Source organism: Pithys albifrons, chromosome 2 (assembly GCF_047495875.1).
Source record: "Pithys albifrons albifrons isolate INPA30051 chromosome 2, PitAlb_v1, whole genome shotgun sequence".
Lineage (NCBI taxonomy): Eukaryota > Metazoa > Chordata > Aves > Passeriformes > Thamnophilidae > Pithys > Pithys albifrons.
The window spans coordinates 50,846,065-50,962,461 of record NC_092459.1 but is presented as its reverse complement, the minus strand read 5'-3'; the positions used below and the strand labels follow the sequence as shown (position 1 = coordinate 50,962,461).

At 36.0% G+C, this 116,397-nt stretch overlaps 1 protein-coding gene across 8 annotated transcripts; it reads left to right on the top strand.

Moving 5' to 3' along the window:
• The first annotated feature begins 7,201 nt into the window (after positions 1-7,201).
• On the top strand, positions 7,202-85,788 carry TBC1D32 (TBC1 domain family member 32). Of its 8 annotated transcripts, none has more exons than XM_071548984.1 (34): positions 7,202-7,364; positions 9,368-9,522; positions 12,238-12,399; positions 13,581-13,758; positions 14,394-14,465; positions 15,597-15,722; positions 16,588-16,666; positions 16,813-16,913; positions 17,000-17,061; positions 17,539-17,683; positions 18,401-18,460; positions 20,278-20,377; positions 20,647-20,784; positions 22,097-22,189; positions 22,424-22,566; positions 27,641-27,765; positions 28,857-29,058; positions 31,318-31,400; positions 33,607-33,745; positions 34,429-34,516; positions 36,038-36,156; positions 36,776-36,892; positions 38,145-38,233; positions 47,934-48,056; positions 49,275-49,383; positions 50,131-50,224; positions 59,558-59,683; positions 68,323-68,406; positions 77,497-77,566; positions 78,367-78,482; positions 79,434-79,588; positions 81,054-81,197; positions 82,941-83,129; positions 85,119-85,788. In XM_071548984.1, exons 2-34 carry the CDS (start codon positions 9,368-9,370, stop codon positions 85,236-85,238), a joined length of 3,906 nt encoding a protein of 1,301 aa, XP_071405085.1. In that variant the 5' UTR covers positions 7,202-7,364; the 3' UTR covers positions 85,239-85,788. The 8 variants fall into 8 exon arrangements, with proteins under 8 accessions (XP_071405085.1, XP_071405084.1, XP_071405082.1 ...); XM_071548983.1 differs by having other exon boundaries at positions 7,202-7,455; XM_071548981.1 differs by having other exon boundaries at positions 7,202-7,494.
• The last annotated feature ends 30,609 nt before the right edge of the window (positions 85,789-116,397 follow it).

Sequence of the window (116,397 nt, the reverse complement as noted above, 5' to 3'; positions counted from 1 at the left end):
TGAATATCTCCAGTGAGAGAGACTCCATAACCTATGGGCAAGCTGTTCCAGTGCTTGGCCACCCACACAGTAAAGAAGTTCTTCCTCATATTCAAGTGGAAATTTCTGTGTTTAAATTTCTTCTCATTGCCTTGTATCCTATCACTTGGCACCACTGAGAAGAGACTGGTTCCCTCTTCTTGACACTCTCCCTTCAGATACTTTTATACATTGACCATGAGTATGGTCCAGGATGAACAGGCCCAACTCTCTGAGTCATGTCCAGGATGAACAGGCCCAGCTCCCTCAGCCTTTCTTCTTAAGTAAGGTTCTCCAGTCTCCTAATCATCTTCACAGCCCTCTGCTAGACCTGCTACAGGAGCTCCTTGTCTCTCTTCCATTAAGAAGTCCTTCCTTGAAGTGGTATTTCTGGGGCAGCAGTACCAGAATTTGGGCCCTTGTCCTGGATGGATTGTGAGAGCAGACCTGGAGCCAGCAGGCTTGCAGGCATGAGAGTCACCTGGCATTATGCAGTTCTGGAGTGAAGGACAAAGGGAACGAGAGGCCTGCTGCAGAGATGTCTTTGTGTGCTTCCATGATCCACCATTCAGATTGCAGCTGGGATCTGCAAGCCCGTGTCCAGCCAACTGCTAGCAAAATGAAAGCAGAAGAGAGTTCTCTAAATTGTTCCATATTTCCAGTGTTGGTGTAACTGCCTTGCCTCTGCAGCAAAAACGTTTCAGAATAGTGCAGTGTACTACACCTAAGGCAAAAGGAGAGGTGTTACAGACTCTTTTAATTAAAACCCTGCAATGGTGGTGTGAGCTACTCGGCCTGAGTGACTCTAGCAGTGATTTAAATCATTAAGATCAAATGGAGGAATGGAACTGAAAAGAACCCACCCTACAGACAAGCTATAATCTTCCTTCAATGATTATCACACATAATATTTGTAGTGTTTTGAAGTGTTAAAGTAGTGCCCAGAAATGAGCTAACAGTTCACTGCAGAAAATGTGAATGATACAGACTTCACTGAAACCAATGAAATAGATAATTTTAACTGCAAACAATGATAAGTTGTCAATTAAAAATATTTCATACTTTAGGAATATTCCTTTAGCTTCTGATTTTTTTTTACTGGACAAAAAATAAGCAGTTCTATCGCCCTAGGTCAACATAGTTTCTTCATATTCTGTGGTGATATTGTACATTATATGTCTACAACTACAATGTCTATGTCATCAGTTTGATTTTAGCATATTATAAATAGTCATAAATACAAATATATTTACATTGAAAGAAATGCTGTATTATAGGTCAATAGGTTCAAAAGTCAGACATCCACACAATTCCTGAATATTGCTGCCACCTTCAGGAAACACATGATAAAAAGGGCCAAAATATTAATTAGAAAAGAAATAGCAAGTAAATTGGAGATTTATGATACCACTTGGTTATTGTATTGTACCTCTGTAAGATTAATTAATAATGGCATATAAAGATAATTTTATGATTCTCTACTACCAATAAAGACGTAAGTCCCATATTAAGAGATTTGCCTAAGGCCAGTCAGAGTCAGTGACACGTATGTCCTTAGGTACTTGAAGTTTCACCAAGAGGTAGTTCTGGATAAGAAAATTACATCACTGGGTTTTGGATATTTATATTGTCATTTGTCGGGTTCTAGAAATTTAGGGCTGAGAGAAATTCCATCACCAAGAACAGAGGAGGCTTGGTAATGCTCAACTTGAAGATAAGCTGTTTCCTGCCTTGAGATAAGAAAAGACTCTAGAATGAATGTTATCAGACATGTTGTGATCCCTTGCTATCTTCCCTCCATAAATTCCTGAAATTACCATAACCCTTCCTCCCTATTAGCATATGGCTCCCTGAAACCTTAAAAAGTGGTCAAGTGTTCAATAAAGGATTCCAGTTTCATCTCCATAGCTGGGATCGTTGTAGTTTTATTGACCTTCACAAATGGCTGCCCAATGTGGGCCAAAGAGCCCAGACTTCTAATATTTAGAGGTCCACAGAAAAAAAAAGAAAGAAAAGAGAAGTTTGCAGAAGAAAGCTGTTGGTGTTTGATAGGAATTGCCTGCTTCCTATTCTGGTGAAGGTGCATGACAGAACTGAGAAGAAAGGACCCTGTGCATGGGATGAGTCACGCTCTTGGCCAGGCCAGAGGTGAGCTGTCATGAACGAGGAATGATTATACAGAAAATAGACTTTGAAACTTAACAAGTAGGAAGAGATGGGGATACAAAAATATTCTAATCTAAACTATGCTTATTCAATCTTCAAATACCCACACGGCTCAGTAATAGAAGACCTGCCGTTGCAAAACTTAGTTTTATGGACTCGGCAAAACCACCCAGGGGACTCTTCTTTGCTAAACTTACTTCTGTGGGAAGCTGCGTTCCCTGCAGTGCTGCTACGGGCAGTGACCCTGTCCGAGGTAGGGAGATGCCCAAACAGCAGTAGCCCCTCTGCACTGCTGTGGCCACAGAGCCCCAGAGTTCCTGCCAGCCGAGACCCCAGGAGGAGTTTGTGGGACCCAGGGGGCAGAGAGTCCATGAGGCTGAAGTAACAGAAGTAGCCCTAAATTTCTAGAACCCAACAGTCATTGAAGCTTTTGATTCTTTAAGGCAGTTGCTTAGCATTGCAGTAACAGTTTAACACCTTCACTAAACGTCAGTTCCAGTGGTTACTTTTCCAACCACAAGCAGAGCATCTATTGAAAACTGCACCATAAAATGCAAATGGAAAAATCAGTGTCTATATATTCACTAAGTTAAATTTTTAATTAATAACATGCCTGATTATTATTGGACAGGCTGTTACCCAGTCAGTGCTTTACAATGTTATGTGAGAGTCCTATCGATTTCCTGCCAGTTTCTCACTTCTCAGAAAAAAAGAGATTGGAATAGCAATGTAAGATCTTCAGTCATTTTGAAATGTCAGCATAACTGAAGTTTAGCTACCAAATAAGCAAATTGACCCAATTGTAATTTTTGATTCCCGCTAGATAGAGCTTACATGTCTCACATATCAGTTTAGCTCTCGATAGCAATGTACAAAGTCATCGGATGTAACTTTAGACTAAAGTCATGACACTTTTTTTCCTTGTTATGGAACTGATATAAATTGTGTATAGATATATTTTAACACAAGTCTGCCAAATGCAGCTGATAGTATGAAGTGATCTAGGCTGTGATCCTCATCACTGTTTACCCACCAATTTCTTAGTGGTTTTTTTTTTAATAGAAACATCTAGCAATGGGTTAGTATTTCCCCAGAGAGCACAGGAAGGAAAAGACAGATGGTTTCCAAAATAGAAAATTTCCTTTGGAGATTATTTAAAAAGATTTTCCCATCAGCAGTAATATTTTAAGCAATTTCCTTTTTGATATTTATGACTAGATTATGATCCAGTGAAATCTCAAAACATGCTCATTGTTCCTCCAAATTTGGAAAACTTCCATGAATGTGATGTGAGAGGGCAACAAATGCCACAGTGGTCATACAAGACTTGATAGAGTGTCTTCATCTTTTATTTGGAGGCTCAAGAACTGCTTAAGGAACGCCAGAGAGCGCAGAAATACAATACAGACTTCTTGTACTACCTGCAGAGACAGAATTCACACTTCCCCTTTCCTAACATCAATCTCAGTCCTAGTTTGGGAAACTTTAAAGAGAGGATACCTTGGCTCCTTCTGGTCTTGATTTAGCTCTGAGTATTGGAGGCTGGTTTTGTTTTGAGAGGTTTTTTTTAGTCCAGTGTAGTTTGCCCTTTTCTTTAGTTCTTTGGTATATACACCTTCAAAAACTGCATCAGCCAAGGCAAGGCTTGAAGTGAGATTTCAATACATACTGGTTATGCTAAATTATTCTAGCAGATACTAAAACCCTATACCTTTGGTAGGTCCTACATACAGAGTTGCTGCAAGTCTTAGTTAAACATGAGCCAACAGTGTGTCCAGGTGGCCAAGAAGGCCAATGGGATCCTGTCCTGTATCAAAAATAGCGTGGCCAGCAGGACCAGGGAAGTGATCCTTCCCCTGGACTCTGCATTGGTGAGGCCACACCTTGAGTACTGTGTTCAGTTCTGGGCCCCTCAGTTCAGGAAGGATATTGAGGTTCTGGAGCGGGTCCAGAGAAGAGCAACAAGGCTGGTGAAGGGACTGGAGCATTAAGTCCTATGGGGAGAGGCTGAGGGAGCTGGGGTTGTTTAGCGTGGAGAAGAGGAGGCTCAGAGGCGACCTCATCACTGTCTAGAACTACCTGAAGGGAAGTTCTAGCCAGGTGGGGCTTGGTCTCTTCTCCCAAGCACTCAGCAACAGGACAAGGGGGCACGGGCTCAAGCTCTGCCAGGGGAAATTTAAGTTGGATATCAGAAAAAAATTCTTTACAGAGAGAATAATCAGGCATTGGAATGGGCTGCCCAGAGAGGTGGTAGATTCACCATCCCTGGAGGTTTTTAAACTGAGATTGAACATGGCACTGAGTGCCATGATCTAGTAAATGCACTGAAGTTGGACAAAGGGTTGGACTTGATGAACTCAGAGGTCTTTTCCAACCCAATCGATTCTATGGTTCTATGATTCTTGGAGAAAAATGGCTGTGCATCAACTGCATGAAGAAAAAACAACAAAGCCCTCTCCATATATTTGTGTGTAATCCAAAAAAGGGTGGTCTTGTGGGCAGTTACAATGAAGGAAAAGACAAGAGTCAGAACAGAGCAGAAAGAGGAGAGAAATTATGTCCCTGGTATAATGACATGAGCATGAAGCTCTGCTGTTTCTACTACTACCATTAGCTGTAAAGAAAATTCCTTTATTTTCTACAGTTTCCTCCTTTCTAATCTGCCACATTGGAGATATTGCAGGAACATTTCAAATTTACTCACATTTGTAACAAACTGGTAATTCAAATACTGGGACATGTTCAAGGTATGGAGAGAGAATCATTAATTAAATTGAACTTCTCCATAATACTTAAATTACTCATATTCCTATAATGTTTCACCTTTGAAACCTTGCTTATTCTACATGCAACACACTCTAAGAACTTGTGCATTTGTTGTTTCCTCTAAGTCTCTAAAATTATAGAAGTCAGCACTGTGACTTTCTAGCAATGTTGAAATCTTAAGAAGACTTATTTTTGTCTCATGTCTTCCTGAGCTGGGATTAGGGCCCAGGTTTTCATGTTTGTACAACCAAGAGGGAACATCTGGAATATTTTTTCTAATGAGAATAACGTCTTAGTGTAAGAGAGAGTGGAATTTTAGCAGTGTGAAATTCACATGAGCAATTTCACAGTGACTGCAACCTCTCTCATGTGACTGACCTCCATCTGTGTAAGCATAATGCATTTCAGAACAGTGTTGTTCACTTTGGAGTATCACCCTCAGAGGGTATCTGCCTGGATGCATCCTAATGATCCCTTGCAAATGGCATCTGAGCTCTGCCAGAGAAAGGGTTCCAGGTTCCAATTGCTGCAAAGCATGTGGCTAAAGAAGCTGGCTGAAATACAGAAGGTGGAAGAAGGTAGAAAGGAATGGAAGGATTTCAGAAACACCCCAGGTATTTCTGTGATGCCACTATGCAATTTTTCTTATAAAGTGTTTTATAAGCTAGGAAAGGCATATGTTGAAGTGAAGGTGCTTTGGTTAAGGATAGGAATGTTGAACACTACATACATTCTATTTCTTTATTCTATATCAACTACGAAACTGAGATGTCATTGTTTGAATCAGCACCTGTGAAGTGATAACTAGAAGTGTTGCACTACAGCACCTCTAAGTCAGCCTGAGGACAGAAGAGAAGCAAACCACTCTGTCGCCTGGGAAGGAAGTCCTTGGCATTGATGTGGCATAAGATGCTGTCACCTGTAGCCTATTGCAAACAGTGCACGTAGAAGATGGGGAGGGTACATAGCCAAGCTAACAGGACTCTGGTGAGTTCACTGAACATCCTTTGCCAGCAGCAGTCAGTAGATAATTTTTCCAGTTTTATTTTGTGGGTATGTGAGGGCACTGGCCACTTCAAAGGACTGAAGAGATCAGCGTTAAAAGTATCACAGCAACTCTATTGTAAGTGAGCAAAGTCTTGTTTCTGAGGACCTGGCAGTGAGACAAGTCTATGTTGCAATATCTGAATCATTCCTTTTCAGTGGAAATACCGCAGTTTACATGTTGGCTCCAATGTGCCAATAGTTCTACTGTGTAAGAGGATCCTCACCCTGAGGCAGAACACTATTAACTGAACCAGCTACAGATCCATTTAGAGGAACATGTCACCATGGAGGATTAGCATTACATGCAAGATTAGCATTAAAGAAATGTATCATCAGAGAAGATTAGCATTCCCCGTATTATCAGAATGATTAAAAAATGCAGGAGTGAAGGTTAATAATGTACAATGTATCACCTGACATGCAAGCACTGACAAAAGACTGCTTATTGTAACTCAATTCTGGATTTTTAATAGCTAAACTAGAAGGAAATTATTTCAAATCAAGCTTTTGATGTTATGAATTTATTTGTTGAACTGAAAAAAAATACTATTTGCTCTTTTTTTTAATATGTCCTTCATCACAGGAGAGGCTGGTGATTTAAAGAGCACTGAAAAATACCTCACCATTGACTATTTATTGACACAATCTGCTCCCTTGCTGATAGAAATTGGGAATACTGGCATGCCTGTATTCCTTCAAGTATGGAAAATATTTCTTTACAGAGACAGTAATCAGGCATTGGAATGGCCTGTTCAGAGAGGCGATGGATTCACCATCCCTGGAGGTTTTTAAAATGAGATTGGACGTGGCACTGAGTGCCATGATCTAGTAAACGGACTGGAGTGGACCAAGGGTTGGACTTGATGATCTCGGAGGTCTTTTCCAACCCACTCGATTCTATGATTCTATAATTCTATGAGTTCCGTGGAAAACCTGCGGGTCACTACAAGCTGGGCAGAGAGGAGCCCTGACACCCCAGCCTGAAGACAAGGAAAGCCACGTTATCCGCAGCTGAGCGTTCAGTGAGTTCTGCTGGGGGGGGGCCCTATGGATAACCACGTCCCAGTTTCCCTCGCCGGCGCTTTCCCGGGACGCTCCCGGCGGGTCTGGGCAGCGCCGGGCGCGGGGGGCGGGCGGGCCGCGGCCTCTCGCGATGTTACCAAGGGCGCTGCGAGAGTCGGGCCGCGGGCGCCGCCGTTGCCACGGGCCGCTGCTGCGAGGGGATTCTCGCCGGGAGCCGGGACGGGGGCGAAGCCGGGACGGCAGCCGGGCAGGGCCGCGCACGGCGACACCCGGAGCCTGGGGCTGGGCGGAACTGGGAGCGGAGCGGAGCAGGGGCGTGGGGCGCGCGCAGCCCAGCTGCTCCGGTAGGACCTGCCCGTGCTGTCCGCGACAGCAGCGCCAGCTCAGGTGTAGCTTCTTCCGACGCTTTGAAAGAGACCAGCTGCGCTCCCGTCGGTGGGTTGCGCCAAGAATGCTGGTTGCTGCCCCAAACTGGTGCGCAGTTGAATGACTGGCGGTAAAGGTGGAGGCGGGGTAGGGATTCTGGCATTGTTCGTATTCTGTGAAATGTTGTCCTTGGATTGTGGCTAAAATTGCCACTTCTTGTTTGCGTTGTTCGAAGCCCTGCTCAAGCAAAGGCTTGTGTAGGGATGAATGCTGCGTATAACAGGCCGCTCCTGGATCGTCCCGTGTTTTGGGGGGCAGGATTTGCAAGTGTGGGACAGTGCCGGAAAAATTAGTTTGACCTTGAAAAGACTGGCTAAACTGGGCTTTGGGTAAGGTTTTCTTTTCAGGGAGAAAACCATAATTTAAATGTTGCCAGGAAACTGAATGGGGGATATGCCTGCTGGGAAGAAACATCCACGAAATTAACAAACACCAAAAAACCCAAATGCAATAAACAATCTTTATAAATTAAATATAAATAACTCTGTTAGTTGATTACGTAAGTCAAGTAAGGCTTTTCAAAGCAAGTATTCTCATGGTTTGTATTTATGAATAGTTTGAGTGGGGCTTTGCACTGACTTCTAGCCAGTATCTGGATAATTTGCACTTTTAGAAATGCCTATTTATACAAGAATACTAAGTGATTTTTTTATTTTTTTTCCAGGCGTTTAGGATATTATCTAGTGTTAAAGTTTATATAGACCGAAAAATGCATTGACTTTAATTAAGCATATTGAGATTCTAATTTATAAACAGGATGACAAAACAAGGGTTAGTATATTACAAGGGAATTGCAATGTATTGTTTGTTCTGAGTTTTGTTTAATGCTATTTCTGATAAGATGATTGAGTTAATATTGAATTATGTTTGATCAACATAAAATGCCCAGTAACTGCACTACGTCTTATAGAGGAGTACTAACTTGGTGAACTACTACCTTTCATAAGAGGTAACTCCTCCAGCTGGTGCTATACAGCAGGTTGGTTTTTTCCTGTTAGTTAATACTGTTTAAGTCTGAAGCAGTGATTAACTATATTGTCACAGGTGCTTAGAAAGCCTTTGATATTTTAATTAAAAAAAAGTCAAAAGTCTCTTCATCATTTTTCCATGAATAGACTAGAAATATATAAGGTAGAACTGCTGCTGGGGGTTGCAAGTATTCCTTGGCATGTAAAGAGGTTTAAGCCATTAATTTTGGTTAATTTATTAGTTAAGATTAAAATTGAGCTCTTGACTGTTTTTTGCAACCCTTGATAATTTAACAGTCTGCCTTCTGGACTTGACAGATGTTTTCAGATGCTTCTGCTACTCCCAGTTTTTCTCAGTAGATGAAGTTTAATTTGACAGGACTCTGTCAGGTCACTGCTGTTTATCACAGAGAGGTTAAACAGTTCTGATAATTCCACCTGCCCTTGCAAAAGCTGACTGCACTTTCAGTCATGGGTGCAGCAACAGCTCTCAGTAGAGGGATCCAAAAATCAGAACTGGGTAGTAATAGTGCATGAGAAGCAGCTGAGAGAGAGTTTTCTTACCAAGACACAGTTATTACATCTGTAAAACCCTCCCTCCTTTTATTTTTTTTAACCTACAGTGTGCCTTGTGCCTATTAGATGGGCAAGTCCTCAAGCAACTACAAATTGGAATATTCAGACTTTTCTTAATGTTGTATCTCCTGTAAGAATATTGTGATACAATTTCAGGAGTTTTATTGAAACTGAGTTGATTGTTTTGTTTTCAGTTTGTCAGAAGATAAGCTCTATCAAATATTTCCTCTCTGTGATCATGTCTCTTGATAGAAAATCTCATGTTGTTGATAACACGAAAAAATAGACAATTTATGGAATTTGTGCTTTTCTTAGCATCTTGGGGGGAGGAAAAAACCCTAAACCATGACAACTGGTTGTTCTGTTTGTTTTTACAGATGTCTCACTTTACAAGCGAAGATGAAGCTCTATTGCAGTCTATGGTTAGACAGTTGCTGCAGAGTGTAAAGGAAAAAATCACTGGAGCCCCATCAGTAGAATGTGCAGAAGAGATTCTCTTGCATTTGGAGGAAACGGATGAGAATTTTCACAAGTAAAATTATTTTTGCTATTTTTAGTCTTTTGAAGAAGGTGGTATGTGTTAAAAGTATATTATTCCCAGGAAACATTTACATTTTATATTGCTTTGCAAATGTGTATGTTACAAATAGAGATATTCCTGTCACTAATCAGCTCTTAGATTATGCTAATTTAGAGAATGAAATTAATTTTGCTATTTTTCTGGTTTGCTTTTTTCCTCCACTCTTGGTAATATATTTTTACTATAATAGCAATTTATGAACTGTTTGCGAGAGAGGAATTTACAAAACTGCCCAGCAGTCCACTGATGCATTTGCACTTGTAATGTTCTAAATGCACATGCTAAGAGGAGGTAGAAGAAAACCTTACTGAAGGCTGTTGGTGGTTTTGTCAACTGCTAGACAATATACTCTCACTTTTTAAAATCAAGTAAATTTTCAGAAGGCTATTTGGCTTCCATATTTGATTGTTTTGTTTGGCCTATATTACTGAACATGTTTATCTTAATCAGGTTGTTCTTTTACTTTCTGTTTTAAATAAAGCAGAAATGCATCACCATCACACTTCTGTTAAATCAAACTTGACAGTGTGACTTCACTGACATGTGATCTAGATTTCTGGAGCTCCTTTCCGTGATGTCCTAACTTGGTTATTTTTTACTATATGGGAGATTTCTAGTGTGCATTTTATGACAAGCCAAGAGAATATCAGGCTGAAATGACATTAAAGACATTTTAATAAGGACACGAGCTCTGTGACCTGACTTCTGAGAAAGCTGGTTCCCTGCCCGTTTTTTCAAATTTAGCACTGTCTGCATTCTCTTAAATTTTCCTAGCTATTAACATTGCTTTGTCAGTAGTAAAAGTTAGGTAAAAGTAAATGAAATAGAGCCAGGGTTTATCTAAAATTTCACTATAGTTTTACACCTTTGAAGCTTGTGTGTGTCTGAAGATTCTTAAAATGTATTTTAGCTCAGTTTTAATTTGTATTACAAATTGTTTTAGATAATGCTTTTGTTGGCACTCTTGAAAATTTTGAGCACCAGATTACTGGGTGACAAGCATGAGAGTAAAAGAAGCTGGTTATAAACACATCAAAGTTGAAAATTACATGTAATTTAGAAAGAAAAATACTTTTACTTAAAGGAAGATATATAAAATAAAAAAGCTCTAACAATTACTTCTGTCAATATTTCTTCTGAGTACTTAATAGGAGTATACTTAGGATGAGAGAGTAAATTCTACAGCTGGTTGAAACAATGTCTACACAGCTTTTCCCTTTGGAACAGTGCAACTGACATCCATTACTCTCTCTTTAATGTTCAAAAATTGGTGGTCCTAAAGATCCTTTCTTTTCATGAGAACAGTTTAAACTTAGATTTAATGGAAAATCAAGTGATGCTTTAAATGCAGACCACAAGCCTTACTCCCTGGTGCTGGAGTATTTCTGGAGGTATTTTTGTCTTTTTTGTGACCCATGGCAGTACAGATTGGTTTTCATGGGGGGTCGGAGATGTCATATGGTACTTTCTTACTGAGGCCATTAAGCAACTTTCTCCTTGATCCTTAACCCATCCACCAAATCTGCAAGATTCTCTGTTAGCAGTGTGTGCTTTTGGTCTGTCCAATATTTTAGTTCAGCTCAGCATTTTGATCAGCACTGTTTCTTGCCTCATGTTAATTGTGACTCAGTAATTTTACCAGATTTTGAAGCCTTACTTTATCCTTTGTTCTCACTTTGATGTAGAAAACACAGAAATGCAAGATCCTTCCAAAGCTAATAAAAAGGAAAATTAAATTGAGTACAAAAGTTATATTCATAGTAGAAATCAGGATTTTAAACTATGTAAGCAGCATATTTTCTGTTATATTAAAGGTATTTTTAACACCACCCCTCACCGTGCTTCCTTTGTAAGCTCCACCAGAGCAGTCTGAGTTGAGTGTGCATGTGAAGAAGTAGTTCTGTCATTGCTGAAAGGCTTAATTGCTACAAAATATTTTTAAGGTGGATGATCAAGACTAGGAAATCAATCAGACATAAACAGTGGCATGAATAGGGATGTGATTGCTGTAAATTTCAGAGTGAAGCAGTTGCTGCAAAAACACACTGAAAGTGTTGCAATTTCTTTGGCTAGTACAGAGTTGAAGGACCCAGGGATAGTCTTTAGTTTGAAATCCCTCTCTGATTAGTTGTTGTTTTAGCAAGTTTCTGTGAGTATGTAATCATAAGAGTGCTAATTTTCTTATATTTAACATGTTTGTGTAATTTCAGATGGCAATTTTGTCAGTTTGAGATCTTTTGCATATTGCCTTGTCACAGAATTTCACAAGCTGTAGATATGCTCAGATGCTCTGATTTTATAAACTCTGTTTTCTGTGTTTCTTCTAATCTTATGTATATAATGCATAAATAAGAATAACAGGATAGTTACATGGTAAAACATTACTATGTTCAGGATGCTCCAAATAATGTTTCTTTTGGAATTTTAAATTTGGAATATCTTGATAATGTATAATATTTGTCTACAAAACCCTAATCTTTTTTCTAAGTGGACTTTTACAATTTGGTATTGTTTCTTCATGCAATATGCTTATAATTACCATACTGAAGGAAACTTTAATGTGTTTTTTTTTAACACTGTTGAAGTGTATTGAGTGTTGAAAATGTTTCTCAGTAAAGACAAGGAAACCTGTTACATTTTAATTTTGCATTTGTATATTTCTTGCAGCTATGAGTTTGTGAAATACCTTAGACAATATATTAAAAATACTGTGGGACCTGTGATTGAAAAAGAAACAGAAGAATGTACTTCTGCTCAAAATCAGGGTGAAATATCTGGCTATGACACACTTGTCCAACATCTTACTAAGAAGACCCGTGAATCAAAAGAGTGAGTATTTACATATAATTCACATTTCTCTCTCTTCTTGGTCCTAGTTATCCTTTCTCTTTTCCATAACTTGTTTTTAAAAAATAAAATCTGAGCCAATAATAATTCTGAACCTGTAGCAAAGATCAGTCTTAAGCTATTGAGATATTTCCACCTTACATTGCAATTTGTCACACTTCGTCCCACCCTGGAATTAAGGTTATGAACTACTGCATAAAAAGGTGGTAGCAAATCTCTGAAGTTTTGGAGGTATTTAGGATTTTAGCATCAGTGGTCATTTTTATGTGTTGCTACGGAAGAAAACAAAAAGACAAGGCTTTTGCATTCACCCAGAAAATAGATTCCAGAATGACTGTTTTTCAAATTATGCTTTTTGTATCATTTTGTTTCAAGGATCAGGACCCTAGGGTTCTTGTGCTCATTAAAACTGGTAGAAGAAACTCCAGTGAACTAAATGTGTCTGTATCTCATATTTTTAATTCGACAGGTAGGAGGATATTAAAGCACAATAAGATAATTCATGTCTTTGATATCTGTGGAATAAGTAAAAGGAGCCTTAAAATAAAAATAAAATTGAAATAAAATACTGACATTTTACAATAGAATGTTTTTCTGAAGCATTTTTATTTTGTATTGTTTCCCGGTGGATATCATTATTCAATTCATGTAAGTTAGAAAAAACCCTTGTTTCACTGAAAGAAAATTATTTTGTGTGCATGACCTGTACCCAAGAATCTTGAGTCAGGGTGATGTGTTCTCTTCTACTGGTTGTGCTTGGGGTTTATAGCAGAAGTAATACTGGATGTTGAAACTAGAGGAAACATAAACAGTAACAAAGATGAGAACTGGCCTGTTTTCTCGAGGACAGATCCTCCTTGTTCATGCATTTACATTGTTCTTTCTTAAAAACATCCCAGAACATAGTTATGCTAGGTAGTATTTCATTGAATGGTTTTAGAAGGGGGAAATAAAAAAAAGTTATTTTAAAATGTAGTTGTCTGATAAATTTTAGGTACATGCATGTTTTGTTGCTCATTTGGATTTACATTTGGTATTCATTAATTTCTGTAAAATCCATGAGTTTAGGTCCAGTTAGTATTATGTAATATTCAGTTATTTAGCATTTTTTTTACATAATGATTTTTATGTTCTTTAATATTAAAATCATCTTTGCTTTAAAGATACGGAGAAATGATGCATACCTTGAAGAATGTCATGATGGTTGTGGTGGAATCTTTGATTAACAAGTTTGAAGAAGATCGGATGCATAGTAAGGACCTGGATAGCAAAATGAAGAAAGAATGTCAGAGTGGCTACTTTACAGACAACTGTTCTGACAGTGACTCCTCGTTCAACCAAGTACAATGTGCTTTCTCTCTATGTTAGGAAATAAGCATGGCCCTGCAAAATTCAATGGAGTTTGAGAACAGCCCTATAAAAATATTTTTTCTTTTTATTTTGGATATATCCTAGACCAAATTATTTACCTTTCCTTCACTTTAAAGTACCAAGCTTCTCTTAGCTAACTAACCTTTACCCAGGATTTGCTAGATTAGATTAATATGATGCCCATATGCACTTAAGTACCTATCCAAGTACTGTATAGAAAAAGATAAAATAATGTTAAAAGCATTGCGTTATCTAACTTTTTGTAATTTTACTTTTAAGACCCAAATTATGTGGAATTCATTTCCAGATAACTGCACTATGCTATATTGCTTACTGAATAAATTATTAGAAGGAATTTTATGAAGATACAGGAATCTTTGAAGTAAAGCAAAGCGAAATATGTAATGGTAATTTCATTGCTGTAAATTTAACTTTGGGCAAACAGCAGAAAACATTTGTAATGTTGACTTTATTGTTAAATTAGTATAAATGTTGAAGTCTAATTATTAAAAGTAAATTAGATATCAGAAAGACTGATGGTTTTAATCTTCTGCTGTTCAGGTTAATAAAATACACTAATGATCCTTTTATAATGTGTATTGCAGAGTTATGCCTTCATGAGTCAAGAACAATTGCAGCTGCTCGCAGAAAGGCTTGACCCTGTTCAGCCCAAGGAAGTACGTTTAAAAGCAGAAATGACATGTTAATACGAATGAATGTTTATGGCATATTGGAGAACAGACTGTATGTACATGAGAGTTCCTATGTACATAAGTGGAAACTGTTAGTTCGTATATCTTGGCTTCAGTGCAGCAACTGTTCTGCAGTGCAGTGTTTCATTGTACCCATCTGGTTCAAAAGCTCATGTTGCAGCAGATATCTATTTCTTTTTAGAAGTTTATGTGCTGTAGATTGGCATTTTAGTTTCAAAAATGTTGTTCTATGAGAAATATAGTTTTTGAAGATTATTTGTCCTGTATACATGTCCCTTGCCCTTCTTGGTAACTGCAATGTTGCCCTTTGAGTTACCCCTATCGCAAGAGGGAGATGCCTGCTGATTTGCCAACAATTTACTGCCAGATGGAATATATAAAGTCCAAGTTAGGTTTGCTTTCCTGTCAGTGGCAGTACTAATTTATCTCTCTAACCAGCAATCAGCACCAGCTGCTGATATTTTTGAAGCTTGGAGAAATACCAGTTTGAGCATGCTGTCTCAGTATGGTTTGTTTGGGATCGTCTGGCAGTTGAAAAAGGCAGAGGCAGGAACTGGTATAAACACTGGGATTGAGTTTTATTAGAAAACCAGGTAAAAAGTCTGATGCTATGAAATATTGTTATTTTTTTTAGTAAGATGAAATAAATTTACTAGAGATCACACTTGTCTATGAATAGAACAATAAAAAGTTACTTGAAATTACTTAGAGCACAATACTGGTGACAATTCAGCAGCAATAAAATAATATCTAATAACTGTGCCCACTTCCCTTAACTGACAGCTTTAGAGAGCTACATTCCCTGATAACAAAATATTTGATTGAAAGCAGAAAGTAGAACATAAACCTTGCATCCAGTATTGAAAACTTATTTAAAATGGTTTTGTTGCTTCTTCAAATACATGGTTTTTCCCCCCTCAGTAATGTAGTGCCTTGTCTAAATTATCATGAAAAGTATAGCAGAAGATTAATATTTGGGAATTCCTTATCTGTTCTATAGCCAGGTTCTCTTCCTTCCTCCAAATTATATGGTAAATTATATATTTGAGTGGTTGCTGTGAAGGATTTGTGGTGTTTGTCTCCTGACCATTCCAGGTTCGCCAAGAAGCATTGCAGATGCTCTGCTGTGCCCCTCCCTCTGCTATACTGAGCTCTGAGAGTTGGCCAAATCTGTGTAAGCATCTGACGATCTCTCTGTCAGATCCTGATGCAACATTCAGCGTAAGTAAATGTTTTGTCTCTAGTTATTAGGTGTGTACCCATAGTAAAGAGTACTGAAGAGGTGTAAGAAGCTACATATGTATAACAAGTAGTCCAGTAGGGTCCCATGGCATTTTATTATTTGTGTATGGGCCATGTAAACTACTTTTTAAAGTGAAAGAACTACATGATTCCAGTAGGTCTTGGTTTAAAGGATTATAACAAGTTTTCAGTAGAATTCTTAAGACATCCATTTCCATATCTTTTAATGCAAAAGTAGAGGTTTGATCTTCTTATAGCAAAAAGGCATGTAAAAGATTGACAAAACTCTTCTGTAAAACAGTTTGTGTTAATATTTTCAGTTTAAGTCAGGCTTATGCTCCATGGTGATGAGAAAATGATACGTAGTAATATTACACAGGCACTGATGAGGTAAATAATAAACTGATTTTAGATTATTTATTATGTCAGTTAAAATTATTTTCTTTTCTTTCAATTTTAAAGTGATTACCCAATAAATAGGAAAGTTGCCCCAGCTACTGTCATATATTTCTTTCAGCTTAGTTCTACAGTTTCTTTTAAAACAGTGCTAATTATAAATCACTGATTCATAATAGAAAAGTGGAGTAATGTTTCTTGAGCTACTTCTTTGTATCTCAGTGAGGCTTTGCATTGGTGCTGTCAGTTAAAATATTTGAGTAAAATTTCCTTTGAACTGTGATTTCTGTGATCCCAAACTATATTTTTATAAGAAATATTTAACATTTGTATGGGTGTCTGAGCCATATATAATACTAAGAATAATGCCACTGCATATTGATTATTTTGCAATTATAATACACACTTACATGACTAATTAGTATATTGCTTGCTTTTTCACCCTTAGGAGAAAATTCTCAGGTTCTATGCAAAAACCTTTTCTTCTTCTCCGTTTAATATGACAAGGGAAGTCTATACAAGTTTAGGTATGTGCATTTAATTACGTTTCAGACTTCATGAATCATGTGCTTCCTGAAAATCACTTGAGAAGCTGTATAATACAGTCTGCTTTGTCACTGTTTTCATGGAGAAGTGTTTTTTCTCGTTGTGTTTTTTTTTTTTCCTTTTTTAGCAAGACACTTGGAGTTCCACTTTCTTTCTGGAGAACATTCGCTTCGTATTTCAGCTGGTCTAGATGTATCTAACACAGATGTAAATCATTTACTTAAAAAGGTATAAATGAACTTTCTGTACCCTATTTATCATGATCGAAACTTATCACATTATTTATTTTTTAGTTTTAATAATTATGTTTTCAGGTCCGCCTTTTAAATGAGTACCAAAAGGAAGCACCATCTTCCTGGATTCGACATCCAGAAAAGTATGTTATCTTCAAAACGTTGTAAATGTTTCTTAATTTAATAATTTTTGACATATAATTAGATGCACACAATTTTAGTCAAGTGTTGATTACAGGATGCACAATGTCTAGTCAGTGACAACAGGGGAAATAAAAGTAGAGGGTCGGGAAAAATAGGGAAGTTGCATAGGAGTGGTTATATTAAGCTGCTTACTTAGCTTTTGAAGTGTTCTAAGTGCTTTTGAGAAAAAAAAATTTTGTACAAAGTAACAAGTGTAATATTTAACTCAAAAGATGTAATAATTTAGGTGATTAGACATGCATGCTCGTATTTATGGTGCTACAATAAAATAATATATCCCTACACGATAAAGTTAATGTTGTTGATATTTATGATACATCTGAACAAGGTTTTACAGGAAATTAATTTCTGAATATTACTGGTGGAAATACTTGAATTTTTGTTTTCCGTTCGTTTTTTCCTATTTGTGTCATAAGGTACATGGAAGAAGTAGTGGAGAGTACCTTCTCACTTTTGTCGATGAAACTCAAGCCTAATGATCCTGCCTCTCCAGATTTTTTGAGTCCAGTGTACTTCTTGGCTCTGCTAGATATCAAAGCAGTATGGTTTAAAAAGTGGACGGTAAGCAGAAAATTCCCAGCCCATTAGCCCATAACTTGTTCATGTCTAACGTGTATTTTGGCAAGTTGGAGTTATGACATCACAGACCTATTGTGTCCTACAACAGCCTATACTGAGAACTGTAATTGAGGAAGGCTGGGTTTTTTTAGACATTTTTGTTCTCTGCTTTTTAAAATTCCTTTGTCTCTGAATTTCTGTTCAGCAGTTTCTAGTTGTCACTGAATTTCTGAGTATTTTCTGTGCCTTCAGTACCTTTAGTATCATTGACTGACAGCCATCAAAAGATGCAAGTAGTTTTCTGGAAGAAGTGATGAGCAGGAAAATACAATTATATATGACACACTGCACACAACTTGCTAACTTCTAGTGGATGTTGGAGCTTTTTGCAGCCTACCATGTGTGAACTTAGGACTTACATGGCAATGTCAAAGCACATATAATTTGGCATTTGAGCATAGTTACTGGTTTTCTGTTTTACTGAATGTTCTACTACACTTGTTTCTAATGATGTAATTTTTTTTTCATCTTAAACATACTTCAAACAAAAGACTCAGTTGAGTGTAATCCTGGGTTGCACAAGCTGAAGTTCAATACATTGAATATGTGCTGTGCACAGGTTCCCTAAGAGAGAAGAATCAGAGACAAAAATGTCTGCTTTTTAGTTAAGAAACAAAACACATGTTTGAAGTTGACATTACATCTTCTTTGTCATTTCAGCATGCATATTACAGCAGAAGAGTGGTACTTAGGCTTTTAGAAAAGAAATATAAATCCTTGGTAAGCGCTTCTATTAATATACTTTATTGATATATATATATATTTTATTAAAATTATTTTTAGAAAAATGGTTAATAGCTTCGAACTGAAAGAAGGTAGATTTAAATTAGATATTAGGAAGAAGTTTCATTGTTGTGAGGATGATGAGATGCTGGAACAGATTGCTCAGAGAAGCTGTGGATGTCTTATCCTTGGCAGTGTTAAAGGCCAGGTTGGATGGGGCATTGGACAGCCTGATCTAGTGAATGGTGTCCCTGCTCATGGCACAGTTTGAAGCTAGATGATCTTTAAGGTCCCTTTGAGCCCAGCCATTCTGTGATTTCTGTGATTTAGCAAGACAAATTTACTTGCAACTTATTCTTCTTCTACAAATTGTGGTTTGAACAAAATTTTTCCTTTTTTTCTTGTCAGAGCTGTGCCATGTTGTTCAGCTAGAAAAGCCTTTTGGATTTTAGTTTTTTCTAAAAAATTTCTCTTTGCTTAAGTGAATCATTGAAAATGCAAAGGAAGGGAAGGTGACCAGCCCTGAGTAAGGGGCAAATTGGATGTTTTATAGTAGGTGTTTAAATAGGATTGTTATTTATTAATTTGTTATGTTGAATTCGTATTATTTCCAAAAATGCATAAAAATGGCAAATGGTACATGAAAAAAATATCATAAATACTGTATACTCAATTTGGATTTTTGACAGAAAGAGGTGAAAACCCACAACCGTGTTCTTTGAGTTGTGATATAAAGCACTGAGGATTCAAAGTGTCACCAAGATAAATCAGACTGGGAAAACATATTCTGTAATATAGATGTTAATCTAGTCAAATATTTTGTAGGGTTAGATCTCTTCACTGGGATGGAACTAACATTTGTTTTCAATAAGACAAATATAGATGTGAGATCCATTCATATAGACAGCATTTTATCTGTATTTTGTAAAGTCTTGTAATACAAATGAAATGTAAGATAAAATATATGGGACTGATAAATCATTAAGATGGGAGAAAAGGATACAGGCAACTATAAAAGGTCTTTATCTTGTTTATATGTATACATAGAACAGAGCATAAAATAAAGCATGTTCCATTCAACAAAGAGTTTATAACAGAAAGTCCATGAGCATAGTAGTCTGATCTAATTGAGAAGTGCAGGGTGAAACATCCGATTAAGTTTGGGCTTTTTTCTTATTTTGTATATCTGTGTATTTTACTTACACTTTTGAATAAATCTTAGGAGCTCCAAACTGTAATAAATCTAAGTATTTTCCTCAGGTCATAGGACAACAGAATGAGTTCTATCACAACTGAAACCAGAAAAATAGGCTTTGTGTTTCCTTGCTAAGACCATGCTTATAATTTTTGAATTTTTGTATACCTTGATCAGATCATAGTGTTGTAATAATGATACACCACTTCTGCAAAGAGCAGTAATACATCCAGCACTCAACAACCAAACTTGAAATTTAGTAAGTGTATTCAAGATAAAGTTTTTCTCATGCAGAAAATTAAAATATTCCATAGTAATGACAATATAGCAATCACAGATTGCTGTTGACTTCTCAAAACATTTCTCAAAAAATTTGCATGGTTCTGTACTCTTTTTCATAGATTGTCTTAATGGTTATAGAGCTGGTCACATGACAATGAAAAAAACGTAATGCATTTTAATTTTGTCTCATGTCAGTTAATACATTCAAAGCACTGAAATATGAGGTTATTGAAGTAGGTATTTAAGATTTTGTGTTAAAGGACAGTACTTGCATAAAGAGAAAATGAGTTTATTGTAAAATACCAGGTATTTTCTTATTTTGTGCTTTCTTCCACAGATTAATGCAGCTGTTCAGCAATGTCTTGATTATTTTGAATTTTGCAAGGCAGCAATTAATAAAAGTTCCAAAGTCAGTGGCTTCTCCCAGCAACACTGTAGTGAGTATCTTTGTATGTCTTGCACTATATGCACATGCACCCACATTCTTTAGGTCTTTTAGCGTGCTATCTCAAGAGGAAGAGATTCTATCTGTTCTTTTTCTTCCCCAAATGTTGTGTAACTACCTTTGGAGAGAACGCTAGTAGCAGTGGTTAGTTACTTAAACTGTCCTTGCACACAAAATGATCCACCTGTGTTCCAGATAGTAGTAGGCACTGTAAAGCACACTAAAAAAGTAAAGTTCTAATTTTTTGCTTCATTGTTAAAGGTGATGAGCAGAATTTTTCTTACACTGGACCAGAATTGCAATACATCTATTTTGTTCATTCACTGTGCCTCTTAGGAAGATTGTTGATCTATAAGCAAGGCCAGAATCTCTTTCCGGTACAGCTGAAAAATAAAAAAGGTAAGGGGAGAGTTGAAGAAAATGGAATTTGTTGGGAAACACTTTATCCATACTTGATATATGTTTTCATTTCTATTTTGTGGACATTGTAGAACAACATTCTCTTCAGTGATTCTGTGCCTGGAAACTTTCATAAAAGTGGTATAGGTAATTTTGTGCACCTACAAGGTTTTTTTTGTCTTTGATAGATGTGGTTGAATAAATTGCTTATGTATTTATTTCTTATATATTAATTTCATGTTGAAGAGCATTAGGATCAGCATATAAGTAATTCAGTCCTTCTAGTTGTGAGTAATATTTCTGTCAAACCAATTGACATGTCCAGGGACCAAAACTGTTTTTCAGGTGTGAAACAAAATCAGTATTTCAAGCTATTGCAAATTGAAAACAAGTGCTCTGAGTTTAACCTATCAATTAAGATAAAATAATGATAGCAGAAAGATTGGTACCTGTGGAACAGAGGTGTTATAAGGATAGGAGATACGAGATGAAAAAACCCTTGGACTCCAGAGAAGTTTACGTATGTTGTGCAGGATTGGAAAATGCAAGGGCAGTTGTAGCATTCCAGTACTTTAGTATCTCTATTCCTTCAGTGTAGAATTCAAAACATTACTGGATACTAATTCTGAGACTTTTCTTTTGTCGCTCTGGTTTGAGGATCAGGATAGATCCAGCTTAGAGCAGTTGTAAGAAACATCTGTTAACAGAGTGCTTTTGTCATTTATGGATTATCTGTGTAACACCATTCAATCAGGGATCCATGGGTGGTGGTTGCTTCTTTTCTCTCCCTACAAATGTAACAGTCTTGCCATCTGCTTAATAGTGTCCTTTTCAGCTCCACAGATGTCAGCTCTTTCCTCACAAATCTGATGTATTAGCATGCTTACATTAAACTTGGAACTATTGTTCTCATCTTGCGTTTACCTACATGTGTTGGTTGTGTTTCAGACCTAAGGAAGAGTTCTCTGACAGCCTGTCCTTTTTTACAGTTGTTTAATTTAATCTAAAAGTAAGGCAATGCTGCTTTTCTGCAGTCATCTATATTAAACATTCTCAAATGCTGGCTGCCATTTGTTTCAATGAAAGACATTGTAAAATTTCAATGGCCTAAATTGAGAACAAGAAAGATCAAGACTTATAAGTTGATCATGAAAGACCTTAGTGGAGTCCTATGGCTTTATCGCTTGTACACAGTTGATTTCCTCAATACAGCAAAGCATTCTTTACATTTATTGACAAAATCCATGTTATTTGGGAAACTCAAGTTGCACTTTAATTTGCAGATTATTTTCCTGTGTTTTTTTTTTAACAGGTAGTGTATCCACAACTGATATATTGGTATTATTTACTCAGCTTATTTATTACTCTCCAAGTTACCCAAAGACAGCTTTGACGGCACATACAGGTAAATGCTTTTTTTTTCATTATTTGCTATCGTGTAATTATAATGAGGCATGTGATAACTTATTTTGCAGTTTTTAATTTGTGTCTGTTATTTGTATGGATTTTTCTCTTCCATTCCTCCCTTACCCTTCCTTCCTCCATGTTAACAAAATTATAATTGAGAAGCAACTACATAAACCAGACAGAGTTATTTGTATAAGTTAAAATATAAATAAATATTTCTTGTGTTTACCAGACAATTATTCTCCAGAAGGTCTTGTTATGGAGATTCTTCAAGTTTTTTGTGATCAAACAGGATGTGTTGCTGAATGTTTATATACAGATGCAGTGATAGATGCCCTACTTCATCCTGTTCAAAGTTTGCTGAGTGGCACAGAGGTTTGTAGAAATGTTCCAAGAAATTTTTACATCTGTAGAAAATTATAATTTTTCTGTTTTTTCCTGTGTAGATTTATTTACTCACATGAGATAGTGGCTTCTGTGGTATTTTCTACATTAGGGATCGTAGTATGCATTGCTTTTTTTTTAATTGATTTTGGGCTTTTTCTGATGTCATTTGCATATTTCTTGAATGAATATTTGCTTTAGCTGCTGTTTGAAAGGCATCCTAGTTTATTTTTAAATTCAGTTGGCAGCTTGAAGAATGTTCTCAGTAAGTATGATAAATAAAATATATAATTCTTCATAGAAAAACACTGTTTTCTGAATTGAAAAAAGAAAGAGGGTGTTTTGTTGTTGGGGTTTTTCTTAAACACTTCTATAAGAATTATAAAAATATTGGGAAACATTATCTATCTTTAGGTACTTGAAAATCTCTGTATAGTTTCATCATGTCCTATCATGTTTTGACCAAGATGATTTAATTGATCTTGTGACTTGAGTCTCAAGACAGGCTGTAGTTCTGAAATGCCCATGAAGGAGCCTGAGCTGCTTTTCATGAAGAGACTTTGATAGAAATAATGGCTGAGAAGTTTTGAATTTACTTCCTAAAACTCAGTTTGGGTCCCTTAAGTTAAATACCTCATCTAGGTTCTTAAAATTGAATTTTGTCAGTATCCTTCTGCTGACTTTTTCATTGCAGTTTATTTTACAGAACAGATTTCTCATAGTAATTCCTGAAAATATTTTTACCTATATAAAAATATTCCACTGCTCTTTCAAAAGTGTAAAGAGTCAGTTACAAGTAAATATTTTGATGTATTTCTCTAAAGCTTAAAACCATAGTCCAGCAAATACTTGATCATGCCAATAACTCTTCTGTGGGCTCTTCTGTACTGATTACAATAGCATTACTTACACATTTTATTATAAGACTAATTGTGGATGTTTTTGGAAGATTAACACTTCATTTTGTCTAGTATTTACTGTACATAACCAAGATTTAGTAGAAATGTTTTAAGTACAAAAAATGACTGAGCCTGCATATGCTTTGAACAATGATACCGAAAGACAATACTAACATTGATTTGCTGTGGTGAAGGCCTGTGTAATACCCCAGGCAATCTCTGTGGTCTCATGATATTCTAAAGTTTATACAACTGTCTGTCTTCTTTATTATACATTAGTAATTAAAAAATAAATTACTTCAACAATTAGCATTGTCCTTTTTTTTTTGTTTGGTTTGGTTTGGTTTTTTTCTGTCGTGCTCAGCTGTCTCTCACAGGCAGCTGAACTCTTAACAAACTGTAAGCCCTTCTGTGCCTTAGTAACTGGGCTGATAAAAAACAGCTCATGTCCAGGAATATTTAATGCAGTGTAACTGCAGGAGGTTGGATATGTGCTGTGAATCTGGAATCTGTCATATTTGGTCTAACAAAAGTGCACTTTTTTTGTATTTCATCTGGCAAACTGATAGCTAGAAAAGGTAGAATAAGACAGAATTACATTCTTTCTGTTTTACAAGAATTTGAACTGGTTTTGTTTCCCAGTGAAGTCATTGGTGCTTCTTAGATATCCAGGAATTCTAATGCTGGACTCTAATACTGTACCATGCTCATCTCAAAAGGAAGGTTATGGCTGTGCTCGTTGGAGTTGAGGGGTGGGTAGCACTGGACCAACCTGTGGGACTCCTTGCTTTTACAATGGGCCTGATGAGCAACCACAATGCTCTTATTTTACATTTGAGCTCTGAGTTCACTTGGATAAATGCAAACTTTACTTGTCTTTTAAGGAGAGTTGTATTGCATATCTCTAGTAGAGAGGGGAGGATAAACTCTGTGGCTATGAGCAGGAGTTGTCAGGAGGATTTGGGCAGCAGTATTGACTTTTTGGGCTCTATAACCTTGGAGTTGCTGCTGAAGCATACCTAGTGCAGAAGACTGTGTTCACATTTTAAATAAAGTACAATGGTTTTGGTTTTCTTTTTTTTGTTTAAGGGTTTTTTCATGTTCCACATGGAAAGTAAAACAATAACACTCTTGAAGGAACAGTGACAGCCCAGTATGTTCTTTTCTTAAGATCCTGAAGATGTTACCAAGTTGTAGTGGTTTAGCTAGGCCTCAAATTAGCAGGCTCAGAGAATCTATGTGGATTGGGAGACAGCTATCACCTGACTGGGTAACCAAGGAAGTATTTCATGCCAGATGACGCAAACTTAAGATATGGGGCAGCAGTGGGAGGTGTTAGTTCAGTTCCATCATGGCTGCACTAAGAGAAGGACATCTGGCAAGCTCCTCTGCTATGCTAGGCCCTGCTCCGGCTGCTGCTGCTCGCATTTTGTTTGAGTTCAGGGAAGTAGAAATATTTTGTTGTTATACTTTCTCTTTCTTGCAGGGTGTCTTTTAGAGTACTCATAGATTTAGAGTAATACAATTTGTATTAACTGGGGAGTGGGAAGTTATTTCTTGTTATATATGTATAACTTGTGTAGTTGTGTGTTATATTGTAGTTTTCTCCCAATTTTCTCTTTTCTGTATAAACACATGTAGTTAGTTTCAGCATAAACCTGGTTTGAAGTTTTTTTTTCCTCTCCCTCTTCTTTTTCCCTTAGCTAGTTGGGAGAAAGAGAAATCCTTTTCACTCTGTCCTGAACAGTTGGCATTTTGCCAGCTCAACCCAAGACAGATAAATGGTGCATTGGCCGGGAAACGAAGGACACTAGCAAGTATCCCAGAAAGTTGGCCTGAAGATAAAAGGTCAAGAAGATTTTTAACCCCCCATCATTGAAAATTTTAACTAAAAAGAACAAAGTAATGTTGTTTTTTTTTCTCTTGGGTTGTCGTGACCCACCAGCATTAATTCCTTCTATTTTAAAGTAGGAAGACTATTTGTTTTAATTCTTTGCACTATATAAAATATTTAGCTACCTGTAAGAGGAGTAGGAGCCAGCTTGAATGGTATGTTAAAATTATTTTTCTTGTGACTCCAGCTATCATTCATGAATAACAGAAAAGTGGAAAAAGATTTAAGCAGTGGACTTCACCTTCAGGAGAGTGGTGCTTTATTGCCTATTCTGATATACTAGATTTTAACAGGTGTTACTGAGAACAGTAATCCCACCTAGCTCTTTATTGACTGAAATTTCATCTCACTGTTGCCTCCACTGTATTTTTCTGGATGTGGATAGGGGAAAGCTACCAAAGAGGACTTCCCACTTTGCAAACTGTCCTTCTCTTTGAGTCCATTTATGCATAAGTGTTAGGAGTTTGGAGTGTTTCTCAGTCCCTGTGTGAGAAGGTATGCTCTGGGTATCTCCACTGTCGTACTGAGCCATATGGACAGAAACAGCTTTGGTGAGAACCTTTAGGGCACTGCATTAAGTCCTGCAGAAGAATTACAGCTACTGTCAGGCACTTGGCACATCTGTTCTCGTTCCCTGCCTGTATTATCTTGTAGCAGCAGTGAAGCCCACTGTTCTGTTGATCTGAACATTGACCTTCAGACAGTATTTCTTGGTTTGCTTTACCTCAGTCCTACCTGTTCAGTATAAATCCAGTTGCATAATGATCATTGGGCTGTGTCTGATCCTGGTCACTGTGTCTGGAGCTGACCCCATCTCACCAGCTTGGATTCCTGACTTAACGTTGGATCTCCCTCATCACTGTAGTGGAGATCTGGACTGTTTAGGTGAACCAGGTCACTATTGCTGGATCTTGCTTGGATATGGTGAGACTGCCTGCCTGTCTGATGACAAACCATTGCTGTGCCTGACTTACGATGTTCAGCTCCCGTTTTCTCATCCATTGCAGAGCTTCCTGACAGGTTTTATATGGAGCACATAGTTCTGCTTGTGTACCTTTGGAATATTGATATCACTTATTAATAAGTAATGGCAAATTTGACATTAAGTTGGGTAGTACCATACCAAATAGTCTGAATGCCAGTGTTAAATGTTCAAATCGACTTGATTACAGCCTAGCTGTGGCTGTACAGTGCTCTGAAGTGAATAAGAAATTGGTAGAGCACTATTTCTTTGCTCCAGTGAGGCGGCCTTTGATAAGCAAAAATGTTGCAAAAATAACTGCTAAGAGAAGATTTTTATTCTAATAGCAGCAAAGGTATTTATTGACAACGTTGGAGGCAAGCCGGTTCATACTGGGCAAAAACTTGCCTAACTTGTTTGTGGAAAATAAGCTATTTTATAGTCTTAAGTCCATAGTTAACACCTCTTAATTTCCATATTAATGACTAGGCGGAATCTTGTGCGGAGCTTTCTGGCTTCAAATTTGGGTAGTGGTCTCCTGACTTCATTCCTCAGGGTGGTCTTGAAGCGTCTTCATCACTGCTGGACTTTTGCCTTTTCTTTTCGATGACATGACCTGTAAAACTTGCAAAACCTTGGCTCTAAATCTACAAAATCTTGGCTCTTTACCATTTCATCTTATTGAAATGTCTAGCTTGGTTTAATGTATGAATTCTAACCATGGTACACTAGTCTCTGTAACTACTAGACAACAGTACCTGAACAAAGTGGCTCTAGCACTTCATGCTGTTCAGCGGCCTTGCTGTGCAAACAACATTTTGCGGAGCAGAAATAGAAATTTCACAAAACTGGGGGTTTGGGTCTCTTTTCTCTTTCAGCCTTTCTTAGGTGAGGTAGATAGAGAAGATCTTTTGGGGAACTGGAGTTCCATTTCTAGACAAAGTTGCCAATACATCAGTGAGGGAGTTAGCATGTTTTTCACCTTGATTCTGCTATTGTTCTTACACCGTTAAATAGCATATCAAGAGCCTTTCAGCATTCATGATGGGAAGGGAGAAGGCATTTAGAAATGTCTGTTCTCTATATTGATGCATCATTGAACGTCTGCCAAAATCATTGAAAGTGACAATTAATTCCATTTGTGATGCAGATTTCTATGAGAGGGCATTTGAACATAGATTGTTTACTTACTATGTATAAGCCATTAAGAAATCATCAGAAATAGGACCTTCAGGTGCCTAAGACAGATTTAAAAAAGGGCTTTCACAAAAACATTGAAATTAAAATTTCTTTTTTTTCTCTTTCAAATAGGTGTATATAAATTGTCTTGAAACCACTTTATTTGATGTAGCTGATATTTTGGCAAGGATTGCTGCTTCAGAAGATGGTCTTTCTCTTCTTCTTTATGGAGAAAATGAAAAAAATGGCAAAGATAGGTAAGAGTGCATTAATGAATGACATTAGTGAGCACTTTTAGGAATTGCATTATTCTTACGAGACTCATTTTCTCTTCTTTCATTTATCTATAATGTGATACACTTTGTTTGGAGTAAAATATATGATTATAAAGTAAACTACTAAGTGTTTTAGAGAATGTATTAGGGAGGTATATGTAGAACCAGGTGAAATGGCAACGTAAAGAAATACTTATAATAAGGGAAGCTTCTATGTTTCACTTGTTTTTCTAATTCATGTGGGAGCTTTCCCTTCTGTGAATGTAGTTCCATTACATTCATGGTGCTACTGTTCAGATCAATGGCCTCTCTTCTCAATTTTCCTTTGTTTTTGGAATAAATACTAAAATCAACCAAATGTACCAAAATAATAGATTTAATGTAGCATTCACTTTTCACTATAACTAATAGAGACAGACTTGGTATAAGAAGCTCACATGTGTAACATTGTGCCTAGTTTAGGATCAGTGTGAGATCCTGTGGGTAGCATATTAGCTCATGGTAAAACTTGAATCAGCAATGAAGTTGAGATGAGCCTTGAAAAATAGCTAAGCTGCAGGTCATGAAGATGTTTGCACTGTATGTCTTCTAAGTGGAGAAGTTTCAAAATTATGTTTTTAAGGGGGCCAAGGTAAGTATTTTGGAGAAGGAGTTGTCCCTCTCATTGCAAATGTAGAATACTTGTGAAGGATATCTTGGATTGGGAAAAGTAAGAACAAGGAAAAATTTTACCTTGTAGTGATAAACTTAACACTGATTAAGCAGAAGTAAAAATGACTGGTTACTCTTCCCAACTAGACTCCTATAAAACACAGAATCTGTGTAGTTCATGATCTTATGGGTTGGAGAGGAAACTGCGTTGTGCAGACCTATTAGCCTATTAGACCTATTGCTGTAAATTTCTTTTTTCCCTGAGTGATGTAAGTTATAATGTAGCTTGTCCATCTGTTGTGGGTCAGAGTCTTTTTCTGTAGTTTCTTTTCCTCTAGAAAAAGAGAAGTTTAGTCAGAGGATTTGCTTCAAGGCTTATTGATAACTGTGAAACAATGTTTTAAGTGTTCTTTTATTTCTAGTCCTACAGCTGCTCATGTAATTGTTCAGTTCACAAAGAAACTTCTTCATGATGACATTTCTCTTTTATCTGGATCCGACTTTTTGCCACTTGTTAAAGGAGCTTTCATTTTTATATGTCGTCAAATATACAGAACTTGTGAAGGCCTACAGATGCTAATTCCTTATGGCTTGCATGAATCTATTGCAGAGGCCTGGAGAAAGGTAACTCTTGATTTTGAATTGGGGAGACTAGGAAAAATCTTACTGTAGCAGGTTCAGCTTATATAATAGTTGTTCTTTGCTTCAGGTTGATTGTATTTGAGTAATGAGATAGTGCTTGAAAATGTGAAAATTAAGTTCTACTTTGCAAATTTTCCTTCTGTATGTGAACTTAGCAGAAGCTAATTTGCTACTCCTATGTCTTAAAACAGAAACTCTAAAGATGCATCAGTAGACCTGTCATTCATTGTGCTTGATGTCATGATAACCACTGTCCACCACAGGTCTTGTCTTTGCTCTTAGTTTGGGATATTTTGAAAGGAAAGACTCCTGAGATACACTGTTAGTAATTTTTAGTTAAACTAATTTGTCTCAGTGAGAGATACAGAGAAAAAAATGTAGATTCCAAATACTTGATTTAAATTGTTAGATGCCATTGAATATTCCCAAGAGACCATAATGAGAAGTACCAGGTAGGAGTTCTTGTCTTACCTTTGCACATGGATATCTTGCGAAGTGAAGATTCCATCCTTCAGCTTGAGTTTGATTGCTAGCCCAAGGCTTTTTCTGCAGACAAGAAAGAACTTGGATCCAACAGTTCTGTGTATTCTGCTTTCTGTTATCACACAATCACAATGGAAACTGAGGCAGACAGTATCAGAAAGATAGAACATAAATAGAAGAGACTTAAATCACCAGTTAGTGGGTATTTCTCACTGCTCCAAATACAAATATTGTCACAAAGGCATACATTTTATTGTAAATAAATATCTTACTAATTAGAAGCATAATTGTATCACAGGAAACTATTTCTCATCAAGGAATATTGGTTTTGAAACTTAGATTCTTCCTTGCATTGAAAACTGGAGTATTTTTCTTGAATGAAGGAGTTTAGTTCACTTGAATCATGCTGTAGTTTACATAACTCATCAATCTGGCCGTCTTTTTATGTTTTCCTATTGTGTAACTAGTCAGTCTTACTTGAACTAACCTGTTGCTCTATTTAATGTCTATCACAGGCAAACTGCTAAAAGCTTTTGATGGGCATTTCCAGTTATTTGCTCTAAAACACATTTTTATACATACAAAGTACTTCTTTGCACATTAAAATCCTTTACTATGGTACAGAACATCATTTAGAGGAATTATCTTGACACGTAGAACATAAGTAAACTGAATGTGTTGAATGTAAACAAGTGGAAACATTTAACTGACAAAATACCATTTCTTCACATCAGTTTTGTGGTCAAATTGAGACTGAATTATAATCAACAGTCAGGACTTCAGGAATCAACAAGATAGTACAGGAAATTCACATTTTAACATCATGTTACTACTTTTTAAATTACTTTATGTCATTGTTCAATTTCAAAACATGTTCTACCATTTATAGTGTAGCAAAAATGATGGACTTTAATGGACTCTCTCCAAGAAGTACTGTCAATTTTTTAATGAGTAGACTGGTAGTTTGTTTTCTTTTCTTTTACATGGCTCTTGGAGTTTTAAGACTGGTGGAGAAACAATTTTTTTCTTGGCAGATTCTGATGAAATTCTGAGACAGAATTTATACAGATGATAATAGGAGGTGAAGACAGATCCAGCATAATTGACTAGTTTTAATAGAGGAATCTTTTGTGGATTTATTACATCATGTTTATAAGCAAGTAAATTAATGACTGCTTACTTTAATTTGAATGGTGAAATTTGCTTTTTATTCCTAAAACCATGACACCGATTATTTTCCAGTATCATTTAAACTATAAACTCCATCAAGTATACAAATATGTATATATATTTGTCTCTATCTCCATACCAGTATAGATAAATTTATATCCTTTAAGTGAAATAAAAAGTGGAAGAATTAATCAATAAATTTGGAATTGCATTGTTGACTCCAGAGTCTGTTATTTCCATTGCCTGTGAGAGAAATGGAGTAAAGAGTCATGTTATGATTTTTTAAGTGCCAATTTTTACTTCAGAAATCTCCAGTTAGAAAGTAAAGAGGTTTTATTTAAGAATTCTAATAAAAATGAAAAAATGTGCTAGCTTTAAAATTGTTTATACTTGAGGAAGAAGGAAAATAATAAGCTTTTCTGGAATAAAAAATGTAATGAAATAGTGTATTCTGTGCCGAAAACTAGGCTACAACCTGATCACTGTTATTTTTTCTTTATTATATGGCACGAGAATTAGGAAGCCATGGAGTTTAAAAGTAGTGTAAATAAACAGTAAGGAGATATTTATTTATTTTTTATTTTATAGACAAGTTTGCTTTCAGAAAGAGTACCTACTCCTGTAACTGGTGTGGACTCGACTTCATCAATAAGTCCGGAGTCAAAAAACATGTAAGTTGATGCTTAATTTATGCACATGTACAAGTGGGAACACAGACTGTGACTTTACCCACAATTAAGACATCTTTTAACCCCATGTCTTTGTTGTGGTTTGATCCCAGATGGCAAAGAAATATGACACAGCTGCTCACATCCCAGTGAGATGGGGAGGAGAATTAGGAAAAAAAAAAAGAAATTCAAACTCATTGAGTGATACGAACAGTCTAATAATTGAAACAAAGTAATGATAATAATAACAATAATAATGATGAAAAGGAGAGAGAGAGAAATAACATACAAGAGAAACAAGTGACACGTACATGACACAACTGCTCACTACTCCCAGACTGATTCCCAGTTCATCCCCGAAAAGGGGTTGTCCCCTCCTGGTCAAAGTTCCCCTAGTTTATATACTGAGCATAATTGTCTCTGGTATGGAATATCCCTTTGGCCAGTTCTGCTCAACTGTCCTCATGGCTTCATGTGCACCTACTCACTTGCACAGCGTAGGAAACTGGGAGGTCCTTGACTTGGTTAAGACTACTTGACAACAATGAAAACATCAGTATATTACCAACATTATTCTCATCCTTAAATCCAAAACTCAGCACTGCACCAGCTACTAAGAAGGAAATGCGTTCACAGTTTTTGCAGCCAAAACCAGGGCAGTCTTTTCGCTAAAAGGGTAGTGGTAGGTAGAAGGAGTGAAATTGTCCTAGCATAGGTCTCAGTAGAGTTACAAATTTGTTCCTGATCTTTGAGGAGTTTGTTAGCTTAGAGAGTGGTATAAAAATGACTTACAGGTGATTCTCTCTGACTGCAGAATTTGGTTTGAGGAAAACGTGAATTGGAAAGCAAAGGACAGAATAGTTGTCAATTTATCTTATGGCTTTGATGTGGTGCTAACTTTAAATGCTGTTCTGCTGAACCATATTTTTGCCTTCAAAGTATTATGTAGCTGGGTTGGCAGCATTTTTTCTGAAAGCCTTATACATTTCAAGGGAAAGGCATCCTTCCTTTTATACTAAAACTTAATGTCCCTTTTGTTTGGATTAAGATGAGAAATACACAAATATTTGGGAGTCCAAAAATTCAGGGCAATGTTGGTGTTAGTGCAGAAACTAGTTAAGTAGATTCTGGTTTATACTTCACCATAGATTTGATGTATAATTTCTAAAGGCATCTCAGCAGTTACTACTTTAGCCCATGGTGGTGGCATGTGGATGGTTATAGAAATTCAAATGTAGTAGCAAAAAGAAATCTCGGATGCAGAGCTCTGACTGACAAGAACGTTTCTAGTCACTGCCATTGACATAAGCAACAATATCTTCCTAGCATCTAAAATTTTCATTTAACTACGGAACAAGATACGCTGATTTCTTTTCTGGGTGAAATTTTTGCTTCTGAACATACCAGGTGGGGATTCTGCCAAAGTGATTAAATTTTGAGGTGATGGGTCAGTGCTGTTGGAGAAGCTGCATGTTGGTTGCTGGTGATGTGAGTCAAAAATGGGAAATGAGAATCAAGTAAGCAAATGCTTTTAGAAAAGCAGAATCACAAGTCTGGTGATACCTGCAGGAGTGGTGCCTAGTCAAAGGTGGTGTAATTGTGTCACTTTTCTTTGTAATGTGTGGAATGTTTTGTAGGGCAGAAAGTAACGTCATACTTTATTCTTGCAATTGCTGGTCTTCCTGCCATGTCTGTAGAAAACATTTTCCAATTATTGCTCTTAATATCTGAAGCTCTTGTGTAAATATAACACCTTTCTTCATAATTCTGTACTAGTCTGTAGCAGGAGCCTTCAGCTTCTCAAATGTTTCTCAAAGTGTTTTGATATTGCTGAGAAATTCTGTGCCTGTTTTGCCAACTTGTAACTGCCACATTAATACCTTAAGACTATAGAATCAGACAGTAAGTCATACATATGTTTAAGGATGGCATGGGTCTTTTGGTTTTCCCATTATGTCATCATTCTGTTCCATGTTCCTGCCTAGCCTTAGTTCTGCCAGGATGAGTTTGAATGTTTGCGCAAAATACAGTCTAATATATATTACCTTTTCCCCAAAGACTTTTTTTAAACTAACATAAACCTAAAACGTAAGCATTTTGTGCAGTGAGTGAAGTTGTTTGAATTTCAAAAATAGAAATTGTACTTTTTCTTTTTTTCCCCCATGCTTTTTTACATAACAATTTAATTACTATTTTGTTACTCTTGCAGTTTGCTATGGGAAGAGACTTTGTTAGATGCCTTGCTAAATTTTTCTGCCACACCCAAAGGATTATTTCTGCTTCATAGTACAGGTGCCTTGAATGACTGTGTGAATTTCATGTTCAGCAGTTTATCAAAAAAACTCCAGGTAAGCATTATAGAGTCTGTATGGTTTTCCTTTATTTTTTAATGATTATTATAAAATAAGACAAAAAATAAATCCAGAAACCATTTTGTAATTTATTTTTTTGCAAAACTGAATGTGAAATGTAGATTATGTTTAATATTATGTCACACTGAATCTAAGTTGATTGGATATTGTTTATCTTCACAATGTTGGGCATATATATTTAGTTTCTCAGACTTTCTACTGTAAAGTTTAAAATGTTAGGAAAGATTTTTTTTTTCTTTCTTTCTATATGCAACTTTTTTTGGACCATGCTGGTAGGTGATACTGAGATCTAGATATGATAGACAGTACTTGAAATATAACAAAAAAAGTGGATAATATGCATTTTTAGGGCAAAAAAAGTAATGTCACGGGCATCCTACTGAATGTGTGAAAGAAACATTATAATACCAGTGGTTTTATTTGTTGATGTTACATGTCTCAACCAGAGTTTTTGTTTTTAAATTTTTTAAAGATACTTGGTTTGGAAACTGACCCTGGTAAGTCTGTAGAGGATAATATCTATGAACTGTTCAGATCTAAACATGAAGTGGATTAAATTCTGTAAACAAGTGTAGGAAAGATCATTATTTAAGAGATCATTTGAGAGTTTCATGTCTTCTGAATAACTAACACTGCACTTCTATATTTGTTATCAACAGACAAATGAATATGAAGAGTTTGATAACAGAGTAATTGTTACACAAATGGCAACAACACCAATGGGTGCAGTAGCTCTAAAGAGTTCAGGTAAATTGAAGAATGATTTTATTATGAATAGTTACATGCTGCAGTCTTGCATATTAGAAAAAGACAGTGAGAAAGGTGTTCCAAAAGGTCAACTGAGTGGAATAATTACACGGTATAAACAAAGACTGCTTAAATGTCTGTTAATTTCTTCTTAATGTAAATGTATTCTCTCCAACTTCCAAATCATTCGTTAATCTTTACATCACATTTTGGAGTTTGTTTGTTTGGTGTTTTTTTTTTGTTTTGGAAATTATGCAAAATCTTTGGATTTCATTGGTTTGGATTTCCAGAAATTTCCTGTATGTCTGAAGACATTTATACCTTATAAAAATAATTTGGGAACAATGTGCATGTGCTTCTTATTGATCTGGAGATCAGAATTAATAACTGTTGATGTCTGTAATTGGTGTGTACATTTCCATGGTTACTGACTGCTCAAAGAGTGAGGAACTTCAAAGGCCTGAATATCATTGGTGCACTTAGAGAGTAGTGAGACGGAAAAGAGATTGTCTAAATTGACAATTCTTATATATCAACCCACAGCACAAAGTCCCTTCAGATTCAATGTTATGTAACTCAACTGTTACTATATCATAAGCAGTCCAAGTAGTTGTTATTTCAAAACTAGAATCTCATCAATAAAATAAAGGTACTGTCTTAAGTTGCTAAGGAAGTCCATGAGGTACAAAAGTTGCAAATCTTCTCTCTGACTATCTAGAAGTGGCTGCTGTGTAACTAAGATGACTTGACTGAAAGACTGTCAGAAAGGAATGCAAATTCTGCTAGTGAGGGAGACTGATTGTTAGTTTCATATTATTTATGCCTCTGGGATTTTTCAGAAAGCAGGTAGCAGATCTACTTGCGGAGTTCCCCATCTGTCCTGTTAAGGTTCTCAGCCAAATTGCTTCTTATGGCTCTTGGCATCAAAGACAAATTATAAACCAAACAGCATCGATTTTCAACCCTGAAAGGTTGTGAAATTTATGTAACATTTCTGTTAAGCCTGTAACTTAGATTTGGAGATTTTAGAGTTAGATGACTATCATTCCTCGTCTCTTTAAATATTTAACGTTTTAAATTCAGTTAGTACTGCTTCTCTTAGAAAGTTTTTGGTTTAAGTCCTTAACTTTTCTTTGTGGTATGTTTTACTATATTAATGAGTTATAGTAAACTTTTATTTTCAGAACCACAGAGGCAATACTATCTAGTCTTTGATCTGTTGCACTTAACTCGTTTAAGGTCAGCAGCTCATTTACATGGAAGTTATATAAATATCATCCTACTCTAGTGTAATAGTCTTTGGAAACTGTTGTTGTTGATTTTAAATGGAATATAAAGAAGACCACTGTAGAATGGTGGTTTTGACTAGAGGGTTGAGAATAGTAGGGAGAGTAACCCTCAGGCAGTCTGTCTTATGAAATTTTCATCCACAGTGTAGAGAATGTTGAGAATCTGAGCTGGAATTGTAGTGTAAAAGGTTTTTAATATGAAACTCATAATTAGAACAAAAATTTGTTTTAGGCTTTATAAAGGCACTTGTAACTGAATTATGGGCTCTTTTGGAGTGTGGAAAAGATGATTTGAGGATGACCCAACCGAAATCTGCTCCAGTTGACCCTATTGACCAAAGCTGTCAGAAGGTGAGAAATTATTCATTCTTATTGTTTATTCTTATTGAATCATAATAAAAAACCAGTGCTGTGTTTCAGATAGGATGACACATACCTTTCTGTAAATTTTCATTGCATCTACTCCTGCTTATTGTCACATGTGTCAAGATCAGTATAATGTGCTAATCAAAAGATGACTGATGGAATGGATATTTGTGTTGCATGGCAGGGTCACAATGCCAAGGATTCACTAAAAATTCATAATTAACAATTATGACAAAACTCAAAAGTCGTAACTACTGGCCATGAGTTCTTGTCTCTGATTACTGTAGTAAGATTAGGAAGAGTGATGTGTTTTAGAGTATTCTGTGTCTCTAGATTTCAGAATTATGTGATGAAATACTATAATTTTCAAAATTGCTATACAGTGTGATAGATAACACATATTTCATAGACACTCCTGTCCTTTCAGATTATACAGATGCTTGCCAGGGTATGCAGACTTACTTTGGGCAACTCTCTTTATGTTAAGTTCAGCCTGTAAAGGATAAGAACAAACTTAATCTAAATGGCAAATAATTGCTAACATTTGCTTGGTTATACTTAACCGATTAATATTATCTTTTGTCCCTCTTTTTTCTTTCTCTAGTCTTTTTTGTCTCTGATAAACTTGCTCACTTACCCTGCAGTTTTTGAGCTCCTGAGTAAACAAAATATACCAAATAAACCAATGTATTCATTCCGTGAAGTACCTACAGATGTTGTTGTAAGTATTTTGAAAGAAAGATAAATACTTCTGTGAAGACATTTTTTCCTGAGAAAATATTGGGGTTTTTATAATAGAGTAAGTTTTTTTTTCCTCTTACTGGGAGATTTTGGTTTTTTCTGCATTTTGTATTATGTACAGCATGAGGGCAGTATATGCACGTATCACTTCATGTTAAATTTTGTTTTCATTTTGAAATCCTAAAGATAATATAAAATGTGATGCCTAATTTAAAGATTGTCTTTCCTGTCTTGTGTTAGAATTGTGTTTTTCCATGGAGAAAAGTGACATGCATAAAAACCTTTCTATGTGCATGCAGTTACATACTGGAAAGTGCTGGAAAATCTGTATACTTGTATTTCATATAATATTTCTCTGTCACACTGTCTGTGGATTTAAACAGAATTAAAAAGAAAACCAAACAAAATCCATCAAAACCAAAGTACAAAAAACTCATACCCTCAGGGGTTTTATTAATAGGACATGATTCGCAAGAAGAAAAAAATCAGTAATTGGAAAACTACTGATTAAGGCATATTTCAGAAAAATAGTGTTAAAATTTTTGTATTTAGTGTTACTTTGTATTTGATCATCCAACTGCATTCCATTAAGGTTTTTCTCTCATATACAAAACACAGGCAAGTTTAATTTGTGACCTGGAGTGGCAGTTAAAAAATCAGATTGTTTTCTAATGAGCTAGCACTTTAAATTGCTGTTATGTTGAAGTGTTTGTTCAGCACAAGCTTTGTGTTGGTGATAGTTTAAGTTGTTTGGACAGTGTATATATCATAATTGTGTATATTATGTTTGGAAGGGTTTTTTGAGTTCTTTTTTGTAATGCTGTTTTGGTGATTTCAGAAGGAAATTGCATGAGGAGTTTCATTTTTCCAATCTACTCGATGTTGGTGTGTCCACCAGTGGGTAGTTCTGCTCAGTCAAGTTTTTTGAGGCACTAGGAGCAAGGGAGATAGATGTATGTTGAAGGTGATAAATATTTGAGAACTTTCGAATTGTGGTGGATCTTAAGTAATGATTTTTTACACTTTGGAAAGCCAATGTTTCACTGTAGAGGCACTTCAGTATTTTTATGGAATTCTCTAGGTTTCCAGAAATACCAATACTGATAGAATTGTTCAGAGTTATCTGAGCAGTTGCAGGTGTTTTGGATGAGGTTTGTCTTGCACCTAACTACTGTGCAGCCTAAGATAGACATCCAAGATCACATGGGTTTTTTTTTCTCTTCCTTCGGCAGGATATCATTGACAGGCTTGTAATTTTAAATTCAGAAGCTAAAATTCATTCCTTATTCAGTTATGAACAATCCCATATATTTGGTCTGAGGTAAGATGCTTAGTTTTTTATTCTCTGGTCACATTAACTAGTTAGGGTATAATTAGGGTATAACATGCTTGGATGTTTTACTTCTGACAAGATAATATTTGGGCTTTATTATGTATGAGGGGAAAATTCCTGCAATTTTTAGCATAAGATTAAATGAAAAATGACCTGCAAAATGAAAACAGTGATGAATCTAATCTTATCTGTAAATAGACATATTGTAATATGAGAAGCAGTCTTAGAAATTGCATATTACTTTGTCTACTTGATTATAAAAATGTATTGTACATCCATTGTAGTGCATAAAACAAAAATCATATCAAAATACTAGCATAAACAAATTGCTGTGGTTGTATCAGTTTGTTCTATGTAGTCTCCCTGTACTTAAAATTATTTTTTAAGTGTTGGTTTAATTATCACAAATTTCATCAAAACTTATTTTGAGGAGAGTACCGTTTGATCTCAAATATTTCTAGAACCTGAAGGTTACACTCTCATGCTCATGTTTTCTAATATTAAATGCTTTATAATGTTTTAACACTGACATTAGTTTCTGCATTTTTATTCTGTTTTCCAAAGATGAATATATAACTCCTTGAATTTTTTTTAGGAATATATTGTGTGCTACCAATGTACAAGGTCATTTTGGATTGTTCTTTATAGTATGGAAAACTTTGATAACCTTGCTTGAGCAAGGTACAGCCCAGTCCTTCAACATTAGCTTTCTTCAGCTGTATTTGTACTTTGATATCACAATAAAATTATTTCATACTATGTATGAATAGCCATAAGATATAGTATAATTTGCGGATAAGGATAAGCATGGAGGAGATGAACAATGGCAGAGTTTGGAATTGGGAGATAAAATGATTTTGCCATTTGAATCAAGTTATAAATGCTGCTTTGGAGGAAACCACCAGTTTATAGAAGAATGAAAAGTTCTAGGATGAGATCTGAAAAATAAAATACTGTTCTTTATTTAGGATTAGACTGACTGCATAAAAAGCTTGACAGAACTTCTTGATTTAATTAGGATTAAGAGAAAGTGACGCGATTTACAGTTGTAACTTAAAAGGTGGTTGAGCAGCACCAAGCCTGACAGATTCAGGAGGCATTTGGACAGTGCTCTCAGGCATATGGTATAATTGTTGGGGTTGTCCTTTGCAGGGCCTGGAGTTGGACTCAGTGATTCTTGTGGGTCCCTGCCAACTCAGAATTCAGTGTTAAGACTTGCAACAAACCCTAGCCTGTGTTATGTGAACGTGAGAGATGCACCATTCATTTTACAGCTCTGTGATCTGTCCTGTGAGCGTTACTGACTGCAGACGTCTGTACTCGGTTAAACGAACCTTGCCTTGGTTTGCTCCTTGACCAAATTCCATCAAGAATACCAAGTTCAGCAGCAGTTAAATCAAATAATATCAGATGCTTAACGATCTAAAAACTTAGAAATTAGAAAGAGCAAAAGATTACATTTCTCTGCTACTATGTAGGAATAAAATACTTAGGTGTTTGTAATTGCAGCATTGAAAACCAATGATTTAGTGAAATATTTGTCTAGAAACATTTCTGCTAGACTTACTACCAGTAGTATAACCAAAACCACATTCTTTTAATTGTTCAGAGATCTACACAGCCGTATACTTTATATTTTCACATGTGCCTCACCCAGAGCTGAGTGCTAAACTTCATATCTGTTTAACTTACAGGTTATAATGTAAGGTCCTGCTTTTCTTGTTCAAAACAGTTACAAATTTACTTACTTGCATGTTAAACAACTTCTGCAATTTAAAACTACGTTTTCTTTCATGTGTATACTGAGCTTCAGTGACTTAAAATTATTTTAATTATTGATTGTGTGTATATATAAATAGTGTGTATACATATATATGTAAAGCTTAAAATATATAAATATTTCCACATTTTGTTTAGTCCAGAATGCACAAATATATCTAAAGATGTTTATAGTGTTAATATTGTTTTTTCAAAGTGAAAATATGGGGAAGCTAGATAAGATTTGCATAGCCAGTATTGCTCAGTCTTTAAAGAATGCTCCCTATAGTGCATTCGTACAGACTACAGTGTATGTGATCAAGGTAAAATATTCAGTTTCACAGCAACCTGTGGCTTAGCTCAGGCTTATGGTGGTTGGGGTTTTTTTAAGTTCTGGGAAGTATCTTGGCCTTGGATCATTCTTTAGTAGTTTCACAGACACTGATCTGGTATTCCTTTAGTTGCAGGTTTTGGGTGTTCCTGAGATGAGATTAATTTGAAGGTTCTTTTAAACCAAATTGTATTAAAAAAAATAAAGGGAAACCTTAGGCAAGAAGTTGGAGATAAGAATAGAAAAGTGAAACTATGTAGACAGTTCCTAATTTGTGTATAGCAAGATTTTAAAACTTTCACCTTCAAAGCAGATTTACACTTACTTAAAGAAGTCTCCCAATTTGCCAATATTGGTTGATAAAAGAACACTGAAGGCTGTCTCAGCCACTCTTTTGTGCAAGCTGAAAATCTGAACGCGCAAGAATAAATGCAAGAATTCTCAGTGGTCTTTCGGTTTTAGAAGATTCTGAACTTAAATTGCCACCAGAGCAGAAATCCTGGGGAAAGGAAAATGACAGCAATAATTAAATTTTTAACATACTAAATAGAGAGAATTTTCATAATTGTATGATTGGCTTTATTTCTTTGCTACAAGTGTACCCATTGACTGATATTAGAAGGTATTGCATGTGAGAAATAAGAATTTTCTTAAAATGTGACGCTGAAAGTCTTAACTACCTCCCTTTCAAGGCCAAGCTTTTTGAATATCTATTACTTATATTTATAAGGGAATTAAGAAAACAGCAGTACCATACTTTTTCTTTCAGATTGATGATTTTATTTATCAAGGCAACTTACACAGTATTTCAGTACAGTGAATACATCCATGTGTTTTGAGTTTTTACAGATTGCCAAGAAAATATATGCATAAAATGTACATTTTTTAAGTTTCTGCCTAAAGCATTATTTAGGTACTTGCATATTGCTGTTTTCTCTATTCAGGAAATGCGTTTTCTATGAATGGTAGAGACACCATGTTGTCAGCTGGATTTAAGTGTGGCTGGGTAACAAATTTGTACTTTGATAATCAACCTCCTAAAAATATCAATACTCCAAAATAAATTCAAGGATACTCCATCAGTGTTGGCTTAAATGAAAAACAGGAGAAACAATGTTACTGGGAATATGTGTAGAGTGTGGGCAGTGGGATGGGCTCAGAATTGATTTGTAGCTTTGCAAAACTTTCCTTTGTGTAACAGAGTACTTTTATAACATATACTGTTCCTAGAAATAATTTCCTCTTTTTTTTTCCCCTGTAATTTTGGCAATAAATCAATAAAACTCCTAAATTTTGTGAGGTCAAAAAAAATTTTGTGTGTACATTCTGAATTGAAGGAATCTTTGTTAGTCCCAAAGTTCTTCACTGAGATCCTGCCTGCTAGTGGGCATCAACCAATAAGGATAGTCCTCTGTTCAAGAATTTGGCTTTCTGCAGAGACGTACCTGAAAGACTCTGAGGGTGGATCCTTTTCTTTCAGATAAGCGAATTGCAACTGTTTAATTTAAAAGACACATTATGCTTGCCTAGCATTAGAGATATCTGAAGATAACCTGTTTTGTAGAATTGTGATTTGAACCGCAATAAAAAATAGATTTATTTTAGGTGTCTGTAAGGTAAGGCTGAAAAACATGTCTCTATGAATAATCTAAATGCATTTATGTTTCTGTGCAACTATAGAAAGTTGTAAATATTAGTTTAAGTCGTATGCTCATCAATATCAGCCCCAGGACTATAGACCTGCAGTCTGCTACAAATTGAAAAAAGCATACTGGCTTGTTATTTTCAGGTTTGTATAATAAATATTTTGAGATTGTTAAGTCACATTTTCTTTGTCATATAAAATATCAGGGTAGGTATGTTTTTTATTTATAATGCTAGTTTTCTTGCTTACTGAATGGGTGCAGAAGATGATAAAAATGCATTTTATCTATTTCAGTTGCCCTGCAAAACTAGAGAAAGATTTAGGAAAGAAAATTTAAATGGCTTATATTGTGCCGACATCAAAATCAATCAGCCTCTTGAAATTTGCCTCAAAGGAGTATGTATTAGTCAAAATTTCATCTAGGGGACTCCAGTGAAATTCACGTGAATGAATTAAATCCTACAGGAACTGGGAAATGAAAAAGCATGTGATAGGCAAAAGTTAACTTTGTAGATTTCAGAAATGCAGATAATAAACAACCCTGTGTTCTTTTCCATTCTTTTTTTAAAACTGCATTATAAACTTCCTGCATTATATATAATTGAATTTTAATAATGAGGTAGCTTCAGTATAAGAAACAGTTTGTTCCCTTAATTGAACTTGCATTATTTGTATTGTTAATTAAGAGGTGTGATTTTAATGATGGCAGCACAGGGGAAGAGCATTTATTGTCTTGTTTTGTAAAGGTAGAATCCTGATCATACTTTTTCCTCAGGTTAACATGCTGATTAGATTTACTATCTCTTTCCCTCTCTCTTTACTAAGTAGCATTTTGAGTAGCATAATCCAAAGGTAAAAGAGGGCAGTCTGCATTAGCAGAAATTATTATTAATGTGGATTTGCAACAAGATTATGTAGGCATGCTTCCACATCATCTGTGGTCATGTAGTTATATAGTTAATTTTTGATAGTTTTTATGTTAACAGTAATATGTTAGGTTTATTAATTAAAACAATTTATTATTAATAAAATAGAAACACCAGATTCTGTGATCGGATGATGGCACTAGTTTTTCTTCACTTAAGGAAATTCAAACACTTTACTTTTGAGTCCTCTAGGCTGTCAAGTGTTGCTCATGAAAAGCATTTTTGTTTAGCTAGGGAAACTTCTACTATTGGCAATCACATTACATTGTAGGTCCATTAGGTAGCTAAAATGGTTTAAGTGCTCTTTTGAAAATCTTTTCATGGGGAAAACATCGTAAGGAATACATCAGTCCCTGACTTTTCTTACTGGTAGAAACATGACTACCCTCTGGTAGTAGCTTCCAGTGCCTCAGGTATTGGAGTTGTAACTTCTGTATCCAGAAAACCTCATTTTTTTTTCAAACTCAAGCATTACCTTTAGTGAAACAATTAGAGGCCTTGCTCCTTTAGCAAGACCGAGTGCAGTGTCATCTTCTCTCTTCTCACTACTGATGCCTTTTACTCAGTCTGCTAAGGCAGCGTGCAAAGGCCCTTTGTGTTCCAGCTCCGACTGAGTGGCTTTTACCTTCCTTGGGTTTTTTGGTAGCCCTTTGCCTTTCTCTACTGGTCTGGCACTTGGTAGTAATTGCCACTTGCTGGTTGGGTCCGTGTTCTCTTTGAAGCTCAGGCTGTTAGTCAAAGCATAATTAAAAATAAATCAGTAATGTAGACACTGATGTTAAATCTTTTGAGACTGTCTCCCATGATGACAACACTGAAATTGTTTAATGAAATTTTTGCTTTAGGTTTCACTGTTGGTGTACATACCTTTTTAGCAAGAAGCAGATCCCACTGCTGCAAAGAGGTTCCATTCCTTGTTTCATTCCACTTAAGTTTTTACTATTTCTTCCTACAAGAGAGAAACAAGACCTTACTACGTCCCATAGCTGAGCAATCTGCAAATGTCATGCTGTATATTTTGCACTGACCTGAATCAGCTATGCCTGTATCTACAGAAGGCAGTAACTGCAGGCCAAAAGAAAACCTTTCACTAAGGACCGATTTAGTCCTCCATTTCAGGGTCACATCACTGGAACTCCTTAAAGACAGCATATACACAAGCATTTCATATTTAGTTAGCCATTGAATGCTTCATGAACAAATACATTAGAGAGATTTTAGTATAGTTTACTTTAGATGTGTTAGTTTCTTTTTTTGCTATGGTGGATGGACTGCTGCTTAAAGCATGAAAGTTTATCTTCTTTTGCTAGACTGTGTACTGGCTGGGATTGAGTTAATTTTTTTAACAACACTCCACATGGATGCTGTGTTTTGAATTTGTGACTAAAACAGTAGTGATAGCACACTGGTGTTTCCACTGATGCTGTGCAAGCAACTGTCATCAACAGGGCTTTCTTTTTTGTTCCCCAGTTCCCAGTAAGTAGGCTAGGGGTCTGCAAGAGATTGGGAATGAATGCAGCTGGGACAGCTGACCTGAGCTGACCAGACAGATGTTCTATACCATATTGCATCCCACTCAGTAATGAAAACTAGGGGTTTTGGGGTTGTTTTTGAAGGTAGCCGTTGCTTGGACACTGTCTAGACACTGATCTGCTTGTGAAAGGTGGGGAGTGAGCACCTGCGTGGGTGCTTAGTTGCTGACTGGTGTCAACCCACCACACACTGTTACAACTATGGTATTCAAGAACAGTATCTCGCATCTTTCACCTCCAGCTGAGCATTTGCAAATATCCTTGAAGTGAGGACAGAGCATCAGATCGGCTTTGGAAAGAACCTATTATAGAAGTAAGGAAGAAGTATGTATGGGAGTGTAGTGGGAACTGCAGAAAAATTGGGTTTCCCGTAATAAAAGTGGTGTTTGAGAGAGATTTGTGACTTGACTTTAGGGGGGAAAAAAAGGAACTCATAGGAAAATTACTGAGAAGTTTGGTAACAAACTATTGTCCTAATATGGGTTTGTAACAACTAAGAGAAAATCATGGGCAGTTAAATTATATTGTTTTCAAGTGAAAAAATTTAAAGATACAACATAAAAATTAGCATGGTTTATATACTACCTGGTTTATATCCCATGAAGGACCTTCTGTTCTTTTGTAATGAAAGCAGTCATTATGATTCCACTTACCAAACCGAGGAGATAGTTGGTTTGCAGAGATACACAGGTACTAGTCAGAATGCCTTATTTTAGACTGGGGGTTTCTACAGTGAAGTATTAGTTGTGAAATTGCAGCTGAAGGCATGGAATCAGGGCACATCTTCCCAGGAAGACAGAGATAAGGCAGGAAATGCCAAATTCAGAATAAAATTACTTATTGCATCATTTATCACAACGATGATATGTATGTTAATTTTTCTGAATTTCTTTAAAATTACTGTTCTATAAAAGACTGTCTTCAGATAATCTTTTATCTGCAGTGCACTTTGTTCCTGGGAACATGGTCTATCTTAGTAGGGTTCACAGAATTACATAATCAGAATTCAAAGGGTTGGAAGATTAGTACAACTGTGCTGCTCAAAGTGAGTTCAACCAGAAAGCATTACTCAGGGCTCTGTCCCATCTGGTTTAGAATATTGCCGAGGCTGGTGATCCTGCAGCATCTGTGGGCAGTTTGTTCCACTGTTTCCTCACAATCACAGCATGTTAAAATGGAGTTTCCTGTCTTTCAGTTCATGCCCACTGCATCTAGTCCTTTCACTAGCTATCATGGAGAAGTCTGACTCCATTTTCAGGTCTTCCTTTCAGATATCTATACTCATTGACAGAATCTCCTCTGAGGATCCTCTTCTCCAGTCTGAGCAGTCCGGGTGTGACCTTGCCAGTATCAGTAGAGGTGCAGGGTCACCTCCCTCATGTGACCTTTTGGCATCACTCTGTTAAACTGCCCAGGATGCCATTCGCCTTCAAGGGCATGTTGCTGGCTCATGTTTAACCTGTTATCCAGCAGGATCCCCCAGGTCCTTGTCTGCAAAGCTGCTTCTAACTGATGGATCCCCGGCCTGTACTGTTGCATGGGGTCCTTCCTAAGTACAAGACCTTGCATCAAAGCCTATCTTCCAATTTTTAGCAGTATTCAGGTTAGGAATTCTATCTTCTGCTTTCCAGAAAAAAAATTAAAATATAGCTTGAAAAGATATGCTTTGATTTTTTTGTATTCTATCTGTAAAGGTTTTACACATTTTCATAAACATGCACTCTTCATACGTGGGATATTGAGATGGGGAGTCTGATCCAATTCCTAAGTTCTAAATGCAATTGAAAACAACCAAAGAAGAGAAAACTCCACAGCCATATTCAAGCATGGTTACAAATATACATACAATGTGACTTTTTTTTTTTTTAGTTGCAATCTTTAGTCTATACACTTTTGACTTTGGGTGGTGAAGTCATGGAATATTACTTTTAACCAAATATCTGTACTTCGGTGATAGCATTTTTAAATGCATTTTTCTGTGTAGGTGAAAATTTCATTTGAGTGCCTAAGCAGAAGTTGCTGTTAGATCTTGTATATTTTGTCATTTATCCTACCACTATCCCATCTACCTAATTTTATTTGCTTACGGTTTGTTGTTTTGGGGTTTTTTTCACTCTGCCTTGCCTATCAGAGCAGATGTTATAAAGCATTCCCAGCCACCAGTCTTCTCCCAAGTGGTTTTTAACTGCTGGAAACTCATCTTTGCCATGTATTATACTTAAGAAATTAACCATCTTCAGAATGGTTTCAGTGCTATTTTCTGGATTCAGAAAAGTACTGGAAACAAATCAATGTCACGAAATACTTAATGTAAAATCAATGAAACCTGAAGAGGACTGAAAATTACCATGACAGGTTGTATTATAAAACAACAGGAAAAAAAAAGACGTATTATCATCTTGACTTTAATCCCTGGCCACAATTGTGTGAATTTGCAGGTGTTAAATTATTCAGAGAATGGCTTGTGAATTTTTACTATTATCAGTAGAAGAATATTGGGAATTACAGGGAAGAAAATAACCGTTGACTAACAGACTACAAATTTAAAATAGTATGTGTTTTCTAGTTCATATGAAGCCTTATGTGAATGCAAAATACAGTGCTCATCAGACTTAATTTGTTGTGGTTTATGACTGTGATAAAACAGGAAATAAAAGCTGTAAAAAGAATGTTTAGTCATAATGTTTTCCTTGAACAGGAGGCCCTCAATGAAGTTTTTCTGTTGTGGTCTTAGGGTGAACAGATTAGTTAAAAAAATCGTAACATGATTTGGATTGCTCTATGTCAGATTTACATGAAAATATATTGGAGTATTGTTACCATTAATTTGCCCTGAAGTTATCAAAGAAAATTCCATATATTGTACTGTCTTGAGCTCCTGTGATTATTAATATCATTTACTATTGTTTTGTGTTTCACTGGAAAAAAACAAACACTACAGATATTTTGGTTTTGTTACACGTTAAATCTTTTATTGCTTTTGAATTGTGTTAAATTTGGTTATACAGAGGGGCTTAAAAGCCTATTTTCTGGACAAAAGATTTTTTTTTATCTTTCTGCCTGCCTTCCTCTTCAGACAACATGATTCTAAGTTGCCTTACCAGCCTATTATGATATCATTTCCTTGCATTTTGCATGGCATGTCTTATAAAATTTGCATCACTTTTGTTACCCTGTAATATAAAATCAAAACCAGAACGAGATAACCGGTGGATATTTTCTCTGGTTGTTCAATGCGCATAAAATTCTGTTGGGAACCATTCCCTGTTTGCTTAAGACTGTGCCACTTGAGTGGCTAAGAAAGATATAAAAGAGTATTCCTGACCTAGTTGTGTCTGGATATTTTTCAAATACTTCAAGTTGGGTTTTTCTTTATTTTTCTTTTTTTCCCTTCCCTTTTCTATTTTGAGATCTCATAAACGTGTTAACCTTTGTCTTACTGTGCATTACTGGATTCCTGACTGATGTGCTGTTGTTTCAATGTGTCCTTCTGCAGGTTGTTAAATGTGCTGTGCTGTGAGCTCAATACCCTTTTACTCTTGGAGACTCAGTATAAAGTGTCACAAGTTTTACTAACTGCTCAGGAGGAAAATGTCACAGAACCTTTAGAAGGACCAGGGTAAGAAGTGACTGATGTAAATGTTATTTTAACTATTAAACTCTTCTCCTGAATGAATACCTTAACATACAAATGCTTGCACTTAAGCTGGCTTCTAATGTGCACAAGTTTCCTTGTGTGAGTTTGTCTGCAGTCTTAAATTATGAAAAGATACAATGGTCTTGTCTTCTCTTTCTCCTATGTCCACCCCAAAAGTATAAGAAATAGGAAAGCAAATATTTTCCTACCTTTTATTTATATTAAGTTGTTTTTTAAACAAAAAGTGTGCATAACTTGCTGATGTAAATATGCCTTCTACTTCTGTATTGTTTTTTAACGTTATGTATTTATTGTTTTAATGTTTATGAATTAAAGTCATCGTAAGTACTTTGGGTTTTTTGGTGGAGGGATTGGGTTTTGCTGTTGTTTAGTTTTGTCTTTTTTATTTATTTGTAAGTTAGTCAATTCTCCAACTTCTATGACTTTCCATTGCAGTCTTCAAAATAAAATTATGCAGCACATCCTTTCAAAAGGAAAAGTGTATTTTTGGGACAGAAGTGGACAGTCATTGAGTTACAGACATTTATTCCTTTCTCACAGCATGCTGAGTTTTAGGAATTTTCCTCCTGCTTGCTGTTTGTTATATGTGACTGTTACAGAATGTAAAACAAACAGTATGGGTGAAATCTCAGCAGATACAGATGATAGTTATTGACTATTTGAGAATGAAACCTACTATTTTCCTATGGAGGCAAAATTTTTATTAAGAAAGTGGTGTATAAAAACTAGATTTTATTGTTTTAAAAATATTTTCTATCTTGGATTGCTCAGTGTCTTCAAACATTAAGGAGGCTATGTTTGTGTTATGAACAGTTCTGCTTATTTGTGACAGCAGAAGGATACTGGGAGGCCAAATTACCCTAATTAATGAGCACATGGATGTAACAAAGCTTGTGAAATTTTTTACTTTCTTGTGTCCAATAATTGCCCCAAAATTTCTAATCAGTAATATGTAGGGAATACAGAGTTAGCATTATGCTCAAAGACACCTCAAAATACCTTATGTTTCTGTTTAGTTCCTTATGTCTAGGTGTATTCCAGGTTGTGTTTTGACTGCAGGATGTTTCTCAAAGTATTCTTGCTTAGTAAAGTTTTTTAAATTAAATTGCCAATAAATCAAATTCTAATTTTTGGAGTTTTTTATATTTCGCTTGATTTTGTTTGGATTTTTCTCCACAGAGTTTTTATAATTGATGGTCTGTCAGTGGAGAGAAACCACATTCTTGTAAGGATAAACCTGATCGGAGGACCACAGGAAAGGATTTTGCCTTTGAGAGCACTAGATAAGGTTAGAATCTAAAGTTTAGCAATTTCTCTTTCCTTAGCTCCTGACTTCAATATTGGAACGTTTTCGCTGATAATTAAGCATATGAAAAATGATATAACATTAAGAAATACCAGACCACCTTTAGTTTTATAAAGTGCTAATATTTTAAAGAAGTGATACGCTGTAAAAATACACTGTTCCCAGTGTCTGAGGATTGGCATGTAACTAGGGCATACTGCATTCAGATGACAACTTTATTTTGCTCCATTTTAATACTACTTTTAAGTGAATACAATTTGTATTTTTTTGACTTTTATATTTTTGTGTTTTATTTATTAGCTTTCCATTTGTCTTCCTTATATTTAATTTTTTTTTGATGCTTGGGTTTTTTAACTGACTCAGTCTTCTAAAGATGAAATGCAAATTAGTATCAGCACAACAGAGACAGTGAGATCAGTGTATGAAACTGGAAATACAGTTGTGTGGTTTTGTTTTTTTTTTAACTTTTTGTAAAACTTGCCATTTCCTTTGTGATTGAAATAAGGAGCTGTAAAATCAAAAATGTCAGCGATATATACCATAAAAAACTCTGGATCAAATACTTTTTGGATTTTGTATCCTTTTTTTTAGTTATGGCACATCTTACTGCAATATGTTTTATCAAGCATAATTTTGGTGCATAGGGAGTAATTCTGGGAATTGTGTGTTGATCACACAAAAGCTATTAATTCTTCTCTTAAATTAATTTATTTCTGGTCCTGTTTCTAGGGCAGTGATCCATATCCTTGGCCAATGTTTTCATCATTCCCTTTGCCAAAGTGCTATCTTGCAGAAATTCCTAGGAAAGCTGAATTCAGACAAGGTACATACAAAGTATGCAAGCAGTGTAGATGTCACACAAGCATCTCTGTCAATTTTAAAATTTCAATTTCCTTCCTCCTTGCCCCTCCTCTCAACCCCCCATCCCACAGATTATAATGATTAAGTACTTAAGGGTATTTTATTGTTGGCTGCATTTGTAGCTAAATAAGTTGGTTTGGTTTTGCTTGTCTAGCTTTGTGTAACTATCTGCAAAGCTCTGTTTAGTAATATAATTGTTATGCAAACTTTAAGATTAACCTTTTGGCTCATGTCAGGTGGGAGACTCATAAGGTACATTTATATCATCTCTCTAGTAACTGAAGCAAGATAGTGTGGTTGAGCTGCAGATTTTTTTGTACCCTATTTTTGTGATTCACATCCCTGTGTTTACAAAGCTTGGTCGTGTGTGAAATAGACAGCATTTAGAATGGTTTGGTCTCCACATTGAACATCAATTTGGAATGCAAGCAGACTGAAGAATCCTTTGAAGAAATACCTAGTCACAGCAGTTTAATTCACACAGAGAAACCTTTTTAAGGTTTAACTTATCTTAGACAATGCAAAAGAATCTAATGAATGGTTTAGTAAATAAATTGTTCACTGTATTTGTTCATGTTTGCTGTATCCTTGAGATATACTTATTAGGAATTATTTGTGAATTTCCTTAGCAGAGATAGATTTTCAGAAGTGTAGAAGACAAAATAGTCTATTTGTAAATATCTAGGAAAAAATTGAAAACAGGCTCTCACAAGAGGAATGGCCATGCAGTTAAAAAATAAGGGAGTTTTCTTTATCTTTTCTAATACTGTTCCAGGTTTCCTAAAGTAGTTTTCATAAGACAACAATCAGATAACTATAAAGTGTGTACCCATTTGTTTTAATTATGTTTTCAAGGAGGCAGCAGTATTGCTCTTGGGCTGGAAAAGCATGTTGTATTGAATCCCTCAGAACTTCTCTGTTCTCTTCTTCAGAGCAATCCTCTTGCTCATCATTGCCTAGTGGGATAATGCAATAAAGATTACAGTCATCAGTTTTGTGGATGACAAACAGCTAGGAAAACTGGGATAAAACTTTGGCTAACAGTAAATTTGCTGAAATAAAGTTTCAAACGTTTGCAAATGCATTTGATGAGAAATTGAAATAATGATATCAAAGAAATATTTTAACTTGAAATGGCATTTTTGATAGTAAAGGTAACTGAAGAAATCATATAAGTGAAAAATGAACAGCACATTTTGTTTACGAATCAAAATATTGTGTTTCTTGTTCAAAAAAAGAGAAAACAAAACATTGAAAGTGTTCTATTTCAGTACTCAAATTAAAAAAAAAAATCATCAAACTGAAGCTTTCTGGATGCCTAAGTTATTTTGAAAGAGGATATTAGAGTAAATAGACCAAAATGAAAAGAATGAAATTCATAAATCACTATTCCAGTACTTGGGAAAATAAGAAATCAAAACCAAGAGTAGAAAATGGAGAATATCTGAAGTGTATTCTTTAGCATTAAAATATGGCAGTGATAGAAGTGCTCTTCCACAAGAGAGATTTAATATATGATTATGAGAAAGATCTGTGAGTTAAATTTATACAAGACAGAAGAGGACCTTTACACAACTTCTTTGATGTTGTGAATATTTGGAATGCATGTTGTGTGTTACTTGCTCAGCTTGCTTGGATGTTTTGGAACAGGTTAGAAAAACACTTGTTTTCATTCTGCTTCAGTGCGGGGAGATGGACAGGGTTCACACAGACTTATGCAATTGTTCTGCAGCCATGAAACCACTTGTACATGGGATGAGTACGAATGCATGACTGCTTCATTTTAGCTGTCATCAAGGATCGAAGTCCAGCACAGTGTTTTTGTGGTTCCCTGAACCCATCTATGTTCAGATTTAATGGTCGTGGTGTTTCATTATGTAACCTGTGTAGTATCATTTCTGTCTTTTTTTTTGGCATTTCTATGACATGAATAATTAAGACTAAAAGATTCTTAGTACTATTAAAGAATGTACAGTTTGGCTGAAAAAGCTGTAAGCCTGACCTCTTATTTGCCTCCTCTCTTACTGCCCATATAACATGGATACCTGAAGAGAAACTTACCTTTTCTCTCTGCTTTGAAAATGTGCGCTGTATCCAACATATAATTGTGATGTCAGGTGTAAAAATACAATCCGAGTTGAAATTTTTTTATTGTATCTATAGAACAGATGTTGGAGATGGCTGGGGGAGAGTTAAAAAAAAAATTACAGATGTGCTCTCAAATATGGCACTGCTGATACTGCTGGGTTTGACCCTTCTTGTAGATGCAGTTGAAGGACAGCTGCAATAACAGTACCTTTGTTTCCCAGAAGAGTGTCTCAGCTAATGGAAGTTGCCTTTCTGAGTGCAAGCTGAAATTGCTCCCTGAGTATTTTGGAACTAGTGTGGCTGAACTGAGGTCAGGGAACAGGAAGCTTCATTTCCACAGCCCTAGACCTCATGTAGCCTGTGACTGTATGTAGTATAATGCAAACCATGGATAAAAAAGAAAGTAACAACAGGGCTTGTTATTAAAAAGGTCTTGCACTGAGTTCTCTTTGAAGAAAACCTTAGGAAATGGGTGGATTTTTTTATTCTCTCTCTAAATTCTTTTGAAGGACAGTGATAAATGTGCAACACCGGCAACTTTTTGGTTGTTCATTTTGGGGTGGAAAGGGAGGAGAACCTTTAAAAAAAAAAAGGAGAGCAGTGATAACTGAGACTATATAGAATGTGTTTCCCAGCACTACGGCCTGAAAGATGCATCTAAGAGAACACTTTTTTTAACACCATTGGTACTACTCTGTGCTATTGTAGGGCTCACAGACACTGGCAAGTGGATATTTTGACTCACTGTGTCAAAAATTAATCCATTGTAATTTATAGTGGTAAAATTACTAACTGAATTGAAATATTGGGGTAATTTCTCCATTTCATGATGACACTTTGAGTTAGTAGACTCACTCAAAAAGTGTATTTGTATTTGAGCAAAATCTGTAGTTCCTCCCCGTGTGCAACTATCTGCCCTGGTTTTGCAGGTGTTCAGTATTTGTCCATATGATATATGTGTCTGTTAGAAAGGATTTATAGAAAAATAAACTTGCTTGGTTGCGTATTAATATGCACTAATTCCTTCAGCCACTACTTAGAGTTTGAAAACTATTGGATAGCAGTATATTAATGATTCACTTCTGTCAAAGATAATTTATAGTGAAGCTTCAAATGATTTATGTGGATCATTATTTGCATGTGGAAATTAATTATGCCGTTTCCACTTGTTTACACTGCAGCAAGATCCCCTGTTGCTTTTCTTTTGTTTTAATTGTTCAATTATTATTTCATTAGGATAATGTGAGGAAGAACTATTAGTGGTTTTCAAAGAGTGATTATAGTCCTTTCTTATTCGGTAAACAACTATGAAAAAGGGGTTTTTTTGCTTGTGATATTAACTATAGTGTAGATTATTAAAACTTAAACTCTGTAGAACTCTATTAAACAGTAATATTCACTCTTCTATTTGCACAAAAGATGTTTCTTTTTTCTACTCCTAGCTCTGCATTTATGACAGTTGATAATGAGTGTTGCTGAAAAAGTGTCCATAAATGTTCTGCAATGATGCATTCACTGCTTAGCATTTCCCTAAACTTAGGTATCCCACCATTCATCAGTCTTCCTCTCTTCTGGATGTGTACAGTACAGAATTGCTACCAAAAAATTCTGTGGTAATGTTCTTAAAGTATTTTGATAATTTATCTCAACCACTGTTCTCTGAGTTCTTTGCTTCATACTTTTAACTTAAATGGGAACATGCTGCCATGTTTCTGTCTTGGTTTTGTGGGAGGGCTTTTTTGAGTGTTTGTTTGTTTTGTTTTGTTTATGTGTTTTTATTTTGGTGTTCATTTGGTTTGGTTTTTTAAATCTGATCTTAGCCCTTTCTTTACTACCTGTCTGAAACTACCAGTGTCTTCAAAATGTTTTTTCTAAACTTTCTCTGTCAAAGAATCAGCTACATTAGCTTTGCTGTTATTTCTTGTAATTTCACATCTTTATCACCTGCACCTCTTTGACTTTTATATTTGTCTTGATATTCATATTTGAGCCTGTTGTCTTTTGCTTTTAAAGTCCACTAAGTTAATGAAACTTGAAAGAGCAGTAAGTGAATAAACCTATGAGAACTGTACATGGGGTTTTCTAAATTATATATCCTTAAATGGATTTGTTTTCATGTAGTAGTCAAATATAATAAAGTCAGGTTATTCATTATCTCTCAATTTAGGTTTTGAATAAGATACTCATGGATTTACAGATCTTAGATTCTTGGTCAGAGAAAAACAGTTTTATCACAGTGCATAATCAGATGAGAAAGGACTTGTTGCATTTCTGATGTTTTCTAAAACATTGATGAATTTTCCTAGGTCTTAACTGCCTTAGACACAAAAGCTAGATGAAGTATTTTTTTCATAATTATAAAGCATCACCTTTTAGGGAAGGAGGTAAATTTAAAATTGCAAATTGCAGTTATGGTGTGGGGGTTCAGATTTCATACATACTGTGGCTTATTTATCATGAAGTTTCATAGCTTCATAAACTAGTAAAAGTAGTGGCTGGGGTTTTTTTCATGTGACTAAGCAACCAATGCTAGCACAAAGCAAAATATAACCACATATGAGGAAGAAAGCAGGAGTGTAGCAGATTGATTAAATTGACATTAGTTTCTTTTCACTCATGAGCATATTTAAAAGCTCACTAGCATCAGTAGAGGAAGGTCTCACTCATTTTCTTCCTTGCTTTTTCATTTCTTTCTATTGATTTTTTCCCTCTTTCCTCTGTTCGCTCATCTTCTGTCCTTACCCCATTCAGCAGTTCTGGTATTTCTTCCAGGAAAAAAATATTCAAGTTGTTAATTCAAGGTAACTAGTGAACTCATGTAATGACATACCAGAAAAGAGAAGAAAGAAAAGCAGAATTGTCTTGGCATTTGTGTGTGTTTAGAACACCTCTGGTGTAACATGTAATACACATAGCCCAGGACTGTGTGGTTGTTCAGGTTCCAGCTCTGTGGCAATACTATTGGGCAAGTTATAGTTGCCTTCTAAATTATGAAAGTGAACTGACTTTTATTTGCTATCATGAGTTTTTTGGAAGCAATTTTCATTCAAAAAACCCCACAAGGTTCTTCTTTTTTTTTTTTTTTTGTCTTTGACCTGGTGACTAAAGTGGTAGTCCACATTTAATGATAAGTTAAGGGGAGCAAGTGGTTTACCTGGAAGAAAATGAGATGTAGAAAATTTCCATAATATAATGCCTGTGGTAGTTTTATCTAGGCCTCAGATTAGCAGGCTCAGAGAAGGAGAGACAGGTATCACTTGACTTAAACAACCAAAGAAATATTTCATACCAGATGACGCAAACCTGAGATAGGTAGGAGTTTCCTCAGCACCATCATGTCTGCACTGGAGGCACTCAAGAGAACTCAATCTTCCGAGGGACAGACCCAAGCAGAGAAAACTAAACCCAAACATTTTACTTTCCTAAGATACCACAGTAGCAAGTGGCAGTGCTGGGGCCTTACTTAGCAGACAAGCAGCAGCATCTTGTCCACCCCAGCCATGATCAGAAAGACCAAACTCCTCCTACTCTACTGTATTTATATCCCAGTTTGTGTCATCTGGTGTGAAATATTTCTTAGGTTGCTTAAGTCAGGTGACACCTGTCACTCTTAATTTATGTAACACTATCAGGGCCTACTAAAATTAATGCGTACATCTAGGCCTATCTAAAACTAAGGCTTAAACTATTACATGGACATTGCTAGATACTAGTTGCTAGATACTAGCATGTGCTCATTTCAGCAATCACAAAATAAAGATTTAAGTTTGTAAAGCCAGCTAGAGAGGAAGAATGTTAGAGAGACAAACTGTGCAAGGAAAAATAGGAGTCATATCAAGAAACCAGAGAGGCAGCAGAGATCTGATCTTGAAATCCTGCTTGCTTGAAATTACTAGAGGATACTTTTTAGTAGTTTTATTTCCTTCAGATGAATCAAGGTTTCAGCCTGGTCTCTGGTAAGCTGACTGCTTAAATCTCAGCTTGTAGTCTCTGATCCTTGTCTGCCAAACTGAGTTACTGCAATCCTTTGGGAAGTAAAATAACTATTTAACTTGTACAGAGGAGTGTTGATTTGCAGTTCTAAGATTTTCTTCAATATTCACGTTACAGAAATAACAGAAAAGGGAAGAGAAAGAACTAGAAGTCCTACTGACAATACTGAGAGTTATATCCTTTTTCACATTAAATTTTCCTAAATAAGCTGTACTAAGCATCAGTGCATGTTATTTGGAAAGAGACTCAGGATTTAGTTATTTGAGAACAAAGATATTTCAGGTTCATTAATTTGGAGTAATTATTAATGATCATAAGTTACTATAATAAACTTATTTTTAAATGTTATATATTTTATAATAATTTCCAATGAGAGGGATACAATTTACTAATTATAAATTATTAAGGTCTTTGCATGAGCTTAAAATAAATTCTATGCAATGTTGCAATTCTGTTGAAAATATTCTAATAATCTTAATAAGATAGTTTGAAAATAGTACTTTGAAATGCTACAAAGAAGTAAAAGTAACAGCAAATACTCTAAATAGCCATAGACTGGCTCAAACAATTGTTGAATCTCTATTGAGAAGTCATCATTCATGACAGAATTCACTTCTATGTAGTGTCAAAAATGTAGAAACAGAACAGAAAAGAGCTTGCATGGTATGAAGAGCTTTCATCACCTTAGTAGTAGTGCAGGATGCAATCCTTCCATAATGACAGGAACTGCATGATCCCGCAGCAGAGGGAGGGATTGTGCACAGCTGGAGCAGGTGCATGTGCATTTACCTTCTCACAAATACCATCTATTTTTTTCCTCTCAAACTGGCCAGAACGTCTTTCAAAGCAGCTTCAAGTTCTCTGGGAACCAAGTTGCCTGAGGAGAGGCAGTCTAATTGAATGTTTCCATTTTGGAAGAGTTTGATCAGTTTTATCTTGCATAAAATTACTTTATAAAAGGACTTGGCATTTGAACTTGAAATTTGTTCTGTCTTCAGAAAAATTATTTAAATAGTCAGCCCTTCCCAATACATTAACATTTAAAAAAAAAGTTGCATATAGTAAGAAATTATTTCCTCTTTGATTTCCCAAAGCATATGTATGCATTATTTTAATTACTACCTTGTGTGTAATTTTCACTGTGCTGTGTCATCATGCATCATTGTAGCTTGCTAATGTTCATTGTTCAGTGTGAATTCCAAGAGACAAATTTTGATTACAGAACATTTTTTGTTTAAAGAAGTAATTCTTTAGGCTTTAAGTACAGATGTTGTATTGTTGAAAGCCAACTTAACAATTTCAGGTATGATGCACATGCTGGTTCTACATTTGTCATTATGGTCCTGTTTTCAAATTTCTGAGTGTCAGCTGTCTATGAAACTTACTGCTACAGGCTGTATTATTCTAGAAAACTGGTAAAATGTGACATTTCCTCGAACTTAGTAGAAAATAGAAGTGGAAAAAATCACTTCTAGCGAAAAGAGAAGAGAACATACTTACTGTCCTTTTGTCATGGCATCAATGGTAATTTTAATTTTGAAGGCATGTCTCCCCATTGTAAAGAGAGAATCTGTCTTTAGTAGCAAGATAAGATTAAGGAGCAATCTTTGAAATTCTTTCTTTTCATTTAAAGTGAATATTTCATAAAAATCTTCTTTGTAAACTATACCACAAATTGGTTTTAAAAGCGAGCTGAACATGTAATGAAAAATGTTATATTTGAACCTCATATATAACAATTGTATTGTAAGACTGTGTTTTATTAATACGCAGGTAGTGAGTCAGTCATTCAGAAGTTCAAATAAATGCCTGAATTACATTGTTACTGTCCCTAACTGGACCAGCAAAAACCTGTTGCCCTGGGCTGGTGCATGTTTGGTACACCTAGATTCTAAAGAAAACTCGATTAAAAATTTCTAAGTTTCTCTGAGAGTTAACACAAAACTTGAAAGGAGACATTTCAGCAACAGTAAAGTATACTTTTAGTCTAAGGTTTTGTCCCAAATTTAAGTCTTTGTGCTAATGCTGGGAAACACTGGAGATTATCAGCAAAGTCATTGTAAGAATTCTCATAACATATGGAGCCCAATATATTTTTGACAAATTTACTCGATAGGTGTGGTGGCAGCCTGAAGGCATACACTTCCAAAGTGGCAGCTTCTGAGGGAAACCTCCTTACAGAAAAAACCCAGAAATTTTCTGTGCAACACTGTTACGTTGCTGTTTTATCTTGCTTCATTTCATGTCTACAAAATTGTGCTGCCATCTCACTAGGGAATTAGTGGCTAGAGAATAGTGCCATGGAAAGGGATCTGGGAGACCTGGTTGAAGGCAAGTTGAATATGAGTCAGCAGTGCCCTGGCAGCCAGGAGGGCCAACTGTGTCCTGGGGGGCATCAGGCAAAGCATCACCAACCGGTTTGAGGGAGGGGATTGTCACACTCTGCTCTGCACTGGTGAGGCCTCACCTTAAATATTGTGTACAGTTTTGGGCATCACAATGTAAGAAAGATATTAAGCCCTGGAGAGTGTTCAAAGGAGGGCTATGAACATGCTGAAGAGAAAAAAGGTGGCAAAGACCTCAGAGATCAAGTCCAACCTTTTACTGAATACAACCATGTCAACTATCATGTCAGCATCACTCTGAACATCCCTCCTTTCCCCTTTCTTTCTCCTACTTTATATACTGATGATTCATTTCATGGGAAGTATCGCTTTGGTCGGGTGGGGGCAAATGTCTCAGCTGTGTCTGCACCCAGTTTTCCATGCACCCTCATCCTCCTTGGCAGCATGGCCGTATGAAAGCAGAAGAGGCATTGACTCTGTCTAAGCACTGCTCAGCAGTAACAAAAACATCTCTATATTATCAGCGTTGTGTTCAGCACAAATCCAAGAAATAGCCCCATTGTAGCCACTCTAAAGAAAATTAACTCCACCCCAGCCAAAATAAGCACAAAACCCCATCAGTATGTAGAATGAGTATTTCTGTTTTGTATAAAGCAGAATGTCATCAGTTTTAGGACTACTTCTCCAGTTTAATTCTCTTAGGTGAAAGGATACTTATGTAGCCATTTCTTCCAAAGGTGTGAGGTCTGCCAAAAATGACCACAATGATGGTGTTGGAACTAGATGGTCTTTAAGGTCCTATTCAATCCAAACAATTCTATCATTATATGATCATTACAGAATAACAACTAGTTTTTCATTTCTTCTAGATAAGGATCTTGACAAGCTCTTAACACTCTTAAAAAGTCCAGAGAAGCCAATGGACTGGACAGAACATTGTCGAAAACAGTTCTGCAAAGTCATGAAAGCCAGATCAGATAGTATCAGTGGACCAAGTGAGTATGACTTCAAGAGTTTAACAAAGGAAGCAAACAGAAGACCACTAGTAAGCAACTCTTTAAAATTTTTGAAACCTTTCAAGGGGATTTTCCTGGGAAAACAGGGTTTATGCTGTATGTGCTATTTTTCTCTCTTTATCACCATAATCCCTCTGTGTTTTCAGTGAAATTTGACACAGAAAGAGGGCTCAAATGTTGTTTCAGATCTCTAAAGAGTCCATTACTGACATGCTGAGAAAATGAAAAAGAGAGCCTAAAAGAAAATGCACATTTCTTGGAGATCAGTGAATGACTTAAAATGGATTAGGAAATTATATTAATAGCCAACTGCAGTAAAAACTTTAATAATTAAGCCATACTGTACATCAAAGAACCCACTCATTCAGGGTTTTCTTAATTTTCACATGTGTTTTCTAGTACACAGTGTGGTCATGCAGAAGCACGGGTAGAGATCAGTTTAAAAAAAACAGCCAAAGGAAAACACTAATTATCCATATGACAAATTGTCAGAATTCAGATGTAATAATTCACTTGCTGTACCATAGAAACTTGCGCAGCAATAAGGAAACCAGGTGTTTTCAGAAATTGTTGGCTTCCATTTCCATAACCATTCTGGTTATGGTCAGATGATCAGTATGTAGTTTAACTTCTTGTTTAGAGATGTCAGAGTTGTCCTTTATACTTTTTAGGTATGCAGTTAATACAATTGTCAGTAAAGACACTTGTCAGTAAGAGGGATCTTTTATACAGGACAAAAGTAACCCAGCATTTTTGTTTTACATAAGATATCTGAATTTTATGATAAATTATATAGCACCGTAAAAGTTACAGGGCAGTTTCACTGAATCATAGAATATGCTGAGGTGGAAGGGACCTACAAGGATCATCGAGTCCAGCTCCTGACCCTGCACAGAATCATCCCCAAGAGTCACACCATGTGCCTGAGAGAATTGTCCAAATGCTACTTGAACTCTGTCAGGCTTGGTGCTGTGACCACTTCCCTGGAGAGCCTGTTCCAGAACCCAGCCACCCTCTCGGTGAAGAACTTTTTATAATATCTAACCTAAACCTCCCCTGGCACAAGATTAAGTTATTTATACAAGAACTGATTTAAATTTGTCATTCATCTAATATGGGTAAATTCAGTAATTGTTGAATCATTTTAGATTCTGAGCTTTCTGTTCTTGTTGCTTGTTTGAAACAAGCTTGAGTCTGTAGTCTTAGGTGATTGTAAATTAGAGCTTTCACGTTCCATTTGGAAGACTGTATGTGTAGACAGAATAGAGATTTATTTTTATGTAATGCATATATGCATTTAATAATATACATTATAGTGTACACATCCACAATTCATGTATTAAGGCAGCTTTGTGAAACAGATATACAAATAGAAATTCTTCACCATTTAAAAATAGCTGGATGTATTTTATATGAGTTTCTGCTAGTATAAGGAAAATAAATTGAAAAGCAGCAATGAAAAACCCCTAGATTTTTCTATCAAAATTGTATTTTTACTTTTCTTGCATGACTCAGATCTAGCAGTTCAGTGAGGGGTTTTTTGATGTTATATATTGTGAAGCACAAATAATTTAGTCTTTGTAAAATCAATTTTAGTTGAAAGCAGCATTTTTTCTAGACTGATCATCTGAGATTATATGAAAGTTTTTTTTAAAAAATTGTTCATCTATGTTTCAGCATCTAAAAGGACTTGCCAAGAAAAAAATATTTTTTTCAATAAACAACATATATTTAAAGTAGATGACTTGGAAAGAAGAGTATTTCCTTTTGTGTTTTGTAGTAATCTATACATAGTCTCAAAAACTCTGTAGTTTGTTTTCTGTAACTGTTGGAGGTACCAGCTAGAGTGAGGAATTGGAGAGTCATTACGATGTATTAACTCAAAGCAAAAAATTGCACTTGCTTCTGGATAACTCTTTCCAACTGACATGGAACTAGGAGTAAAAGTCAGCAAGAAAGTATCCGTGGAATTGTCGTTAAGCCTCACATGAACATCATCTGCAAGTGCTTTCACAAACAATACAAAAAATGGGAAAGTAGAAACAGAATAGCATAATGAAACAGAAATTAAATAAAGACACTACAAAACCATAGTACTATAAATTCAGTGAAAGTACTTGTAATTTAATGTGGATACAAAGCTCTTCAGATGTTGTCTGTGTGCTTGGAGATATTGCTGAGGCTGCAAAATATCTGCCAGCTTTGTGATTTGAGATAACATCATGTTCATTGAATCCATTTTAAGAGACACAGCTGTGCTGCTGTATACCTTTTGCAGCATGTGAAGCTCTCCCAGATTTCAGAGGGCTGAGAGACTTCAGTCTAGATGCCCAGAAATAAACTTTCTCCATAGTTACAGATGGAGCAATCTCCAAGTTTACAGAACAACAATGCGTATTTGCGCTTCCTGTACTGGGCCCTTTCTAAAGGAGGCTGACATTAACAGGAGTTGAACCAGAACATAATGAGCAGAGACAACATTGGATTCAATGACTGTATAGTGTAGTGTGTATTTATTTATTAAAATATTTTGTAATCCTGGTGTCAGGATTACTGATAGATGCTGAATCTATAGAACCTGCTTGAACGCCATCAGAAAATTCATGAGCAAACTGTATAGTATCTCTAATTCACTCTTCTCGTGTTGATTTCTCTCACACTGACTTGGTTAATACTTTGGTGATAAATGCTCTGATGATGCATTACTTTTGGGAATGTCCATCTTTATCCTTGAATTGACATTTTCTCTGCCAAAGCATCACCTCTGACTGTAACTTTTAAGTACTTTCTGTGCTCAAACACCAAGGTCCAGTTTTGAAAGGCTTTATTGAGCTGCTAAAAGATGATGCAAACCTTCCTCAGGCTTGTATGTCTTTTAACATGTCAGGACTGAAAGTGTCAGATATTTCTTGGTTGTCTAAAAGCAAAACATATTTTAGAAAACCAGCACCTACATTCTGCTGTTTTAAGCACAATAAGCTAAGTCAAATATGTTCTTCCAGTCGTTACTTCTGTAAAAGTGCCACAGATTTGTGAATGCTAGGTATATAGCTGCTTGTTGAATATGTCTTTGGGTCACTTATCAGCTAGAGAACCATGGATACAGCCTTTGGTCAGGTTAAGTCTTGGCATCTTTGGGACTATTCTTTACAATACTTGTGGCCTCCCTGAAGCATTTTTAGTACATCTAGGTAAGAGCTTTCTGCATATTGGCTTCTAAGCTTTAACAGAAAGAGAAACAGACAAATCAACTCCTCTCAGAAATAGCTTATATTTATGTAGAAAATTATTAGCCTGTGTGAATCTAGGCTTAGTATATTGCATGTTCAAATTGTTTACATGACTGGGAAGTGGTTTGTTGAATCTCGTCTTGAGTATTTTAGCTGTGCCTTTTTCAGCTGTCTTCCCCCTTTTTGTCCTTTAGGTGTGGCAGAAGGCATTTTTGTTGTTTTCAACTCCAGCAACTTCTTTTTTCACCTGTTCCTGGTTAATGTTGTATCAGCAACTGACTTCTGGGCAGATTCAACATCCTTAATCCTCTTCTCTCTTAGGAGACTTTAAACCCAAAGCAAGATAATTTAAGGATGTTGCAGAGATAATATCAATTATATGCTAACATTCTCCCCTTCATAATGAGAGATACTCAGTCCCCAAATCCTAATAATTCTTCTGAAGCTTTCTATCCATATGTGGATGTGGATAGGGATAGTGAACTTTGCTAAAATTGCTTTCTCTATGGAGTAATTCAGAATTTCCATTGCCTGTCTCCCTGAGGATCTGGATTTAGATCACCAGTATTCTTTAGGGACTATTTACTTACCTCCAAGTTGTATTTTCTTAAAAGAAAACAACAAAACAAGAAAAAAAGATAGCAGCTGTTGAAATTGTGTGGGAGGTCTTACTGGAAAACATTGGATTTTTCTTCAGTTTTTACAAGCAAAATGATTGATGGAGCCAGAGTAGTTATGATCAACAGTGTTCTGGAATCCAGTAAGATTTTGTGAGCTCTGCATCATCTGAGATAGCTCTATCAGAACATGTTGACAAAAATACTGTGGTCCTTTGAGTCAGTGTCATTGTGATGTATTTGTGTTGCAGCCATTAGCAATTGTGGCAAAAAGTTGAAAGTAACTGCAGAACTTTCCCCATAGGATAAACAACCAATAAGAGAATATTTTTGTTAGGTGTGACTGTTGTCTGCTGTTGTGGTATTTTTAATTCAAGATAACAAAATGCTAAACTGTGGCCATTTATCAAAGTAACCTAATGAGGCATTGGAAATGTAGCTTGTATCAAGGTTTACTGTACAGCTACCAGAATTTCAACAAGGAGGGGATCTCATTCATCACCCCTCAGTTTTTATATAGAACTAAAGATAAAAGGGACTTTAGTTTTTGATGGAAAGATTTTCCTGGATTCAAAGGCAATGAAAAATTATATTTAATTATTTTGCCTCAGTCTTCCCTGTCCATCTCTCTTGCCATGCCTCTCAAATGGATGGACTGCAAGACAGGGACTGGGGGAGCAAAGTCTTTTCCAGCATAAGAGATCAGGCTAATGACCATCTGAGTAACCTGATTGTAATTAAGCCTATGGGACCTGATAGATGCATCCCAGAGTCCTGAGGGAATTGGCTGATGTAGTTTCCAAGGCACTATCCATGATTTTTGAAATGTCGTGGTGGCCTCACCTCTGCCCGGGAAGATTATGGAACAGAACCTCTTAGAAGATATGCTGAAGCACTTGGGGGACAGGGAGGTGATTCAAGAAAGCCAACAGCTTCACTGAGGGAAAGTCCTGCCTGACCTACCTCATGTCCCTTTATTATGGAGCAAGTATATCAGTGGACAAGGGAAGAGCTATGAATGTCATCTCTGTGGACTCTAAATTGGGGAATCACGGATTTGTTGGATGGACTGAGCAAACTGCCCTGGATCCAGAGTGTAGGGGTTGATGGTTTAATGTCCAGGTTTGATTGCAAGAAGAGCAACTGCAGATTAAAACTTCTTGCTTCTGTCCACCAAACCAGTTTGGAGCCATTTCCAAACGAGTATCCTGTAAGCAGTGTAAGTGCATGTGAATGTGCATGCAGGTGTGTAAGGATTATGGCATTTGATTAGGATTTGAAAGGCTGGTTTTCCCCTTAATAAAGAAGATACACAACCTTCATCTCTGATGGAATCACTGTCTGTATTTTTGTTGTCTTGTTTTCAAAGAAAATTCAGTTTGTTCTTTGGTCATTTTAATGTACAATAATTGAAAGTCCTCTGGTTGTTACCATTAAGAATGGAATTACTACCTGTGTTTTTAAAACATTCCTTAAACTGAAGTATGGTTGATAGAGTTGAAAATTCCTGACACTACTCTTACAAAAGAATCATTGCTCTAAGATTTTCGCTCTTGGATTTTTAACCTCTAACACAAGTCAGGCAAGACTACTGTTAACTCTGAAAAGAGGGGTTTTTTTTATATTTTCCCATGAGGTCCTCTGAAACATCTGAATCACAGAAAATGATCCAGTATAGATTGTAGAGTATGATCATAGAATACGATATGGATCATAGAGTACAATACATTAGAGGGTCCAAAAGAATCTGATGCTATTTGCAGCTTTTCATATTTTTGACTTAAAACTTTCAGAGTAGAGAGTAGATGACCTCTCATGGTCATTACCTATTAAAACAGTTTTAATCACATGATTTTTTTTTAATCAGTGTTCTTATGCAGGTTTAAAGCCATTGCAGTTACCTTTCTTTTGTATACAAGTCCCTCAAAGAAGAAAAAACCTGTAGGAATTTGGTTGTCCTATGAGCATACTGCAATAATTTAAAACTTTCATTTATTTTGTATATGATTATACATTCCTACATTAAAATTCCCTTTATTTTGTATGTGAATTAAATTTGCATGCGGTGAATTGCCAGTCTCCTAAAAACTTCAATACTAATACAGCCAAGCTACTATAATTTAAGGAAATCAACGTTTTCACCAAGTTGGTAGGCCACATAAACTGTGTGAGAATTTGGGCTTTTACAGCCATATTGACTATAGTCTACAATGAACCTGCCTAAATTTCTTTTGTCTACTTTCCCAGTTAAATGAAGAATCAGTGTAACAGTTTCCACGACAGTGTTGAGATAAAAGTTAAAATAGCTACTTGTCATTTCACATGAACATTCCTTTGGAAGAAAGAGACAGTGTCCTGTGAAAAACCTCTATTTATGTATGAACAACATGTGTTTTGATAAATTCTTATGTTTGTCTTCCTCTCTCAAACTTGTGTAAAAACTTTTCAAAGATCCTTATAGGCACTTAAGAGAAATACTTTCAAATGCTGGAAATGAATTTAGTGATTGAGTTTCAAAAAATTGCTTAGCAGTTGAGCTGTCACTTCTCTTCCTAACGCATGCACTAAACTGAAGTATTCAACTACTAGGTCAAGCGTGTGGATACCTTCCAACAAAAAGAGAAGATACATACAATGTCCTGAATGGTTTTAAATTTTCTGAGTTATGGGGTATTTTAGTCTTAACATAGTTCCCATTTATTATTATATGGCATATGTCAGTAATCACCATACTAATTGTCATACAGTAAACTTATAGCTAGTTAAAAATTTTCAGTTTAATTTCTGCTCTTTACTATCTCCAGCTCCAGGAATAAACACATTTGCTCATTTTACACAAATATTTGATATACTCTTTGTGGGCCAAATTCCACTAAGTGATTAGTGAGTTTGTTTATTCTCTCAAAATGAATAAATTGTTACTCTTTTGTAAAATAAATTGCTGTTTCTAGCCCCATGTGGTTTATTAACCATGATTAAAAATACCTATGTTATATTTAATTAGCGTTTCTTGTCACTGTAGGATTGCATATGACTGTAAATTACACAAGTAATTTTTTTGTTTTAATTTAGTAGTCCTTTGCAGTGCAAAATTAATTCTGTTACTGTTGAGTTGGCAACTCTAACTGTAAATCCCTGTTTAGCTGTTGTACTGAAACTTCTCTAGTGTTACCAAAACTCAAACCTTTTAAAAACTTTTTATGGACTCAATTCAGTGTAAATTAATTTCTGTAAATGTTTTAGTAGACAAGTAATCAAAACAAAAAAAATCGTGGTTTAAAGTCAATATGTTAGCTTAAAATGGTCAGAAGAAGAGTTAATTATGATACCTTTTTTTTTCTCTTTCTGACATAACAAGCATCAGACTGTCTTTCTCTTCCTCCTCATTCCCAAAAGAGTTTGCTCTGCAGTCTCCTGTAGTAGTTTCCCCGTCAACAAGGCAAATTCAAGAGTTTTCTGGCTTTCTTCATTGCCGCTGCCACCACAGATTGCTGTGCCTTACTTGTGCTGCTACAGCTGCTCATACAGTCATCTGCTTAAACAGTGTAGTGGAACTAGATGATCTTTAAGGTCCCTTCCAACCTGGGCCATTCTATGAATTATTCAGTTTAAGGTCAGCAAAACCCCCTGCACGGAGTTATGTGCAAGAATGGGGGAACAGAAGCTGAAGCTTCATTGCTATTAAACTGAGATGCTGCCAAGGAAATGGTAAGATGCAGCCGGTACAGGAAATCCCATAGGTAGCAGCATTCATTGTTCTCTAAATACACTCCCTTGCTTTGCATTATTGTGTAAAGAAAGTTATGTCTAAAAGTTATGTTTTAAATTCTGTTTATCAAGACAACAGCAGCTGTTCACTGTTCCTATCTTAAATTCTTAATAAGGCTTACCTCATATGGGCCTCCTCCATGCAGCATGGGTAAAGTTTTCCTTGTATCCTTTGTTTAAACTTGTATGGTGTCATGTGCCCAATTGCCCTACCCTCAGACTTGCTGAATTGAGGTGTCAGGGACAGTTATGTTAATGATTGGTCATTGAGAGTTCTTGCTCACTTCCTGGCTCACATCCGCTCAAGGTGGGAGATAAGATTTCATCTGTAGCGAACAGATGTCAGCATCTCACTTATCTATATAGTATTTGCAGACTCAGTTCCATACTAAGAATTGAATAAGAACATTATGGCTGTCATTAAATACAGAATTTCCCAAAGGAAATGCTCTTGTTGCATTATTTTAAGTGACTGATTTTTATCTTGTGATGTTACAGGTAGTTTTATATTGGTTTTTTTGGAAACAGCCCTTAAAACTTCTTGTATTTCATTAGCATAATTTTGGGGTGGTGTCAGTTTTTGGTTGCATGTGAGTTGTTTGGTTTAGTCAAGGTTGTTTGTTTGTTTGTTTTCCTGTCTAGATACACAGACAAATGTGGTAAGATATTCTAGTTTAATTATAGTTAATTTTCATTTCATATTCAAACTGTGTAAGAAATTCTTAAGTAATCCTTGGAGGATATAAAGATAATATGGAATTCTCTTTCTGTTTACACTGAATATATTCTCAGTGAAGCTATTAAAATTTAAATTAAGTTAGGAATGGTGTTAGGAATGCAAAAGCACAATGCATGCTTTGAGTTGTTCCACCATAAAAACATAAATAAATATGCAGGAATTTAAATAGCTTTACTTTCTCACATATTGTCATTTTGTTAGGTAATGTAATTCCACATTTTGTTCGTTTCCTCTAATGTTTTAATGGGTTTTTACATTTTGCAGTTTTGGGAGAATTAATTGAAAAGTTCGTGTCACATCTTTCTGAAAGCCGAACAGACTGTTATTTCAGCACGGGAAACTATAAAGGTCAGTTTCCTGGTAATTTATTGCCATGCAACCTCTTCATATTTAAATTACTTTTATTCTAAATGTAACTATAGCATTGTGGGGGTTGTTTAAAATGTTCTTTAACAGCTCAGAAATTCATTACTTTACTGGTGGAAAAAGCCTCACTTTGGAGCAAAAGATAATGTGCTTGAATAAAAAGTACAGATTATTATTAGTGATGGGCTTTCCTGTTTGTATTTGTAATGGAAAGATGGAGATGCACAGCAGGTGAGGGTATGATTCAAAGTATTTGTTGACACCCAGTACAGTATGATGTATAAAGCTGGTGACATAAATATTGAAGATGGTGTAAGCAATCTGGCTCCCCTTTTGAAAGCCTCACAATATATAATCAAGTGAAAGGTATGCAATTTATATTACATGAAAGGATATATATTAAAGTACTATTATTGTTGTCAGAGTAATGTAAGTGTTCATTTTGTACAGGTGTCATGCTTACAGTGAAGAATAAAGGATGAATGATAAAGTTGATTTATTCTGAGTGTAAAGTAATGCATTTTAATACTTTGAAGCAATGGCAAAATTAGAATATTTAAAACCAATGTTAATATCTGCTGGAAAATGCATTTTCACTGTTCACTGTTTGTCCAGGACTCCTCTGAGGTTGTAGTTCAGCCATTTAGAGTACTTATTGTGCCACTAACTGTGGAGAACTAAACCTGCTGTGGGGAAAGTCTGTTATTTATACTGAAATCCCATCCATAAGATGCATATACAGTATCCTTGGAGACTTCAGGCGTGCCTTTGAAGTTTCAAAGCGTAAAACCCCCCTTTAGTAATTTAAAAGTTCTCTTTCTTGTATGTGGTGGCCTTTACCTTCTTAAAGCTCGCGAACAGAATATCCTCAATTTTATTTGAGAGCCCATCTCTTTGCTTAATGAAGAGAGTTGAGAAGTGACAGTTATTTCTATTATAATCTTATTTTTTTCTTAGAAGATCCTGGAAATGTTTTGTGTTGCCCTGCATTAGTTTGTCATTTACTTTTCAACTTCTCTTGAGGCATAATGATCAATTAAATAATTTCATGAACTCACAAGGGTCGCTAATTACATATTTCTGACATTTCCCAATTCAAATTATGATTTTGAGTTTTCATTTAAATGCTCACAAAATGTCTTTATGTTGTAAATTATTTGACACCTAGACTGCCCCTCTTGCTCCTCTATGTACATCTCTTTTTTTAGGTCACAGTTCAAAGTACCATGCATTCTTCAGTCAAATGGAAGGCCCAGGTGTGGTTTCCTTTTCTGCCGTGGGGATTATGTATCTTGCATATCTTTGGAGAAAAGTATAGCCTGCAAACCTAACTTTTCAAGGTTATTGTATTTCCTGTTAAAAAAAAAACAAACAAACAGGAAGACCCATGGAGTTTGAATAAGGCAAAAACTAATCCTACTAGAGGAAGAACAAACATCTGACTGTGCAACCACCAAATGGATGCCTTGCCCAGCAAATAGAGCAATCCTGCTCTTTCTTAATCATGGTAGCTAAGTCCTTCCATACAATGTGAAAGAACTGTAAGAAAGAGAAGCTGTAGGCCCTACTCAGTTCACTTAGCTGTCAAGTACCTTGGTTTTAATCCGCTCTTCTCAACCTTTTGGTCAAAGCTAGGATTTAAAACATGTTCAGGAAAGTTGAACCTAGATCTTCTGTTTAATTGATTTCACCGTGAAATACTGATTAGGTGGATGTGTCAAGAACGCTGCATTATTTATCTAAAATTTAATGCTAACTTTGAAGAAAGACCAAGTTTGAAAATCCTGTGACAATTGCATACATTAAATTAATATTTTAGAATGAAATATCTCAAAGAATAGGTCCAGAAACAAAGGTAACATAATGAAAGCCTCAGCTCTTTATTTTCTTAGCTTGTCAGTTTTTCTTTCCGTGATAAACCAGCTCTGTCTGTCTCATATTGCTTTTTGTATTTTCTGAATGCTTTCTTTTTCAATCTTAAACAGGCACTATTGGACATTAATTCTGGATAAGTTTGCTATTCAGTTATCAAATAAAGCCTCCAATATTTAAAGGGTTGTCTGATGAACAGTTTTTATGTGCAAATGCTTTTCATATTCCATTTACTTTAATGAAGACAAGCTTGGAAATAGGAAAGTAAGATGTCTTCTCAGGGATAGTCAGTAATCTGGTGGTAAGAAACTGATGTGAAATGTAGACAAAGGGCTGCTGGTGTCTTGCTGTGCTCTTTCCTTGTCAGAAACACCATTGTCACAGACATTTTTGTGTAAAGTTCTCCAGCCCAGGAGAGCGTATTGGTCAGGCAAACAGCACGTGTTTCATCAAAGGTTTCTTTTAAGTTTTATAGGAAAACAGTTACTAAAATTTCATAGCATCTTTTTCAGACAGGTATACCAATAAGGCTTCACCAGGGAAGCTGGCTTAGGCCAATAAATTCATGCTGGTTGACATGAAACAGAAGTCTTGCTCTAAAATTGAATCTATGATCATACTACACTCTGAAACACTTAAAGGGCCTGATTGTAAAAATTGGTTGTTTAGCTAAATTCACACTCATTTCAGGTTCTTTTTTACATCATAAAAAGTACAGTTTGGCTTTGCTATGAAGGTAAGTTAATGTGCTTTGAGAACCCAAGTCTGCAATTATGCTTCCTCTGTTTGTACCAGAGGGACAAACAGAACACACTCAAATCTTTATCAGACTTTATTTGTTTAAAACTAAGTTTCTCACTAGTTGCATAATGAGTGATCAGATTTTAGTACATTTCCCAGGGTTTTCTGCTAATCTTTATGAAATGGAGAATTATGGAATGCCATATTATTTCACAGTATCTTTTTCCTATACTCTTGTGTAAGAACTGTCTAAGCTAAATCCTAGAACTACTGTTACAGTGGAGACATTTTTCTCTATTAGGTAAAGCTAATGAGTTATTAGAGGGTAACATCTTTCTAGCTTCACACTGAGTAAGCCAAACATGTGCTTGGTAATTGCATGTGTCCACCATTCTCTGAAATAAATTTGAGTCTGAGGAACTGAAAAACAGTTTCTAATAGTTGTTGAATGAAGAGAAGTCACAATTTTCATGAAAGTGGATTCAGTACAGCACATGGATATTCAGTTTTTGTCATGTTTCTTGACGCAAGAAATTGATTATCTTAAAAAATGACAGCTTTGTAAACCTGTAGCTAGTTGTAATTAGAATAACACAGTCATCCATCTGCTGTGGAACCCCTCAGGATTTCAGTCTATTATAAAATTGCAAATATGGAAATATCAAATTAGTTTGGGTTGTTATCATTTTCAACATGAGAGCAGGGAAAATATCTGATAAACCACTATGCAGCTGCAACGTTTAATTATAAAGTAACAAAAATCTTACATGAAGTTTACTTTCTGGCAGGAGCAATAATACTGCTGTGATGTTATCAGATGACTGGATCTGTGTGTTACATGTTAATGATCTCTGTCTTTCCCCTTTCCTATAATTAATAATTTCTAGTTTGTTTTCTTTTTTACTTCTTAATAAAACCCAAAACATTGAAAACCCAGTCATTGCTGTCTAGCTGTAATAGGCAATAAAATGGCAAGAAACCAAAATTTGTTATAGTAGTAAAAGACTATGTGTTATGCCTTAGGGATATGCAGTTCCTAAAGGAGCCTCTTGCTCTTTCTGTTACCAAATTCTAGTTCAGTGCAAAAAAAAATTCTTTGTGGAAATGTCAAACTTTTTTTCACAGTTTCAACAAACCCCTTTATCAGAGAAATTCCACATGCAGAGTCGTCTAATATGTTGGTGTCTAAGCTTCTTAATTGATCTCCACCATGTGTTGCAGACTCCCCAGACTTGGGAATGCTGCAGCCTTTGGCAATCAGCACGTTTTTTGGTAGCTCTTCTTTTGCAGATGACCTTGCAGTTAAGTCCTCTGTTTCCACTGTATTTTGTCTCTGAAGCAGCTCTGCCAGGTACTGCCAAAGGGACAGAACCTCAGGGATTTCAGGTCTTGGCCATAAAACTCAACTGTCATGGTGTGTTCCCTCTTCTAGATGAGGCTTAATTCTCCAAGTGAACAAAATCTCATATGAACTTTCTACCATGTAGTAAGCTCTTAATCTTTGAAGAATCAGATGGGTTGGGTAACGAACTGAGAAATTTTAAAAACAACTGTGGGAAGGTATCAGTATAGAGGTGCTCAGAAGGAGTCACAAACAAGAAATACAGGATTACAACCTTAAACTGATCTGAAAAGGAAGGGCATTCTTACATTCTTTCTACGTCATTTGGTGAATCCACTTCTTTAAAGGCTGTTCTCCACTTTAAAGATGCTGTTAGCAGAAAGCATTTTGCCCATTGCCAGTTTATGTAATGAACTGAAAATATCGGTCATTCCTAATCGGGCTGTTGCCAAAAATAGCTTGAGTACTCGTGATGACATATACATAAGAAGTTCTAGATATGAATATTTTGATCTTGTACTGTTACGACAAATGTACTGATGCCATAACATATACCTTCAATAGTCAAGGTGGAATGGCACATGAGATTCCCTACCTCTGAGAAGCCAGCAACGTTCTTCAGCAATTGTTCTTGGATATTGCTAACATTTTCTCCATGCGCAGCTCAAATCTAATATACTATAGTAATACTTTTCTTTGCAGTAAGATTTTTTTTTCAAGACAATTCTAACAATGAGGATGAGATTCAGACTGTTAGAAGTGCTCTAGGTGAGTAGTCTAGTACAGGAAGTTACACCATCAAAAAATCATAGCAAAATGACAGAACTGAATATAGATATAGAGAAACTCATGACCTTTACTCTGCTCCAAGTGCAAATAATATTTTAAAATAGAAAACTTTCATAAGAACATCAGAATGAGAGAGGATAGGTGCTGACAAAACATAAAGATTTATGTTGACTGCTTGGGCACCTACCCGTGGATATCATCAGTGCTTAGGTACCCATTCAAGACTAAGAAAAAAACCTACACTTTTTTACAACAACAAATATATGTGTTCCACAATTTGTTTCTATGGACCAGGACAAGGACTAGAGATCTGTCAGCAAACATAGCTACATACTTTCAGATTTTAAGATTTTTGAAGTATCTTCAGGAATTATGCAGGTGGCCCTGGCTGCCATGGGATTTTCAGAATCCAGAATGTTTGCAAAATTGTTCCCTTGAATCAAAAATCGTTTCCATCCATACAAAGAAAATTAATCTTTCTGTCCATCACTGTAGTTAAAGTTTAGCATTCATTAATATTTTCTAAAGATTATTTTTATAGACATAAAAACATTTGGCTGGGGCACCAGGGAGTGAAAAAGTTAAATGTATAATGTGAGTGACAGCTTTAGTAATCTCGCTCACTTAGCACAAAAAGGAAGCCAATGGTTTCTTTGGGGTAACAGCACTTAAACTGGGGAAATAAATTAAATATTATCTAAAGGCCATGCAAGTTGTATGAAATATGCTGTAAAGCTGTTTCAGCTTGGCATCCTGTCATTTCAGTATGAATGCAATGTCACTCATTTTCTGACTTAAACACATAAAAGCTTCATCACAGTAAGAGGGAAAATGAATATGAAATCAATCTTTCAAATAAGTTCTAAAGTTGATTGACGTCTGGTCTAACCAGAAAGAATACTACAAGACTGTGCATGCCAGTTAACTTACTCTGAAGTGTTTATAGCTATGGATTGAATTTAATAATAATACATAGTCACCTTTGGAAATCATGCCTTATGGTTGTCTGGTTTTGTACTCCTGAACACTACAAAACATTTTGAAAAGTACTGCCCATTGAGGTGCTTTCTATTATAACAATATTTTTAAGTTGTAAATCAGCTCCTAGAGAATTCTGGTATCCTTCAAGTTGCCACTTTAATTTGGGCTTAATTTCTCTTTTGCAGTAATTTACATTTTTAAAGAAAGAAGGGTAGAGTATCTGTTCAACATAGATTTTTTTTGTTTTATTAGATAAATAAAAAGGAAACTGCCAAAGCATGTTTTTCATTCCATTGAATAATAAGCCAGAGTGCTGTATCATGTTGTTATTAATTCACAGTTCAGAGAGGTGTCCTGGCCTGAGGAGAAACAGCGTTCTTATTTAGAAAACTCATTAGTCCATCCCTTTTATTATGAAAGCCCTTGTGTTTCAAGGCAGTTATATCAGGTATATTAAAAAATATCTGTCAGATAAGTTTTGTAGAATGTAGAGGAGATTTGGCCTGATCCTGCATGCACAACACGCTGGCCAGAGAGCAGACAGGCAGGCAAGGTCAGTCTGACCTTGAGGCAGCCTGAGAGTCAGGTGAACAACCTCAGACCTGGAGGTAAACATCGTTTCACTGGCGCCAGGGGGGTCGTGGCTGCCTCGTGAACACCAGTTCCCCAGCCAATCAGAGCAGCTTGCTGATGCATGGACAAAGACCTTGAGCCTATCAGAACTTGTTATTGTCCTCGTGTTTACCCCAAAACCATATATAACTTGTTCACCCCTCAATAAAGTTTGAACGTTCCTGCTTTTAACCTTAGCGCATGGCTCTATCTCTATGAGAATATGCACATGTGACTAGAAGCCTGAACCCGGGGTCATGTCAGGGCTGGCTGGCGAGGGCACGAAGACCCCTCTCACAACGCACCTTCCTCAACAGTAGAAAATTAACTGAGTATACTAAATCAGAGGTATGGGCATCATTACAATAGTCCAGTCACAATATATTCTTGCAAGTGTACTAGTCAACTTTGTATCCATAGATTGCAATATGCAGTATTTAAACATTGCACTTGTTTTTAATAACATTTTTCAAAGTTTAGTAGAGCATTTGAGGTTCCTAGGTCCAGTTTTTAATACATGGGAAGTGGTCCCTTGTGTATTCTAAATGACTTTATAGTGTTCTAAAGACTAGTCTTCCCAATCTGTTAAGTGGTAAACAAAATGGAAAATAAAAATTTGACCTAGGACAAAGAACTACAGTTTGTGTTTTCCCATTGTGAGTTGTGGATTATCTGAGTACAGAGCTATGATTATGTGAAATACAGTGGTCTGAAGCAAGAGTTTTTGCCGTGATAAGGTACTGTCTGATAAAGAATTATTATTCAATCCAACTATGTTAATTGTATCTTCTTTCTCAAAACAGGGAAAAATATCAAAAGAAAAACTGATAGGGAGAAAACCCTTTTCAGCAACTAAGAAATTATTGCAAAAGTGAAGAAAAGCTAATGAGAATCATTGAAGTCAGTTGTGTTCTTTTAATGTTATAGGAAAATAAGCATTCTGTACTTCTGTAAACTGTTACAAAATGGAAACTGGGCTCAGACTGTGGATTGTGATACATCTATTTCTCATTAAACCCTTGCTGGACTGGGAACCCAGCTTGTGCTTTGCCACCTGCAGGAGGATCCACCTCAAAATATAGGAAGGGCTGCATTGTGGCTCAGAGGTTGTTGTACTTCTTGCATCTACCTCTTCTGCCATTAAACATGGTGGTGTTAGGACTGACTTAGCCATTAGCCACAGAGAACTCATTCAAATTCCCCCTATTTTCTAGGATGCAAGTATGCCACTTACCTTCTCAATTGCACACAGGAACTTGAAAATGAATTGACTTAGTTTGGTAATAGTAGGCTGAGTAAACAGGTAACTTGGAACAGGAGCTGTAAAAAGTTATGAACTGTTTCAGTTATCTCTGTGTGTTTTTAACTGAAATGCCCTGTAATTTTATATGTATTCTTCCAAATATTGCATTGCTATGCAAATAATAATTGAACTTCTGTTCTTTGGATTAAAAAAACACTCTCTGATGTGTGTTTACTATTTCAATCCCGTCAGATTGTTGGATAAATTCATTTTACTCCAAGATGAGTTGATTTTTCTTAAGTATAAATGTATTTGTCAAAAGCACAAGGTTAATTCCTCATGACCCTAACACTTTAAATTATTGTCCTCAATGAAAGTTTTAAAATAGAGTGGGGGTTTTTTCTTGCCGTATTTTCTCTGCTGAATTGTACCGTCTCGTTGTTGAGTGTAATTTTGCTGTATTTTTCATAAAATTTGCAACATTCCTCAACTTTTCGAGCAGGCTGCTTCTTCAATAACTTAGTCCCTCTTTGCTTACCAGTAACATAGAACACAGAATGTTTACCTGAATGAGTAGCCAGGGAATCCTCCAATTTGATTCCTCTCTCTGTCTGAGGTTATAGATAAAATACATATTAAGTTACTGTGTGATCTGCTTCATCAAATTTGTCATTGACATGAATATATTTTAACTTCTGCTGCCATATCTGTTACTTACTCTTTTAACAAATGTTGTCAGTTATTAGGGGTTTTGTTTGTTTCATTTGTTACTGTTTTTTTAAGTAGCACTTTCAAAGAAAACTTTAAAACTTTAGTCTTTCAGCTTTGTAATTCATAATATTATTAGTCTGTAATTTTTGTCTCTGGTACAGTTATATTAGATGATACATGTACATGATAGAAAAAGTGTTAATTTTTAATTGAATTTAGACTTTAAAATTTTAAGAAAATTCTACAATAGAGTTTGCTTTAATTTTTCTAACTTGGATTTTTAATTTAAAAAATATAGAAAATGGAGTATGTGTTACTGTGTGAAAAAACTGCACAGAAATACAGGATTTTTTAAATCCATCAGTTATAAAGTTTTCTGTGATTCATATCAAAATAGAATTTTCTTTAATAAAGTTGGAATTACACCTAAAAAACTGTAAGACCACTGGAATGGAAGAAAGTAGATCAGAATATGTTGACTTGTCTGATTTCTAGGCGAGAAAGGTTAAAGTTCTACTAAGAAATGGGACTGAAAAAGATGTTGCTACCTTTTGTCATGCTGTTAAGCTACTAAGCATGAGAATTTCCTTATAAAGAAAGTGATTTTCAGTAAAAAATATATATGAAGAATGCATGTTCTTGATGTATCCTTTCCAAACTCTACTAAACTAATTTTGAAGTGTTCTCCAGAATTGGTATTCATACACAAAAGAACCTTTGCATTAGTATTCAGTTAAAATAATATTTCTCATAATAATTAATTTATTTTGTTTTGTTTTAGCCATAGACACAGATGTGAAGAAAGAAAGCCTTTCATCTGTGCAGCAGCTTGGTGTTGAAATGACAGTCAGGTACATGGGATTAAAGTATTTCCCTAGAGTATTTCTAGGATTTGTTTGATTTTCATGGAATGACTTTAATGATACTTAATCCATCAACTCATTGTTTTATACCTTTAAATCCAAGGTAAACTAAAAGAAAATGAATTCTAACTGTAAATGAAAAAGATATTAAGGCATAATTAAATTATCTTTACAGATTATATATGTTATCCTTTATTTTCATAAAGACTAATTGTAACTTGCTAGTAAGATTTACTTAAAATTGCATTATCCTGAATTATGGAGTTTTTTGTTCTTTACATTACTTCTCTAAATGGTTCTGTTTAGCTAAGTGTAGTTATGTGCCATTTAAACATTTTATTTGGCTGGTAATTTGCAGAGCTGTGATGAAGGAAAAGCTAAGATGTCTGTACTTCCACAGATTGCTATCTTTAGCATTAATGATTGAGTTCTGATTATAATAATTACATGTGCACTATACTTGAATTCTAAATATTGTATGTGAAGAAACTGAGCCATGTCTGTTAGAGTACTTGCCCTCCCCACCACAGTTTCTAAAACTGAACTAAAAAGATTTAGGTGAGAAATTGTTACACTGAGTAGCAGTTGTTTAGTGTATATAATTCCTAGGTGGAGCATAATAGGTTTTATTTAATAATTTACGTGTGTATCTGCAACACAGTGTTAGAGATGAACAATGCTATGACATCTTAATTTAGACAGGCTTATTAATATGAGGTTTTGAGCTTTTTAGGAATTAAAAAATATTTAATCTTTAAACAGTTTTGGTTTTTAACTTTTTGTGTTAGATATGGAAAATATTTAAACTTGCTGAAAGAAGATGCTGAAAATGGGCTGTGTTTTGTGTTGGTGAATTGTGAGAAATTTCTGAAACAACAGCAAAGAACAGTGGTATCTTCCCTTTGTATCCTTTGTTGATGGTATAAGTTATATTGCCTAAAAATGCCAGTGGAATTTGAAGTCTTTCTTTGGGCTTCAGATAGTGGTGAAGATGTGTAATATTTATGGAAAGAAATTTTTTAAAAAGCAGGACTTTTACTTTGAAATTTTGTTAAGTTAAAATGCACACTCAGTGCACCCAAGAAAATATTCACCCTTTTGTTCCTTTACTTTTTTAGAAGTGCAAGTCTCATTCATTTATGTCATCAACTCTTTTTGAGTGGATTCACATATTTGTATGTGATAGTCTGCAGCAATGCAGCTTTGAACATTAATGAGTATTTGTGGTACTCCCACAATATCAACACTGTTTATGGTATTGTCTGTGTAATAATAAGTGGATGTGATCTGATCAACAGGAATGTTTTGATTTGTGACTCTTTTAGATCTAATGTGGACATTTTTTAATAGAATAGATAGACCTTTCCAACCAGCTTTGCTATATTCTTCATGTATTAGACTTATATATCACTGTTAAATTACACTTCAGATATATTAGTCAGAATATGCTTAGTCTCTTTTTTAAAAGTTTTCTTTTGCTTTGTTTTTTTTTCCATAAGTTTGACAAAACATATTTTCCTCCTCTACTGTTCTTCTTTCTTGTACTTTATAAGTGCAGGGATCTTTGCATTTGCTTGTTTTTTGTTTACTTTTGTTCATTTAGCTTGACTACTTATGGACTGAAAAAATAATCAGTCTATGGGGAAAACAGCTTAAATTGTTTTTCTTAATTCAGTTTGAGAGACAATTGTGCCTCAAGATTCTGCCTTTTGTGGAGCTCTGTTCTACCCTTGGACCATCTCTAACAAACCAGCTCTTGTCTCTGTGACCACAGCCTGGGGAGTAGAAGGGCTGTGGTTTCTGCAGGACGGTGAGGAGGAGATCTCTGCCTGAGTTCCTTAACCTTCTCATTCAGGCTGCTTGCAGGACCACTGTGCTGGCTATGACTGGTTTGCGTCTTCCATCTTCCTCATAATGTCAGGGGACAGGGAGAAGACACTGATGTTTCTTCAGCAATTTTCATGTCTTCTTGTTTCAGCATTTCTCTGGCTACCAAGACTGCATTTATCCGTAAGAATTTCAAATCTATGTCTTTCTGAAAAACAGCTTTGAATGTTCATAAAGGAGACTTGATTAATTTCCTTTATTGTTTTTTTTATTTAATGCTTTAAATTTTCATTAAAGTCCCCTAACCAAACATATGACCCTGAAAAATTGTCTCAGAAAAATAGAGATTTGACAGTTGCTCAAATTGTTGTTTAAAAAGAGTAAAATAACAGGTGGACTGATGGTAAAGACAATGTTATTGAATCTTAAAGCTGACAGTAAAGCAAACTTTGTTAATGACATTAAATTCTTTATGAAGACTGCAATTCTGTTGAATAACCTTGTTTAAAATTATATTATTATAGTGTGCAAGTCTATCCAACTGATTTTTTGTTTTAAGTAAAATTATCAGTTTTGAAAATTATTTACGTTAGATTGTATTTAGTAAATTTTAAAAATTACTACTGCATGAATACTTTATGATTGACAGTTTTAAATTATTGGTATTTTGGATCAAATTTGTAGTATAGAAAGCAATTTCTTTCATTAGGGTGTTTCCATCTATTTAAAATAAAACCCTTTGTACATTGTCTTGTCACCTTGAATATATTGAAAATAAACTCCAGACCAACTGTAGTCTCTGCTAGGGAACTCTGGGGCATAAGAAGCACAGAGTAGATTCTGTACCTCTTCCGCATTCAGTTGATCTGTCTTGTCACTAGAAGTGATGACTGTGTTGGTCCACTTAGAGTGCTGAATCTGTCCCTGAGGTTGTTCCTCATAATGAAATTTGTGCTGAAGTTTGCTGCACTGTGTGACTATAATTGTATGGAAAACCTTTGGTGCCAAGGATTCATTCCCTAGAAACTGGGTGTTAATACCAGAGACTTCCATAGTGATAAAACCTCTGCTCCTTTTATTGCACAAAATAGAATTTCACTTACATCTTCCACACATGCTGCAAAGAAATGTACACTAAGAAAACAACTTCAAATACCATAGAAGTTCCACTCCACCAGTAAATGGGGGAAAAAAAATCTAACAGAAATTGGACTCATTTTTCCTTCTGTTCCTTTGTTTCTCCAACCCTTCGACAATTAAAGCCTATGTGCAATAAAGAACTGAACTCCTAATGCAAAGGGATAATCAGGATATATTTAGCAACACTTTTCTTTAGTTTTGTTAGTTTTAGTACATGTTTTTATTAAGTACTTTCTTTTTTGTTTATTCTGTTTCCTGTCTCTAAAGTAATCAGAATGACTTATCTACATGTAAAAGTATATACTTTTATATATCGTTCTGAGCAAAGTATTAGAAAATAACAAATTTTTATGATCTGTCGTGTTAATTTAAAAAAAACATTGACATGTTACAAGTAGACTGAAACAGAGCTTGAATTGACAGTAGTCAGGGAAACTGATGGCATCTTTTTTGGATCAATGACAATCTAAAACCAAATTTTGTTGTTGTTGATAATGTTGTTGTTAAGCAGATTCACCTGCCTGTTACAACAGTGGAGTATGGCATCCATCCAGTCTATTTTTGCAGTGCTCACCACATTGAAATGTTGCTGAAAGCTGAGTTGCCACTTGTCTGTTCAGCCTTCCACATGTCTGGTTTCACTCCATCCCAGGTAACTGATCAAAGTATATTGAAATATCATCAACCTTTTGACTGAAATCCACAAAATAAAGAATACTGAAGAACTACTGGGTTTTTTCTGTGCAGCAGTTGTGTGGTGTTTATGAAACTGGGGATGAGAAATGGTACTGAACACATAGTGACTTAGAGCATCTGAAAATAGAAATCAACTGACTGGTAGAATAACGACAGCGTACTGGAGCTGGTGACCTTCATGTAGAACACTTCATAAAAATAATATGTGCTAAACCCTCAGTTTTGGCATTAAAACTAAACCAAATAGTTACATAATAGGAAGCAGTTCCAGTGATATTAGAGCAAAACTGATTTTATATGAGCTAACATATCTATTACAATCAGGTAACACAATATTCTTTTACATTAAAGTGATACTACTAAAGAAGAATAATTATCTATAATGTTAGCTTTCATTTTGTGTGCTTAAACCAATTCTTTGGTAGTATGGAATGCTATGTATGAAGCATTACTTAAAAAGACTGCAGTCACGATGAAGCGTAAAGAGCTTCGTGCAATAATGAGCTAGATTGCCAGTGCAAAGGACATCTCACCACAGTAAGAAAGGTTATTGCTGTGCTGAGGCAAGGAAAATATTTTTCATCTTACACCTTCAAAATTCTTTTTTGCTGCAAGATTTGCAGCTGAAGAGACTTCTTAATGGGGGCAGATGCCAGTGTGATTTAGACATCGGTTAAAATAGTCAGCCTGGGGCTTGGTCCTTGAGGAGAGAAGATTGCAGATGAGGGAATTTATCTCAGCATAGGAATGCAGTGCTTGTAATAAGGTTCTTTCTTTTGGGGTGGGAAAACACAAGGGCACAGTCACTCCTTCTTCAGCTATTGTGCAAATTACACTGTATGCTCTTTTAATTGTGTGCATTCAATAATAGACTAGTTACTGTTCTAAACTGTTAACAAGGATTTTTTCATTTATTTATCATGTTACTGAAAGGCCAGTGGTAGGTGCCCCTGTATCTTCTGTGTGATTTTGCAGTTCTACTGCAGGGTTAAGAAGAAACAAACTCTACTGTGGAAACAATTCTGATGTATTTGATTGTGTGCATTAATAAATACATCAAAACAGATTTACTGCCAGAGTATGGCTGTTGTCATCTAATTAGAATTCTGGTACTTCTCCTGCTGCATATTTTTAAACACTTTAAGGACTGATTAGCAGAAGATTTGTGGTCTAGAACTAAATTAAATGTGCAGTATACATCTTAATACATTGTAATTTAGAACAGGAAAGAAGAGTCACTAACTGTGTTCCATACCCACTTCATTAAATGAAAATGTATCTTAGGGAAGGGCCTAACGTTCATTTATAAGAAAAAGAACTAATTTAAAGGAAAAACAACTCTGAACACACCTTCATCACTGTCATTACCCTTTAGGCCACATTTAAAAGACCTGAAAAAATATGATCTTTGTGTTCATTGGACATTGAGTTTTATGTCTCAGCCTCAGGAGTTGCTGGAATATACTCAAATAAGTGAGATGCTTGGATACCAGGTGTTATGTTTGGCTGAACTCACTGGAGGTATATTCAGAAGCTGTGCTTTAAAAAATGGGGCTTCTTTTGTACCTCATCCCTTTAATTTTTATAACTAGGATAATGTTATAGGAAAAAGGTTCTGTGGTATAGAAAAGAGATAAAGCTGATAAATTATGACAATGTTTACAGTGATTTAATTATGTATAATTTCATTTTCATCTAGATTTGTCTGCAATGGATAACTCAGTGTTTCTGGAATTACATGGACTGGAGTGAGATCTGTCACTACATTGCTATATGTATTTTACTTGGCCCTGATTATCAAATATATATGTGTATTTCTGTGTTCAAACACCTACAGCAAGACATTCTGAAGCACACTGAAGCCCAAGATCTTCAAGTCTTTCTTAAAGTAATGGTTTCTTTTTTAATTAATCAGTTGGTGAGGAGAAGCAAGGCTGTCAATACTGAAAATATATATGTTACTTAATCTGAAACTCTCATTGAGTTTCATTAGTTGTTTTAAGTGAGTGGAATAATATTTGAATTTTATTCATTCCCTGGCAGGAAACTGTGGTATAGTATTTTCCAGAGAATAACTTTCCTGCATTTTGTTCTAATCAGTTCCCTTCATAAGCAAACAGTCACTTAAAGTCATTCAGTTGTCTGTGTGTGGACCCAATCTCATTAAGATATATGCTTTCTAGAAGAGGTGGTTTTACACAGTGGTCTCTTACTGAAGCTTGAAGAGATGTGGCACCAAGCTCAGCGAGCTGTTATATTGAAGAGATGCCAATTATTGTACAACCAGCCACACAATTTCATATTATTTACATATTATAAATTATGTTTTGGTTTATGATTTTTTGCAGAATACTGCTTAGGTGTAGCTGCATTCATAAATGGATACAGTATTTTACTCTTCTCCACAGAGACATTTTTGCCTTTTTCTCTGTTCTTTTTTCTCCTGTCAGAATTCTTGTGAGAACTAGATTATCTGCATCTTAGTCTGTCCTAAGAATAGTTTTCTGACTCGTTTGTATCCAACCTACATGTTCTTAAGTATGAATAATATGTCAGCTCAATCAGTTTCCTTGAAAATGATTGGTACACAGTATGATAAATGTATTGGGTTTTCCCCTGGTTTTGAACAACGTGGCTTAAAAACTATATCTTGATGGCATTACTGGATAGTATATGTAAATTATACAAGAAAGAATTTGTATGTTGCCCCTTACAGTATAAACAGGCCAAAGATTTGGCACAGTACTGCTAAACTAATGAGAAAAAACCATTTATTAATGCAGTACTGGAACATTTACAATTCAGTGACTGATTACTACAGAAAAAAAGCAGTTTATGGCATACTTAAACTGTACTCTTGCTTCTGATAGCTGTTAATAGAAATTAAAAAAAAGAAATTAGAACCATAGAGTGGTTTGGGTTGGAAGGTAACCTGAAGACCATCTAGTTCCAACCCCCTGCCAAGGACAGGAACACATTCCACTAGACCAGGTTGCTCAAAGCCCCATCCAACCTGTCTTGAACTCTTAAGGGATGGGGTATCTGCAGCTACTCTGAGCAATCTGTTCCAGTCCCACCATCCTCACACAAAGTCCCTCTTAATATCTAATCTAAACCTACTCCATCTTTGAGTTTAAAGCCATTTCCCCTTGTCCTGCCCTAGATGGCATTCAATTTCAGATATATCTATATAGTATATAGATTTTATATACCACCGTAGTCAGCTTTCTCACAGTGCATGAAAAGCAACTTGGAAGGTAAAATTATACCTTTGCTTTCACTTGTGTGTAGGGGATGAGAAAAACAAAGCCCATTTTGAATTCCTGTTCAGATTCCCAAGTGCAGCCTTCCAAGCTCGAGTATATGTGATGATACAGAAATATTTAATCTGCTTTTATTTCAGCATTTCATAAAGGTCTTCATCATTGATTTTAAAAATACATACCAATATTTTTAAAAATACTGTTAGTCTGCTGATTTTCTTGAGAATCTAGGTGCATGTAAAATCCATGCCCTGTGCTGGAGTAGAAATATTTCAAAAGAATATTTTAGTACCTGGCTTTCCCTTCTTAAAGCTTACTTTGTTTTTCTTAAAGATCTTCAATGACATGCTTTCCAAAAATGAGATAAACAATGTCCACATGAAACAAAACTATCTGATACCTTCTGATATCTGTAATTAGAAAACACCTGTCTGGAAGCAGGTGTTGCCAAATCTGCATTTCTACATAAAATGTAATAAAATCTATTTTAAACACCTAGGCTGTGACAAGCAGAACAAAATTAGTTATCTTTGGAAGCTTAGAATTCATTAAATTTGCATTGTGCATATTTTTTTCCTAGCTAATAAATGCTTTCTCTGTCTGCTTTTTTTCAGGAAGAAGCACTCCATGGATTTCAAGTAAGTGATTATTTAGATTACATGGAAAGCTTGGAGGTGATCTACAGACCTATGCTGCTGAAAGACATGAGGACCATAAGAGGACAGAATACATAGATGAAGCAAACAAGCTGCAGTTTTGGTTACTTGAAAGGATGCTTATTGGCTGATTGATACATCAATCTCACCTAAAATCAGCCAGACTGTTTAAATGTACATGCTGTAAAATGAATAAGGAGAGTTTTCAGAATATAGTTTTTCAAAAGGAAGTACCTTAAATTTGATGACCACATTTTACCAAACAGGCTGTATGTACAGTCTCATTTTCAGTTAGCAGAAGGCAGCTTCAGAACCCACCTGTAGGATGCTGAAGTGTCTTCCTTAAAAGCCTTGAACCTCTTTCATTGTATCATTGTCATCTTCTTGTAGCACAGTCCTAAAACCTTCATAATTTATTAGGGTATGACAGATGGGGTTTTTTTAATATTTAGAAAGAACTCCTATTGTGTTTTCATGTGCATGAAAAGTCAACAAATGAAAAACAAATTCCTATCTGACTTTGTGGGTAGTGTTAAGGAAAAGGGATGTTCAAATGCATGTAAATGAAAAAACACTTGATATTCCTGTCTTTTTTTTTTGAATAAAATAAATCATTTAATGTCCTGTCTGAATTAAATTAGAATCTTTAAAAATTACTGGTTTTCAGAGATATTAGCAGGCCACTCAGGAATTTCTCTTTCACTTATGTAGAGTGTGTGTGCCACATGGAAACAAAATCTAAAATTATAAAAATTAATAAAATTTATTCTCAAATTTCTTTTATGAATGTATTTATATGAGAAAAATGGAGAAAAACTGTGATCTGTTTACTTCATCCTACCCATCACTAGGTTAGCATTTTCTCCTCTCTCCCTTGTACCCAACCTATATATTATCTTTAGATTGTTTGCTCTTTTAATTTTGCAAGTTTTTTTTTTTTTCCCTTTTCAATTCTGTATTTTATTGGCCTCTTCTGTTCAGGGCACTTCAGCGGTTCTTAAAGGCACTTCCTCAGTAGATGCAGTAATTCCCATTTCTCTCTACCCTGTATTTTTCATTCTCTGTTACAAGAGACATTACACTGAAATTACTTTCGTCCCACCTCACCTGCAGAACTTTATGGTTTGAAGCTGTTTTGTGAGTTACCCAAGTTCACTGTCTGAGTATTGAAAGGTTGATGAAAGAGTTCAGACAGTGGGATTAGTTTGGCCTACAAGGCAAATAGGTTGGATATCAGGAAAAGATTTTTCCCCAGAGCATGGTTGAGCACTGTGGTCACAGCACCAAGACTGTCTGAATTCAGGAAGTGTTTGGACAATACTCTTGGGCACATGGTGTGACTCTTGGGGATGGTCCTGTGCAGGACCAGGTGTGGTACTCGATGATCCTCGTGGGTCCCTTCCTACTTGCATACTCTGTGATTGTATAAGGTTTAGAGACTATCTTGAAGCAAAACTTTTGGAAGAAGTTCAGAGCAGAAGCATCTATGCATGAAGTGAGACACACTCGTCTGCTTTATTCTCCTGTACTATGCTAAGCACAGAACTGGCTTGTTGCACACTGGCCAACAGCCTTCACCTCAGAGCACAGTACTGATCTTTTGTAGTATTTATTCATAAAGGCAGCTTTGACTCATGATCTCTGACTTCAGTCTGAAGGCTGTCTTTCTACTTGCCTAGCCTTGGTAACTTACCAGCGCCTGGAGTTACAAAGTCTTTCCACAAACTGCTCAGTCATTCTTTAGTGTCATCAATATCAAGTTCTTAAACGGCATTTTTGTAAACAAGATTACTTTTCGCACAGTCTTGACAAATATACCTGCTCTCACCATGAGATACTCATTTTCCCTGAGTAAATTTGCAACAATTATTCTGAAGTCTCTTGACATTTGTGCTTCCTCCTTCAATTACCCAGAGCTTCTGAAAGGCAAATACTGAATATATCTTTTTATTAGGAGATCTGTGCATTCTTAGGATTTCAGTTTCGCTTCAGCCAAATAGTTGCATCACTTCTAAATGAAATGAAATGTCCTGTTTCTGCCATTACCTTTAAAGAGATTTTTTATTTGGTAATTATTTAGCATAAAAAGTTGGCAAATTGCCCTGTACCTTGTAATATCAGACCCTTAGTAACTTGATATTTCCAATGATGTTGCTTTTTTATCAAAGAAACAAGATTCAGCTCCTCTAGCAAAAAGTTTCATATCAGCTGTATTTTAGATGAAGTCATCTTCATACTGCAAAGTGTAAGCAATCAGCATAATTGGTCACGTTTCTGCTGCAGCTTGTTTAGAAACTATACAGTATAAATTCCCCAAATGCATCCGAGTAATGTAGGTAATATTACCTGATGGTGTTACATAGTGAAAGTTAGGCATTAAGTAGTTCTTTATTTGGTTAAAAAAGTAGAGAAAATACTATGTTTTGTCAACACCTGCAATAACATTTTTATTACAGAATATCTGGAATCCCCAAATATTTTGATTAGAATTCATGATGTAATAAATGTTTTAGAAGTCCAACAGAAACCACAAATGCTGAGTTTAGACTTACACAATATTTTTACATTCCTGTGAGACAAACTAAATATTACTGTAAAGTTCTTGAAAAGCAACTTTGCTAGATAAAACAAATATACATAAATTGAGCACATACATGAATTCAAATTATAAAATACAGAACCTGCGCTGAAATTTCTGAAATTATATGCACCCTGAGAGTGAACACTGACTAAGGTTTTGCCACTAATTTTTAATTTTCCTGACTCTGCATTTCATAAGTTCAGGAGTTTAGCTTTTTTTGCTGTCTAGCAAAAGTATATTTTAAATATTTTTGGACTTTAGTGAACTGTTAGCTCACCTGCATTAATAAAAAAGGCTGGCAAGTATGAGGAAAAAATTATGACAAGAACTGATGGAACCAAGTATTTGCCTGACACAGAGGCCAAAGAATGTTATCAATCCTATAATATCTATTCTTTTAACCTTAGTACCAGTCTCTTTTTTTTAATTTTTTTGCATATATCTCAAAACAGCCAAATAAACATCCAGATGGTGAATAACTCTAGAACACTAATGTATATGTGTTTCTAGCAATTCCATGCATTTTTAAAGAGACCATGGTTGATTACCAATTATGAAGTCATCAGTTCATTTAGCAGCAGCAGAAATTTGTCAGGAAAAGTGTCTCTTGTGCTAGGCATATGAGTAACCCAGGGACTCTTGCCATCTAAATAGCTGCCATTTTGTATTTCTTATCCCCCAACAAAGAAGTGGGAGACACTGCAGAGCTGGCAATATTAACAACTTCTATGAATATTGTATCAAATTAATCCAAAAAGGTACAGTACGCAATAACTGGGAAGAGGAGTCAAATACAAATAGCAAGCAAATAGCCTGACTACCATGTGCTGCTACTGGTAAAAGCACTTTTAGCATTGCCTCCAGCAATTCAGTCCACTGTAGTTTCCCCATCTGCAAAGCAGCTACATTTTCATACAGTCCATGTAGGAGCTGAGATCATTAATTAGAGAACATCCTTAAAACACTCCAGGCATGAAAATTCTATGCAAACTTAGCTGTTAATAATATAAAATTCCACTGTGCCCTATCACAGAAACAGCACATTGATATGTTACAAGTAGACAAATAGAGCTTGAAGTGGCAGTAGTCTTTTTTGGATCAATGACAATCTAAAAACAAATGACCATTTTAGCAAGATACCTGAAGACATACTCACATGTTATATTACCCCCAGTTTGAAGACTCCTCCTTCCAGCTTTACTGGTTTATATATAAATTTCTCCATTCGCTTCCCTATTTTCTTTCAGGGAACTGTTCTATTCACATGTAGACAGTTTCTATCTCCAAATCTATTTGTATTTTTCCAGTTGCCTGTTCCAAGTTTCTTTTTCCCTGCTTTCCATCTTGATTGTATCTACCTCTCTCAGGCTTTTTCACTTTCTTATTTTCAGCTGTCTCATTGTTCCAAATCCCCAGTGACAGTTCTTAGCACTAAAGGATAAGAAGCATTTCCTTGATCATACCTAAAATGTGTAACTAAATATGAGTTAAAATAAACATAATTGTGCAAACCACCGCCCCCCACCCCCCCCCCCCGCCGCCCCCCCCCCAGAAAAAAACAACAAAAAAACCCAACAAAACAATAAATTCCCAGCTTGGAAGAATTTAGAAGCCAGTTATAGGAAGACATGGCACTCCCAAATAAGCTATCAGCAGTTCTTACCCAGGCTCCTAAGCACAGCTAACTCTGCCTGTGTCATATCCCCTGACCATCAGCTGGGATGTATTACTGAATAGAAACATCTGTATTATTTCTAAAAGACATGCAGTTTCCAGACTACCTCCTTCAGCTATCCTCTGCAGCATGACTCAGCCTTTGGGGATAAAAATCAGTAATATATGAAAATATTTTTCATCAGTTGGTGCCTGCCCTGTTGCTTTTTGACAAGGTGTTTTACTTCTGGAAACTGAGTACTGGTCTAAAAAAAATAAAAAATGCTTACTTGTTTTTGTGAAAATGACAGTTCTGCAGGTGGAAATGGTTTTCCCATTACTGTATATAGTGTTCATGCAACAAGAGAAATACTGGAAGTGGAAGCAACTAGAGGCTTTAAAACAGAATACTTTAGGTGTTGTAGGAAAAAAATTAGATCAGTGGTAAATAGTTGCACTCTAAACTCTGGGTTGGCTGTTTTAAGATGTCTAGCTCAATTACTAGATCAACAGATAAACAGTCTCAGCTTCTCTAACCCATTTTGCATTGTTTTAAAGTACTTTTCAGCTAATTACAGCAATAACCCATAGACTTCTGTAGGAGCTACATTTGAGTAACATTAAAATATCCCAGTAAATAGGCTGAATTTTAGTATCGCAGGCTATCATTAATGACAAGAGATCACAATACAGAATAAAAGCAGAAGAACTCCCGAGTTGACATTCAGAAGGAAGTTGGAAAATGCCAGACTAAAACAAAGCTATGGTAGCATATAATGCGCAGCACTGACACTACTTTGTGGTCACTCAGCATTTCATCACCTCCAGCATGAGAATCATCCTTTACAGTCCAGATAAATAATGGTGGACATATATTCCCTTCAATCATTTACAGTTTTGTTATAGGGACGATACTTTAAGGATGATAAGAAATTTGGCAAGCAGAAGAGTTAGCATCAGTAGAGTTTCAGGATATGTGTTTTCTCTATCCCTACTAAGAGCAACGCTCAGATTACCGCAGGTCCCTCACTCACTCGTGAGTTACAGCAGCAGATTCCCAGGGAAAGAAACTGCGAGTCTGTAACCATTTGAGAAGTATCATACATTATTGGCCATTGTTACTGAATACCAGTCATTGAAAGCAATTCCTGTCTTGAGGAAAAGGGCAGGTTCATCAGGGTTTTCCACACCAGTGCAAGAACACATAACAGGAGTTGTAGTGCAAGGGGATCAGAAACTGCAACAAATTCAGTGAAGTAGGTGAAATTATAACAACATTTCCAGATGACTGCCAAACTCACGGATACTAGGTAACTGTCATACACTTAAGGCCCTTCGAGGTAGAGTGTAATTAAGTCCGTTGGAGAGAAGATTGCTTGGTTAGATTGTTTGAAGGGGATTTACTCACTGTCAGTGATTACTTATGTGGAGAGGAGATTTCTGATAACACCTTTTTGATCTAGCCAAACATCTTCCCCCTCACCCCACCCTCCAAGAAAGCAAGCACATCACCAACAAGAAAGTGTGAGATATAGGAATGAGGGGCTATAGTAACAAACTGGGAGCAGATGTAATTTTACAGTGCAGATAACTAACCAGGAGAACACAGTTTTTACATAATAAATCAGCAGGTCAGTATTTTCAGTCATGATCTGATTTTATGAGATACATGCAATTCTAGAACATGTCATTTTAAAACATATAATCTATTCCAAGTCCACAGCACAAGTTGTACAGTGAGTTAGCTCAGAGATCTTACCTTTTGGTCCCTACAATATATTTTTAAAAAATAATAACTCGGGTAGTATCAGTGGGATATGATCTCTTTCAGTTCCCTTTGATATATTTTAGGCAAATCATAAAACATTATTCCCCCAAACCAACACAAGGAAGTAGAGATGGAGAAATCTCAGACAGAACAGTGAAAAAGAATTATTTGAAGAATTTAAGAATGGTAATAACAGCATACAATTTCCCTTTTTAATTATAGTTGATGCCGAAAGGGTTTTTTTTAATTTTTCAATTTTCATATTTTGTAGATTTTAGGAACACAGTAGATGTAATGCTGTAGATTTTAGTGAATTAATATTTAGCAGCTTGTAGCATAAAGTCCTTCTATCTCTACCCCTGCTCCAGAACAGGCAGCTAAGATCTGCCAGCTATTTAGTCTCTTCCTCAAGGTACCTGATTAAGGCATATCAGAAGAGAACATAAACATGGAGCAGTGTGACCCGAAGCCCTGGAGAGCGTCCAAGAGACCTTTGTGTGCTGAAGAAGAGGAGGTGGATGAAGACAGAGGGTCCCAACGACCCCAGCCCCAATTCAACAGGGGTGGGAACTGGAAGGGGACAGAGGTGGAACTGGACATGTGGACAGTAGTGATTAGATAGATTATATTATAAAAACTATAGAACTTAAAGCTTGCACACTCGTGCGTGGATGTATTCCTGGATGAGCGGGGTTGCTCATTAAAGTGCCTGCCCATTATCTTATCTCCTACAAAACTTGGCTCGGAGTCTTTTTTACAGACTTTTACGGCAACATAGTATATATTCAACATTTGACTAGTACTGAAGATAAAACTTTAACTAGTTTGAGCAGATAAAAATTCAAAACATGTTTAAAATGTAACATTGTATTTGTGCCAGAAGAAGTTACTAGTATTTATTTCCCATGAAGAAATTGGGGAGCTGCAGTGTTTGTGCTGTTTCTGCAAATCAGTGGACTATATTCATGACATTTCTTCTGGCATTGTGTTTATTAACTGATCAAATGCAAGTGGACAGAGGTACAGCTCTTCAAATCTAGATTACTCAACTTAGTTTCCAATAATTTAAAATCTCTTTTCCATATACACAGATGATGTGCTTTCATATTTCAATTTAGTTCAAAATCTAAGCTAAAGAACATTTCTTTTGTTAATTTCAGACTATGAACAAGGTACTAGTTTTATTACTTCACCAAACAAGAACTGATTAAAAATGTTTTGTATGCTCAGCAGAGCGTCAGCAAAAAATATCTTCCCTGTTCCTCTGATACCAAATCATCAGCAAATTAAAAAAACCCCCACAGCTCCAGATCATAATACTGTTTGAATCTGTTTCATCACAAAAAACACAAAAGATTTTAAAGCATAATATACAATCCAGTGGTGCATAGGGAGGGATCAACATGGTTTGAAAAATTAGTTTAGATAAGGTTAAATTGGGAACTGACACTTGACTAATATTTCATCAAGTCAGTTTCCTGCTTGGCAATAGAATGAGACAAGGAGAATACATGAAATTCGCTTAGAGTGATGAATGGAAAAAGCAAGCTGTTTTGGAGTAGGTTTTTTAAGGAAACAAACAACACAAAAAAAATTCCAAGGGAAATTAACCATTTGAAAGAAATCAGTGTTTTCTCTCTCAAAAGATTTTATCTGCTCTTGGTATTTCCTGTGCTCTAACTCAAAGCCTATCATGGTATCACATTCATCCATGTTGTAGGAATTAGCTCCTTTAAAATGGACTCAGCTTTTAAAATGGTGCTTTATTTAATACAGACATTCACAAGCGAACACAACAATCCATTTGAACTTCTCTCCTCTTGAAATTCTTGATGGTTCAGATAAGGTAAATTTTCTGGAGTTATCAAGGCTACCTTCTGTAGCACAATGTTTACTTAGGCAAATTGCAAGTATTTTTTTCTTTCAGATCAACAAATTCTTGATCTGTAAAACCCACTGTTTTGAACAATGCTGTAATGTGTATGCTATCACAATTTCTGTCATGGACTTTTAAAGTAAAGATTTCCAGTCCAACAGAACTTATTCCCCATGCTGATTCAGGATGGTGTTCAGTTAAAATGTTGTTTTCCCCCTAGCTCTAAATCAACAGAAAAAAGCCTCCTGCTAGAAAATAAGAAACCAAAGTTTGGAACAAATACAACTTTGGCAATGAATTCCTTCTGAGGGAAATTACAGACCTGTGAAGCCAGTTAGACCATCTGTCTAAATCACTTTGGAGTCATTTAGATATTTGTAGGAAATTGATTTTGTACAGAACCTGGAAGTGAGGGGGAAACCATAGTCTCTAAATACGCCAACCCTTTCAGACTTCCATGAAAATTTACTTTAATGAATTTTCAGCAAAACCACTTAGAGTCATGCAGCTTTCTCCCTTAGAGAAACTAATTTTATATCCTGATTAATTGCCTTCACCTTCAACGTGCAGTAGATATGAAGCTTCCAAAGCATCCTGAACTGCAGGAGTGGGAAAATCTTAGTGTAGTGTTTAACAACCATTGTTCTGTTTTTATTCAGCAACACTGCTGCAGCCTACCACTATGGCTATTCTTAGTGCCAGCTGTTTTTCATCTGTCAGGATAGAGTTTCAAACAGCTATTGACAACTTGATGCAATACTAACACACTATGCTGAGGAAAACTGTAAGATCTTCCATCCTGAAGCTGCTAGTTCATTCTTTATGGTGAATAATAATGGGACTGATTGCTACAACAAAAGTTTCATCAAATATTTTCTAAAAGCACAGTGATTCTTTTCAGAGTAGCAAACCCTCTCAAATGTCTCCCATAAAAATAGTCCCCCTCTCCATCAGCACTGCCACACAAAATGACTAGAAATTATTTAAAATATAATATTCATTGCAGAAAGAGTGTAATAAAGAACTTCTGGGCCAAGCTTTTATGTATAGCTATAACAATTTGACAAACCGCTACCTTCTATAATCCCTGCCCCTATGTTAAATACTCCCACTACTTGCACCATTTTGATTCTTACCAGATCCCCCCAGTAGCTGGTTTATATAACTAAAACAGCAGAAGGACATCATCTCGTTTTGTGGGGGTTGCTTTCTAGATGCTCAGGTAGGGAGTGGGAGCCCCATCAGGGTTGCAAGGTGAATCTGCAACATGAGTAATAGTGTACACATGGAAAAATCTCTCCTCCACTTGTGTCACAAGCAGTTAAACTGTCATTTGTTACAGTAGAGAAGATGAAACTGTCAATATCCCAATGTAAGAATAGTTTGTTTCCCTCCCACATGAACATATTCCTACTATAAATTTCAGCTACTGAAGAAGTTTGAAAGATTTAAAGAAATACATTAACATTCTTTATGGTATAGCATAGTCTGGATTTTAAGCAGACAGTTTGACTTGACTTTAAAGAGCATAGGAGATAAAAGTCAGAACTGGTCTTCTAAATGAGCCTTTCAGCAAATAGAAAGCAATAAAATAGAAAAAACCCAAATGTTTTCTCCTATTCTAACCAATAAAATAAACTCAGCACCTGCAACACAACAAAAGTTTGCCTTTGGGAAAATCCCAGTTGAGACCCACAGCAAATTTTCTCTGGCACAGAGTTTTTCTTTCAGCTTGCTGATTGAACTATCCTTTTGCTCCAGTGTGTACCACAGTGGTCAATATCTACCCGTAAGATCTTTGTATACCCATATCATTTACACCTTCTTAAAAAACAACCACAAAGTTACACAATTATTGCCATAGTATAAAATCCCAAATTTATTTTAAAGGATTGATTATCCTCAAGAAGAAGGATGAACTCAAACCAGTAGCTGTAAAGGGTTACTTGAACCATTACTTGCAAATTACAGATTGATGACAGTACAGTCATTGGAGCACTTCCCTTTTATAAGAAAATGTTCAGAGCTTACAGTTTTCTCAATGAGACTGAAACTGCTCTTCTTAGCACTGGCCATAGGCATCTTGCACAAGGCTTTTCTCAGCCTGCTATGGTTTAAAAGTTGTCAGAGCACTGTCTGGACACTTGTCCCAAAGTGAATACTCCAAATATAATCTATAACTGAGTGTTACTTAAAAGTATGAGCAGTATGGGAAACTCCACACATATGTTTTCAAAGATCTTTTGTCAGCAGAGCTGTGCTTAGTTCCTGACTGCATCCCTCCTCATGGGCAATTGCATGCAAATCTCAAGTTCTCCATGCTGCAGATCCACAGCTCTAGAACATCAAGAAGAAGGTTTGTCCTCCTCCACCTTAGCTCCTGAAAGTTCTTCAGGAAAGAGTCTTCTCCTAGTATTCATACTAGCAGTTTCTATTGCAATTTCAAAATATTTCAGTACATGGGACATAATGTATGAAGAACTCCTTGAAATACTGTAGCAATCTTGTGGGTTGTGTTTATGAAAGAGTCATTCCAAAAAAGAATGTGCTGCTCACAAAGACCAAAGGACCTAACTGCACTTTATCATTGTAGAAAAACATTCTGCTCTCCATATACTAAAGGCCAATGTTGACATTTTTTTTTTTATTTAATCCCAATGAGTATTTCACCAAGATTAGATTAAGCTATTTGAAAATTCAACTTCAAGTTTCCTCTGTGAATAGAGAAATCCATGCTAAAACTTGATAAATCTTTTCTACAAAAAGGTAGATTAAGGAATTTAGGCTAGTTGTGATAGTGAATATGTAAATTTAGAGTTATTTAATCTGCTTGAAGAAACTAAAGCTTTTGGTGTTCTGCTTCCAAAGAACATTTTAGCATTTTAAGATCAGTGAACAACAAGGCAAGACAGTCAATTTAAAACTGTACCTTGGAAAAATACGTACTTTTTTCTGTTGGCCTTGAATATTTTGATACACCAAAACTGTTAACAAAGAACAAGTTTGTTTTGTTGCTTTTTTTTCTTAGAAGTATTTTACTTGTTTATTTTCAGAGCAACTGACCTAAAAAGATCCAAATTTTTCTGCTGATAGAGCTGAATGTTAGGTAAAATTTCTAGTCAGATGTTAACATGGAGAATGAGAGCTCATAATATTCAGTAGAACTGCTAACAAACTTTGATCATCTGTGAGGTGTCTGTGCAGTTTGGTAGATTGCAATTATTATCAGTTAGTAGTTCCATTCTTTCCACAAAGTAATCAGCCAACAAAGATTAGCTCATTATGCAAATACAGGAAGTGAACACTGTGTGCACAGTGGTGTAGCAAAGATGCTGCACTGGCAGTGAGCTACTTAAGGTACAGAGAGAAATCAGAACTTAAAACAGTAAATGTAATAATAAAAAACAATTAGAAGGAGTATAAACATTAGGTCTGAGACTAAGAAATTAGAAAAGAAATAACTATCAAATTAGTATGCCAGCATGGAGCTAGAAAGCAAGGCCCTTCATAAAATAATCAGAGCACAACAGAGACCATCTGAATTGAAAATTGCAGTTTCAATGGATATGAAAGCATCATCCTCTTGCAACAACAATCAGCCCCTAGGGGTACATGAAATGAACAGAGTTCTAACCCTAATGTAGAATGGAGTTTTCTGTGCAATGCTTTACTGTGTTTACACAGCTAACCACTTCCTGACAGGACTCTTTGGTTAGAAGTAGCAGTGTATTGGCTTCAGGCAGCTCTTTTGAAATATCTGAGTGAGGAATTCTCTATGAATGTACGGCATGTATTTTGAAAGCCCCACTTGCCTTGCCTGAGATCAAGTTCTTTCCTCCCTCCCAGTCTGGCTGCTCTGAAAGTGGTGGCAACCTTACCAAGGGCAAAGAAGAAAGTACTCATCTGGTCATACCAGACAAGTTGCCCAGGCTGTAAGCTAACAAGGCACAGCCTGGTGCCATTTGGAAAGCCTTTTAGAGACATGAAAGCACATGTACCCATGATATGCCCATATAACTTTCAGACAAGAGTGATCAGCTTTGAATTAGCACATCATTGCACATCTCCATGTCAACCTAGCCAGTTCCAATTTCACTGAGAAAGTGCAAACTCTGAACACCTTGTTATAATATGGAAGTGCTCAAAGAATTCCAGATTTTTAAATCAGAAAAATAATCCATCTGGAATCCCAACTGTATGTTTGTTTAGGTAAAGTTATTCCATCAGCACTCCAAGAGATATTAAATCCTGAAAAATAGGTTAAAGAATCATACTTGTTTCTTTGTTTGATGCATCCAATTCTTTGTGTAGGCATTTGAATTGCCATATATACTCAGATCTTTCTGAAGGTGTTTTTTGTAATTTTAGAAGAATGTAAACCTTTAAAAATGGTGTTTGGATGATTCACTGCAAACTATGGATATGTGTCCTAAGAATTTGCTCAATTTTTTATAATATTTTGGTCCTTCAGTCAGTTTGACATATACAACACTGATACATTTACCATCCTATCTAGCTGCAAATTTTTTACAGCTGTGCAATTTGATCTTCTTCAGGCTTTAACCAAAAGCCACCAATAATCTGTATCTCAACTGCTTGCATTAATTCAGGAGACTGTTTTCTGACTCTCTTCAAATTGTGACTAACCCCATCTACCCACTCTGTAAAAGCCATTTGTTTCTTTGTGAATAGAGAACAGTCTCAGAGAATTACTGTTCTGAAATGCAGCAGTGCAGCACTCTACCGAGCCTAGAGATGAAAGGTACAAAAGCACTTAACCATCGAAACCATCAAAGAGGAGTTCAGACTGGAAAAATGTTAACCCCCTTTGCTAACATGTCCATATCCAGCTTGATAGGGAACATGCTCCTTGCTGTACGTTAGACTGAAAGTGAAACTTTAGTCTTAGAACCTGATATAGATGAGACACTTGCAAAAAAGTAATTACAGAGGAATTAATTGCAAAATATCTTGGTTTCTCATATTTTCAAGTAAACACCAAAAGTTAATTGGAGAAGGAGGGAGTGAACTCCAGAAAGTTCTCAGACCACTACAAATAAATAAAAATGGGAATAGACAGTGGTCTTTTGCTCATTCTATTCTGTTCCACACATCTAATGCCAATAGGAGAAATGTATTTATACTTTGTGATGACATTATAATACAGTACATTTCCCAGAATACCAAAATAATTGAGACTCAACTACCTATCAATATTTTGCTTAATCTGCCTTTGATATTGTACAAATCACTGCTGATCTCTGATCTAACTCTGTAGATGTTTCAACCTGTGAAACTTCAGATAGGAAGATCTCCAAATTGAACTCAAACTTTAAAATTTGCACCTGGCTCTTCTGTAATTCCTAGATATGTACTATATATAATACCTAAGCCTTAGGTATAATCTCAGTAAAAGAAATTTATACCAGCTACTACTGTTACATGTATAACATTTCTAAGAAAACTCTAAGGATCTGTTATTTCAGAACCTAAGGCCACAGTTTTTACTAGGAACACTTTTTCAACTTCACTTCTTTTTCTGTACTGCTTGTGCACATGACAGTGATCTTTATATGTACTGCTTCAGTGTCCCTCAGGCTCAGTTTGCCCATAATACCAGGGCTGCAGCAGGCTTATAAATACCTGCAGTAGAGATGAATTAATTTTAGGCCAGAGTTCTCCAACACAAGCTTTATAACTAATGGCCCACCCAAAATTATAGTAGCACTTAGACAAACACTTATTTGAGTAGCACTTCTCTTCATCCTCTTTCTGCTTTATCTCCAGCAGCCAGGCAGGAGCATGCAGAGCCACAGGCTGCGTGAGACTCAATTTGTAAGGGGCTCCATGATGGCATATGCCACTTCCAACATGAGTTCAAGATCGCTGAGTTTCCAGCAGATCATTTGAAACAGTCCTTATTTTTATTGATAAAATGACTTTCTGAATCTTTGCCAAAACTGAGTTGGTGATTTCCACTCAAAGCTAATATTTTAAAAATCAAAAAGTAGCAAGGCAGGTACTCCAGCAGCCTACTGTGGGAACCACACCAAGAAAAAAACAAGAATATTTTGGCCATCCCATCCAGGTGTCTGTATAAATGAATGCTACAGTTTCTTTCTGCCTGCTATTTTCCTCCACTGCTAAAAGTTAATTTTTGTTCCTTCCAAGATCCCTTTTCTGTGGGAGTGAGAGAATAGCAGCATGGTGGTTTGGCAGCTGGCCAAGGTCAACCCAACACAATCTGGGTTTTTTCTGATATTGTTATTCACCTGTTTCCTGTACTTTAAGAGGAAATCAAATACTTTGTCTTTAATTGTTACAGCTTCTTTACTTTTCTTCCACCCAGAATTATGAACAACTATTTCTGCTATATTTCACATTTTTTTAACACTGGAGTAAATAACTGGTTTGGTTTTGAGGGTTTTCTTTAACAGATAACATTTACCTCATACCATCCTTTCAGATGGTTACTTTCACAGTGTACTGACTGATGGTGTGATACAACTTTCACTGGTTTTGTGGTATCATCAGCGGTCACATTCAGCTTAAGGCAATTCAGGAATTCAGCAGCGGAAAATCTCATTTATTCTAACCCATTTGAAAAGAAAAAACATCATGAAGCATGATCAGCTGAACACAACTAGCAGGATACGCCACAGTGGCTGTATTAAGAGGGCATTCTTTCCGAACACAGAGAAAACAAATATGTCTATGACAGTGAATACAGGCTGAAATTTTGAAGCCCTTCCCAAAGCCCAGTTGCATTCAGGTTTAATACCCAGTTCTCAAAGGCATATAGCCTAACTAATTGATCAAAAGATAATCAATCAAACCTTAACCAAATACTCAGGTAGAATTTTCTTTAGTGACTATACTTGTGCATATATTAGTACAGTAGAGGATATCACATTAATCGATTCTGCATTTTCATTTCTGAAGTATGGAAACAGCAAACTCAGTGATTTGTCTTGCAGACTTGCATAAACAATCAAAAGACACCTGCACAATGAGTTATAGTAAATTTTTACAGACAGACACACAATTCTATTTATCATTAAGCTACCTGAACCCTGCACACAGTACTTGGCAAAAGATTAAGCAGGAATTTGCTGGCTTTCCTTACACTTTTCACAATATATAGTTCATTCCAACAGCACATTCCTGTTTTCAACACTCTTCAGAATGCACACCTCGTTTCACTACTGCCTTTTCAGTCAGCACAGGTAAGCCAAACGAAGTTTTTTACTATGCTCTAAAACCAGTTTCTCTCCAGGTTGCATCCAGACTAGTAGTCATCTCTGCCTGTAGTCTGAGGGCCTCTCATGGTCCTGTGCCTATGCTTTCAAGGCTTTTGTTACCATTCCAGAACTGTCATTTGACATCCTTAATGAATCTGAATTATGTTTGCCCTGAGGTGCAGCCTCAGCTCACCTTATTGCTGTTTGGTACGTATGAGTATTACAGGGCAGCTGAAATTTCATTCTGTATAGCAGTGACTCATTAAAAGAGCCTATCAGTACAAAGCATGCATTTATTATCATTTACATTATCATGGGAAAATGTAGTTTCCCAAATGCAAAAACTTTCCCAGACCTTGAGCAGTTAATGATTTTCAGCAACATTTGATATCCCTGACCAAAAAGTACCTGGAAAGCAGATGTTCCATTGGTATTTCTGTTTCACAAAAGACCCAGTAAAACACCGTGTCCTCATCTTGACACAAAAGCCTTTCTTAACATATTCTCTTTCCTGTCCAGCTGAGGGGAGGAGTGATAAAGCAGTTTCTGTTGTCACCCGGCATCCAGCCAGAATTAGCTCAACCACACTGGTCTGGAAAAAAACCCCAGAAGTATCTTACACCAATTATTCTCTTTTAAAGGTGCAAACTCTTTAGTCTTAAACAAAGCAATACTGGGTACACCACAGTAGACCTTAATTCTGTCTACAAACACAGCCCCAGGGGAGTCATTACCACAATCCATTGCCATAGGCCAGTGATTACAGTTCTTTCCCTGTTGATGCATCATGCCAGGTATTAAAATAAGAATGAATATCAGCAAATTGAGCTATATGCCAGCATGGGGGGAACTATAATAGGAACAGAAGCTCCTTTGTATCAGCAATATTCTCAGCAAATGTTCTCTTTTCCCATGGGTACCAGAGCAGTGGAAAAAACTTTCCCAGTTATATTCTTGAATAGAAACAGACTCTTCTGTAAGACCCCATAAGGAGTCCACCATCACCTATTAAGCATTGTATACCTTCTTTCCCCCTCAGAAAAATCAGGAGGTTTCAATTCCTTCCTTTTTAATTTTTCTTCTCCTTCCCCACTGTCCCCGCACAAATAGCAAATGATTGAGATACACCTCCTCTGGAGCAGATCCTACCCAAGCTCATTACCCTACCACCACTATTACCTGACTATGACTAAAAGTTACAGGCAAGTGAATAGGCACTAGTGAGGTGCTGAGGGATATCTGCCAGCCAGCAGTGCTTTTAGCAGCTACTGTCAGAACTGAACTTTCAGCCATTTAGAGTTCATCCTAAGTTCACACTGGCCTCTGATAAAGTCAGAATAATTTTCCCATCAATTTCATCAGCATTGATGATTTACTTTTTATTCCTCCACCTTTATTTGTATGTAAAAGTTAAGATTTAGTGGCATACCATTCTCATGCTCAGCAGTACTTGCTGTAGGGAAAGCACTGAGAAGGAATAATCATCTTATTGTTATCCCTTTGCCATTTTAGAAGCATGCTGAGAGTTACACATGTAGAAAGATTACAAAAAGCATTGCAAAGCTCTAACACTTCATTTTGCTTCAGATATCCAAGTAACCTTTACTAATTGCATTGATAGTTAGAAAAAGGCAATCCCGAAATAAGCAATGGAGTATTACCAACATTTTTTTCACCTTTGCAAGAAAAGTAAAACACTTGTTTCAAAAGATTTAATTAAAGGTGCATTAAGCTTTAGTATCAGAAAGAAATACTTATGTTATTAACATTCTAGTTTCACTTTAATGCTACTGACTTTAACACTATGCAAGCAGGAAATACAAATTTTTCATTACATAATAATAATAATAATAATAATAATAATAATAATAATAATAATAATAATAATAATAATAATAATAAAAACCAGCCAGTCATTCAATCCTCCCTTATTTAGCATAAATTTCTTTTACTTTATTTGTATGTCACTGCTTCTTCTTTCTGTCCTGCAATGCTGCCTGCAATGATTAGCTCTAATTCAGTCCTAAGCTCTGAACCAGACATTAACGTGACATACCTGCACCCAGGACAAGGTCAGCTCTGCCAAGGATTGGATTTTTGAAGGTCCCAGAGGGTTAATTCATTCTAGGCTTTTTAATGTCATCCTCCATAAGTTTACTACACACTATGATGTGGAATAAAATGATCTGTTCTTCTGTGAGGATGCCTGGTATTCTAATAGCTACAGTGAGAAAGAAGAAGGCTTCATGAGCAACATATCAATGTTGTGTGTGCAGTGTGTCAGGGAAAACTGACATTTGGTTCCTGTTGGTCACAAGAACTGATACCTCTTCAACTCATAGAGAGTGACTTGGCGTTTGAGCCTCTTTGAGATAGTTAAGATCATTCTCTGGGCTCTCAGAAATATCTGAAACATAATCCCTTTTAAGAAAAGAGGAAAATAGAATATGTGTATTTTGCCTGAAACTGTGGTCCTGAACAATACCTTTCTTCATTCATGACTGATAGGCAATGAGCCTCTTCTTATAGAATGTCACCTCTGATAAATTGATTTGTCATTGCAAAACTGACACAGGTAGCTAAAAAGTTGGACCAAGAAAACAAAGAACTGCTCATATTGCTTTCCCAGTCTGTGCAAGAACTGATGCCATGCTTCAGGGACCTTGCATTTACAAGTTGTCCATTATTTGTTGTGAACATAATACACTCTCATTAGATCAAACCTCTGTATCCCCACTCAGAATCAGATTGGTGTTTACCAAATATATATAAAGATTACATTTCTGTAAATAGAAGTTATGATTCTGGACATGATCAATGTATGCAGAAATTATTACAATAGATTACAATAAAAGTATCAAAAATTTAAAGATTTCCCACCCTTCTCAGTTCTAACAGAAATTACAAGTCAAAATTTCTATACACTTTAGGAAGAATAAGAAATCACACATTTTTCAGTGAAGCTTAATTATGGCTTCATGTTTGTCCCATTACAAGAGCTGATACTGTGCAAAACTATAAAGACTCCCAGACACTTAAAAATTCATATGAATCACCATTTAAGGATCAAAATTTTATGGCTATGTCCTGACTTTTCCTGGGAGCAGTGTTCTAGCTACTTCACCTATACAAAAGTACTATTCCAGAGTAGCCCAGTATTAGGAGGTGACTGTGCATTTCAAGTGCTTGACTGTTGTACTCTTAAAAACTAGTCAAAGGCATAAAAGGACCTAATGAAAAAAGTCCCCTACTTACACTTCTTATTCCAAGAAACTGCGTTTCTACATTTGGTAACTGTCATGATTCTCAACTAAACTACATAAAGCTTTTTCTCTTTCACGTTTAGTTATTTATTTCTTCATGCTTTACAACTGACAGTTGTTGATACCCTCGTTACTCATTCAGCAGAAACTGGTGAGTAAGGCCTTTATAAGGCTCTCTCAAAGATCTTTGCTGGGAAGTATTTACTTTGTTTTTTGCTTTCCTTTCTATAACTTCAGTCAAATCAAGAGGAACACTCAAAACAGAACCTATTTGGTATTCCAGAGTCCATTTAAAAGGCTTCCCTGAGGCTGTTTAAATTGTTGCTTCCTGCTGTAGGCATTACAGCATTCGAACACCCTCAACAACTCCTTTTAGCAAATATTATTATACTAAAACTTCTCCTACTTCCTCAGCTAAGTATGAAAAAAATAAAAAAGAAAATAAAAATAAACTTTTGGTTCCCCCATCTCCAAGTATTACAACTTTTCATAAAGCACAAAGCACAGATACAGAGTTCTATTTCAACAGGGCCTTTTGGGACAATGTAATTTCTATTCTGCAGCAGCAGACAAGGAATGATGCGTCTATGCTGTCTCCTGACAGAGCTGATTATACTACATCTTTTAAATCTGTTATCAGCTCATGCTGAATACTGATGCCTTTCTGTTCAGGCTAGCACAATTTGATGAGAATTCCTGACTTTAATTTAGCTCATTGGCATTTTCCAGTGCATCGAACTCCCTCTGTCCTCCCACAGACATGTTTATGGGCAGAATACAGGTAGCAGATAGGTTTAAGTGCAACTCCTTCCCACAGTTTCCTTGCCTGCTGCAGTATGTGCAGGCTGGACATTTACCAACTCTTACAGATGCTACCTTTGTGTCAGAAAGATCTTTCCTGAAAGAAGCAATATATGGTACTGCACTGCAATGAATTCCCATTTCATCTGCCTATTATGGCAAAATATCTCACCCCCTATAAACCCTTATATTTTCGTCTTCCCATCTCCTTCTCCCTCCAATATCAATCCTACAGTGATTTACAGTTTCAGAGGATACTGTCTCTTTTCTAAAACTCAATTTTTCCTTCAAGAAAAGATGAGAAAACTTCCAGCAAGATAGATGAAATGTTAAATCTGAGCAGAGACAATGCTCTGTTGACATAAAGTGGTCAGAGCTTCATCAAAATATCTGGCAACTAAAAATTTAACCCATACGAGAATCTGCTCCTAGGACTGCAATGAGGCTTAAACTTGAATGCTGGTTTTAACAATAAGCTAAATATATGAAGATACATAAACAAGTAAATGCCATGGTATTCTGATAAAAAATGTGAAACTTTAGGTAAATAAACAAAGCAAAACAGATACTCCATCTGCCTTGCCCTGAAACACAGATATATAATGTAGACAGTCTCTGCCTAACCCAATGCAGTTAGTGTAGAGTAAAGCCAGAAGTGCTAGATAAAAGCTGAATTAGGCTACAACCTGAAAAACACCCAGGATAGTTTTTTTAAAAACCCATTAAGAAGAATAGGCTATTAAAAATATCCTGAAGTGCTGTTCTGCATTTTTGTATAAGTTCAGACTTTTCATTTCAGTCCCAGAACTGAGTAGGAAAAAGAGCAAAGAACTTATCTTTTATGTTCTCAGCCTCACTACAAGCTTTATTAGTAAAAGCCCGGTCTCCATTCTAGAACCACATAATTAATTCAGCTGAAAAGACGTAATGTATTTGGCCTATAGTTCCCTTAAATTCAATAAATAGGCACTTCAATCACTGTGAAAATTGTTTCAGGCCACATCTAAAAAGCGCAGCCCACATCACAAATTATATTTCATTATAAAAGCAAGTAATTTCCTACTGTTTTTAAGGGAAGCGATGTCATGACTTCAGACTTATGTGGCATTTCTGATGTAGCTCATGAGGGCACTCTAAACCCAGAGCTTGCTAACATTGTAAGGAAGTGAAGCTGACTTACGCCTTGCTTTTGGTTTCCTTTGGAACTGATATTCTGCTTCTGGATGTGTAATGAATAGATCTGAGAGAAATTCATCTTAATAAGGTGAGTAAAGATGGCACAGACTGTTTTGTTCTCACCACTTCAAAAATCGTTCTTCCCTGCTGGGTTTTACTGTTAGAAACCATGTGAGAAGTATTCTCCTATTTGAAGTGCAGTTATAAGATTTTCACCTTGGAATGAAAGGAAAACTACCCAAATCTTGTCATTTGGAAGCTAAACCAAATGATACTAGAAACCATGTTTTTTCACTGTCACTAAATCTGTGATTTACAAGGCCCACAATCATTCCATTGATGGACAGACATATACCATCTGTGTACAGAAATGTGACAATGTCCTTCCTAAGATGAAATTCTAGATACTGGGTTTCCACAGAAAAATTTGTCTGCAGTCACCTTTTTTATTGTTGCAGTTGAATAATAAATACATCAATGAAGGGATATGGTCTTTTCCTGTTTAGTCACTGACAAACATTTATCTGTATCATCTGTATGGAGAAAATGTGGCATAAAAGGACAACATCTGTGTTAGCATAGCTTGTCAGTCCGTATGCTGTGCATACTGATTACATAGTCCCACCAACCACAGTGTTCCCATTCTATTCCATGTTGATAGCAAAGATGTGGACTATAATACATTTACTTTCATGTCTCACCAACAAGAGTTAACATTTAACATGCAGAGTAAGCAAAGATGTGCTTACTGCTACCCAAGATCAAAGTAACATATGTGACATCAAATACTTTGACTGCAAACATCTGCTCAGGGAAAATGCACAGGCCCTGGACATTCAGTGAACTGGTTACTCATCTCTTTACTGCTCCATGGGAGCCTTTCCTCATCTCTGCCCAAACCCCAAACGCCCACATAGTCACAGAGACATGCAACTTGACCCCAAGTCCATCCAGTGATATAAAACATACACTCCTCCCTTCAAAAGTACTAATGAGGTGGATGGATGATTTTGAGGGAATAAAAAATAAATGTAGCTCTAGGTAAATTCAAGATTAAGGAACATTAAAACATCAATAAAAAACAGGTTTTACAGAAAAGCCATGAATCTTCAGGTTAAACAATTGATTTACAATCAAGTATTTTACCATTGCACAGACCACACACCTTGCCCAACTATACGCCTCACTCTATTTGATCTATATCTAAAGCTTAACATAAGTCTCAAATCATGCTGCTTGATGTCCATATTTAACTGACATCCTTTAGAAAAGTGAAAACCAGCAGTATATTCCTTGTTATGGAAATATATCTGCTTGAACTCTGCCTTTCTTTAGCAGTTTGCATTTTTCTGCTACTTTAATAAGTTACTCACTTTCAGAAATCCCACTTGCTAGGTACTTCTGCACTGTAATTGATTTACCTTTTAAGTTGATTTAAATTAAAATAAACACTAATTTGACTGGTTTTCTCAGATGTCTCACTAAAAAGGAATCTTTATTTGTTGTTTGTTGTTTTTTTTGTTGCCAAGTTTTTTCTTTTCTATTTTTTTTTTATTTTCTCTTTCTGTAAGAGCTAAAATTTCCTATTTTCTTTATTAAACAGTTTCCAAGTTTTCATTGTGCACCATTGTGGACATTTAAGTTCTTGAATAGATTCCTGCTTTTGTACTCACAGACCATGCTTGTTCTAGCACAGGAGGGAGCCAGTAGTTCACAGTGGACTGATAGCCCACCATGACTCATTCTTATCTCCAGAAGCATTTCACAGATGTAACCTCTTTTCTTTCTTTAGTTTATCTATAAATGCATAAACTTACAAGAGAAAAGATTCAACACACAACTGTTAAGTGTGTAAGCATAAAATGGAAATCATTGCCCAAATTGCAACCATTTTCTTAACCCAGATAATAACAGAAATTCTCCTTCAGAAAGGACTCATTTTACACATCTTATTCTTTCTCATACATCAGAAATGTTGGACTATGCTCCTATGTTAAGGGTTTTGGTTTTGTTTGTTGTTGCTATTTTCTTTCTTTCATGAGAAGAAAACTGTCTTATATGAAGGATCACTGGTTTTAATTAGTCATAGAATTCCTGCTATGCTGAACATTTTGCTTGGTTGCTCCAAAGGGCAGAAATATAATCTTCCTCTTTTAGTCCTTCACAGTGAAGCAAAATGCCCTGCTTGATACATACTTTTCAGAATTTCATCTACCACTTATAAGATGACAAAGCTTCCCACTGATATATCTATCTCCATGGTCCTTGGGGACAATACAATCTGTGTGTGAGAATAGGCATAACAGATGAAGAGAAAAGAATATGTTCAGTGATCGTGCATTATGGTGACTCTACAGTGACTCCATATATGACCTCATAGAAGTTACTTAAACTTAATGACCACATTCTGTCTATGACAGAAAGCTAAACCCCTTCTGTCTTATGAGTATTATGAGGTTACATTTATGGAAAGGCCTTTCAGATAAATGCAAAGCTATTCTTACAAGAAAAAAAAATATATATTTGAAAACATTTGAAAGCTTTGAGAAAAAAAAAGAACCATTCTCATTACCTGACATGGCATGTATTTGTTTTCATAAAAAATAAGTATTTCCCAAGAGCTTACCAGAAAGAGGGTACCCACAAGGATCATTGAGTCCAACTCTTAACCTTGCTCAGAACTATCCCCATGACTCACACCATTTGCCCAAGAGCATCATCCAAATGTCCCTTGAACTCTGTCAGGCTTAGTGCTGTGACCACTTCCCTGTACCCAATCACCCTCTGATTAAGAACCTTTTTCTAATATCCAAACTAAACTTCCCCTGACACAACTTCAGGCCTCAGGTCCTGTTACAGAACACCACAGCAAAAAAGATCAGTGACTGCCCCACTTTTTCCTCTCATAAGGAAGTTGTAACTGTAATGGGGACTCCCCTCAGTCTCCTCCTCTCCAGGCTGAACAGACCAAGTGACCTTAACTGCTCCTCATGCAACTTCCCTCAAGACCCTTCACCATCTTTGTTGTCCTCCTTTGGACATTCTCTCATAGCTCAACATCTTTGCAGCACCCAAAACTGCACACAATATCCAAGGTGCGGCTGCCCCAGTGCAGAGCAGAGAGGGACAATCCCCTCCTTCGACCGGCTGGTGATGCTGTGCCTGATGCCCCCCTGGACACAGTTGGCCCTCCTGGCTGCCAGGGCACTGCTGACTCATATTCAACTTGCCATTGACCAGGACACCGCCCCCCCGGCTGCTTTCAGTGACAACTGCTTTTCAGTATCTCAGTCTGTCCATACATCCAGGGTTGCCCCGTTCCAGGTGCAGAATCCAGCACTTTTCCTTGCTAAATTTCATATGGTTGGTGATTGCATAGTCCTCTATAATTTGTTGAGGTCTCTCTGCCTCACCTTCAAGGCAGTCAACAGCTCCTCTGAATTCTGTATAATCTGTAAACTTGCTTGCTATTCCTACCAGTCCTATGTCCAAGCCATTTAAGAAGATGCTGAAGAGCGCAGAGCACAAGATGGAGCCCTGTGGAACCCCATCAGTGACAGGCTGCCAGTCTGGTGTTACCCCATTCACTATTACTCTCTGTGCCCAAACCATGAGCCAATTGCTCACCCACCACATGATGTTTATCCAGCTGTGGGCTGGACAGTTTGTCCAGAAGAATCCTGTGAGACACAGTTTTGAAAGCTTTACTGAAATCCAAGAAGATTACATAAACTGAGTTCCATTGGTCAGCTAGGTGGGTTACCTTGTAGAAGGAAATCAGGTTCAATAAGCAGGATTTTCCTCTCATGAAATTCTGTATCCTTGCACAGTTATTGGGAAAGGCCCAGAAGGCCAGAAAGAGAAGATAAAAGGAAAGTCACAATCTAAGTACAACCTTTCTTTTGTACTTAAATGGTATCTCTCATATATTACAGGTACCCTTTTTAAGGTTCTTGACTTTACAACCTACAAAATTGAGTTAGATCAGAGAATCTTTGAAATCATACCAAGGCTTATCAGACTATTTCACATCATTGTTTTATGAATTCACTGTGTTGTGTTCTCTGAGTAATGCTTTCATTAACTCCTACTTCTTTCAACTCCAAGATACCTTACAAATATTTCTTCCTAAAACTCAACATTCCCGAACTTCAAGACATATAACTCATTTATACAGCCACTGCCCATTTTAAAGACTCTACCATGTCATTTAGAGGAACACTTCTGTACTGAGAGAATTTTTGCATTTCCAACCCAAAAAAGCCCACAACATTTCTATTCAGCCAATCTGTGTAGGCAGAAGAATAGTTTTAAAGTTCTGCACCATTTTCACGTTTTTACTTAAAGTATGTAGAGAAAGAAAAAGTAACAAAAAACATCCTTAGAAAGAAGAAGATAAAACCTAAAAAAAAATAAACACAAAAGAGGTTATAAGTATTCCACCCAAAATATTAGTGACTTCTGAAAGGCCAGTATGCCATCCATAGCTAACCTTAGAAACCTGGGAGATTTAAGAAGCAGATTTTTTTTCCCTGTGTGATGTGTTCTCGGTTGCTGCAGTGGAGCACTCTGGTGTGGTGCACAGGTGAGCAGAGACCTTCCAGGAGCCCACAGCTCATGCCACAGTGGCTGATGAGACCTGGGTGAGGCCAGAAGCGATGTCAACCCAACACCTATAAAAGAAACCACTGGGGAGCACAAGTCACCAGGGTGTGGGGTGTCAGCAGGGGCATGGAATGACAGTTTGCACAGAAAGGTGTACAGCAAGGGCACTGAAATCCAGACAGGTCAACCGGGGAACAATGTTACCTACTCAGCAGAAAGACACTGCCTGTCCAAGCTCTGCACCCACCATTACTAGGTGGGTGCACTATCCAGCTGCCCAGACAGAGCTCCATTGGGAACTATCACCCAGGTTTAGAATGGATATTATGAAAAGTTATTCACCAAAAGGGTTATCAAGCATTGGAAGAGGCTTTCCACGTAAGTGGTTGAGTCACCACCCTTTTATGTATTTAAAAGATGTGTAGATGTGGCACTTAGTGACAGGGATGAGTATAGAGTAGTTCCATATCTGCATGGATTCTTAAGCCTGAACTTAAATAACATCTCCTTCCCCAGACCTGCAAAAATGCACTTCAGTGTAGCATTCAAGCACTTTTCAGAGTTCCTGGATTTATACAACATTAGGCACGTAAACAGTCACCCATTTTCCAGAGGGTTTGCTGCAGAATGTTTATTTTAGTGGGGCCCAGATTTGGGTTTTCCTTAGTGAGGTGTGCTGAATACTAAGCTCTGTGCATGACCAATTCAAAATGTTCCTGCACTGTATAGGTCCAGCAGCCAGTGAGATCTGTCTTCCTCTCATGTAGAAACATCTCTTTTGCTTGAGCCAACTTTTGGGACAAAGTGTCCACCTTGAAACTCCAAGTATCAAAAAATGCCTTTGAAAATACAGTCTGGACAAGGCTGAATCCCAACCTTGGTCTTGACATACTGTGGGAAGCCAATATGCTCATTAAAAAAGCTGGTTTGATGTGCACTTTGAGGGCAACTCCTTAAGAAATACAAAAGCTATTACCTCAGCTGGTATTCTTCTTGGTGGGAAGAGGTGGGGGCCATTGTAGAAGAGCCAAAACAGAAAACATTGAGTGCTGGTTTACAATACCTGCAAAGCCACAAATGTGTCTGCTACCAGATTCAATTACTATAATTTTTCTGAAACATCCCATATTGGAAAAACTAAGCACACCATCTCTCCTTTAGAATGAGGTAGGGAAGAGAGATAATGTTACTGTCACTGTGCCTGTCATCTGCCCAGCCTTTTTCTAAGTAATTTATCAAGAGCATTTTATGTGTCCCAGGGTAAGAGACAGACCCTATGAATGTCAGGGTCTACTGACAAGGTAGATAATGCAATACCTTTTATTGGGCCAACAAATAAAATATTATGCTTTAGCTTTCAGGCCAAAAAGGCTCTGTCTTTTGGATGTTGCCAGAACTTCCAGAGTGTGGCATTTAAGTGAGGCAGCTGGTTTAAATCATTTCAGCTGTCCAATAGCAATACATCCTACAGCTACAACAAAAAGAAAAGTCTTCTGGGAGAAAGAAATAGACAAGATGTCCATAAGCCCTATTTCTTGTTTTAGAGAACCTGTCCCTGCTATGTCTAACTCTAAAATTATTCTATGCTTTTCTTCAAAAGTATTGCATAGGCTGTGTAAAAATTGTCAAAATGAGAATCAGGTATTGAGTTACACAAGCAGAAATTAAAATGTCTATTAATTTGCCAGTGACTCAGGAAACCTTAAAAAGAAGCAGCAATTTCTTAGAATGTCTTCTGATAACACTGATGAACAAATATTGAGAGAAACAAAATAGAGACAGAAAGAAGCAACAGACTTCCATTTAATTTAATATGTACTAAGTTAGCTTGAGGGAAACTAGAACATTTCAGCAGGAAAAAAAAAGGAAAAAACTCCAAAAATTCACACAGGCCATCTGCTCTAATCTAAGCGATCAGTTACATGAATGGCAAATTTCTTGTGCAGGTGGGTGAAAGACCAAACCACACTCTCAGTAAAGGTTCAACGATGGGAAATGCAAGAGTAAAATTTAAAAATTTCTGAAATGGTTCTGAAGGCATCTTCCTTGCTACCTTTGATTGAAACTTTGAAAATCATAATCACCACAAGTGTAGATGAACTTTTTATTTGTTTGATTTGAAAGGGGGATTTAAAACATTGAACCACCTCCTGAAATGGTGTATAAGAACTGCAGAACCTGAGAATAAAGACTTTCAGAGAATAGATACTTTCTGAGCTCTAGTCCTCTGTCAAGGAGCAGAGCTGGGGAAAAAAGTATAGACAAAATGCTGACAGGGGTCCCTCTATAACTTCTCAGAAAAGAAAGTGTAGCTGGCCAGGGAAACTAGTGTGAGGGCACACATTGCTCCTTTGTCTGAAATCACTCTGTTTGCAAAAACACAGGTTTCTTTAGGAACGGATTGCTCTTAGACCTTCAGCTAGTAAAATGTCTCAGGCCTCTTCAGCTGTTTTCTTTCACTGATGCATCTTTGGGGAGTTAAGATACCATTTCATTATTAATAACTCCTGATGCTACACGTGAAAATATTTACTCTCACTCTTCTTAATAGCAACCAGTAAGTGTCATATATAGCTGCCACTGTAGATTGTTTTATGACCCATTTAATACTTCTACATCTCGTCCAGAAGTGTCCTCAAATCCCTTTTTCTTCTCATAAGATTTAATTCCTCTGCAGACCCCAAGATTATGACAAATCACTGTATTTTTTAATATTTTTTCAATAGCAAATTAGTACACTCTATGCTAAAGGACAGCAGCAAGCATTCTTTAAACAAGTTTCTTTAGTCATTAGCTCCCAGAGTAATGAAAGAACTATAGCTAGCAATATGCACTCATTTTAAAACAATCTTGTAAGGACACTAGCTCACCACTACCTTGGCTTAAACAATTTGTGGAACCCTCTAAACCATGAACTGCTTAACCTATGCTATATAAAGGGTAATTTTATAGCTTGAATGCATGAGAACATTCTGTGTCTTTACAATGAAAGCAATGTAGTTGTCTAACATCTCAGCATCACTAAATTAGAAAAAAATTAAGAATTGTAAAATACATGAGCAATATTCACTATCTTATTTTTGGAAGTTTGTATATTAAACTTTTCTATTATTTGCAATAAGTTATAAAGTTCTTTCCAACTAGTGAACCAGTAGTCATTCCTTCCTATTTTCTTATAATAGTTTCTTTGATACTACCTAAACAATTTCTAATGTATTACTCATCTTGTCACGATGTTGATAATAATTAACAAAATAGCAAATTCAGAAACACAGCTGTCTCTCTAGATGTGGAAACAAATGCCACCTGTGAATTCATGCAGAATTTTACATTTTCAGAATTCTTTGTTTCCTCTGAATAATTATTTTCCCAAGCAACAACATTAAGAAAATAATTTGCATCGTTCTCATTCTAAGCATGGATGCAGTGCCAGAGGAAAAATAGAGTAACACGAAACAAAGTGGGCAGTGACACTGTTACTAAAGGACATGTACAATGCCCAGCTCAATACCTAGTTTGCTTTGCAGCTGCACTCATTAAGAATTACATGATTTTTCTTGTCACCCAGGGTTTCTCTGCTTATTTGCAAGACTTTGGAGCCTATAGTATAAGCCCAGGAACTGCAGTTAGGCAGAGGATAACTTTTTGAAGTCCAGATGTAAATCCCTTCCTCCACTCACACACATCTCATAGGTGGCAAATGTCTATTGTTTATATTTAAGACGGACTATTAAAAGCACAAGCAGACATTTTGAGATTGAATCCTTTTCTTTATCACAACTACTTCTGAGCTCAGCTTTACAGAACAGCTGCCCTATCCCATTTACCCATCAAGAGCTTATCAACAGTTTTCATTTTTGGTGAAAAAGGAAGCAGCATGCTTCGCTTATTGATCCAGGCACACAATCACAAGACTCACTCCAGTCTTGTTTCTAAGACCACTCCTCTCCTCTTGACGGAAATAAGCACCTGGATTTTCAGGTTGGTGAGACACGTTTCCTTTTGAAATGTAAATGCCTTACCAGTGTTATCAACATGGATCAACCCTCCTATGCCTGCCTAGTCCCTTGGAAAGTCTTAAAGTGTGGTGACAGTACAGGAGTACGGCACTACAAGGACTTCCAGGATACAAAGATCAGTCTGGAAGATAAACAGCAGCAGAATTGCAAATGCTGTTTATTATGATGTTCTGAGTACATGGGCAAGGTAATGGTTCTGTATAGGGGAGCAGACCAAGGCCTATAAGAATCCTGCTCAAATCTTGCCTGCATCTATCCTTGATTCACTGATTATAAAACAAGTGGAGATATACAGGTGTATATATAAATTCACAGGCACATACAACCAAATGTAAATACAAAATAATACAATTCCAGTTTTATCAGAGGCCAAAACATTGCTTACTATTGTATTTTACTTGTATTTACTTTTATGTTACTTTGTTCTTTGTCATATCAGGTAAAGGACAACTTACACAACTTCTATGAACTTTTTCTGGATCATGGACTTCTAGAAAACTAAGAGAAGCTCTACATGGTTCAGTTTCAGATAGTTTCCAAAATGCCTGCATGTTCAGACTCTTAAAAATGAGGTAGGTCATGTTTGAAATGTTTCCTGACTCACTGGATTTAAAGAGCTCTTTAGGGCCATGCAAAATAATGTTCTGGAGACACATTTAACTTCATATTAGTGGGTGGGAAAAAAAAAAAAGAAAAAGTTCAGAAGAATTGATTTTGAATTAATCATTTGGGTTATTCTTTCACAAGATTTCAGAGTGCTATTTGCTGATCTAAATAATAAGGCAATATAACAAGGGATCTTTACAGTGATACTGTAAATAAATGCTATTTTGAATTTTACAACTCCTTATATTTCCCTAGTTATATTACTAGATACCTAATTGAATATCTTTGAAGTATTAGATCACTTCCGATTGTGATACACAATTCTTTTATGACTCCAACACAACATTTGATTAAAAATGTGTGTCAGTAAAATCATACAGCCCCAAATGAAACTTATTTGAGGCTATATATTTGGCATACACAAATATGTCCATGTTTATAAGCAAGAGGGAGAAAATTTGGAATAGAAAGTATGTACTACAGCAAATGAGGAATAGTGTGTTTTTCTTGATCATGATTTCTGTATCAAAAAACTATATATGTCTATGGTATAAATACTGGTTCTATAAATAAAGCACCTTGTAATACTTCATATTTGATTGTTCATCAAGCAAAAAATAGGCTTTAAAATTCTTGTGAATGGTGATCTCACATCATCAATGGATTACAAGCAGATGATTTGTCAAATCTCTAAAATATTGAATACTATTAAGAATTTTATGGCAATAGCACATGTTAAGCTCATTCTGGAAAAAATGGTAACACCAGTTGCACACTTTCAAATATCAATTCATTCTAGTAAAACTCATTTCCTTCATTGATTCATGTTACGGTTCAGTCCTCTCCTGTCTGACTTCCACAGCATCAATAAAAGCAAAAGATCTGTTCTGCTCAGAACTTTTAATGAAGCCTGGCTTCAACAGAAAATTTCTTTACTACATTTCTTTACTAATTGAGCACTTGTGCCTCCCTTTGAAATATCACTATGACATGCAGATATGTTAAATAAAATTAAATCATTGTCCCAAATAAAATTAAATCATTGTCCCCTCTGCCACATAAGTGTTATTATTATGAAAGGTACAGGACAGTAAGTCACTCTGTAAAATCAATATGAACAGAAAATATTTTCTTATAAACAGTGTTGGTTTGTTCATTTTGTTTGTTTTCTCCATAGCTTCTGACTCAATTAAAAGACATGATGGACAAAACCCATAATCTGATAAAAATGGAAGTCTCAAAGCAAAAGCAGCAAAATTTTCAGGTTATACATTCAGCCAGATTTTAGAATAGAACAATTAGTTCTCTAGGAGATCAGGTGATTCCAATTATTTTGGTAAGGTTGCCTTTGATCTAACTGAAAATCTGTCCTGGTTTTTTTTCACACTGATTAAAACATTAGGGCATACAATATTCTGTTATAACTTGAGGCAAAATATTTCTTAGTCTACACAAAAAAAGATGTATCTACACTAAAAGAAAAAGGATTATTAATGTTATATCTTATAAAGACTGCATTAAAAATTTTCTAAACTTCTTCAGAAAACATGATTATATAGTTGCACTTGAATTCAGTGCCAAAATTTAGGGTCAAGTTTTGATGCCCTGCAAAAACACAATACACCCATGCAGACCTAGCTCCCAGAAT

Coding starts and splice junctions, on each gene's coding strand:
- TBC1D32 (XM_071548979.1), top strand. CDS start 7,507: ATGACTGGCGGTAAAGGTGGAGGCGGG. Junction 17,684..18,400: donor TATGGTTTAAAAAGTGGACG/GTAAGCAGAAAA, acceptor TTGTCATTTCAG/CATGCATATTACAGCAGAAG. Junction 49,384..50,130: donor CTTTGAGAGCACTAGATAAG/GTTAGAATCTAA, acceptor TCCTGTTTCTAG/GGCAGTGATCCATATCCTTG.